The 144,179-nt window shown below is 42.9% G+C and overlaps 2 protein-coding genes across 4 annotated transcripts; one reads left to right on the top strand and one right to left on the bottom strand.

Moving 5' to 3' along the window:
- The first annotated feature begins 45,812 nt into the window (after positions 1–45,812).
- On the top strand, positions 45,813–89,325 carry OSGIN2 (oxidative stress induced growth inhibitor family member 2). Of its 2 annotated transcripts, none has more exons than XM_014610192.3 (6): positions 45,813–45,990; positions 51,428–51,582; positions 64,462–64,598; positions 68,505–68,696; positions 77,910–78,001; positions 81,407–89,325. In XM_014610192.3, the coding sequence occupies exons 1-6, from the start codon at positions 45,872–45,874 to the stop codon at positions 82,452–82,454; spliced, it is 1,743 nt and encodes a 580-aa protein (XP_014465678.2). In that variant the 5' UTR covers positions 45,813–45,871; the 3' UTR covers positions 82,455–89,325. The 2 variants fall into 2 exon arrangements, with proteins under 2 accessions (XP_014465678.2, XP_019342212.1); XM_019486667.2 differs by lacking the exon at positions 45,813–45,990 and adding an exon at positions 46,030–46,342.
- Positions 89,326–92,679: 3,354 nt separating this feature from the next.
- NBN (nibrin) lies at positions 92,680–136,727 on the bottom strand. 2 transcript variants are annotated; one of them, XM_006266694.4, is made up of 16 exons: positions 136,618–136,725; positions 134,728–134,861; positions 130,135–130,283; positions 127,710–127,869; positions 122,361–122,464; positions 116,825–116,942; positions 115,353–115,543; positions 113,054–113,151; positions 109,037–109,181; positions 106,721–106,984; positions 105,631–106,108; positions 103,608–103,676; positions 102,026–102,181; positions 100,715–100,828; positions 97,729–97,778; positions 92,680–93,548 (listed from the first exon to the last, which is right to left on the bottom strand). In XM_006266694.4, the coding sequence occupies exons 1-16, from the start codon at positions 136,652–136,654 to the stop codon at positions 93,518–93,520; spliced, it is 2,298 nt and encodes a 765-aa protein (XP_006266756.2). In that variant the 5' UTR covers positions 136,655–136,725; the 3' UTR covers positions 92,680–93,517. The 2 variants fall into 2 exon arrangements, with proteins under 2 accessions (XP_006266756.2, XP_019342200.1); XM_019486655.2 differs by lacking the exons at positions 92,680–93,548; positions 97,729–97,778; positions 100,715–100,828; positions 102,026–102,181 and adding an exon at positions 102,243–102,690 and having other exon boundaries at positions 136,618–136,727.
- Between the last annotated feature and the right edge of the window lie 7,452 nt (positions 136,728–144,179).

The raw sequence follows: 144,179 nt of genomic DNA, 5'->3' as shown, positions 1-144,179 counted from the left end.
TGGCGGCGGCTCAGGGTTTTCTTTTACCACCATCTCTTTCGCTGCCTGAGCAGCGTTGAGCAGTTGGGCCTCTAGATCGGCGTTCTCCCGCAGCAGAGTTGTAATGGCGCGGAACATTACATTCAACATTTTTCCCCTATCCCATTCTGGGCCTGCCCACCGTGTCGCGATGTGGCCCTCCGTCTCCAACTTCTCTCGGAGATCCAAAAGAAACTCATGGCCTCTCGACCCGGGCGCCAAAGCCGGGGAATTAAACCGGTCGGCTGGCGTTGGTTCTCCGCCCTCCTGCACATATCTTATACACCGGGCGTACTCCTGGGCAAGGGTTGGGTCTGCTCCTCCCACTGATCTGACTCCGGCGAAGGATATGGTGCCTACTTCACCTCGGGGCCTAAATAGGACCCGCTCACTACTCATCACGCACCCGAATGCTCAGGGGTGAAGGTGTGCTTCCCACTCTCTTGAAACTCCCTCTTCCCCTTTTATCGAAAGGTAGCCGCTGACGGGCCTCTCACCTGTTCCACCCGCCTGGTGATAGGCAATGTGCGTCCACAATTCCTTAGCGTTCGACACACGGCGTTCCCCACTGCGCCATGGGCAGTTCTTAACTAGTTCCAACTCCATCGCGTCTTCCCCAGATACTGTTCGTGACGCCATGTGGCGGTTGAGTGGTAGGCTGAGGCTATGGCCAGTAGCCCCAAAACGGCAGGCGGGTACAGGTACTCCTCACTTAACGACCGAGTTCCGTTCCTACGACTCGGTCATTAAGCGAATTGGTCGATAAGCAAGGAGCCGGGCTGCGAGCACGGGAGCTGTCCGCCCCGCGGTGCTGAACCTGTGGCGCGCCGTTTCCACAATACAGGTACTCCTCACTTAACGACCTCCTGCTCAGAGTACCGACTGCTCAGAGAGCTGGTCATAAGTCCGCGCGGTCGTTAAATAGGTAGGTCGTTAAGTGAGGAGTACCTGTACTTTTGACCAATGGAGTGGAATTAGGAACTGAAGCGTATTGGTTGAACAAAGAGATTATTTACTTATGCCGTCGGTGTACACAGCACAGGAAGAAGAACTGACTTAGGTTACAGTTGCAAATGTGAGCTCTCCGAGTAAGACAAAATGACATGAATGGCTTATCGGGCCTGCAGGGCACGGGGGTACGTTGGGATGGTCGGCGACGGGGAGTCGTTGGTGGGTGATCAGTCCGCCAAGTTCACTCTGAGATGTGCGCGGAGTTCTCCGACTTGGGCAGAAACTGCTCTAACTTCTATATGACTAACAAGCCAATCGCGAGTCACCAAATGTGAATAATTTAAAACCAGCCAATGGTGGTGTGCGTATTTGCATAAAGTTGGCGGGAACTTTTCACTGCACCGGGGTTTTCTACCGTAGCGGAAAATTCCACTGTGGCGGAAAATTCCACTGCGTTATAGACATCAAATCAATGAAATCTTCCACTGTGACATAGGCACTCAACTACTGGGTTCTGACAACGAGTAGATGGCCAAGTAAAGCCACCAGCTCCTTCCCCTACCATCTCTACCAAAGTGCCCTGATAAAATCATCTTGACACTGAATTAAGATCACTATAAGGGTTCTTGTTTTTCTTGCTGTCTAACTAATCTCTTGATGGTGCTATTTTTCTGAGGTGCCTAATATGTTGGTATCAAAGCACTCATTGTTCTTAACACGTTTTTCCTGAGAAAAGAATAAAACATACTGAATATGACTCCTAAGATTTTTAAAACCTTGTAACTTCTGTTAGCCTGAAGAACTAGAGTTGGGACTTAGTCATGGACTCCGGTCAGACAGGGGGGACCTGACAATAGGGCAGAACAAGATTTCTTGAACATTTTAGGAAAAATCTTTGTCACATTTTTTTGGTTTAAAAAAAATATTTCAGATGGTTTCACAGGTGTTTCTACAAGCCTTACATTGATCACCTATTACTGTGCACTGGACTTATTACATGGAGTCACTTTGCCCTTTAACTTTTTGTCCTCTGCTGCTTGTACAGAGATTGTTTCTTTTGCTGTGAGTAGAGAGAGACCCTCTGGACAGCTCCATTTTCTGGCTGATATTTTACATGCATTATGTACTTTATAGGTTACAATTCTAAAATTAGTCACTGCTTGAATAACTTGTGTAAGCTCATGGAATTGGAAATATTTAGCCCTCAAAAAAAGTGTTCATTCTAATTATTTTAATGAGGAATGCAAAAAGCCTCATCATAATGTGACAAATTAGTACTTGAAACTCCATCCAAATGAACAGAGCTATCTCTAATTACTCCAATCAAATAAAATGGTTCATTATGTTTTATAACCCCCTTCTCCTGTCTATTTCTTTTACAACAACATTTAAAAAATGACCTAAAATTATTCCATGACTTTGTTTCTGTTAGAAAACAGCACTTTCCATTTTTTTGTCTCTTGTTCCATTCAGTTAACAAGACAATTTGCTCACTGTTTGCCTCTTCATTGTGTTACTGGAATAAGGTCAGTCTATTGTTGGCTGAACAGAAAAACAATACATTGATGGAAACTCCACATCATTTTTAATTTCCATATGGGCATTCATATCAACTTTTTGGATGCTGATAAATGAATGTTCAGGATCCTAATTATCCATTACTACCGATTTCCTCTTCTAATAATGATCAGCGTGCTCTTATAAATTGACTTTTACAGAAAAGAGCTTGCTATCTGCCACTCTAGCTGGGCACCATTGTAGTGTACCCAGCAAATAATACAATTACATGTTCTTTGGTTAAAAAAACAAAATCAGTCCTACAGAGGTAGAGTATCTTTTATACATTAGAAACAAAGATCTTTTGATACTGCTTATTTAGCATCTGGTATTAAACATGTTTTGTCCAAAACAGGATCCAAATAGATAGGATCAGAATTATTGCTTTTAGAAGTAAATTGGAAATAATAATCACAAGGAAAAAATAAACAGAATATAAGATTGGGAGCATGTTTAATGTTCCCATGCAATTTTACACAATTCTTTTAGTTATAAAATTGGAACCACTAAGAGTGCACATAAACAAACAAACAAATCTATTTGAAAGAGGCAGACTTTTTTCTCTGCCTTGCTCTTTGGAAGGTTTTGGAAATAAATAATCAAAAAGTGTTATTTAGCTTGGTGACAGCGCATTAACCTCTCACTGACACAGAGGGCATGTCTACATGAGAGACAACTTCACAGTGGTTTTTGCACATTCATTTAGTACTTGATTATACATGTACTTGTATTATATTTGTATAATCAAGTACTAAATAAATGTACAGTAATTAGAGTTAGTGAGCAGTAGTGCCAGTGAACACCTTTTTAGTGAGCCAACAGTGAGCTTCTGTTTGTTCCAGGGGATTGTTGTAAATCAGAATGCTTCCTGCAAAGCATTCTCAGTTACAACAGAGAGCTGCACTTCTGTCTGTGCCCCAAAACTTCTTGGAAATTTCCCCCTGTCTTTCTCAGGTGATCACAGTTCCATTATGCCATTTAGGCACAACCTTAGCTTGCTCCAGTTCAGGGGAGACTCCAGTTCAGAAAGGCAGAATTCTTTCTACAGCAAAGAAAATGTGCTACCACTCTTATAAGAGTCTATGGTATTTCACCCTGTGGGTTAGGACAGTTCTGAGAACACAAATACAGGTACTTCTCACTTAATGCCATCCTGGTTAACGTTGTTTCGTTATTACATCGCTGGTCTATTAGAGAACATACTCAATTAAAGTTGCGCAACATTCAGTTATAATGTTGCTTGGTTGCCACCTGCTAGTAGGTAACTACTGTGACGTAACTGGATTCGCTTAACATTGTTTTGCTTAAAGTCACATTTTTCAAGAACATAACTACGATGTTAAGTGAGGGATAGCTGTGATGTACTTGTGCTTGGCTACTATGCTTGAGTATGAGAGGCAGTGAATTTTCAGTGCTGTTTCAGCACTGTAAACACTATGCATCTGGAAGGGAATATGTATAGAGGAGGCCTCTGCAGGGAAGGGAGTTCTTAGGGGAATTTTATCTGGGAAGGAGATTCAAGCTATGTGTCTGTTACAGATTTCTGCCACCAGAGTCCCTACCAGCAAAAGTATGCCTCTACTGGCATAATTTATTTTACTATACCAGTACAGAGTGCAGCATTACCAGCATACCTGTATCCACTCTATAAGCATTTGCCTGGTAATAGTATGCTACTGTTCCTATACCAGTAAAACACTCCTAATGTCGACATGGCCTAGGTCAGAATGATTTCAGGTGCACTGGAGGAGCACATGGAGGAGCAGTAAGTACTGCTCTTCATAATAGTGTGCAACAGTCGGCACCACATCTTCCCCGCTTTGTGCACTGAGGGAGTCCTTATTTTCCAATGTTTTGTTCTTATTGTTAAGATCAGTATAGATTCATGTCTTTTTATATGATATTAAGTATACATAAACAGGTCTTGAAAATACATAATATGTCTCAGGAAAGAATGAGACAAGTCTGTGTGACCATGATTTAGGATGAAGGTACACAACTGCTGTGGTCCTGGATATGACCATAAACTGCATCTGACTAGAAGGCTTGGTGGCAACGTGATGGGGCTACTTGTGGTGGGGTAGCTTCTATAAAATACCACAGTATTGCAACCTCCAGAGTAAGGTGAGTATAGGGTACCTCAAAACCCTAGCCCCCACTGCTTTGTTGATATTCCTTGGTTGGAGAAATGCTAAGGGTCATCACTGACAGAAATATGCCCTTGCTGAGTCATTAGGCAGTCAGCAGCAGTTCTTATCTGTTGCTCTCATGCAGAAGTTACAATTATCAAGGCATTGAATGTCTGGACTTGGTCTGGCCTTTGGATTCTGACTCAGTGGTGTAAAGGGGGGGGGGGGGTGGTAGGTCTTGGGCAGCCTCTACTCCTCCATACTCTTGCCTAGGCATACACATCAAAGGCCTTGGTGTGATGGTCACAGGACTCTGTACAAGTGGATTCATCAGCCACCTGACAAGACCTTTTACATGTACACAGGATCCACAGGATCAATGATGGCCTACACAACTTCCATTTACTTTGGAGTAATTTACCCCAGATTTGACTGTGTGGTATGAAGAGGACACATAACTGGCTCTCACAAGCTGGTTGCCCAAAGTAGATGGACCACAGCTTCATGCCCCTAGGTGGCAGGGGAGCCAGTTTGCATGGAGCAAGTGGCTACCCCATTGTGCAACTGACATAACATGTACACATAGAGTAACTTTCTCCAAAGGAAATTTACTTTTAATCTCAGCAATAACATCACATGGAAGACTTCACACTGAAGTCTTTCTCCAAAGTAAATTAAGAATACTCCAGGGTAAATGTGTGTCCATACTCTCAATTTATGGAAAATGCCATTTAGATCTTTAGCACATAAAACAGAATGTGATTTGAGAACAATACATTAGTGCTAAGAAGACATTGCCAAGTCAGAAGTACTGCTAATAGTTGGTAGGTCATTAAAGTAAAACATTATATTCACTTTCCTACACTGAATGAAAAGCTTTCATCCAGGGCTGAGGCTACTCACAAAAATGGACTGCAGAATCAATAGTCATTTTTTTTCTTACAATTTATAATCATAGAAAGTGAAAAGAAACACATTTGGAAGTATGCATTGCATCAACCAGAGTAAAAGAGCTGCACAGTGTGAGCTGACTATAAAGTAGCTGGGGCCTAGGGCTAGGGACAGATATTACACATAAACCAGTTTAAGTGATCAGAAACTGGTCAAACCTGTAACAGAACAGACAGTGCACATAAACCAGTTTGAAAATGGCTGAACCAGTTTGAGATAAACCTGGCTGAATGTAGTATATCAGACTCAACCTATTTGGCTCAAACTGGGTTATTCAATGTCTGTCCCAGACCCCTTGCTGGTTTCTAGCTGGAGCTGGGGCAGAGTATGGCCAGATGCTGGGCTGCCATGACCCCTGAGGCAAATTCCTCCCTCCATCCCCTCTCCCCTCCCCCTACTCCACTGGCAAACCCTGGGGTCCACAGCTGGGGTATGCCAGCCCCAGCCCACCTCCACAGCTTACCTGCAGCCAGTAAGGGACAGAGTTAATTGCTTCCTTTGTCCCCTCTCTCCCCCATAACCCTTGGCAATTTGACTGCAGTCTCTGAGGCTTGCCTGCAGCCAGGTAGGGAGGGAATTAATTCCTCAGTGTGTTGTGGGGGGTGGAAGGACAGAGACAAGCTAGTCCCCTGTGTGCAGATCCAAGCCCTGCACCTGTGAGCCCAGAACTAAGACCTGCAGGACCACACTGAGAGGTGGGAAGTGTTGGCAAAGACCTGACAGTCATCACACATGCTGGAGATGTAGTTAAGGTAAGCTTCAGACAACTCCATCAAAGAATGCAGAGAGCTACATTTACATTATAAAGCAGAACATGTAAAAGCTGGGAATAGCTAAACAAAGCTTTTTTGAATGCCTGGTAGTAAGGAGACAACACTCTGCCCTCAGGATTAGTAAAACCAATTTTTGTCTTCCTGGTTTACATTTTAAGTTAAACTAAGTTGTGTATGCTGTGCTTTATTGGGCTGTATCTTAGCTTAGGCAAAGATTTTTTGGTAGTTCCCTGTTGTATGCTTTGCAAATTGCTGTGTTCAATACATGCTTGCTTCAGATAAAGGACTATTCCCCCATCCCCACTCCTCAGTCTGGCAGCAGCTGCACTCTCCCCCCCGCCACCCCAACTGGTGGCTGGCATCCCACGTGTTGTGCTAGCTTTGACTAGTGCCTAGCTACCACTCCAGCATGGCCCCTCCACTCCAGCAGCGAGGAGAGAGAACCCTGGAGGGCGTCTCTCTTCCCTCCCCTTTGTCAGTGGCTGGCAGGCATACTCTACAGTCGTGTGTCCCCCCGCCCCGCCTTCTGGGTTGAGTCACTGCAGGCATGTGGCTGTATTTCCTGATTTAACACAGAATGTCTGTCCAGTTATTAATCAGTTTAAGCTGCGCAGCTTAGACTAACCTGCAAAGAGTAAATCAATTCAGGCTCGGGCTTTTTGAATGTCTGTCCCTAGCCTAAGTTACACAGGGTTTGGTGGTCAACTCTTCAGCATTAAGAATCACTAGCTCATGCTACATATTTTTCCTGTGAAAAAGTAACTTTCCACCTTTATAAACACACAGTCCATCCATGTGTTAAAATTCATCTCCTTCCTGTGGCCCAAATTTTCTTACTAACCAATAATAAAACAAAGTCCTGTGTGACCTTGTTTACAGGCTATCAGAATATTTTTGTCAGGGCAGTACAGCTCTCACTTTTCATTTTCATGAAGGGCACTCATTCCAGGCTTGGCACTGCTGTCGCTGAGGGGAAAGATCTTCACTCCTGTTTCCAGGACAGACCATTGCCCCTTCCTGCCATGCTCTACTGTGCAATTTATCCGTTACTTCATAGGTCTCCTGAAAAGTAATGATACTCACAAGCATTCATACAATGATGAGATTGTTAAAAAAAAATACACTGAATTGTTTTAATTTGCCTTCCAGGCTTCAGTGATTTTTGAAGTCATGTTTCAAGTTATTCTCTGTAAACAAGAGGCATAGAAACGCATATATTTTGGTAAATCTCCAATTGCATTATGCCTCCAGGGACTTTAAAATCCTGTAGTACAAATCTCATGATAAAACTGCAGGAGCTGGCTGTGATGTCTAAAGTGCTTTACATTTCAGATATTAACTAACTACCAGTAATCTTCACAATGCTGTCTTTTAAACATTACTACCGTCATTTTAAAGATGGGCATATTAAGAGAGAATTTAGTGACTTCCTGCTATGTGTTAATGTCAGAGAGTATTAAAAAGTCCTGATTCTCCAATCAAAACCATGTAAACTGGACATGGAATGCCATAAGTAAATCAGCTCTGAATTCAGTTTGGTAGAAAACTATACAAAGATGATTTCAGATATAATTATACTATCCAAAGTAAGGAAAATATGAAACTTAAAAACATTTTCATATGCAAAACAGTACAATATCTCTGTACATGGGAAACAGATTTTTGCAATGACTATAACAAATATTTAAAATATATTTCTGTCATCAACTAAGTCCAGTCCACAGTCAAATGAACTTAACAATCCTTTCTAGAACTTGATTAGTCACTTTAATGGGAAGCAAAAAAACCCATGAAATACCAACAGTCACTTAATCATAAAAGATTTATTTTATTAATACTGCTCTGCTTGTTGACTTACAGCCACCATAAAGGCAAGTAGGTACTTCTGTGAAACTACCTCTCTCAGCCAAGAAACCCTAATGTGTCAGACAGTTCCATGTTAGAGAGCTGATTAATGAATGGCTGCATTTGCAATAGACAATTGCACAACTTTAGATTTAGAAGAAATGGGATATGAGAAAAGTTATGTCTGAAGCAGAAGGAAATAATCACTACACAGATTTCTGAAAAAGGAAAGACAACTGCATTTTAAATTGCTGCACAAATGGAGAAGGCATGTATTCTGAAAGGCAGAGTACTAAGTATTGTTAATTAATTAGTAGGTCTGTGCAAAAATTCGCTGGCTGTTTCATTTCATAGAATCATAGAAGTAGGGTCGGAAGGGACCTTGTAGATCTTCAAGTCCGACCCCCTGCCTGGGCAGGAGGAAAACTAGGCTCAATTGACCCCAGTCAGGTAGGCATCAAGCCACTTCTTAAAGACCCCCAGGGTAGGAACCAGCACCACTTCCCTTGGAAGTTGGTTCCAGATCCTAGCCGCCCTAACTGTGAAGTAGTTCTTACGGATGTCTAATCTAAACCAATTCTCCAACAACTTGTGGCCGTTATTCCTTGTTATTCTGCGGGGCGCTAGGGGAAACAAGGTATCCCCCAAACCCTTCTGGTCCCCCCTAGTGAGTTTATAGATGGTCACCAGGTCCCCCCTCAGCCTTCTCTTGTGAAGGCTGAACAGGTTCAGGTCCCGTAGCCTCTCCTTGTAGGGTCTGCCCTGCTGTCCCCAGATCATGTGGGTGGCCCCTCCTCTGGACCCTCTCAATGTTGTCCACATCCCTCTTGAAGTGGGGTACCCAGAACTGGACACAGTACTCCAGCTGTGGCCTGACCAGTGTCGCATAGAGGGGGAGGATCACCTCCTTAGCCCTACTTGAGATGCACCTGTGGATGCACGATAAGGTCCGGTTAGCCCTGCCGACCGTGACCTCGCATTGTCGGCCCATGTTCATCTTGGAGTCAATAATGACTCCAAGATCCCTTTCTGCCTCTGTGCTCTCAAGAAGGGAGTTTCCCATCTTATAAGTGTGTTGCCGGTTACTACTGCCCAAGTGCAGCACCCTGCACTTGTCAATATTGAAACGCATCCTGTTTTTGTTAGCCCACCCCTGCAACCTATCCAGGTCTTGCTGCAGTCTTTCCCTCCCTACTAGCGTGTCCACCTCACCCCAAATTTTGGTATCATCAGCAAATTTAAACAGGTTGCTTTTCACCCCATCGTCCAAATCGCTGATAAAGACATTGAACAGTGCGGGCCCAAGGACCGAGCCCTGGGGGATTCCGCTGCCCACTTCCCCGCAGGTCAAATATGACCCTTCCACTACCACCCTCTGAGTACGACCCTTCAGCCAATTTGCAATCCATCTGACCGTGTAGGCATCAATGCCACAGTCGCCTAGTTTTTTAATGAGGATGGGGTGGTCGACAGTGTCAAAGGCCTTGCTGAAGTCCAGAAAGACTACATCCGCGGCGACACCTGCATCCAATGCTTTTGTGACCTGATTGTAAAAGGCAATTGTCAGAGCTGATTTGGATCAGTGCCTTGACACAGTGGAACTTTCTTGCACAAGGCACGGTAAGGCAGGGGAAGTCTTGGCATGGTGAAGAGTTCAACTGTGGACAGAGTTCCCGCCGAGGAAATGCAGATTTGCATAATACAATTGGCTGATGTTAAATTATTCCCATGTGGCGGCTGGCAATTGGCTCGCTAGCCGTATAAAAGGTTAGGGGCGTTTCTGCCCTAGTGGGAGAACTCCGTGGTTCCCCCTGGAGTGGAACTCCGGCAGCTTGATCACCTGCCAACGACTCCCTGTCAGCGAAGCCTTGCGACGTATCCTCTGTGTTGCATGCCCGAGTTAGACCCGAGCTACCCGGTCTACAAGACCTCCCCGATTACTGATTAGAAAATAGAATTGTTGCAACTACGATTGCCTGCGCTGTATACGACTCTACAGTGTAAGTAAAGCTACCTCTGTTTTCCCAATTGATACGTGTCTCGTCTGTGCCTAATTCCGCTCCGGTGATAGAGAGTACCCATCTGCCCATCACGGGATCACAGCCGCAACCCCAGCTAGCGTTCCTGAGGACTCCTGATCCTTGATTCCCCCTCAGCCCCCACATGGCGTCACGAACAAGATCAGCGGGATCGGGATTAGGATCGACAGGATCAGAGTCAGGATTTGGGGAAGATCTAATGGAGCAGGAGCTAGTGAGAAGTTGCCCCTGGCGTAGTGGGAGACGCCACGTGGCCAGCTCCGAGGAACTAGGCACCCACATCGCATATCACCAGGTGGGCGGAGTGGGTGAAAGGTTTATCGATGGTTACCTTTCACTGAAGGAAAAAGGAGAAGAGGTGTCGGAGGTATGGGAGGCACATCTGCACCTCGAGGCGTTTGGGTGTATGATGGGCAGCGAGAGAGTCCAGTTCAGGCCCCAGGAAAGAGGGAACACCGCACCCCTCGCCAAATGGGAATTGGGCGATGTGAGCCCGGCTCTCAGCCAGGAGTTCGCTCGCTGCATGCAGCTCGCACGGGAAGGTGAAGAGCCAACAACGGCTGACCGGTTTAGCCCTGCTGGCGCTCGGGTTGAGAGGCCATACGAGTGTAGCCCCAAGGGACAAAAGAGAGAGGGTATTGGATGTGTTGCTTCGCACTGTGACAACTTTGCTGCGGAGGAACGCAGACCTAGAAGCCCGACTGCTCGCGGCCATTCCGGCGGCACGAGAAGCAGCAGAGGAGAGAAGCCCCGAGTTGACACCAGTCCAAGATGGTGCCGAGGAAGGAGCGAGCTGCCTGGAACCGGAAGAGAAGGGAGGAGCTTCGGGAGAATCGGCGGGAACCCAGCCAGCGACCCCGCCCACTGATGCAACATCGCTTCTGGCAGCCCCGCCTCCATTCCACGGGGAGGGGGCAGTGAGCGGAGGACATCTGCCCCTCTCCACGGATGCAGCGGCAGCCTCGACAGTGGCTACATGTTCTGCAGCAGCAAGCAGCCGAGTTTGGGAGACAATCCATACCACCCATCACACTAGAACCTGGACTGAGCTACAGGAATTGTGTAAAGAGTCGAAGATTATGCCCGATGAGACCTTGGCTGTGTGGCTAGGACGTCTGGTCGTGGAGTTTGGATCTGACCTGCTTGATCTAGAAGAGGCTAGTTTCTTCACTCGACAAGCCTTGTAGAGTGGAGGACACGTCACCGATATAGAGTGGCTAACGTATAACACTCACTGGCCTGTTCCGCTCCCAGCACTCGTCGCGGGTCAAGTGGATCACAAGCCCCACGTCTGGCACAAGGGTCGTCCAGCGAGGATCAGTGCAGAGCAGATCCTACTGGTGGTGATAGGAAGCTCGTACGGTTCCTGGAACCCCAGGGAGCATGTGCTGGGACTGACACCGACCCAGCAGCGGAGACTGTGGCCGCATTGCCACCTACGAAACCCTGGAACTGTTCCAGTAACTTTTGACAGCATAGAGGCTTGTGTTGAGGTGTATGGACGGAGTAATGATGTGTGTTGGTCCACCGTCCTTTGAGCCCTCCTCAACCCGTTAGCTGGCCAACTGGCCTGCAGCCTTCTGCGACAGCTTCCGCGAATCCAAGCGCTCATGAAGTCAGACACAGGGACTTCGAATGACCCAGAGAGAGCGTGGCAACCGCCGCAGAGGACGAGAGAGGAGAGGCTGATGTTTGGTTTCCTATTACACCACTCCAGACTCACGAAGCGACAGCTGCGGAGAACAAGGAGACTGAATCTGATGCAGAAAGTCCAAAAAGAAGCCAGTGGATGCGGGGGGGGGGGGGGAAGAATTGTCATGTGGGCTTATCAGCAGGAAAGGAAGATGATTCCTGTGGCACTATTACAACTTCATTCCGAGGTCATGGGATAAAAAAAAAGATGGGGAAAAAAAGCCCTTTATTTAAGCAAAATTAGCTTCACTCATTAGAAAACAGTAAGGGGAATTCAAGGAAACTGAAGGAAGGTAAATTGCTTCAGTGTCCTGCCTGTCCAAATGGGGAGAGGGAGGGATTATAAAGATTTTTCTTAGAGATTATTTTTACCCCTAAGGTTCAGTACTTTTATTCATAAATTAAATGGCATCTCTAATGTTGTTTGACTTAATGCTTAATCACAGGTTCCACATACATGATATAATAAGGTATTAAACTTGGCCTCACTTACTCATTATTTTGTTTTGCAGCGCTGTCATGTATCTATTGTATTTTCTCACATCAGTCATGCACCTTTTCCCCCAAAACCAGCTGGTGGAAATTGGGATGTTCATTATATTCAAGAAATACAGATCCCGTCAGGTCCACAAATTTGGCAGCAGGGTAGCGGCAGCAGTATTAATTGCTATGGGTCTGGGAATGATAGCAATTATTGCTGCTACTGCTCCCTCACCATGAAATGTCTGGACCCTAGCCAAATTACATGGTCCTGTGTGCTAGAATGAGCTGGCACATGGGGTTGGTCCTTCTAGTGTGCAGTCCCAGACACTGTGTGCAGGATTGGACCTGGCATGAAGCCCCAGAGCCATGGCACGGCCCCAATCCTAGTATGCGGGGTTGGAACAGCTATGTGGTCCCAGACTTGGTACACTGGATCAGGCTGGTATGTAAGATCAGTCCACAGCTGGACCCAGTCTGTGGCCCTAAAACTGGCACAAAGTCCTGGACCCAGCACACAACCTTGGACCCAGCAGGCTCAGCTCCCTGGTTGCTGCTACTCAGTTACTTACTGGTGCTACAAGGTAAGATCCTTTTTTCATCATGATGTTTTTCAAAAACACATGCGTATTACATTCCTGGGCAAGTTTCAGGCCATGAAAATACAGTATCCTCACCCTTTTATTGTTTCTGTGCCTGATAAATGTTTCCCATTTTGAAAATTCGTTTGCTTTATTAAATGTTACCTTCCAAAGTGAAAGGTAGGCCTGTTGAAAACCTCTGGGTAAAGATCGGAATGGAAATCCGTAGTGAGGATATCATTGTGGGCATCTGCTGCAGGCCACCAAACCAGGAGGAAAACATGGATGAGGCCTTCAATATTCTAAATCACAGGACCTGGTTCTCATGGGGGACTTTGATCATCTGCTGCTAGAGATTGCACAAGTAGTCCAGTCTTGGAATGTGTTTGAGATAACTTTTTGATACATATGGTAGACAGGTCAACGAGAGGGGAAGCTGTTCTTAATGTGATGCTCCCTAACAGGAATGAATTTGTTGAGAATGTGAAAATGCCAAAATCCTAAGGAGAGGAAGGAAAGAAAGCAATAGAATAAAGACACTGGACTTCAGAAAAGCAAACTCAGGGAACTGGTGGGCAGGATCCCCTGGAAAGCAAGGCTGATGGGAAAAGGCATTCAGGATAGAATGCAAAGTCAACTGCAAGGACAAGCGCAAAGTCCTGCACTTGGCATGGAATAACTGCATGCCCAAATACAGACTGAGGAATGATTGGTTAGGCTGCAGTACTGTAGAAAAGGATCTGGGGGTTACAGTAGACCACAAGCTGAATATGAGTCAACAGTGTGTTCTTGTTGCAAAAAAGGCAAACAGCATCCTCAGTTGTATCAACAGGAATGTCACTTGCTTCTTCCACTCTAATGATGGGCCTCCCTTGGAGCGCTGTATCCAATAGGAGACAGGCCATAGGAAAAAGGGCTAAGAGTAATGGCCCTCAAATTTCAGCAAAAGAAACTTACGTTGGAGATTAAGAGGATCTTTCTGACACTGAGGGTGGTCAAGCATTGGAACAGCCTACCTAGAGAAATGCAGAATCTCCATCCTTGGAAGTTTTCAAGAGAAGGGTCAGACCCTATGCTCTGTAGCGCTTATAGTTACAAGAAGGCATTACTCAAAGAGTTGCATTGCAGGAGTGAAAGATAGTTCCTGGACTCAACATTCAGAAAGGCACAAGGAGCTGCCAAACTGTTAACTCAGTGTTAATGAGACATCTAATTTACCTTTCCCCACTCAGAACCCTCGGGTGCCATACATCAAGCCTACACCTCCACTGCCTCTGACTCCCGGGGAATGATAGCTGTCGGTGCCTGCATTTATGGTCCTTTACTACTACTACTGTTATCTCCTCCTCACCTGTGTCTCTGCTTTCCCAATACAGACTAGTTCTCCCTCCTCAGTCCACATGGAGCAGGGGGTGTCTAAGGGGCTGCAAAGCAAGGATTTGGGGAGGGGATGCAGGAACAGTTCTGGAACTAACATGAAACCAATGGGGATCAACATGAGGGGATTGGTAGATAGATATAACAGCTCTAAATGTCACCTGCTACACAGCTCTGACTCCTCCCTTCCACTCCACGCTTACCTTCCCTGCTGTAATACCATCCCTATCCCCTTTAACTGCTCTCCCAGCACTGCTCTAATATTACCTCCATCCCACCATTAGTCTGACTATCCCTTTATCACCCACAGCTCTAAGTGCCCCCTCCCTTCCCCCAACTGCACTCTCTCCTTGGGTAGGTAGTGGAGCTCTAAGGAGTGCCTGTGCCATATAAAAAAATGCAGAGCATAAAAGTGGAGCTACTTAGTCCCTATGGCCACACTTGAGCCTAACATCTAGGCAGGGTAAGGCACAGCATAAGAAGTCCAGAAGGGTAGGGAGTAGCCTGTGAACATCTCAGGAAGCTATTCTTAGCTTCATGAGAAGGCCTGGTGGTGATGAAGACCTCTGAGAGTTAATGAACTCCATTAATCTAAGTGGGTATTATCATAGCCCAAGAGCGGGCAAAATGTGGCCCACAGGTTGGATGCAGCTCACCAGGCCATTCTATCCAGCCCACGGGGCCCCTAAAAATTTAGAAAATTAATATTTATCTACCCCTGGCTGCCTGTCATGAAGCCCTCGATGGCTTGCCAAAACTCAGTAAGCGGCCCTCCGCGCAAAATAATTGCCCACCCCTGTCATAGCCTATCCCAGGGCCTCAGTACTCATGGGTCTTTTCCCACTTCCCCAACATTGCCTCCCCTCTGTGTAGGTACATTTTGAATAATGGACAGAAATGGTCAGATAAACTTCAGAAAATGTCCTACTCACTCATTTGCTTGTGTCAAATCATTTTCCCTAACTTCCCACAGCCCTTTCTTTTCTCAGTGTTATTTATCGTATTTCTTAGCATTGAATCTGTAACTTTCTTGGGCCCTCTTGGAAGTGCTATAACCTTACGATCAGTCATTCCTCATTTGCAATACAAATCTAAGTTTTTGGTATATTCTATTGTACCTTTATCTCCAAGATCCCTAGTATCTTATTTACCTTCAATTTTCCACCCTTCCCAGAATAGAGTGCTAGAAAAAAGTTGTGTCATAACAAAACTACATGAACCATGTCCCATAGCTTTGTCTTGGGCTTGACTACCTCTGTGGATATTTTGTCTGAGATTTCGCTCAGAGCTTGGAATTTGTTCTTAGGAATGGACTTGTCTGTTCCACACCCTTGCGCTCTTTCTGTTTGACAATAACTTTTGCATCATTTATACTCTGGTGGGATAATGAGCCAGTGACACAAATTAATCTATGTGCAATACTCAGCACTTTCACAGCAGGATCAATACTAGCTAAGCAGATGAGGGTTTTACAGACAAGCCAGTGCCAGCCTGTTAAATTTCCATTGTGATTTCTGTATTTGTAATCTGTTTCTATATTGAGATATCCTGTGTGATTTCCAGATTTAAGCCAGACATTCAGTTGATTTAATTTGACTAGTTTTGTATGGTCCATTGTATAAACATAAACATATAGGCCAGATACAGACATTATACTTTTTCCATTTTAGGTGGTCGGAAACCAGTCTATACCTATAACAAAACAGAAGTTCAGAGCACATAGGCTGGTTTAAAAATGGCGGAAGCCATTCTAATATAGACCTGGATGGATGTAGGAAAGATTTAACTGATTTAGGCAAGAATGATCTATTGAACTTCTGTAACAGATCTTCTCCTGACTCAGGTTAGGTCGCAGTCTACCAGCATCCCAAGATCCTTTGTGGCTCCCTGTTCCCCCCGTCCCACAACAGAAGCCGCTGGAACTCAGCCCTGCTTGGATGCTTTGAGCTGTCAGGTGCAGGTGGTGGGAGGGAGGGAGGGGATCGTCTGTAGCTCAGAAATTTCATATCTTTTTACAGTGTCCCGAGCTAGGTGGGGCGGGATGTTCTTTAGAAGGAAGGATCGGGTCCCTCAGAGCTCCAGGCAATGGCAGACACATGGCACAATTCCTGCAATCATTCTGGGCTATTTACTGGAGCTCTGAGGGCTGGGAAATCACAGCTTCCATGGTCTCCCAGCCTCAGGGCTGTGTGACACCCCCAGGGCTGGTAGACTTCAGCAGATCAGATCTCCCAGCCCCCAGGTTTTCATGCACCCCCAGGCTGTGAGATCACATCCATGCCCTTGGGCTGCCAGGACCCAACTGGGTCCCAGCACCAGGAGGCATGCTGCTGGGATCCAGCATCCACAGCTTGGGGCTCTGGGTCCTGGCAGCTGTGAGGTGCTGCTAGGACCCAGAGTTGGCAGCTGCTGGGGCTGAGTCCCCTCAGCTGGGAGTTTGCAGCTGACATGATCTCCCTGCCTGGGGCTGCATGAAACTCCCAGGCTGGGAGATCATAGTTACTGAAGTCTCCAAGCCCCAGGGGTTCACACAGCCCCAAGCCTGGAAGACCAAGGAAGCTGCAATCTCCCAGCCCTCGGAGCTCTGGCAAGCAACCCAGCACGATTGTAGGAACTGCACTGGGCACCTGCTGCTGCCACCACCCCTGCTGCAGTCACCAGCTGGGCTACCAGGCGTGCCATGCTGACCTGGAAACCTAGGGCTGGGCATAGGGGAGGGTTCATGCTGACCGCAAGGTGTTGCCTGACAGCCAGTCAGGGATGGCCTCCTCTCTGCTGTGCTCAGGTGCCCTCAGCAATCTCCCACACATTGATGTGTGGTGAGCGGGCCGGGAGCGAGCCGGGCCCGTCTTTGCGCACGCGTGCTGTGGCCAGCAGCCCAGGCACGCGGGGTCGGAGAAGATCGCGCGGCGGCAAGGCACACGCAGGCAAGAATTAGTCACAGAGGCGTAATGGTTGATTGAAAGATTATTTACTTACACCCAAGATGGTCACGGTGTAGGCTGGACAGTTTCCAGGTGCAGCTCTGCTTAAATCCTCGTTGGAGGACTATGACAAATTCGGTTCTTTGGCCCCGGAGTTGTTTAGGCTCCGCGGGTTCGGCAATTCTTTCCCCACAGAGTTGTCGAAGCTCCGTGGGCTCTGTTCGGTTCCCAGGCCCCGGAGTTGTCAAGACTCCGTGGGTTCGAAAATTGGGTATGTAGGAAAGGGATACGTCTAGGATTGTGCTCGGCGACGGGGAGAGGCTAGAGGCTGATCAGACCTCTGTTGCCTGCTTAAGAAATGCGTTGGGTCCGTGAGGATCCGCAGCGCTTAGAGATCTTCACGCAGGGTGAAGTCTCCTCCTCCTGATGTTCGTGGAGTCCTCCAACTTGGGTGGAAACCACACGAGCTTTTTGTACAGCTAGCAAGCCAATAGCTAGCCGCCACGTATGCCTTTACTCAGAATCGGCCAATAATGTGGCGCAAATCTGAATACAAATGGCGGAAACTCCTTTGCACTGTGCATCTCTGAGATGCAAAAGAAATGCACCATGCAAAGAAGCTGCAAATCTGGTGGGAAATCCCCAGTTGCACCGGAGTTCTCTCCCGCAGCAGAGAACTCCACCGTGCAAGGAAACTGTAATTTTAGTGGGAACATAATTTAGCGTTGCCGAAGCACACACAAACGAAAACTCACAACTTTGGGTTGTGACATGTGGGAGCGGCCCCACCTTCTGGCCTCAGCCAGTGCAGGCATCTGTGTGCCCCTCTCCCTCCTACCAAATGGTGAACATGTATTTCATTTGCTCCTAATGCAATCTACGCATATTAGAGAAACCTACATAGATTGGATGGATTCTGACTCAAGCTTTTTGAATGTCTGTACTTAGCCACAATTCATGTACACAGCACTACTGTAAGAATTGTACAGTATACAATAAATTATATACTATATTCTGTGGGTAGGAGGTTTTAGAGATGCTTATATGATGTAGAGCGTGGGAGAGGAACATCCATTAAAAGACAGTGGGACTAATTCTTTTAGGTGCTTCTGAAAATATCACCATATACCTTTTCCCTGAATTTCCATGCTGAATATCTTCTGTGCTGTAAGTTGTAGTGTTTTCCAAGAAAACCGGTAAGAAGTCTTCTTTTGGAGCTACTTATTCTGCTCTGAGAGCTAAAAAGGTAATCTAGGAAAGGTAATCTATGAAAATGGACTGCTTAACATTTGCTAAAGAAACATCTTTGTTATCTTTCACTTGAATTTAAATTTTGTAATGATTCTATAGTTAGTTCTGAGAAAAGTTATATAGACTATACAGGAAGCTCTGCTTAAATAAGAAATCCAGAATCAAACTTAGTATGTGCAGAAGTCATGGAACAAGCATGGTCAAAACCCTTTTCCTGTAGTATAAAACCTTCTTGTATTTAGCCAGCTAATTCTACTTGATTTAGGAGCAGCTAACGTGACCTTCTACAAACTTCTAAGACTTTTTCAAAAGAAGTCTTGTTGCATTTTATGCCAGTGGTTCGTATTATCTTTTTCTGTAATCATATTAATGAATTATTTGGGAAACAGCTTTTCTTTTCCAGAATAAACTTGAGTTTATTGTAATCTGAAAGGTGTTTTCTCATCAACCAAAATTATAAAATGGGGTATTAAAATTCCATAATCATGTGGTCATTGTGGAATGAAGGCAGTGTATTAACTTGTTACAAGACCTTGTTACAATATGTTTGAGTCTAAAAACACAACATTTGCCTAAAACAAAAGTTATTTCAGTAAACGTGTATATGTGTGTGTAGAAAAAACCTTTGTTTATTATTAGCAATTATATAATCTTGACAGTAATCAACAAAGGTTTTTCCTACATATACCCTTCACCAAAGGACAAGCAACTAATATAAAATATGAATAATACAGCCTTTATAGGCTTTAAACATTAAATATTAATATTGAAAATGAATGGGCTTTTTTTTGGCCCTGATTTGTAGTTTTACCCATTGGACAATCTTATGTTTAATATAATAATGGGAAAAAAAATCTATAAACCCTGTGCATGAAAAAGTTCATAGAGTTCTGCTGAGATCACAAATAAGTTGAACTTTCTTTTCATCATTTATATATTTGTAACTCACAATTTGATTGGTTCAGGCAAGACATCATAGTAAAAAATGTTTATTTTTATACCTCTTAAGTGTTCAGTGCTCTAAACACTTTGTTTATCACCTCTCCCTTGACTCATCTACATCAAAATTCTCCAAGGCACAATTTCTCCTTTTATATACTGATTGGTGGTTTTGTGATTGACTTCATTTTTAAGCCCATGAGAACTGCGTCTCTAGGCACATCTACACAAGACGCTTACTGCACAGTAGGGTTATGTGAAGCTTCAGTCCCTGATTTGATTCGGAGGAGATTCAGCCCGATTTTTTTTTAAGTACTGGGAGGCTGGCACCATGTGGAAGATGGGGCCAGACAGGACAGCCATGGGGACTTCTCCCGCGACTCCCCCTGCCCAGAGAGAGGCAGGCACAGCTAGAGGAGCCATGGGAGAACCTGCAGCCGCCCAGCTGTGCCTGCCTCTCCCCAGCCAATCAGAATTTCTGAAGCAACACCGAAGCAGCACCAAATCTCTGATTCTGATTCAAGTAACGCATCTTGTGTAGATGCGCCTAATGTAATGTAGTTAGCTGCAGTAACAGAAGACTGTGCATGTGTACCTACATGTGCTTTTCAAGTGGATTCTGACAGGCTGTTAGAGCTGCAATGAGATAAATCATATACAAATTAAATTTCTAAATTAAACTCTTCAAAGGCCATAGGCATATACTAAAAACATCTTAGCTATCAAGTTGTTAAGCTGTGATGACAAAATAGCTACTTAAACCAGCTAATTGACTACATTTTGGTGACAATTTTTGTAATGTCCTTTTGATATTAGACAAACAAATGCAAGCAGTTTGAACTTAGAAGTACATGTATATATGTAAAGTGCATGCATGCGTGTGCATGCAGGCATGTGTGCATGTATGCATGTAAGATTATGTCACTTTCAACACCTAGAACAGGAATCTTCTGCACCAGGTATTTTGAATTATCTGAGTGAATGTAATAAAAAAAAGATTCTTGTTTTACCTACTCTCTTTAATCAAGTGATAGTTCACTTCGTAGTGTCTAGGCTATTAGTGTTTTCATGCTGTATTTTTCCGTTGTCTCTCTGCCAATGTAATAGTTGTTCTTCTCAGCTCACGGTATAGTAATTGTATGAAATCAAATTGTTTCCACAAAAAGGAATGGAAGGAGAGGATCAACAGAAAATCTGTTAGCTAAACACCTCTTTTTGCCAATCAACCAGTTTTGCTGATGGAACTCAGCCAATTTGTATGAAAAAAACAAATTGTCCTCCCAGTAAGATATAACAACTTGTTGGTCATCAGCTAACCAATTTAATAAATCAAGGCCAGTTTTGACAAGTACAGTTCATTGGCTTTTCTTCACCTGTCTAGTTGGGCATAGCTAAGGAAAAGACTTTCAATAGAAAACCAGAGATATATGAAAAATAATGTTATCTTTGCAGCTGTGTGTAATTTGGAGATTCTTCTGATTGGTTCCAGTATGGGATCACCAAATTAATAAAATGTATATTCAACAAAGATCAGATCTTGAGAGAAATATTCATAGCCCCTCTAGTCCTGGCTTTCAAACAACCCTGTAACCTTGCTGAACTCATCATCAGAAGCAAACTGTCCACTGCCCAACAGACTTCAAGGGGTACTTGCACACATGAGGGGGCTTTAGTCCTTAGGGCTGCATGCCCCCTAAATTGAAATTATTGTTTTTTAATTGAAACCCATCATTTCAATGCAGGGGTATCTGTCACTGTTAAGGTGAGGGGCCCAATCTGGGGGTTTTTTGGCAAAGCCTGCCTGCGGCTCAGGGGCAAGCTGCCAGCAGGCCAAGCAGCCCCTGAGCTGCAGTGGGCCCCAGTCCTTCCTCCATGGCAGTGGCACCCCCCAGGGCTGCCCAGGCCTGCTGAAGGTAGAAGCAGCAAAGGGCCCAATCTTTTTTTTTTCTGTGGAGCCTGCCTACTTCTCCTATAGCTGGGGGGGGGGGACGGACGACTGACTGACTGACTAATAGCTGCAGTACATTGTTGCAAACTAAATTACACCAGGATCTGGTTTAGTTTGCAATAATGCAAACTCATTAAAAAACCCCAAAACTCCTGCATGTGTACCGCATGATGCCATTAAGCCACACACTGACATTTTCATCACATGTACATGGTAATGGCGTCACATGTACAAGCGCCCAAGTAGAACACAGCCTTGCCTTGCAAGAAATACTTAACCTATCAACACATGTCCACTGCCACTACTATCAACACTTTACCACTCCCCCATATAGAAACCATCAGAATCTATGGCCCTTACACATGCCTCTCCAAAACGTGCTATATCTGGTCCAATGCACTAAATTCCCTTATGGCAACTATTTGGGTGAAACTAAACAGAAACTATGCTAGAGAATGAACTCACAGGGAAAAAAGCATAAAGGACTGAGACATATATTCACCATTAGCAGCACATTTTTATCACAGAACAGCTACCCTGTCCCTTACCTCTCTATCCTTGTGCTTAAGGGAAATCTACCTAACACCTTCAAAAGATGAATTTGGGAACAAAAATTCATAAGCCGACTGGACACTAAGAACCAAGGACTAGACATTGATATTGCATTTATGTCTCATTATAATTTATCCAACTCCTGCATTCTTTCCAGGCAAGGAAGATGAGATTAACTCCCATTCTCCCCTTTTGATAGGCCTTGATCTCCCAGTAATCAGCTGCTTTTCTTCTGCTAATTGTTTGTCTGTTACCCCTGACCATTTATTTCAGCCCCTCCCCATGCTTTGCTTCATTTGCTGTACCTGGCTTCCCACAATCGAGAGACACAAGAAAATCTGTCTTATATTGAAAAGCTTGTATAACTTTATTTCAAGTACATGGTTGGTCCAATTAAAAATATCATCGTAAGAAATCCTTGCCTCTTGCATAATTTCTAGACTATTACAGCTACAATATCACTCTTACGGCATTAAATGAAACACAGGCAATGTGTAGAAAAGTAGATGTGTTCCATAACAAAATCTATTCTTGCTCTTCTCAGATAACAGATTTGCTTATATACTGAATTGGTCAGTAATACTGAAGCATTTTTGTCGCTTTATTTTTTTTCACACTGCAGTGAAGATATTTTTTCTAAGAGTCACTGAAAAAGTCACCTCAGCAAGCATGGAACATTTTCAAGCAACATGCCAAGAATAAATTTGTTCCTCCTACCATTTGTTTGAACAACACTGGATCCTTCTAATTTTCTACCTCATGATGCCTGAAACCCTTTTACTTACTAGCTGAGTAACTGCTTGAATTGTGGGTCAGTCAGCTGAACAGCCCTGTGATCATAAGACTATGAGATTGTTTAGTTATTTGAGTCATATTAATCACAGCAACAGCTAATTAGCAATTTTAAGAGGATCGAATTGCTTGCAAATTAAAAGGAGTATGAGTACAGAGAGCACTTGTTCTGTTCATCTCCACTGTTGATGGTAATAAATAAAGGCATTGATTGTTGGAGCTGGAAAATGTCTCATCTGTGGTGGTAGGGATTCATTTTTAGAATAACACAGTGGCCAATTCTTTATTTTTTTTGTTAGTCTCCTGGGGTGTGGTCTTTTTTTTTCTTTCTTATTTTTTTGCTTTGCTTTATGAGCTCCAGAACTTAAAGCCTGCTGCTGAAGGGTACTTCATGCACCCAACTGATTAGGTAAATTGGGAACTAAACTGCATACCACCACACAGAAATATGCCCAAGTACTGACAAGCGGATGGGTGTTAAGTAAATATTTATTCAGTTGTCTGTGCTACCAGACATTTTTTTTTTTTTTGAAAAACAAAGCAACTATGAGTAGATTTACTCTGTAAAATTTGTCATGTTTTTTTGTCAGGGACACTGACTTTTGCTTTGTAAGATAACAGAAGTTTCATGCGCGTGGCAAATTTAGAAGTTTGCCTAGTACCCCGCTATCTTGTATATTTCAGTATCCTTTATATTATGGCTCTTCTGAGACATTTCAGTTGGTTTAGACTATGATGCCGGCAATAATGAGCAAGTGGTTTTAGCACAGAATAAGGCATTCTCTGTCCAAGGGGTTCAGCTATGGAAGATTTGATAGGTAACTCTGATAAAGCTGTGTTGAGAGTGAAATGAATAAAATTCACAACACTAGTAGTGCGAGGTAGTTAGGTAGTCTTAACTCAGGCAGAAGCCATGGCAGAGTAGCACCTTAAAGACTCATTCAGAAATGCATAAACTTTCATAGGTGATAGTGTACTTTGTCAGAATGGACTTAATGGAGAGCAGGGGTAATAAACATTTTATTTATGTATTTATTTATTCTTATTCCTATAAAATACTTTAAATACAAAGAATAAGGAAAGGGAGAGGTGAAAAAGGGGGCACTGCTGATAGAGGGGAAGATGGGCTGAAGAGGTCAAAGAGGGTAAGCAAAGCAGTTAACCTGCTGAAGGACATAAAGGTTATCAAAAGTGAGTGTCTGTTGAGACCATATTAAGGATTGTCCAGTATATAGATGATTTCTTGTTCCACAATTTTGCATTCAAGTTGTTTTTTAAGGTTTTGTTGTTTAAGATTAGCTACTCTGGCCATGTCCACATGAGCAGGGGTGTGCGTTTGCAGCAGCACAAATATGGGCCACTACTTTGTGCTGCAGTGCATGCCCTTGCCTGTGTGCTTTGCAGTGAGATACATTATCCCACTGCTCCATGTGATGCAGTGGGGCTAGCTGGACCACAGTGTGCCTCAGCACAGAGCTAGCCACAGTCAGCCCCTGTGCCCCAGCCAGTCGGAGAGCAGCATGTGGAAATGGGGGAGCAAGCAGCCCAGAGCTACCTGCTCCCTCATCTGTGCGCTGTGAAGCCCCCATGCTGAGGCACGCTGGAGCTCAGCCAGCTGCTCCCCAGCTGGATGGGGTTCAGTGTGCTTTGAGATGGAGGAGCACGCAGCCCTGGGCTGGCTGCTCCCCTGTCTCTGCATGACTCAGTGTATGGGCTCTGCAGTGGAGGCCCCAAGCTGAGGCATATGGAGACAGGGAAGCAGCCAGCCCAGGGCTGCCTGCTCCTCTGTCTCAAGGCACACTGCATCCCAGCCCCAGTGCAAGGGCTCCACAGCATGCAGAGATGGGGGAGCAGGCAGCCCAGAGCTGCCTGCTCCCCCATCTCTGCACTTGTCCTGACACATGCCACTTTTACCTGCTTTGTACTGCTTTTCTCTTCAGCGTTTTATTTTTTTTTTTTACTACCAGGAAATCCCATCAGCAAATTTTGCCCCAGCGCTGCAAATTAGCAGTGCCACACACAGTTTAATGTACAATACATGTGGTTTATGGCATAGGAAAGAGGTCTGTGGCACCACAAACCACATGGGCTTGCACATCTGGATCTGACGTCTTAGGTCAGTGATGGACTGTCCATGGAGGCTAAAGTGTTCTGCCACATGATTTTGTGTCTTTCTGGGACTGATGTCAAATTGGTGTCTGATTAGTACTAGTACTGATATCTTTTTTTCAAGCCACCTCCCCCAAAACATTTACACTAAAAGCAACAACCAAAACATGTTTCCTCCAAGCCTAAGAAGACCTTTATATAGGAGAAAAGCCAGATACTCCAAGAAGAGACTATTTCTAATCTGTTTGACAGACACTCAGAAAACTCTTAGATCTCTTGGTCTTTCTCATCAAACCAGTCCTGGTGTTTCCTGGTAGAGAATCCAAGTGTCTCTTTGCAGGCACTGATGATGGTGGACTTGAAGGCACCCCAAGCACTGCCAACATTTTCCCATTGTTGTTGGTTAGAGTTCACCAGTTTTTCATTGAGTGCTGATGGAAGAGGTCTCACTTGATTGGGTCCTTGAGTCTTTTGACGTCGACCTTCCGTCAGCATTGCTTGTGCTGCAGACAACATTTCGGAGTCAGTTTGACTGACATGGCATGCTTGTCTGCCCAGCACATGAGTTAGCACAGAGTTTGCACAGGAGGGTGAGCAGGAGAGCCCGAGCCCCTGCCTGTGCGCCCCCTTGGGTAGGCATTCCCAGCTGTAGCCGGCCTACCAGTGGCATGCCATGGATGGGCATGCACCACAACCTGAGGGTCCCCTCAGGGTCTGCGGCCCCCTGCTCTGGCACCTCAGAGATCACCACCTAGACAGAGCCCACGGTTCCGGTCTCCACGCAAATGGAGCCCCTGGCTCTTGGCTACGGGGGCTGCCTGTCATTTTTCAGGCTCTGGGGCCCAGGAGCATAGCCCCCTCCCCTTGTGAGGTCTCCTTCCTTTTAGGGTCTCTGGCACGCCAGCTGGAGGAGCTCCAGGCTGCAGTCCAGAGACTGCGTGCCATCAGGGAATGTGAGCAGGAAAGTGACTCCTACTGCCAGGCTCTTCTCCCCCGGGAGGCAGAGGGTAGACCACGGTCTCCCTCCAGGCCAAGGGAGGACTCGGGGACCTCCCTTTCTGTCCAGCCAAGGGGTTGGACCAAGGTGGTCAAGGGCCCCAAGGCCCGCCACACCAAGGTCCCTGCCCCGCTGGAGCTCTGCAATAGGTATGAACTTCTTTCAGCCCCAGTAGAGCCTGCTAAGCTGCCAGCTCCCGCAGGCAACACAGGCTTGACTGTGGCTACCACTCCTGCTCTCCCTAAGACAAAACACAAAGTGTTTGTTGTGGGAGACTCCATCCTGAGGGGGAGTGAGGGGACAATCTGCTGCCTCGATCCCTTAGACCGGGAAGTCTGTTGCTTCCTGGGAGCCCAAATCTGAGACATTGTGAAGAAGATCCCTAAACTCCTCCAGCCCACTGACCACTACCCTATGCTCCTTATCCATGTGGGCACCAATGACATAGCTTGGAGTGCTCCCAGCTGGGTCATGAAGTGCTACAGGGATTTGAGAGTGGGGCTAAAGGGTCTGGGGGTGCAGGTGGTATTTTCTTAGATCCTCCCAGTCTCGGGCTATGGGCTGAGGAGGGAGAGGAGGATCCAGGTAGTAAACCAAAGACTGTGGCACTGGTGTCATCGGGAAGGCTTTGGCTTCCATGACCACAGTCTGCTCTTTGGTGAGAGAGGCAGCAAGCTGCTAGAAAGGGATGGCCTCTACCTCTCTCTGCTGGGGAGGAGGATCTTCTCAGCCAGACTGGCTGACCTGCTCCACCGGGCTTAAAATTAAGCCCGCTGTGGGATGGGGGGGACTACCGCCACTGCTGGCCCACTGAGCAACCCTTGCAAAGCCAGCAAGTCAAGGCACTTAAGGGAGCCCACCCCTGCCCCAGCCCTAGAACAATCTGTAGGCAAGGCTCGGGCCCCCAGGGGGACACTTGCCTGCCTACGTATGAATGTCAGGAGCTTGGGGAATAAACAGGAGGAACTTGTGCTCCTGCTTAACACAAATAACTATGATGTCATAGGGATAACAGAGACCTGGTGGGACTCCACCTATGACTGGACAACAGATATAGACAGCTGCACCCTGTACAGGAGAGATCAAGTAGGCAAAAGGGGCGGGGGTGTAGCTGTCTATGTCAAGGAGAGCTATGCGTTCCTGCAAGCTGATACTGGTGACCAGGGTGGATGACTGGAGTCCCTCTGGGTTAAAATCCATGGGGAACACAGCACAGGGGACACAATGGTGGGAGTCTATTACAGACCTCCCACCCAAAGTCAGGAGCTTGACCAGGAGTTCGCCAGGGAATTGGCTGAGGCCACATGATCCCAGTCCATGGTTGTCATGGGAGACTTTAACTACCCAGACATCTCGTGGGAACAGCGCTCACCTAAATCCGAGCAGTCGCAAAGCTTCCTCTCATGCGTGGATGACCTCTGTCTGACACAAGAAGTCTATGGGCCAACGAGAGGTAAAGCACTGCTCAACCTGGTACTGGCAACCGAGGACAACCTGAGCGGTGACCTAACAATCGATGGGAAGCTGGGTGACAGTGACCACGAGCTGATCACCTTCACCATCTGCCGTAAAGCTGGCAAGTCAGTCAGCAATACAGAAGTCCTCGACTACAGGAAAGCTGACTTTGACAAGCTTGGGAGACTTGCTGGTGAGGCCCTAAGGGACCACGACCCAAATGGGAGGAGAGTTCAGGAAGTGGTTGCTCCTCAAGGTAGCGATCCTTGATGCACAAGCTAATGCTATTCCATCTTGGAGGAGAGGCAGCAAAATGGCACAGCCTTGGCTCTCCAGGGAACTAGCGGACCTCCTGCATCTAAAAAGAAAGACCTACAAAGGATGGAGGACAAGATCCACCTCCAAGGAGGAATATTCCACAATGGTCCGGACCTGCAGGGAGCGAACAAGGAAAGCCAAGGCTGCAACTGAACTTCAACTAGCTATAAGTATCAAGGATAATAAAAAGTCCTTTTTTAGATATGTGGGGAGCCAGAGGAAAAGCAATGGAAACATTGGACCCCTGCTAAACCAGAAGGGACAACAGACAACCAATGCCCAGGAAAAAGCCAACCTACTAAATGGGTACTTTGCGTCGGTCTTTCATCAATCCCGTGGGACACCCCTGCCCATTATGGGACAAGGAGGCCTGGGTGAGGGAGATTCCTTACCCCCCATCAATGCTGACCTTGTGAAGGAACACCTTGAGAGGCTGGACTTCTTCAAGTCAGCCAGCACTGACAGTTTACACCCCACAGTACTCAAGGAGCTGGCTAGCATCATAGCTCAGCCCCTGGCACGGATCTTTGAGAACTCCTGGTGCTCTAGTGAAGTGCCCGAAAATTGGAAGAAGGCCAATGTGGTGCCTATCTTCAAGAAAGGGAGGAAAGTGGATCTAGCAAACTACAGGCCCATCAGCCTGACCTCTGACCTGGGGAAGGTCTTGGAAAAAATCATCAAAGAGGCCATTCTCAATGGATGGCAACATCCTGAGGGATAGTCAGCACGGGTTTGTTGCGGGTAGGTCTTGCTTGACCAATCTCATTTCCTTTTATGACCAGGTAACCTATCACCTGGACAAGGGAGAGGAGATTGATGTTGTATATCCTGACTTCAAAAAAGCCTTTGATCTGGTATCCCGTGATCACCTCTTGGCAAAACTGGCCAACTGCAGTTTCGGGTCCACCACGATTCACTGGCTGGGGAATTGGCTCTGTGGTCAGACCCAGAGGGTGGTGGTTGACGGAAGTCAATCGTTATGATGTCCTGTGACCAGTGGGGTCCCTCAAGGCTCTGTCCTTGGACCTATATTGTTCAGCATCTTTATTAATGATGTGGACATTGGATTCAGAAGTGGACTGGCCAAGTTCACTGATGATACCAAACTCTTGGGTAAAGCGTCCACACCTGAGGACAGGAGGGTGATCCAGGCTGACCATGACAGGCTCAGGAAATGGGCAGATGAGAACCTGATGGTATTTAACACTGAAAAATGCAAGGTTCTCCACCTTGGGAGGAAAAACCTGCAGCATGCTTAAAGGCTTGGCAGCGCTACGCTGGCTAGCACTACAGATGAAAGGGATTTGAGGGGTCATGATTGACCACAAGATGAACATGAGCCTTCAGTGTGATGCTGTGGCTAGTAAAGCGAGCAAAATGCTGGCTTGCATCCATAGATGCTTCTCAAGCAAATCCCAGGACGTCATTCTCCTGTTGTACTCAGCCTTGGTGAGGCCACAGCTGGAGTACTGCATCCAGTTTTGGGCTCCACAATTCAAAAAGGATGTGGAGAAGCTTGAGAGAGTCCAGAGAAGAGCCACGCACATGATCAGCGGGCAGGAAAACAGACCTTATGATAAGAGGCTGAGAGCCATGGGACTCTTCAGCCAGGAGAAGCGCAGGCTCAGGGGTGATCTGATGGCCACCTATAAGTTTATTAGGGGTGTTCACCAGGATCTGGTGGAATGATTGTTCACCAGAGTGCCCCAGGGGATGACACAGTCGAATGGTTATAAACTCCTGCAAGACTGTTTCAGGCTGGACATAACAAAGAATTTCTTTACTGTCCAGGCCCCCAAGGTCTGGAATAGCCTGCCATCAGAGGTGGTTCAAGCACTTACTCTGAACGCCTTCAAGAGAAAATTGGATGTTTATCTTGCTGGGATCCTGTGACCCCAGCTGACTTCCTGCCCCTGGGGCAGGGGGCTGGACTCAATGATCTTCCAAGGTCCCTTCCAGTCCTAATGTTCATGAAATCTATGAAATCTGTGACATAACTAAATGAATGAGTTGGTGATTGGTCCAGCAATAAGCAGTTTTTAGAATAGCTTTTGTGATGTGGACATCTTGGGGATCTTGGGCATGAACCATGATGAAGTCAATCAAATGCCAATGCTTAGATCTTGGGTGTTGTCATGATGCCTTGCACATGTTTTTCTGGTGGAACAGGCTGTTGGTGATGGTGAGTCCATGTTCCATGCATTTGGCCAAGAGGAGGATGCTGTTAACCTTTCCCACTCCTTCCTTGTCAAGAGTACTGTTCCAGAGGTTCAAGTGTCTTCAACCCTGGCATTTAATTTGCCAAGCAAAATAAGCATGTCTCCCACTGGAACATTGGAAAGGACTTAGTCAAGATTTGCATAGAATTCTTCCTTGGTTTTATCAATGGTGTCAAGAGTCAGCGCATATATGCTGATGACAGTGGCATATTGGTTCCCTGCCAATTTGAGATGGAGAGTTATGAGCTCATTAATTCCAATAGGGAAATTTTTTTAGTGGTTTATGAGTTCATTCTTAGTGGCAAAGCCAGCTCCTTGATGTCAGTGTTCTCCCTCCTGTTTACCCATCCAGAAAAGGGTATGGCTATCTCCTTGTTCTTTTAGCTGCCCATCTCCAGTTTGCTAGGTCTTGCTCAGTGCAGCAATATCAATGTTGTGTTGCCTGAGTTCTTGAGCCATGAATGCACTCTGGGGATTCACTATTAGGATTGTCCATGAGGGTTCTGATGTTCCAGATCCCAGTTGATTGTGTGACTTCATTTATTTCAATCACAATAACGTTGATCCCAAAGGTTATCCAGTCAGAAAAAGGTAGGCAGATTATTTTTAGGGCACCTTTTCTAGCTCCCTCTCCATGTGGGGCTACCCGAGTGGATCCTAAAGAGAGCTCCTCAGTCTCACTTACAACTGCCGAATTGTACTCCTGCCTCATCAAAGTGCTAGACCACCTTCTTATAACTGCCATGTTCATGACTAACAGCTTCCAGGCCTCTCAGTTCTGCTCCCATCATCACTAGTTGGATGCCAAAGGGCTTGAAAATATGCTAAAGCTGGTTTAATGGGAGATGAGTGTGCCTGGTCTCTTTTATCATAAAGAAGCTGCTGCACATTAGCTTCCACATGGTTCTTGGCAGAATGGGACCTTGATCCAATGGCAAGGAGACCAAGACAGTTAGAGATCTAATTCTGCTGTAGCCTTCATCCACTTTCGCAGCTGTTGAGATTATAACATCTTCTTCCACCTGCTCTGTCACTGAGGACTTATAGACCCATGGCTGGGGGCTGGACAGGCTTAATATAGTGGCAACATGTACTCTCCATGTCACAGCAATGCCATAGGAAATATGTGACTTTTCAGGAGGGAGAGCATTGCCATCTTCTGTCTCCACCACATCCTGGTGGTGCTGCTGCTGCTTGGTCTGTGAATGCTTATTCACCAGTTAGCCCTGCTTATTTTACAGCTGTCCTTCTCTGAAGGTCATTCTACTATCTGCCACCTGTGGATGCGCTAGGTAGCAGCACAGCTCTGCCACCACCAGTAATCAAGTAGATTATAAGGAAATCAATTGACTCCCTCAGTACTGCCTAAATAGAAATGCCACTGCCATTCTCAGGCAGTTGGTTTTAAATTTTAGGTGGAGCAGGAATCAAAAGTGGGGATGCAGCTACACTATTGCACCCCCCCTGGATCCACCCCTGATTCTGCTGTTAACAAATATCTATGAAACTCACTAACAAAGGGCTCCAGCCCTCTCTACTGCTGGTCCACATAAAGAATGAAAACCAATTGCTGCCATTCCTCCACTGAGCTCAAGTGACAGAAGTCTATAATACATCAGGGTCCTATGACCCATGTAGGTAACATAATATGACAGGATGGAATCTGAATTTTTCAACTTGTTGTTTGATCAAGCAAAATAAAGTCTAGCATACAGTTCTGTGGTACTTTTTCTGTTTAGCTCTTTGGTCAGCCCATCTGTAACACAATAAAGTTTGAAGACTGTCTTATCAATTCCAAAATTGTAGGGGCATAAATGGAAAAATCCCATTAATTTTGATGAAAGTTGTATTTATCTACCTTCTACTGCTAAGCAAAGGTATTTTAGTGGCTTCATAAGTTTATTTGTTTGCTTGCTTTTAAGATGACTTTTGCTTCCTAGTATATATGGTGTTTGAATAAAGCCAAGTTTAGGCCTTGATAATAAAATATTGGATTTGAATGACCAAATATTTATCATTCATTTTGCTGCTGTTATTACTTATTGAGAAATATATTTAACCCACTGTCAATTACAAAAGACAGAACAAATAATAGTATATGTTATAGAAATGAACAAGAAAGAGTCCTGTAGAAAAAGTGGAAATTTCACAGACATAACTTGAACCCATTATCCCAAAGTGTGTTTTATTGGACAGATAAAATAGGTTTTGAGGACAAAGAAGAATAATATACATATTTTACTTCTTAAATTAAAAAAGTTAAGTAAATGCTTTCCAGTTTTCAAACTAAAGTCTTGAACAGCTGAGCCTGAGCAGAAATTATTTACTCTCACAAACACTTTAAGGAAACCAGTATAGGAGCCACACTACATTAGAACAGAGAAGATAAAGCAACTTTTGGAAGATAAAATTACAAGCATTAAATATGACAAAAAAATGCTTTTTCTGCTACCAACCAGCAGGAATGAATATTCTAAATTATAATTACTGACTCCGTTCAGCAATAATCAAGCAACAGCAGGAAAATCAAGGAAATAAAGAGCTAAAATCTGACACACAGTGTTGTGCCTGGGACCTGCTGTTTCTGAACTGATCTGGAAACCAAAATGGTCCCAGGTATAAGAAATCAACCGTTGACCATTCCCAAGTGTTTCAGCCTGCTTGACTCACTAAAGTCTCTCATACGTCCTGCAGATTTCCTCAATATATTGAGGCATGTGGCCTCCTCCACAGTCGGCTGATGTAATTGTAGATCCCCTGCTTCTTACTATTTTGGAATGGCTTGCACTTTCATGTATTAAAGAAGTAGCCGCTGTGCTGTTCTTCATGTTCTTCATTCAAATGATGTCTGACTTTACCCTTGCAAAACCTTCTTCCTATCTCCCATCCTTACATATCCATGCAAATACATTGTCCATAGACAGCAAGAATAAGCAGTATTTAAAGATTATCAAGTCTTCTGAGACTAGGAAGAAGTCAGTCTATTTATCATCTCATCCAATTATCCACAAACAAAATCAAATGTCATAGTAAGTAATATTCAAAATGTGCTAAGGGGGAAAAGAATTTGCATTCTGACATTCCACTAATGACCTGAAATCATGACCTGAAAATAGAGTCTGTTTTCAAACCTTTGTGTGCTTTCTACCTACATTCCTGAGTTGCACTCTTATCTGTATATTTTGTTTTTTTAAAAAATGATTCTCCTTGAAAAGCTAAATGCTTTCAGTTGTTTTCTGAATAAGCAGGAGCCATTTGGCTGGCAGTAGAACAGTTAAGCCTTTATTGTTACTAGACTTTACATTTCCATCAGGGTTGAATAAAGCCATTATCAATCAGTTTTTTTGCCTGTTGTTTCAGTAATACAATGTTTTTTTACTGCATACAGTGACCTATATAATGTATTACTGTGCACTGAGCTCAAAACAACTCAGTATTAGAATAACTAAGGCACATAATTGTGCAAATTAAGGGTCATTTCCAATCATGGGCCAAATTTCACTCCTCCTTGCTCTTATGCAATGATGCTGAAGTTGGTGTATCTGCACAGGTGCAAGGGCAAAAATATTGTCCCAAATACTTATTTTGTTACACTACTTCAAATGAATAGGATGACTACACTGGCTGCATGGTACTGACTGCCTGACAGTTGCAGGCAGGAGCCACAGGTTTGAGCTGCATAGCTATCTGCCACACTGGGAACTGGGGGTGGGGAGTGGGGAAATGGAGCTTGCTTGTCCTCCCCAGCTTGCTTGCTTGGATCTGTAGGGGACCAGGCTAAGTCAGCACAGCAAGGGGCTCAGTTCTTCCAACCCCTTCCCTCAGTTCCCTGTGAGATGAACAGCCATGTGGCTCTGAGCTGTGGCTCCTGCCTGCAGCTGTCAGATGATCAGGCAGGGAAAGGGTAGAGGAACAACAGAGCCTCCCTCCCCCAACACCATGTGAGCCATCCCCCCAGGCATGGTGGCTGGCCCGGCAGTGCAGGGCAGCCTAATCTGGTCATGCTCTGTCAGGGCTTCCAGCACTGGCAGGCCGTGCCACTCCGTAGCCATGCTGTACTGGGGCTGCGGGCACACGCCTGTCGGGGCAAGGGCAATGGGAGCTGGGTCACAGGTGTGCACTCTGTCCCCATCCTGCATCAGGCTGGTCATGATGTGTCATGTAGGGAGTGAATCGTGGTTCTGTCCCAGCCCCCCACTGTTACCACTCCGCAATACCAGCCCCAGCCCCTGCCCACCCATCTTGCTCCCCACCCACACATGGCCCCATCCCACCCATCCAGCTGAGCACACTCTGCCCACAAGGATCCTGGTCCAGTCTTCATGGTGACCCTGCCAGCCCACTCTGTCCAGCACCTCTGGACCAGTCTAGTAATTAATTACTTAGGGAATTTTGGTGAGCTGTTGTGGGTGGGGAAGAGCAGGGGTGGTGCTGACCTGGCACAGAACAGCTCACCAAAACTCCCTAAATGTCCCTTCAGCCCAAATAATTGCCCACCCCTGTGTTATGACAATATTAGTTTAAGTAATTTGATAGAGTTTGTTTTGGAACTGAAGGTAGAACAGAAGACACTTTCTTGAAATATACTGACCATTAGCATGTAGTGTTGCATGAACAAAATCACCTCTGCTAAAATGCATCAAATGATAAAAACCAAAAAACCAGATAGGAGGATTGTCCTTTTGAAGGACTGACAGTTTAGGGGCTTGATGGAATATTGTTCATATTGGTCAAGGGAGGAAAATGAGACAGTGACAGCTTGAATCCCAGTTTTGCTTTGATTTACAATTTCCTAGTGAATAAAGTTGAATCAGCTGTAACTGAGAGGACACTGTGACCCCTAATTTTTCATACTGAAAAAGTCTGTACTTATTCTAAAAAATCTGAAGCCTTAAAGTCACAATACATCATCTTTTATCTCTAATACAGTGTAAAGATGAACAACTGCATAGGAATCCACTGAACACAGCACATCCCACAGGGATTGCATTGCAAACTAATACACACTGCCATTCTATTTGTAGCAATGAGAAAGGAACAATCAGATATTCAAGCTAATAATCCTCTAACACATGTGCCAGGAAATCAAGCACATATACAGACAAAAAAAGGGATAAACTGTACCCTAGTGGACTGTGGAATAATCCATTTATTCTTAGCTCAGAAAGCACACAGAAAGTATTTATTTATTTTTCTGTCTTTTCTCAAATTATTTTTTGAATGCCTACTCACTGTTCCAAGTGCTTTGCATTAGTGAGTTGCAAAGCATTGTGCAAAGCATACAAAGGATGTATTTTTTATTGGCATAATCATAGGACAAAACTTACTTAACAGAAATATTGTCCAGCATATCAGTCCATGTCAAATCCCACTACCTCTTTCCTCTAACATCTGTAAGAATAGGGGTGACTTGCTGCATAGCCAGATCAACAAAAGTAGGACATGGCAAATGGGAAGAAGCAAAACAAAATAATAAGCTATAAAAAGCATATGCTATTACACAGAAGGTCAAAGGTCCTCCCAGCTGTGCATGAATAAGGCACAGCAACTTCTCAAGCAAATAGCAGAGAAGGAGTGAAAAGATGAGCATCATGTCCCACTTCCTTTGGTTCCCCTGCCTGAATAACAAGGTATCTATTTAGGGCTTGATTGAGCTGGGTCAACTTTTGCCATGAATCCAGAATGAGACTTTAAACTCATGGCTCTGGAGTGATAACAAGATACTTTAACCACTGCTACTGCATGCCCCCCAGGCAATTTTACACAGGGACTTGTTATTGTAGTTACTATATAGCTGTAACTCCTATCACTTTTTTCCCCAAGATTTAAGCAATATAGGGGTCATTTAGAAAAGCATGTGTTGTTAAAATGCAAACATATGCTCACAACCAATTTGAATTACCACATGTTCTTGCTGTAACCTTTATAGGTTTCTTACCCAACTCCCCAACTTTTTGTTGGTTTTACTTAATATGTTATAGTTAGACTTGGCAGCAAGGAACATGTCTGTTTTATTTGTTCATAATGCTCCTAATATACTTGGTATAATGTAATGGTTACAAATAATGTAATGGTTACTAATAATAGTAATGACTGTACAGAGCAGCAGAATCCAACCAGAGGTATGTCACTACCACTTAGGAATTACAGGTGTCTGGAATAATCAAACTGTCAGATTGATACTATTACTTTTTAAAACCCCTAAAGATCCTCTTGATATCTATGCTGGGGGGGAGAAAAGAGGGGGGAGAATTTTAAATCTTTGGGTAATGTAGAAATATTTACCCTTAATTTAATTTCATTGATCCTATCTCTTGTTTGGTGACATAAATACAGGAACTTTCATTTGTCACTCTCAGTTGTTAATGTTTAGGTGTAAGGAATAAGAGGGCCAATTTAAAACCTCAGCTTTGTCTTAGTTTTGAGATCACTTTTCATGAGGAGATAGAAGCATGAAAAGTGCATTAGTTTAATAGTGATTATAATTTAATTTCCATATACATTTAGATCACTATTAAGTTAAATATATTAAATATTTTCCTACTTCTTTATTTCCACTGGGTAGATGCAATGATTAGTAAAAAGGACAATTGGCTAATAAGTATTTATAGTCATATATTTTATTGTCAATTCAAGTCTATCTTTATTTACTACTCTATTTGTATTGCGGCAAGTTCCCAAAAGTCACATTCTTAATGAAAATTCACTCTGTATGAATCTGTACAAATACATACATAGATGTGGTCCTTGCTCCAATTTTAGTCTTGCTTCAACTTTATTTGAAATAAGATGCTACAAAGGAGTCTGGCAAATAATAAGAAGGGGAAGGGAAGATAAATGTACTGGCAAAATACTGTGGGTATACTGTACATCTTGATCATTTCAAATGATCTGAAAGGACTTTCTTTTTTCATAAAAAATATTTTAAAAAGCTATTGCTGAGTGCCATATCACCTAACCAGCACTGGTTGGGGGGTTTCTTTCTTTTTTCCCCCTGTTCAGTACACAAATGGGCAATTCAAAAGAATGTGTGTGACATAGCAGTATAATGAAGATAATCTTGAAAGCTGTGATTTGTATGGATGGGAGAATCAATACAAGGGAAGTGTTTGCATTATGTCATGATTCAATATACTGTAAGATGTAATTTAATATGTGCTGTATCATATTTGAACTTCTTGTCTTTATTTTCAAGGCCCTTCATGATTCTGCCCGCTTTATACCTTTTTGCATTATTCCCCATTCCCTTTGCTTCATCATAGCTGCCAGTCTTGACACCTCATTTGTTTCCTTCTCTCACAACCCTGTCTCTGCTGTGGGGGGCAGAGGGGTAAGGAAAAGTGTAGCCCCTGGACTGGGGGCAGCCCTGGAACTGTGCTGGAAACAGTACAGAAGTTCAGGACATTTAGACTGAGCTAAAAATGGCCAACCTGATCTAAGTTAGTTGTGCCTCAGAGGTAGGGTTAACTTACATTGGGTCAGTCATTTTTAGATAGATCTAACTGTCCTGAGTTTCTAAATAGTTCACATTTAGATCGACCTAACCAGTATAAGGTCTGTACCTGGGCAAACTAAGTTAGATTGGGTGGCCATTTTTAACATAATCTAGCCTGCCCCTAACCTTCCTGAATGCCTGTATGCACCATTTGTGATTCAGTTCAGATACAGAATGTATAAGAGTGAATCTCTCTCTGTCCTGCAAAGATTGTGGTCCTTCTTTGTCATTTTCCTTAAAATAACAAAAAAGTAATCTAGAATACGAAGATGTATTGATCTCTGCGTGTCAACATGGAGAGTAATCCGCTGTTTTCAGCAATTGGAGAAATCAAAAAATAAGCACAACATATTTTCAAAGAAGTGATTGTCACAACTATACCAAAGAAGATTCTCAATTGATTGGCTCAGCAGGCAGCTATGCTAAAGTTCTGTTATATAACTCATGTATTTATAGATAGGGATGTTGAGAGTCTCTGGGTTAGAGTCAGAGAGGAGAACAACAAGGGTGACGTCATGGTTGGGGTCTGCTATAGACCACCAGACCAGGAAGAAGTGGTGGATGAGGCTTTCTTCAAACAGCTAGTGGAAATTTCCTGATCATAGGCCCTGGTTCTCATGGGGGACTTCAATCCTCCTGACACTTGCTGCAAGGGGAATATAGCAGTGTGTAGGCAATCTGGGAAGTTTTTGAAGAGTATTGGGGACAGCTTCCTGGTGCAAGTGCTGGAGTGGCCAACTAGGGGCCATGCTCTTTTTAACCTGCTACTCACAAACAGGGAAGAATTGGTAGGGAATGTAGTAGTGGATGGCAACTTGGGCATCACTGACCACGAAATGATTGCGTTCAGGATCCTGAGGAAAGGAAGGATGGAGAGCAGCATGTGGCGGTCGAGTGGCAGGCCAGGCTGTGGCCAGTAGCCCAAAACGGCAGGCAGGTACTTTTGACCGATGGAGCGGAATTAGGCACGGATGCGTATTGGTTGCAACAAGGTTGTTTACTTACGCTACTGATGTGTGCAGCGCAGGAAGAACTGGCTTAATTGCAGTTACAAATGAGTTACAAACAAAGCGAGAGAAATGTAGCAAGAGCCCTTGAAGCGAGAGAAGACATTCCATAAATGAATTACCGAGTGCACAAGGAAGGGGATACGTCGGGCAGGTCGGTGACGGGGAGTCGTTGGTGGGTGATCAGTCCGCCAAGTTTACTCCAGGTTGTGTCCAGAGTTCTCCAACGTGGGCGGAAACTGCTTTAACTTTTATATGGCTAGCAAGCCAATTGCTAGTCACCAAGTATGAATAATTTGGAACCGGCCAATGGTGGTGTGCGTGTTTGCATAAAGTTGGCAGGAACTTTTTCTAAGCTGTAATTTTCCACTACTGTGGCATATAGTTACTGGGTTCTGACATAGCGGAATTTTCCACCGTGACCTAGTTACTGCCACCAGCGGAATTTTCCACTGTGCCATAGCATTCAGAATGATTGACAGCAGAATGATTGACAGCGGGATTTTCCACTGTGGCGGGAGATTCCACTGTGGCGGGAGATTCCACTGTGCCATAGGCATCCAGCTACTAATGGGTTCTGACACAGCAGAGTAAGGACCCTGGACTTCAGAAAAGCAGGCTTCTACTTGCTCAGGGAACCCATGGGCAGGATCCCCTGGGAAGTCAGAGTGAGGGAGAGAAGAGTCCAGGAAATCTGGCTGTATTTCAAAGAAACCTTACTGAGAGTATGGGAACAAACTATTTCAATGTGCCGGAAGACTAGCAGGTATGGCAGAAGACCAGCTTGGCTTAGCAGGAAACTCTACAGGAAGCTAAATCACAAAAAGAAAATTTATAAGAAGTGGAAAGTTGGACAAATAACTAGGGAAGAGTATAAGAGCATTGCTTGGGCATGAAGTCAGGAAGACCAGAGCACAATTGGAGTTGTAGCTAGCAAGGGATGTGAAAGGTAACAAGGGATTGGTTGCATAGCTTTCTCACCTACATTAACATACTCATAGATTCATAGATTATTAGGGGCTGGAAGGGACCTTGCAGATCATCGGGTCCAGCCCCTCCACTCTTGGCAGGAAGACAACTGGGGTTAGGTGACACCAACAAGGTGACTGTCTAGTCTCCTCTTGAAAACCTCCAGGGTAGGTGATTGCACTCCTCTGGAGGGAGTTTATTCCACAGTCTGGACACCCTGACTGTGAAGGAGTTTTTCCTGGTATTAAGCCTGAAGCGGCCTTCCAGAAGTTTATATCCATTGGTCCTGGTCTTCCCCAGGGGTGCCCTACTGAACAGTTGTTCACTGAGCTCCTGATGCACTCCTCTGATATAGTGGTAAGCCACTATCAAGTCCCATCTCAACCTTCTCTTCTTTAGGCTAAAGAGGCCCAGGTCCCTCAGCCTTTCCTCACATGGCTTGCCTTGCAAATGCCTGATCATATGGGTAGCTCTTTTCTGGACCCTCTCAAGTTTTTCCATGTCCTTATTGAAGTGCGATGCCCAGAACTGGATGCACTACTCCAACTGCAGTTTCACCAGCGCTGAGTACAGCGGGAGTATCACTTCCTTAGTTTTACATGAGACGCATAGGTTGATGCATGCCAGCGTGTTGTCCACTCTGCTGACCACCACGACACACTGACGGCTCATATTCATACGATGGTCAATCATTACCTGTACGTCCCTTTTGACTGTGGTGAAGTCAAGCTGTTACCACTGAGCCTGTATGCATGTTGAGGGTTGTTTGCCCCCAGTTGGAGCTCCTTACACTTGGAAGTGTTAAACCTCATCTGGGTCCAGTCTGCCCAATTCTCGAGCCTGTCCAGGTCTGCCTGTATCTTCAACCTATCTTCTAACATGACCACACTGCCCCATAACTTGGTGTTATCTGTAAACTTGGCCAGTGAGCTTTTCACTCCACCATCCTATCCTCTAATGTGAAGTGTGGTCACATTAGCAGATAGGCTGGTGATTCAAGCCTACCTGGACAGGCTCACAAGGTGGGCAGATCAAAATCTGATGGCATTCAAAACTGAGAAATGCAAGGTGCTCCACCTTGGGAAAAAGAATCCACATCATACCTATAGGCTCAGCAGTGCTGCACTTGCTAGCACCACAACCGAAAGAGCCTTGGGGGTCATGATTGACCACAAGATGAACATGAGCCACCAATGTGATGCCACATGTGGCACAACAAACAAAACTGTGGCTTGAATCGATTAATGCATCTCAAGCAAGACCCAGGATGGCATCCTCCCACTCTACTAGGCCTTGGTGAGGCCACAGCTGGAGTACTGCGTTCAGTTCTGGGCTCCACAGTTTGGAAAGGATGTGGAGAAGCTTGAGAGTCCAGAGGAGAGCCACGCGCATGATCAGAGGACAAGAGAACAAGTCTTATGAGGAAAGGCTGAGAGACATGGGACTCTTCAGCCTGGAAAAACAAAGGCTCGGGGGGGAGGAGGGGGTTAGTTGGTGCCAGCCTATAAGTATATAAGGGGTGTGTGCCAGGAACTGGGAGAACTTCTGTTCACCAAAGCACCCCAAGGGAAGACAAGGTCTAATTGTCACAAACTCCAGGAAGACCGTTTTAGGCTGGACATAAGAAAAAACTTCTTTACTGCCCAAGTCCCCAGAGTCTAGAATAGACTCCCCCCACAAGTGATGCAACCTGGACACCTGGACACCTGGACATGATACTCTGGACACCTTTAAGACACACTTGGATGCCTATCTTTCTGGGATCATTTGACCCCAGCAGACTTCCTGTCCCTTGGGCAGGGGGCTGGACCTAATGATCTTGTGAGGTCCCTTTCAGCCCTAATGTCTATTAAATCTATGAAATTTATTAAATCTGACTAACCTGATTGCCTTTTATGATGAGGTGACTGGCTCTGTGGATGTGGGGAGATGGATGGATGTGGGATACCTTGATTTTAGCAAGGCTTTTGATATGGTCTCCAACAGCATTCCCGCAGGCAAGCTAAGGAAGTATGGGCTGGATGAATGGATTGTAAGGTGGATAGGAAACTGGCTGGAGCATCAGGCTCAGAAAGTAGTAATCAATGGCTTGATGTCTAGTTTGTAGCCCAATATCAAGTGAAGTGCCCCAGGGATCGGAACTAGGGCCAGTTTTGTTCAGTGTCTTCATCAACAACAGGAGGATGGCATAGAGTGGACCCTCAACAAGTCTGCAGATGACACCAAGCTGTGGGAGGAGTAGTAGATACACTGGAGGGTAGGTCTAGGATTCAGAGTGACTTAGACAAATTGGAGGATTGGGCCAAAAGCAATCTCATGAGGTTCAACAAGGACAAGTGCAAAGTCCTGCACTTAGGATGGAACAATCCCATGCACTTGTACCAGCTGGGGGTTGACTGGCTGGGCAGAAGTTTTGTAGAAAAGAACTTAGGGGTTACAGTGGACAATAAGTTGAATATGAGCCAACAGTGTGTCCAGTATGCCTTGTAATGGCACACTGGGCTGCATTGGTAGGTGTGTTGCCAGTAGGTCAAGGGAACTGATTATTTTCCTCTATTCAGAACTGTTGAGGCCATTGTTGAAATACTGTGTCCAGTTTTGGGCACCCCACTATAGAAAGGATGTGGATGAATTGGAGAGAGTCTAGTGGAGGGCAACAAAAATGGTGAGGGGGCTGGGGGACATGACTTATGAGGAAAGACTGAGGGAACTGGGCTTGTTCAGTCTAGAGAAGAGAAGACTGAGGGGTAATTTAATAGCAGCCTTCAACTACCTGAAGTGGGGTTTGAAAGAGGATGGAGCTAGACTGTTCTTGGTGGTGGCAGATGACAGAACAAAGAGCAACGGTCTCAAGTTGCAGCAAGGGAAGTTTAGGTTAGATATTGGGAAGAATTTTCTTACTAGTAGGGTAGTAAAACGCTGGACCAGGTTACCCAGAGAGGTAGTAGAATCTCCATCCTTGGAGGTTTTCAAAACCTGGCTACACAAAGCTTTGGCTGGGATGATCTATTTGGGGGGTGGTTCTGCTTTGAGCAAGGGGTTGGACTAGATGACCTCCTGAGGTCCCTACCAACCCTAACTTTCTATGATTCTATGATTTTCTGTACAAAATTTATACCACATTGTATGGCTACATTGTTTTCAATTTGAGTTACAGTAAACTGGGTATATAACTCTGCAGAATAGAAATGAAATATACCAATATAATGTATAAACGTATGCCCAATCCTTATTGGTGCTTTGTAGATAAAACATACAGGGAAACTATATGACATGAAGATAAAGATAAAAAAATAAAGATTCTAGATTCTAAACTATAATTTGGTTCTAATCTAAATGCTTGATTTGTTTGTGTGTGTGTGTTTGTTTTTCCTTTTTGCTTTTTTGTTTTTAAAGCACTAGAAAAGGTATTAAGGAAGCATGAGTCTCTGACTAACCTGCTTGCTAATTAACATGAATGTAAAGATGTGGAATACGACTGACCTCTAATAACTACCTGAACCTGATGACTAGATATGGAGCAAGAAATGCAATGTGACATCAAGTGTGTGTGTGGTAAGGGAAGGAAGGGTTAACTTCATGATCTTAAAACATATGAATTCTAGGCTTGTTGCTACTTTGGCCAAACCACCTTCCAAGTCTTGGTCTTACCACCACCCCTCCCACCAATCTCTCCCCACCGTGTGACCAAGGTAAAATAAACAGGTTGTACCTTGCAAGTAACATTAAAAAAAGCTTGCATCTTTAGAGAAACCTTTTATAAATTGCTTCTGTGAAAAGCAGATATTTTAACTGCAATCCAAAGTTTGTAGTCATCATTAAAGAGTCACCTTTCACAGCTATTCTTACCATTTGTTGTTGCAAATGCAATTTGTCTGTCCCCTACTTCCTTGACTAGGCACTCATCCTGCCTAAGGTATCTGGGAAAAGATTAACAACAAGATTCTTTTGAGAAAATCTGAAACGTAAATAGCAAGTATGTTTGGTATATAGGAGGGCTTGTGGTACCCTTAACCTTGCTTTTGCAGGAACTGAACTTGGCTATTCTTCTGTCTAAAACCTCAAAGGTATTGCTGCAAAGTAAAGGAGTACGAACAAATTTATTGTGAAGAAATATTAGCTGTAATCTAGGCCAGCAAATCTGGGGAGGGGAGCAGGGGAAGGTTATGAACACTGCCTTTGAGGCACTGACAGGCTGAATCTGTGTGCATGCATGTACTGTAAGTTGATTGTGCTCAATTCCTGTCATCGGGTAGCCTGGGCGAGTCACAGGTCTTGCTGTTCATCTTTTTTGCAGCATCAGCTCTGTAACAATCACAAGATTAAAGCTGCATTTTGCCTGGGAAGGAGCTGAACCATGCCAGCAGTCTCATCTCCATTTTGAGGATATGGGAATCAGATGACCACTTTGTTTCTGGTGCATCTGTCTGTAGTTCTTAGGAAGTGGTAAGAAATCTGGCCATTAATACTGCACTCTTCTATTTACTTAGTGGGGAACCCCTTAAACTAGGTTATGAAAGCTCACATATCTTGCTAGATTTCTTTGTCTGAAACTTAAAAATGGAAAAGCTCTTGTAGCATCTGTTTCTCTGGCATGACATCTCTGCTTCAGTGTTGCTTAGCTTTTAGGTTTTCTATAGTGCCCACTACTTGAGCATCTGGACACTTTTTGTGTGTGTGTGTAGATAGCTCTTAATATCGATCCAAAAAATATATAGGTTTCCTATTTCTCAAATTCCTTTTGAAAGGCACTTGCCTGAAAGTCATAAAGAATAAAATCCTTAGGTTGTCTAGATAACTTACAGTCCAGACAACTCTGCCAAAGTACTATCACCATGACCTAGTAATCGGTAAGAGTGAAACTTTTAGTCTGCATGCGCACTCAGTCATCTTTTTGAGACTACAGACCCAGCTATTTAACCAACACTTTGAATAGAAACTGGATGAGGGCTACCAAACTGCTGCCAGTTCCTAACTAAGGAAATCCTTAGGTTGTCTAGATAATTTACAGTCCAGACAACTCTGCCAAAGTACTATCACCATGACCTAGTAATCGGTAAGAGGATCCTTAGTGAAGGCTTATGAGAAACCTACCGCTTCCTATAAGTAATAATCTGAGCCAGTCTAGCCCCCTACAATCCTGTGAAGTCTTAAATGATCTGGCTAGTAGTTTTCATCTGTTATGGAACAGAGGTACACAAAACAAAGCTTCAAGTTACCAAACCTAACTGAGGTGGGGGAGGGGTTGAGGAAGTGGTCTACTAGACTGTCTTGTCCCTGTTGCTTTTAATAAACTTTGTCTGTTTCTCTTTCAAAGTTTTATTTAACACGTGACTAAGGAAAAAAAAACTCTTCTAAGAGACTGGCTAGTGCAATGGAGGAATTTCTCTGTCATTACAGGATGATTAAAAGTGGTAACAACAGAACAAAAAGGGGAAATAACCTTATTTTATTCATAGGTTCCATTAACTTCAATGGAACAAGATGGGCATAAAGGAGGGAAGCCATTTTTTTCTTCTAAGGGCTTGCATGGGGGTGTTGGTAACCCTTTGGTATGAGTGATGCTCAAGCGTCTTAGGATTGCAATAAATATACTTAACATGGAGCAGAGAGATGTACAGTAGTACGAATTTGGATAACAAAAGTAAATAAAATACAGCGCTCTTCCATCACTTTAACTCACGTGTTATGTGCCAGTAAAAGCTGTGTACTCTAGTTTCAGGGGGGGAAAAAACATTGAAATATATAAAATGTTAGGGGACATCATGTGGAAGAGAGCGCAAAAAGAAATCGGACAGGGTTTTTTTAAATTGAATAAACAGAGGATACAGGTTACCATGTGGAATTTGCTACCGGGGAAGCAAAGATGTTTAGTAGCCTCCTGCCCTGCCCCAGTATTTTACAAAACATCACCTTTCGGGAAGGGAAGCCGACCTCTTTATCCAGTATCTGATTCACGCTAATATTTAACAATAGGAGCCAACTGTTGGGTGAGCGGGGGAGAAAAGAAACCTTGCCACGGCTCCTTGTATAGATAGATAGGATGATGCGTTGTGCGGGTTGTGCATGTCGAAAACGGGGCCGGTGCGAGGCCGGAGGGATGCTTGCTGTGCGGCTCCGTCTGGCAGGGAAGCCTCAGCGCAGCTCCCTCCACACCTGGGCCCCTGCTGTGCCAGGCTGAGACCGGGCCCGGGAAACAAAAGGCCGGGGGGGGGGGGGGGGGTTCTTCACCCGTCCGTCGCCTGCCTGCCTTCCCGTGAGGCGGCACAAGCTCCCAGGCGAGCTCTAGCCTGTGGCTCGGCCCCGGCAAGCACTGAGGCTTCTGCAGCAACCGCCACCTCGAGGGGCCGGCTGGGCCCGGGAGCGGCAGGGCCGGCGAGGGGCAGCTCCTGCAACCACGCGGCGGCGGAGCGGGGGCGGGCCGCAGCCACCTGCGCCTCTCCGGCGCTGAGAAGCCGCGGGCCGAGGCGGAGCTCCTCCCCCAGCCTGTGACCTGCAGCCGCATGGGCGCGGGGAGGAGGCGGAGCAGCAGCAGCGCCGCATCCGCCGGCTCTCGGCGCGGCCCAGCCGGCTCCCCGATGCCCGTGTGGTGCTGCCGCTGCGCCCTGGCCGCGCACGTCAGGTGAGGGGGAGCGGGTTGTCTGCCCGGCCCGGCCCGGCCGCGCCGCGCCTCGCCTCGCCTCGCTCTCCGCTGCTGCCGGGCGGGGCCGGCGGGCGCCACGCGGTGACCTTGGGCATCCCCGCGCCTGCTGCCGCCACCCGGGCCTGCGGGCCGCTCCGCTCCGCGCCGCGCCGGGCCGGGCCGGGCCGGGCCGGGCTGGGCAGCACGGACCGGTCCTGAGGGAAAGCCCGGTGAAGACGAGGCCTCCAGGAATGCAACGGGCGTGATGGTGGCATCCTTATTATTAATAATAATAATAGTAGGAATAATGATTGTCATGGTATAACAAGCCCGTTTTAATCTAAGTAAATAGGTAAGTTTGTGTGTTTTATATGATAGCTATTTATTATATGATATAAATATTATGATATACATATAAGTGGTAGTCCAGCATGCCTCAGTTTACCCGAGGCCAAAGAAATGAACCTTTTATTCCTGTGGGTCCAGGGGTGTTTGTAGAAGACAGTTATCATTCTTATATTTTATTTATAATATTATTCATGATGATGATGATGATAATAATATCAGGACTAATGTAATAGAATATCATTGTCAATATAATCCCAGAATTACTTTATAATAGAATATCATTATAAAATGTAATATAGAATTATTCTGGGATTATATTGATAATGGTATTCTATTACATTAGTCCTGATATTATTATCATCATCATCGTCATCATGAATAATACAGTGTTATCATTCTTATATTTTATTTATAACTGTCTTCTACTAAATCCCCCCCCCCCCCCCCGGGGAATAAAGGTTCATTACCTGAGGCCAAAGAAAACTAAGGTATGTTGGATGACCAAGGTACAAATTGTGTATCATGATTTATATATTTTTATATTAAATATATAATTGACCTGTTACTTTGGGTTAAAATGGGCTTGGTGGATAGATCTATCTATAGATGGATATCATTTTACCTGTTACTTGAATACGTACAAAGAAAGACTAGAGAGGTGATGAAAACCCTCGCTGGCTGTTAGAAACACACTTTGGTTTTACTTTCCTGATTTCCTCTCCCCGCCCTCCCCCCTCTGTCGTCTGCTGCAAGTATTACAGGGGAAAAAAGGTAATCTTAACCTAAGTTAATGCTCTGTTTTCACATCAGGTTTCTTCAGAGCAGAGTGTCAAAGTCCTACAGTGATGAATCTCTTCCTTCTCCTTCCCATAACAACCAAAACACCAAACGTGCACTTTGAGTGAGATGTTTTGGGTGTGTATTGTTGGTGTGTTAGTGTTATTTTATGGAAACTTTAAATCTGGGGACAAGTATAAGTGGTTTTTCTTTGTAGTTCAAATAAACAAACAAACATACAACCCCCCCCTCCCCCCCAATAAATAAAAGGAAAACTGTCTTGATCTACGAAGCCAGTGATTATCAACCAAATTGCTGTGGTACCCTGGGGTGCCTTCAGATCCTTTCAGGGGTGTTGCCTCAGGGTGCTGCAGTGTTAACGGTCATTAGGCGTGCAGACTTGTTTCACAAGATTTAATCTAGAGGTTTTGAATAGGAAACTACCGTGTTTAAAACATTTTGACTTGTTAAGGTCTTTCTGAATTCTTTGCAAAGGAAAAGTTGTGTTGTATATTTTTCTGTACTTGAATAATGAGTGAAAACTGAGAGCTGGCATTTTTCAAGGGGTGCATTGAGTCTAAAGAGGTTGAGAACCACTATACCTTCTTGGGCAGACAAGTATTATCTGTGTATTTGTAAGGACTTGCATTGGGATCTTTGGAGTTGTCTGTTTTAAGGAGTGGCCTAAATATGATGTTTCCTGTACTTTATAACCGTTGAGTAATCTTCCATCTGCATTTCTTTCCAGGCTTACTAATGCCAGTTAAGACAACTGTTCTTTGTTCTGGAAAAATCTTAATTAAATTACTTTTAACATTTTCTTTTACATTTTTTTATCCAGATCTCTTAAAAGAAATCAAGGTAGTAAACCAAGAGGTATTAATTTGCAAAGAATACAAAACCAGATCTTAATCTATCTGACTTAAAATTGGTGCAAGGTAGTTTTTTTTGGTGTAACCATAACAATACAAGGTAGGCACCGATTCTACTACCAGCTTGCCTTTGTATTCATCTGAGCAGAGCCATAGCTACCTTAGTAAATCCACCCTCTCCAAAAATCTCTATCAAGGATGCATTGTTTATATATAATCTTGGTTAATTTTATACTTTTTTTTTTTTTTAACTTTTAGGTTATCCTGTCCTTTTGACTCGGATCGTGTGTTATATCTATTCTTAGGAATTTGGTGGTAGTAGTGAAGATTGCACTGAGATTTGTTTTGAAAGTTGGACTAACATTGTATTGCACTGAAGACTACATTCAAATTGACTTGACATCAGAATTTTTCAGAAACCAGTTCAATTTTCTGTGTGTTATTACTAACTGAAGAACTTAATTTTTCTGTTCCCGGCATTTTACTTTTGTTTTCTTGCATCATTTTTGTTACCTGTTGCTAATTTCACTGCTCTCGCATAAAACCACAGGCAAGAGATGGACAGAAATGTTAGTTAGACACAGTTATTTTCCCTCTGTCAGAATTACTGCTTTTCTGGTCTCTGGAAAGATTCCTTGATGAGAGTCCGCTGGCAATATCATATTTTTGTTGCTCAATGCAGAGGTCTAAAAGGGAGACTAGGATGTGGAGAGAGGTACCTCCAAGCAACAATAAGAAGTCTAAGGCTAAGTGCAGACATTTGGCGGGGAGGTTAAATCAAGTTCAGAATGGCCACCTGATGTAACTTGATTCTCTCCGATGTGGACTTTACAGTCAGATCTGGTCTCAGTGATTGGAAATCAATCCAAACCCAAAACTATACAGAAGTTCTATGCACATAGACCAGTCTAAAAATTGCAGAACCTGGTCTAAAATGGACCTGGTTTGATATAATATCAGACTTGCTTGATGCAGGTTAGACCAGGGCATGGAACTTTTGTACAGTTACCTGCACCACCCCCGGACTGGGAAAGCCCAGCTGCACCCTATGCTTTTCAGACCCCTTCTGCCTGGTACTGGGCTATTTTTGCCCCCATCCTGCACACTGCTCCAAATGCCAGATTTATCAGTGTTTGCTGGTGCCAGGACCCGAACCAGTAAGTCTCAGTGCAGGGAGGGGCAGGAGGGATGGGGATGTAAATTTGTTGTGGGACCAAAAATAGCTCCTGGTTCCCACAAGCTCCATTATCCCACCCAACCGCCCCAGACCCAGCAACCCCCACGGATTGCGCTTGCCTCCCTCCTCATGTGGACACCTCTGTATCCTCAATCCCCTTTTGTTCAGGATGGAGATGTATGTAATGTTGGTCATGGGAGTTGCATGAGGTTAGAGAGATTTGATGAGTAGTATTTAGATGGGGTGTGAAATTAAGTGTTGCGTTGATTGTGTTGTTTGTTTTTTTCACCTTCTTATGGCTTCTGACGGTCAGCTATTTTGTCCTACATTCTTCGCACAGAATTAATTTTTACCCCACAGAAGCTGTACTTAGTTACGTACTCTAAATACTTAAAATTAGAGAGCAATGCTTTTATTTCTGTGTTAATGTATTGCTCTGTTTCTGGAAGGATACAGAACCAAAAAGAAAAAACATTTCAAGTAGTTTACAATATAAAGCACAATGACAATAGTGCTCCAGACTATTCGAAAGAAGGCACTTCACTAAGAACATTATTGCCCTTTTGATGGGGAATTTTAAAACTTTGGACCATCTGATGCAATGCATACATCTGAATTTTAGCAAAGAATGTTTGTCTTATTCTGCACTTCATACAAACATATACATGTGCCTCATTCTTTATATATTATTACTTTTAACATGCTGTACTTGGAACATAGGAGAGGATACTTTATTTGCATTTAAAGAGAGAGAACCAGTTAATTTTTAATTCTTAGTTAATTTTTTTTCCTCTTATGAAAGTTTTATGAAATTTTAAAGGAGAAAAAGTATTCATATCGTTTTTAAAAAGGTATCCGGAAAGATTTTTCTCTTGACTGATGCTTCTTGCAGGATTTGCAAATCAAGCACTATAGCATTATGGTATTGCAGGAAGGGTGTGGTAAAGCTAGTTTGTTTTTTGCACTTCAATCCAAGTGAAATACAATCTGCATGCTACTACTTATTGCTTCTTTTCCAAAATGTTTTGGATGTGCTTCTAATCTTGCTTTTAGTTTCTCTGCTGAAGAAATCAGGTGGAGAGTGGCTCTCCTTAGTGGTACAAGAGTTAATAGTTTATGCCCTAATTCAGTACCTTAGGAATGTGTGCGACTTGGATTTGGATCTAAACTTCATGGCCCCAATCCTGAAAACACTCATGCACATATTGAAGCATGTAGCTGGCCTTATGATTTGAATAGGACTAGTTACAGGATCTGAGACAAAATTTTACTGTGGAGTGCTGGTAGTTGATTGAAACGGTGATACAGGAGCCATTTTAGGAGGATGTATCGGAACCATTGCAAAGGACTATAACGGGACAGGATGGCACCAGCCATCTGGAAGGATGAGTTTGTTCTTTGAAGTGACTTCTTAAAATATTCAGAAAGTTAAAAAGCCAATGCTTAACAATTTTAATTGCTTCTATGATGAGCTGGAAAAGATCCACATTTTAAGCACTGGACAATGTAAAAAGGACTCGAAGCAAATTTTAACTGAGACTGATATATTTTTGTAGTGTAAGGTTCCAGCTTGGACATGATAAAAAAATACCAAACAATTTACAAGGCTAAAAGGAGGTTGTGTGGGGTTTTTTGTTTTTTGGAGGTTTTTTTGCTATTTCTGTCTACCACACAACTTGAAGTCCTTGTACATTCACTAGAGGTTCAGCTGACTTTTTAAATAAGTTTTGTTTTGACTAAATTGGAGTTGTAATTTGCATGCATGTTCTACAAGTGATGGGTAGGTGTTGGCGACAGGATATCCTCTGGCTATATAAATAATCACAAAGTAATGCATTTATGGTTTTTCAATCTGGTCAAAAAATGAATTAAATATAAACATCTCTAAATGTCCATATGGGTCAGATTCTTGATATTTCAGGGATAGAGTGAGGAAGAAGCGATGGATTAAATGATGGGTTTGAATGAGAGAAATGTTCAATCAAGGTCCTTCTTGCTTCCTAACTCTCTATATGGTTTCTTTGAGAAATAGTTTTCTTCTTTTAGTAGCAAAGAAGGAATATTGACCATGTGGATAAACTGTTCTGAAGAATAACATTTTTGTATGTGAACTGATAGCATATACTTTATTTTTTGCCTTTTCTTAGAGTTTGTCAGATGGATAGTTTAAAAGTAATAAGTAAAATGTCACTTAATTTTTGAAGAAGATGTAATGCTAAACTGATCTTGTTTTCTTTCTTTTTTCTTTTTAACTCATGAATAGAAATTACAGTGGTGCTGAAACTGAAGGACAACTTTTAAGTTCCTTCGTGCAGTATTTTGGTGATAGCTTTGAGAGGAAAGTTAAAAGAATGCCATTATTAGAAGAAACCACTCTGCCTGGGGACCAACTCCTGACTCTGCCAATTGTAATAATAGGTAGGTTTGTTCCCAGTAATTGACTTCTGTGACACTACCTTTATTTTAAAGAAATACAGATCAATTTATAATTAATAACAAATGATGAGGATCTCCAAAGTGAAAGTATTTTTTGATTGCTGTAGTTATGGTTAATTATAGTAACATTAAATATTATGTTAGATGACTAGTTACCAGTGAAATGTATTTGAATGCAAATGCTTATTGAAGGGGGGGAAGAAGTTGACCTGCAGTGTTTAGTATGATTAAATGTAGGAGTGATTTCAGCCCTGATCTGTGGTGTGAGCTACAAAATAATACTTTTTATGCCTATATGGAGTCCCACTGAGTTGGGGCTACACATTGATTTTGAATTTTGGTAACTATACTTCAGGTTTTCAGTAACTCTTTATTAATTTTTTTGTACTGCTTGTTAAAACGTCTGAGTACTGCAATTAAAATTAATGTGAAATGAAACCTATTTTCCCCAAGCCAGTTGGTTTAAATTAACCCTTTGATAAAGTCTGCAGTCCAGTAAGTAAAAGCTTGCAATATAAAACAGGCTAATTGACTAATTTAGCAATTCTCAGCTAGGTTTCCATGATACCTGCTACCCTCTAACTGCCTGGCCTTTGTGTGAGAAGGTAATTATAGTTACCTTTTATTAATTGAGTAGCACATCGTGTTAAAAAAAAAACTACGGAGGAGTGCCTAAAGCTTGAGAAAAGTTGAGAGCCAGTGGACTATGTACACCAAGGAATGAGTTCTTTAGCAGGGGACCCTCAATTGAGAGTGCCTAGGTGAGCATCTCGCACCACAAAACTGCAGAATCTTTCTTCAAAAATAGCTTAGCACATCCTAACTCAATTAACTTGATAAAGGGATACAGGAGCTGTCTTGGAGAAATAGAGCCCTCTGGCTCTCGGCTGTGGGGGCTGCCTGGCACAACTCTAGACTCGTGGGATCAGGAGCGTTGCCAGCTCCCCTTGTGGGGTTTGCTCCGTATTAGTGTCTCTGGAAAGCCAGATAGTGGAGCTCCAGACCACAGTGCAGAGGCTGCATGCCATCAGGGATGGTGAACAGGAGATTGACTCCTACTGCCAGGCCCTGCACCCCAAGAAAGAAGAGGGAAGAGCTAGGTTGCTAGCCAGGACAAGGGAGGCCAAGAGGCACTCCCATACTGTCTAGCCAGGGAATTGAACAAAGGTTGTCTCTGGCCCCAAGGTTCACTGCACCATGGTCACCACCCTTCTGGATCTCTGCAACAGGTATGAACCCCTCGCAGCACCAGTAGAGCCTGCAGAGCTGCCAGCTCCTGCGAGTGAGGAAGAAACGCAACCAGCTACCATCCCTAAGTGCAACACAGAGTGGTCATTGTGGGAGACTCCCTCCTGAGGGGGACAAAAGGATCTGTCTCCCCAACCCCTTAGCCCGGAAGGTCTGCTGCCTCCCAGGAGCCCATATCTGGGATGTGGCTGAGGGGATCTCAGAACTTATCCAGCCCTCTGACCAGTACCCCATGCTCCTTATTCATGTGGGCACAAATGACATGGCTCAGAGCAGTCGCAGTTGGGTCATGAATAACTACAGGGCTCGGGGTTGGGGACACAGGTGTTTTTTTCCTTGATCCTTCTGATTATGGGTCACAGGCTGAGGAGGAGAGACAAACTGAGGTAGTAAACAGAAGACTGCAGTGTTGGTGCCATCATGAAGGCTTTGGCTTCTACGACCACAGTCCACACTTCAGACCACTGCCCCTCTCTCCATTGGGAAGAGAGAGTCTTCACCTCAGTCCACTGGGGAAGCAGCTCTTCTCAGCCAGAATGGCTGACCTGCTTGACCAGGCTTTAAACTAAGCTGGCCGGAGATGGGCAGACAGCCATCAAAGCAAGCTCACCAAGCATCAACTGCAAAATCAGCAGGTTAGGATGCTCAAGGTAACTCACTCCTACCCTAGCCCAGGAACACAGCTTCTCCATGAGTGCAAGGAAGCCTAGGGCTTCCAACAGCATACTTACTTGCCTGTATACTAATGCCAGGAGTTTGGGGAATAAACAGAAGGAACTGGTCCTTCTGCTAAACAAAAACGACTACAATCTCATAGGAATAACAGGGACCTGATGGGACTCTTCTTGTGACTGGACTACGGGTATAAATGACTATACCCTGTACAGGAGAGATTGTACTGAAAAAAAGGGGCAGGGGTGTAGCTCTATGTGAAGGAAAGCTACACATCCCTACAAACTGAGATTGGTACCCAAGGAGAACAACTGGAGCCCCTCTAGGTTAGAATATGAGGAGAATGTAGCGAAGGGAATACAGTGGTAGGAATCTACTACAAACCTCCAAATCAGAAATAAGAGCTTGACCATGAATTCACCAGGGACCTGGGCAAGGCTGCATGCTCTCGGTGCATGGTTGTAATGGGAAACTTCAGCTACCCGGACATCTCATGGGAAGATCACTCGGCCAAATCCGATCAGTCTCAAAATTTTCTCACATGCATGGATGAGCTCTACCTGTCTCAAGCTGTTTATGGGCCAACAAGGAGTAAGGTGCTGTTGGACTTCGTACTGGCCAAAGGGGATGATCTAATCGGCAACCTAAGAATTGAAGGGATGCTGGGTGAAAGTGACCATGAGTTGATCACTTTCACTATCCATCACAAAGCTGGCAAGTCAGCTAGCAATGCAGTAGTCCTCTACTTCAGGAAAGCTGACTTTCATAAGCTCAGGAGGCTTGTTTTTGAGGCCATGATTTGATAGGGAGGGGAGTTCATGATGAGTGGTTGCTCCTTAAGGCAGCAATCCTAGAAGCACAATGAAACTCCATCCCAACCTGTAGGAAAGGTGGTAAAGGGCTCAGCAATCCCCTTCGCTCTACAGGGAACTCATGGACCTCCTATGTCTAAAGGATGGAAGCATGAATCACCATGTTGAATTTCACATTTTGTGGCATGACTATCTTTATAAGTCTGACGGTAGGAAGCTTCCAGAGTTTGTACATACCACGCCGTGTTCTGGCAGCTCCAACTAATCGGCTGTGCTGGCAAGACATATAGTGAGCCCAGAGAAGCACCAGCTGTTCCAGGGGTGATAGCAGGCAGCAGAAAGCATGGGCTTTGTCTGTATACATCTTCTGTCAGCTGCCAGGTGGCAGCAGTAGTCTTTTGTTTCTCACAGTGTTTGCATTACTCTGTCAGAAGAAGAGGGGGTTCTGGCCATAAAGATGCTATCTATGAGTTTGGGTGCACTCATACTTTCCAGAAGAATTTAAGCTTTCCAAGTGCAAACTATGAAGTGTAGACCAAACTTGAGAGGAACACCTGCCATTTCCTATCTTTCTGTGTACCATAGTTCAGGACTGTCATATGGTTATTGACCTGAGGCTGTGTACACACATTCAGATCTAGGAGAATTCTCCCAGGCTTGTTCTCGTGGTAGAAAAACTCACCCAGAGCCATATGTACAGACACTTGAACGCTGAAAATCTAGAGAGTGGAAAGCTTGCAATGCTGACACTGTGCATCTGGGGGGGGTGGTCCCTGTGGACGTATCTCAGTAGGGTCTGCAGGCTCTGCCTGCCAATAGATGACAGCAATGCATAAGGCAGCCCTGATTGGGTAACCCAGACTGCCCATGGTCATTCTGTGTTGTCAGCATCTACAGACATTCACTTTCTTGAGGAAAAACTCCCTAGGAAGTGATTTGAACCCTGGTTGTGTCCAGGTCGGGTTGTTTTTTTCCTCTGGAGCTGCCAATTTTATTCTGGGAGAAAAAGCCTGAACACTTGTGTATTTGTGGTTTCTCCTGGGAGAACAGTAAATCTCAGGAGAAACAGAATGTCTGTACGAGGCCAGAGTTGCATTAGTTTCAGTAACTGTACATCATGTGGAGAGAGAAGTGAGCTATGTTAGTCTGAGGCTAGTCAGAAGGCAAGGTAGAAGTACCTGTGCTCTGCATTTCTTCTACCTTCATAGTAGGGCAGTGCTGAAAACAAATGTAGCTACCTTGACTTCTACCAGTGAAAAATACACACTAATATCTAAAGTATGTCTTAGTGCTATTTAATCAGATATTTTATACCTGGAAACCTCTTAACATGATCTTCACAGCAGATAGCTTATCTGTAATATGTGGCTGTCACACTTAAGAGCTCTTAAAAGAAAACAAACTAAAATGAATTAATACTGAAGTAAGAGAGAATAAAAGTTTGACAAAACCTGTACATTGTTCTACTTTATGATCTTTCTCCAATGCTGCCCCTCCTGATCAAAATAGTCTGCCTGATTATGTGTATGCTGTAGTCTCTCTGTCCTTATATTCTTTATTAAAACAATTCCCCTTCCCACTATTGTTTCCACTGCATCAACACACTAAAAGTAGTAATAATAAAACCCTAATGTGGTACTTCCAGTATGCGAGCAATTTATCTCGTGGCTCTATTGCCCTTTCTTTAATCTCCCCCTCTCAGCATTACCTACCTTATGTTTGATTTCAAACTTTATTCTGCAAACCCTTATTAATTCAGATACACCTTACTCAGGTAGTGCTGTTAAGATCAAATTGGGTTTTAAGATAATGATTTAAAAATTACTTTCTTTTACCAATGTGATAACAGTACTTTGGGTTTTATTACCAAGATTTGGTATGGTGTTGGGCAGTTTGCTAGTTTATTATTAAACATGCATGTGAAGAATGACAGGAGAAGGGGGGGGCAGCAGGGATGGAGCCCTGGGTCTGACCCCCCGCTACAATGAAGGTGCTCCTGCCTTTCCTTAGCTGGCCCCTCCGCTTTTAAAATGCTCTACCTAATTTTTTTATTTTTGCCTCTGTGAAGGTGAGGTGGAGGGAGATGCTGCGCGGGAGGCTGCTAGAGGTGGCGGGGCTGACAGAGGGGATCCTGCCATTCCTCAGCTGGCCCTGCCACTTGTAACGTGCTTGTGCCAGTTTATTTTTTTGCCATGTGTGGAAGTGGGGCAAAGGGAGCTGCTGCACCGGAAGTTGCGGGAGGCAGCGCTGGCAGAGGGGGCTCCCATTTTAACTCAGCTGGCCCCAGCCCGCGCAGTCAATTGGCTCATGTGCGGTTGGGCAAAAGTATTACAGACTGTCAGACGGACACACACACAGACAAACTAAAATCATAATTATTCTAATTTTATTATATTAGAATAATACATTTTTAGTATAATCTTGGCACATATAAAGTTATATGTAAATAGATTCGTGGACACTAGAGCTGGAAGGGACCTCAGAAGATCATTGAGTCCAGCCTCTTGCCCCAGGGGCAGGAAGTCAGCAGGGATCATAGGATCCCAGCAAGATAAGCATCCAAATGTCTCTTGAAGGCGTTCAAAGTAGGTGCTTGAACCACATCCGGTAGCAGTCTATTCCAAACCTTGGGGGCTCGGACAGTAAAAAAGTTCTTCCTTATAGTTTCGTAGTTGGTAGGGTCGGAAGGGACCTGAGCAGATCATCAAGTCTGACCCCTGAACTTTGATTATGCATGTGGCTCTCCTCTGCACTCTCTCAAGCTTCTCCACATCCTTTCTGAATGGTGGAGCCCAAAACTGGATGCAGTACTCTGGCTGTGGCCTCACCAAGGCCAAGTACAATGGGAGAATGACGTCCTGGGATTTGCTCAAGAAGCATTTATGGATGCAAGCCAGCATTTTGCTCGCTTTACTAACCGCAGCATCACATTGAAGGCTCGTGTTCATCTTGTGGTCAGTCATGACCCCCAAGTCCCATTCGTCCATAGTGCTAGCCAGCATGGCACTGCCAAGCCTATAAGCATGCTCTAGGTTTTTGCTCCCAAGGTGGAGAACCTTGCCTTTTTCAGTGTTAAACACCATCAGGTTCTTATCCGCCCATTTCCTGAGCCTGTCAAGGTCTGCCTGGATCAGGTGTGGATGCTTTACCCACCAGAGTTTAGTATCATCGGCGAACTTGGCTAGTCTGCTTCTGCAAGGAGAAATCCAGGGCAGCCTAAGGGCCAAAAGGGGAGCACATAAAAAGTGGAAACAGGGTGAGATCACTAAAGATGAATATACCTCCTCTGCTCGTGCTTGTAGGGAGGCAGTTAGGCGGGCCAAAGCTACCATGGAGCTGAGGATGGCAACCCAAGTAAAAGACAACAAGTTTTTTAGATATATTGGGAGTAAAAGGAAGGCCCAGGGAGGAATAGGACCACTGCTAAATGGGCAGAAACAATTGGTGACAGATAGGGGGGACAAGGCTGAACTCCTCAACGAGTTCTTTGCCTCAGTGTTGCTAAGTGAGGGACACGACAAGTCTCTCACTGGGGTTGTAGAGAGGCAGCAGCAAGGCGCCAGACTTCCATACGTAGATCCTGAGGTGGTGCAGAATCATTTGGAAGAACTGGATGCCTTTAAATCGGCAGGCCCGGATGGGATCCATCCGAGGGTGCCGAAGGCACTGGCCGACATCATTGCAGAGCCACTGGCAGGAATATTCGAACGCTCGTGGCGCACGGGCCAAGTTCCGGAGGACTGGAAAAGGGCCAACGTGGTCCCCATTTTCAAAAAGGGGAGGAAGGAGGACCTGGGCAACTATAGGCCAGTCAGTCTCACCTCCATCCTTGGCAAAGTCTTTGAAAAAATTATCAAGGCTCATATTTGTGAGAGCCTGGCAGGGCAAATTATGCTGAGGGGAAACCAGCACGGGTTCGTGGCGGGCAGATCGTGCCTGACTAATCTAATCTCTTTCTATGACCAGGTTACGAAACGCCTGGACACAGGAGGAGGGGTGGATGTCGTATACTTAGACTTCAGGAAGGCCTTCGATACGGTATCTCACCCCATACTGATGAACAAGCTAAGAGGCTGTGATGTGGATGACTGCACAGTCCGGTGGGTGGCGAATTGGCTAGAGGGTCGCACCCAAAGAGTCGTGGTGGATGGGTCGGTCTCGACCTGGAAGGGTGTGGGCAGTGGGGTCCCGCAGGCTCGGTCCTTGGACTGATACTCTTCAATGTCTTCATCAGCGACTTGGACAAGGGTGTCAAATGTACTCTGTCCAAGTTTGCAGATGACACAAAGCTATGGGGAGAAGTGGACACGCCGGAGGGCAGGGAACAGCTGCAGGCAGACCTGGATAGGTTGGACAAGTGGGCAGAAAACAACAGGATGCAGTTCAACAAGGAGAAATGCAAAGTGCTGCACCTAGGGAGGAAAAATGTCCAGCACACCTACAGCCTAGGGAATGACCTGCTGGGTGGCACGGAAGTGGAAAGGGATCTTGGAGTCCTAGTGGAATCCAAGATGAACATGAGCCGGCAGTGTGACGAAGCCATCAGAAAAACCAATGGCACTTTATCGTGCATCAGCAGATGCATGACGAATAGATCCAGGGAGGTGATACTTCCCCTCTATAGGGTGCTGGTCAGACCGCAGTTGGAGTACTGTGTGCAATTCTGGGCGCCACACTTCAAGAAGGACGCAGATAACCTGGAGAGGGTCCAGAGAAGGGCAACTTGTATGGTCAAGGGCCTGCAGACCAAGCCCTACGAGGAGAGACTAGAGAAACTGGACCTTTTCAGCCTCCGCAAGAGAAGGTTGAGAGGCGACCTTGTGGCTGCCTTTAAGTTCATCACGGGGGCACAGAAGGGAATTGGTGAGTATTTATTCACCAAGGCGCCCCCGGGGCTTACAAGAAATAATGGCCACAAGCTAGCAGAAAGCAGATTTAGATTGGACATTAGGAAGAACTTCTTCACAGTTCGAGTGGCCAAGGTCTGGAACGGGCTCCCAAGGGAGGTGGTACTCTCCTCTACCCTGGGGGTCTTCAAGAGGAGGTTAGATGAGTATCTAGCTGGGGTCATCTAGACCCAGCACTCTTTCCTGCTTATGCAGGAGTTCGGACTCGATGATCTATTGACGTCCCTTCCGACCCTGACATCTATGACACCTATGTCTACGTTACTAATGAAGATGTTAAATCGTATACATCCAAGGACAGAGCATTGAGGGACTCCACTGTTCACAGCGTGCAATGAAAATTGACTTCCATCAACCACCATCCTCTGGGTCCTATCGTAGAACCAATTCCCCAGCCAAAAGATCGCTGTGAGGCCGAGGCCACGGTTAGCCAGTTTTGCCAAGAGGTGATCATGGGATACCAGATTAAAGGCTTTTTGAAAGTCAGAATATATGACATCAATCTCTTCTCCCTTGTTCAGGTGATAGGTCACTGGGTCGTAAAAGGAAATGAGATTGGTCAAGCAAGACCTAGCCGTAACAAACACATGCTGGCTATCCATCAGGGTGTTGCCATCAGCCAGTCTGTTAATAATGGCCTCTTTGATAATCTTTTCCAAGACCTTCCCCGGGACAGAGGTCAGGCTGATGGCCCTGTAGTTTGCCAGATCCACTTTCCTCCCTTTCTTGAAGGTAGGCACCACATTGGCCTTCTTCCAATCTTTGGGCACTTCACCGGAGCGCCAGGAGTTTTTGAAGATCCGTGCCGGGGGCTGAGCTATAATGCTAGCCAGCTCCTTGAGCACCCTGTTGTGTAAGCTGTCAGGGCTGGCTGACTTGAAGGTATCCAGCCTCTCAAGGTGTTCCTTCATGAGGTCAGCATTGATGGAGGATAAGGACTCTCCCTCATCCGGGCCTCCATGTCCCGTAATGGGCAGGGGTGTCCCATGGGATTGGTGAAAAACTGACACAAAGTACCCATTTAGCAAGTTTGCTTTTTCCTAGGTGTCAGTTGTCCCATTTGGTTTAGCAGGGGTCCAATGTTGTCCTTGCTTTTTCTCCAGCTTCCCACATATCTAAAAAAGGACTTTTTATTGTCCTTGATACTTGTAGCTAGTTGGAGTTCCTTTGCAGCCTTGGCTTTCCTGGTTCACCCCCTGCAGGTCCAGACCAGTGCAGAGTATTCCTCCTTGGAGGTGGATCCTGCCTTCCATCCTTTGTAGGTCTTTCTTTTTAGATGCAGGAGGTCCGCTAGTTCCCTGGAGAGCCGAGGGGGCTGCTGTGCCGTTTTGCTGCCTTTCCTCCAAGACGGGATAGACTGCTTGCGCATCCAGGATTGCTCCCTTGAGGAGCAACCACTTGTCCTGAACTCCCATCCCGTTCGGGTGGTGGCCTTTTAGGGCCTCACTGACAAGCCTCCTGAACTTGTCAAAGTCAGCTTTCTTGAAGTCGAGGACTTCTGTATTGCTGACTGACTTACCAGCTTTACTGCGGATGGTGAAGGTGATCAGCTCATGGTCACTGTCACCCAGCTTCTCTACGATCAAAATGGGGGAGGGGAAGCCTGTAATAACTTAATTCATAAGATCAAATAATTTTTCCTATAAAAATGCCCTTTCTATTAGAAGAATTTTCCCCTTTTATAAAATTCTCTAAAATATACTAAGTAGTCATCATAAATTTGAAAATCCTATTTTCAAAGGGAAATTTAGCTCCTATTTTCATTAACTAATACTGGATGTTACTGCAGATACGTAACAGATGACATCTAAGGGCAACTTTACATGCGTTCTAGAGTGAAGGGTGGCATTTTAATAATTAAAATGCCCTCGGTATCTTAGGGGTTTAGATTGTAGCCGTGTTGGCCTAAGGACATAGGCAGACAAGTTCCTTGGGTGAATTTGATACCTTTTTATTAGACCAACCCAAATAGTTGGAAGGAATCCAGGAAGAGCACACACCAACTGCTGAAACTTCCTAGCCTGACAAAGGGTTTTTGAACCCGAAAGCTTGCTTAATAACTATTCTCCAACTATTTGGGTTGGTCTAATAAAAGATATCAAATTCACCCAAGGAACCTTGTCTGCCTCGGTGTCTTATGTATTCAGTGTCCCACACTTCAAAATGATGGTGGGGGCATTAGAACATGTTGGAGCAAGTGTCAGGCATGTGTGTAAGTGCCCTAAGAGTGTAATAAATAGAACAAATTGCAACACCCAGGAACATCTTATTCTAGAATGGAATTTAACCTAAACCTATTACAAGGAATTGAGAGAGGTAATCTTGCTCCTTTGGATTAGGGCAATAGAGGTAATCTGTCATTCGGTTAGCAAATCTATTCCCTCATATTCCAGGTTTTTAAGAGACTGGGAGACAGCGGAACAACTGGGTTTAGAAAATGTGAAAGTTTCAGCAAATGCTAAATTTCAAGATGGAGCCTTAAGTCTAGAGAGTTTTCTGTGCTGAACAAAAAAAGCATTACTGTTTTCCCCAGACTACTGTTCATTGCCTTATAAACAAAGAGCATTCTTCAGTTTTCATCTGAATGACAAGCCTTTGTTTCAATTTTTACATTAATTGATTAACAAGCTTAGGTATTTGCATTGCAGTGTATTAATTCGTAGTGTGGATGTTTTAAATTAAAGATTGTAGAAGTGGATCTTTGTTCAGCTACAGTTATAATTTAAGAAAGAGGGAAAATGTTTACATTATTTGGATAAGAAGCTCTTCAAGTACAGTCAATAATAAATAATATGGATACTGGGAGTATAATTATGACAGTATTACCCAGGTCTTCCAATTGGGATTCCAGTACTCTGGGGATAGCATGTTTGTTTGAAGATGCAGTTCTTGCCAATCTAAAATATTTAAACTTGGAGGAAATGTTTATATTTGGCTCCTTCTATAATACATGGTTAATAAAATCAAGGGATAAGTTGTATTACAGTTGCATTGTGCATGAGATCTATTTTTTTTCCCTGGGAATGATTAAGTGCAGTCCTATTATGGGGGTACTTTTGTAGTGCAGAAGAGATCTTGATGTTTCCCACCAGTTGACTTACTGGTATTTAAGCAGGAAGGTTATACACTGTCACTTACAATAGAAGTCCCTCTCACTTTTCTTTTTACTTATATGCTGGCATCTGCTTCAGGCTATTTTGTTTTAATTTCAGCCATAATAGTTCGGTTGTTCCTAAGAGCGAAGTTTAAGAGTAGGTTGGGACAAGGAAAGATGAGCTGGACAGGAAAAAGGAAAAGTCACTGGCAAAGACAAAGGGGCAGGCTGAGACTGAATTTAAACAAAGCTTGAACTAGGAGGTGTGACAAGGGTTTGGGGGAAGTCGGGAGCTGGTTATGGACACAACTGGACAAGAGAACTGAGACTAAGTAGTAATGTGTAGGGGAGGAGGGGAAACAGGTCCATCAGGAGTTGTGGTCCTCAAGAGAACTACATTATTTGGTTGAATAATGAACCAGTAGTTTTGTGTAGTGAAGAAGAGCCTGGAATCAAGTAGCAAAAGGAGACTCAGAATATAAGATTAGGATTTTTTTTGGCAGGGAAACTGGGACTGGCCAAGGGATGAGAATAAAGTTATAGTAAAAAGCCTATGTTAGAGAAGAGACAGGACTGAGATGGGGACAGGTAGAACATGACAAGGGAGAAAAACCTCATATTTGGGAGGGAGCAGACAAAATAAGTCTGTCTACTAGAGGAGACTCCTTTCAAGAACTGAAAGATTCATGGATTTCCCCTTTTGATAATAAATTTTTTTTCAAAGTGTGTTTCATTCAACCTTTTTTACAGGTCTATATAAAGGATAAGTGCCATAGTCAAGCCCATGAAGACATGTAGTAATTCGGTGTTCAGAGCAGGGTTTGAAAAATGTGCAGTAAATATTGCACAGGGCGTGTACCTTCAAGAATGAGAATAAAAAAATATTGGAAGATATTCATTAGGTGAATGCTGCATATTTTGTGCAAGTGCTGAGGGCAATGGTCTGGTGGGAGAAAAGTCATATATGCTATCGTGTGCTTGAACTGCACATAAGGTTCCCCAGGCTTTTCCTGCCTTAAGGCTTGGCTTTGTACCCTCAGTATTCTTTTTATCTGGTTTTGGTGTGTATGCATCTGTTATGGTGGTTTCTAAATGTTAATCATGTCAAAATCCCATATTGTTTAATACAACTGAAAATGCAATAAATATCTGTATCTGATACTAAATCTGATGATAGATACAGGTTCCTATCTATATTACCACTTCTATCATATAGTAATCCATTTGAAAACAGCTATTTTTAACCTGTTCTGATTTATATTAAAGTTATGGTATTGATAGGGTACAATATCATTCTATAAACTATTGGAAAAGGGATTCAGGAAGATGTTAAAATAGACCTTTTTTGCTGCTTTTATTAGTTTTCAAACTAAGCCCTGGCCACCCCATCAGCTAACTAACATACATCTTGGCCATAGCTAATATTTATGCTAATGTGCTGAGCTTAGTACTCATTTTGCTTCCAAGTGTTGTTTGATTCCATTTATTTCCCCCATCTGTTTGTATCCATCTGTCATTCATTGGTCTTACCCTTGCATTCTGAGCCCTTTGCATCAGGGACCAATTGCTCTGCACTTTCATAGTGCCTAGTACAGCGAGGTCCCGGCATTGAGAAAGCAAATAATCTGCTAATTATAAAAGGAAGGACAAATAGGCAAACTTGGGCTACTGGTCACCTGTCATTGTTACATTGACTGTGAGATTTGAGTTGTGAATTTTTTTCTAAGTTTTTCTAGGAATTAACATGAAGTCAGATATATGACAGTTTTTCATAGGTTTGTTGAATAGTTTTGATGGATAGTTTATGTGAAAGAGACTTGGTTGGTAGCTGATGTAAATATCTTTAAAAATGTAACTACATTTTTTCTCTTTTCAACCAGCTATTCTTCTGTACCACTCAAAAATATTCTGCTGAGATATTTTTGAAAAGGCCCTTTGTAATAGAACTTGAAGTAAACTTTTCTACTCATAGTAAGCTTTTCTTGAACAAGGACCTTGTATGCCTTACACGTTATTGTGGTGCTACAAAAGAAATAGCAAGATAATTACATAATTTACAAACATTAGTTTCTGTAATATGATTCATGACATTTTTGTTAGAATATTAACAACTTCTTTTTTAAAATAGGGAATGGACCTTCAGGTATTTGCCTTTCTTATATGCTGTCTGGATACAGGCCATATTTGTCTCCTGAAGCTATACATCCAAATCCCATTTTGCACAATAAATTAGAAGAAGCTAGGCATCTATCTATTGTTGATCAAGTAAGTTTGTGTCTTTCTTTTTTTCTAAGCCCTTTAGCCTGTTTTGATTTTCTTTTAAAATGTTAAATTAATACGGTAGTAGACTCTTCCTTTTATGCATTTCCTTAGCATAGGTCTGTGCTGATTTAACATAAGTAGAGCTGTTGGCACGTACTTAACCCACAAAGAATTTTTAGACTCACAGTAATCTTAATCTTTGAGAGGTTTGTGGTATAAGCATAATAGTGGAAGCCAGGAGCTCTCATTGTGGTCTGAAGCAAATTGTGGGGTCTTTCTTCCATGTCCTTCCCCAGTAAAATGAAGATATTTGTTAGGCTCCCCCAGAAGGTATTATAGCACTTGAAAGTAAAACATGCTAAATTTAATTATAAGAATTACAAGCCCAGAAACTGAAGCCAGCTTCTCTGCAAGGATTCAGCAAGCTTTATTTGATGAACGTAAAATAGATTAACAAGCTTTTCATCAACTTTTAACACTGCTTTCTTTGCACAAAATAACATTAAGCTTTTTGGCTTAAATTCAGTTCTGATATAAAACCCTGCACTGCTGAGTAAGTTATATTTTATACTTACTTAGACAAAACCTGAATCTAATTGATAACAATACTCACTTACTGTAGGATATAGTGCTTAGTTGAGTCTGTACTCTCACGTTGACAAACATATTCCACTGTGCTGGTTTTAATTCATAGAACTTGGGGGAAGAGTGGAAGAATAACCTGGGCACAGGAAAAGAGAAGTATGAATTTTGTATCAGTAGCTGAAAAGTTGTAGGTTTGTTCTTTTTAACCAGGCAGAACGCAAGGTAGATTTGCACCTTCATATATTAACTAAATCAGAGGTGTATAACATAAGCTTTCTTAAGTAGAAGGCTTACTTTATCTAATCCTGTGAAGGGGCTGCAGGAAGCACAGCTGCTAAATTTAAAACCAGTTATTAGAATACAAAGGGTAGGGAAGTGTGGGAGGAAAAAGAGGGAAGACTGCTGAGAAAGGAGAGATGGGTAATGGAGAGAAAAACAAAGCAGGTAGCTCATTTACTATTGTAACCCATGACATTTTACAGGTAGTACCATGAGTTATAATGATCCCCCAGACCCAACAGATGTTTGCTATTGGGAGATCAAACTGCTATTTAAAGCGGCTTCGTTCTCCCATAGCAACACCCCTCCACCTTCCTAGCCCAGGCACTGTTTTCAGAATAGGAGAGGGGAAAGGGAGCGAAGGGAGCTTGTTTTGGGGATTGCCCAGACAGTGCTGGAGGGTGGGGTGGTTGGATTGGAGCCTCTGCACCTTGGGAGGAGGGGGTCCAATCCACTCACTCCACCTTCCAGCACTAGCTGAAAAAACCCACACCAGACTTCCTCTTCCCCCTTCCCATTCTGAAGACAGCACTAGGAGAAGGGCTGAGCTGCAGGCTTGTCCAGGGGTGCTGGGGGTGTGTGGCTCCCCACCATTGCACATACCCCTGGGGGAGGCATGAGGGCATGTGCCCCCGCTGGATTCTGCACAGGGTGGAGGCAGGCTGCTCACTGGGCTCTATGCCCTGCTGCCGTTGCCTCAGGAGCTGCGTGTGACACCATGTGCCTCCCGCGTATTGGCTGTGCTGTGTCCTCTGCCCGCCTGGCGACAGGAGGTACAACTAGTGTTGCACACAGCTTCTGAAACAATGGCAGTGGGACACACAGCCCAGTGGGCAGCCTGCCTCCCCCCTGCATACACCTGGGGCGGCAGGTGCCTCCCATGCCTCCCCTAGGGTGTGCACAGTGGCAGGAGCCCCCCCAGCACTTCTGGATGAGCCACTCAGGGCTCGAACCGTCCCACAGCCAGGCCGGGGGCCCCACTCATCCCTGCCTCTGCCCCACTCCGTCCCTCACCATGAGGCCTTGGTCTGCCCCACACCCCTTCCCCCCAACATACTTACTTACCTGCTGGGTGCTGCTCCACATGCAGCCAGCCTGCATTCCTGGCCACCTGCAGCTGGCTGTCTGTGTCTATGTGTGCCACTTGCCCCATACCTCTCACAGGTTGTCTGCGTACCACTTATGGTACGCGTACAAGAATTTGGGAACCACTGCTGTAGAGCACTTTCAGGGGCCAGATCAGGTGAAAATTGTCACTTCTGTCTGCACCTTCACAGACGTATGATTTTATAATGGCTAATCCAGGTCATGGGATAAGAATCCATAGGCTCAGTTTAGAGCATATTTAACACAATCCAATCTATGGATGAGTTCTTGTTCCTTAATTTTCCGTTCAAGTTCATTTCTTAAGTTTTGCTGTCTAAGAAGACCCACTCTGAGGTCAGCAATGGAATGTCCAAGGAGCTTAAAGTATTTTGCCTTTCTAGTGCTACTGTCAGATCAGTGTTCTTTAATTCTTATGAGTATGGATTGCCCCATCTGTCCAATATAGATAGCAGAAGGGCACTGTAAGCAGTTGATGGTTTATATAATATTGGTTAAGGTGCAGGTGAATGAACTTTGGATGAACTGGAAAATAGGTTTTATTTGGTCCAGTGATTATGTTGTCTATGTTAATGAGGGGGCACAGCTGACATCTGGGTCTGAAGCAAGGTCTGGTGCTTTTAACATAATTCAGTATGTCAGCATTGTAGGCATTAAAGTCTTGCTGCTAGATTTGTGGTGGGAAAGCCAGTTCCTGGCTACAGATACTCTGTATGCTTCTGTCGTTTAGCAGCCACAGAGTATCATCGTTTTTTTTGGAGAACAATACATCACCTTTCCTTATCTGCTAAGAGGAAATATCTATAAAATACCTAAAACCTATGAATAGCATTTAAATAAAATAGGAAGACCACTTCCTGTCTAGTTATCCTAACATGATGATATAAAATAGGGCTGGCCAGCTGATGGCCTACCAGTTGCATGTGGCCCATGAAGGCTTTAATTTATAGCTCTCAGGCTTCTGGTCTGATCACTGCACCTTCAGTGTTCCTGCTGCCACTGGGGGTCTCTGAGCCCCTCATTCCTCCTGCAGCTTCTGCTTCCTCTCCCCATTCTTGGAGATGGGACAGCACAGCCTGTGGGAGTCCAAGGAGCCTGCAGCCTGTGAGGCTCACAGTGTTTCAGGGTCTAACCCCCAAGTTATGCAGCAATCATGGTGTGTAGTCCTGGGGACATGCAGCCCCTGGCCACTGAGAAGTTGGACACCTATGATGAGACAGCAGATTTCTAAAATCTTCCTTACTTTGCGTTATGGAACTGGAATTATTGGAAATCCCAGATATTCCTTTTTAAGAGGAACAGACCATCTTCTTAAAAATGATGCTTCCTCTCAAAGTTTTCCTAGTGAAATGTATTTCAGTTAAGTTAAAATGTGTTCCCAGGGTTTAGTCTGCCCTCAGTTGTCTCTTGATAGTTTTCCAATGTTGGCTTGTCTTGCTAGGTTTGGGGTTAGGAAGGAATTTTTGTCTAGCTCTGACTGGTTTTCTTTTTTATTGCATCACCTAGTCCTCCTTTCTAGGATCTTCTGTCACTGCTGTGTTTGTATTCTCTCCCTCTCCCTCCTGTTCTTTCCCTGTGGCATGTTGCCAGGTTTGGGATGATTTTTCTCCATCTCCAATAAGGTGCTTTTTCAGTCATGATGTTGAAAAAGGTGAGAGTAGTTCGTTCTCTCTCTCTCTGGAACTTTTAGAAAATGGCTTGCCTCTGAACATGGGATGGGGCATAATAGTCAAGGACGCTTGTTCTAGTCCTGGATTCTTACATTATGGAAGATGCCCCATAGGAAATATTTTAACCCAAAAGTAACCAATTTACTGTGGGTTTCTTTTAATTTTTCATCTTTTAACAGTGACTTTCTATTAGAGTTCTCTTATGCACATCAGAATCCTATACTGTGTAGTAAGAACTGTATTACCAAAGAACTCTTTTTGCCTGATTTAGGATTTGGAATACTTGTCTGAAGGACTTGAAGGACGCTCTTCTAATCCCGTGGCAGTACTTTTTGATACACTGCTTCATCCAGAGGCTGACTTTGGATATGACTACCCACCAGTTCTGCATTGGAAGCTAGAACAACATCACTATATCCCACATATAGTGCTTGGCAAAGGTCCACCTGGTGGGGCTTGGCATGTGAGTAATTTTTGAAAAAAAATTCAAATCCTACGATTTGAATGTCATATTTTTAGTCTCTTATGTGGTTTTGATTCCTAGATGGTAATGAATTGCAGGTTTTGCCATTCATCTGAAACCCAGGTTCTTTACAAAGAACCAAAAAAGCAGAGGGAGAAGGGGGAAGGAAAAATCAAGGAAATCAATGTTGTAGGCAAATTTTAATTCACAAGAACCAACCAGATTGTTGACTTAACAGTTGCAAATATTAATCAAGCTTTTAAAAGTAATCCTGGGGTTCCATATTTTTGCCTGTCTTGTTAATAAATGAGATTAATTTGCAGACTTCTTTGTCACTTATAAAAGGAACCTGTTCTTTCAAGTCCCACACATGTTCATTTAACTGTTAAAAAGTTTTATATAGGGTTTTTCATATTTTAAAAATATTAAATGTTAATACAAATATAGCAGCACTTCACAAATTCCTTTAAATTAGAAAAGGAAACTGTCAATATGTTGGCAAAAGCACAAGCATTATGCCTAAGAAATGTCTTTAAATTGGATGTTGGGGTCACTGAAGGGAGAGGGTTAAATTAAAAATGGGGGGGGCAGTTCATAATATTTTGATTTCCATCAAGTGATGTAATACTCTTCTACTCTTTATTTTGAATTTATCTTCCATAAAAGAAATCTTCCTTTTGTCCTGATCACTTAACATTTTGTTAATTTTAAATTACCCAAATGTGTGTGCTTGGTGGGGGTTTTTTGGGGGTGGGGGGCTTGTTTGTTTGTTTTTAATAGAATTGTGGTTGTATCCCTTTGAGGCATTATTGGAATAAACTTTTGGTGGACTTATATTGTATGTCATGTTAATGATGAAAGAGAACTGTCTGTCTCTTTTTTTTGCTTAAAATCAAAAATATGTTCTGAGGGTCTTGGAAAACCACATACTGCAGAAAGAACCCATCTTCTCTTGGGCATTCCTCCTTGTGTCATCACTAGGTGGCAAGGACTGCAGCAAGAGAAAGAGGCTGTTTAGTCCATCTGAAGACAAGCCTCTATGAGGAGTGATTCTTAAACATTTTCAGAGTCTGGATCATTGATGTGGGAAGTGTTGTATTAACTAATTCCTCTCTAATTTGGTGATGTGGACAACTTCATCTGCTTGCAATCATCACTTCCCTATGTGAATTTTATCAGTTCATTTTAATTGCATGAAAAAGTAGTAAAATTTGGTACATTTCTGTAGATTTTTTTTTATCCTAGTTTAGCAACTGGAAATTAGAAGGAGAGTTAGTTTTTGTGCAATGTGCCAGTTCTTTAATCCACTAAAACTAGGTTCAGCCTTGGGCTTTTTGCCTGCCTATATTGATTCAATCTTCACAGGTTGGTTTAAGCTTGCATAGATTGAATCGATAAGCAAGTGAACAGACATTCACTTTTGATTCTGGAAATGCAGCCACATGCCTGTAGAAGCTGGGGAGTGCTAGAGCATACCTCCTTCAGCTGAAGCAGACAGTTTGGGCCAAGACTAGCCTGCCCACCTCGGGGGGCGGGGTTGTTGGGAAGGTACAAGGCATCCTGGGATACTGGGGGACTGTGAGTTAACTTAAATCCAGAGGGGATCTGGGACAGAAAAGTTCAGTAAACCAATTTAAGCTCAATCAATTAAATCTGATACCGTATCTATCCAGGTTTTTCTTAAATCAGTTTTGGCCATTCTGAAAGTGATTTATGTGCACTGAACTTGTTTGTTGCAGATTTGAACCAGTTTCTGATCACTTATACTGGTTTATGTGTAACTTCTGTCTCTAGCTTAGGAGTAGTTGTAGACCACTTACCCATAGATTGCATGGTTTAAACCACTGCACTAAAGTCAGCACTAGGAAGTGCTCAGAGCAGATAAAGTTGATAGCCTAGTTGTTGACTCTGGTAACTGGCTCACGCTTAGACTTCTAGTACTATTTGTTTTGAATTCTGTCAGCAGGGACATTCTTACAGCATGTTTTTTCCCCCTTGCCTGTATGTTCTTTGACTGGGAACTTCCTGTCAGGATTTATTTATTTTCCTGCTAGGAAATTATGGCTTGAATTTTTTTTCTTAAATTTTCCCTTCTCACCGCCCAGATTCTTTCTTTTCTGTATCTGAACTTCTGTTCTCTTAGATTAACAGTCTACCATTTCTTATCATTGTGTTCCTAGTTTTAAATGACCTTTTTTTTTTGTCTAAGCAGAATTTCAGAGTTCATGCACAATCAGCCATCTGTTCAATCTTCTTACTTCTGGTGCTGTTGCTGGTGGCTCCATGCAATGTTTTGTCTTTCGGGAAGACTAATGTGTTTCTGTGTTATGTTGCTTAGGAAGAAATGTATTTCTTAAAGCATTTGCTTTTAAGGAAAGGCATCCTAGAAACGGAAAAGATTTATGCCTATCTGTGGACTTGCTTGCTGTTTGTTAATTTCCATTATAATGTTCACTTCCTTGTTTCCACTTTAATTACCAAAATAACAGTTCAACCAGCGAATGTAATAGGGTATTTCAAAGTTAATAGGTGGCAATCGTCTGTATTTACATGTAATGAAGATGCTTATCAATTTTTAAGATGACTTTGTTTAACAAATACAAATAATGTAGGTTCATCACCAGAGCAAACATGCATAGAACACTCTCCCAGCTGACTAATGCTCCTGAAACTGATCTGTCTTCAGTACCCAGAAGGGAAATCCCATTGTGGCTTGCAGGGTTTGCAGCTCCAGGGTAGCCAATTAGCTTGTTATCTGGAAGGTCCAAGGTTTCCGGCCCGGAGCAGTTTGAGCTGCTTCAGACCCTTGAAATTCACCCCAGGATTTTCACAACGGAGAGCCTGGAAGCTTTGCATGTGCATGCCTTCAGGCAGTATTGATCTTAAAAATGTATCTGGCAAAAAAACTTATGAGTAGTGGGTGTTAGATGCCAGGCCTGGTGGGATCTCCCATGTTTTAGCTTAATTGTTACAGCACTTGCCCAGGGTTCCTGCCTAGACTCTTTCTTCTCTTAATATGAAGGGGAAGAGGGTCATCAGAGCTCTCCATCCATTTTAGCCAGCATTAAATGCAAAGTGCTGTGGCTCAGCTTCAGAAGAAGAATTAACCTCAAACCTATGATCAGGTGGTTAGATCACTATGCTGGGAAGTTGGAGGGTTGTGTATTCAAATCCCCTCTGGATTAAAGGGGAACTCCTGCTTTGTGGACAAGTGCCTTGACTGTTAAGCTATTGGGCTAAAACATAGGAGGGCCCTTTTCACCTTTTCATGCCGTTTTGTAACTTATACTTGCGCAGAGCATGTATATAAGAAGTTGCATACCTCCTCAGCATATTACTTGCTGCATATGCTTAGTAACCCTGTGGATACTCATGTATCCAAAGTTCCTATGAAGTAGGATCCAAACTGTACTTAAGCACCAGTAGGTAACTGCTGTCCGTGTAAAGTTAAATAAGATTCTGACTCAGGCACCACTCCTTCATAAAAGCGTGGCTCCAAAAGCTCATTGAGCTTACCTTTACAGAGAAGCCTTTTAGATCCAAAGAACAGGCACAAAACACCACAGGCTAAGAAGGTATAAGAGTCCATGCTATTGAATGTGCTAGTGATGCTGAGAGTATTCCTAATGTCAACTTTGGCACTCCTAGTGGATTCTACTTTTGATGTAGAAGTTTGCCCTTGAGGATTTGTTGTCGTCTTCCTTCTGACATTGCAGGTACTGCCACCAAGATCATCTAGTACAAGGTTGTTTGCAGAGGAACTCTTTTCCCCTCTCTTTAAGACATTTCTCCCTGATTTCCAGCAGTGACCCCTCACTGAAGAAGCTGGAAAAGGACCCTACCGAGTTATCCAGGATAGCCCAGTATTGATTCCTATTACAGGACTAAAGACCAGTATTAGTCCAGTATGCCACATTGGCTATGCAGACCTGATTGAATACCATTGTTCCGTGAGTCCCAAAGCAGTGTCTTGTTGCATGTCTTCACCATAAAACGCAAATCCTGTTTACCTACAGTACTGATAACCCTCTCTGGAATCTCAGTAGCCTCAGACTAAATCATGAGATGAAACAATCTGTCTTCATTGCCTAAGGAGTCTCCTTCTCCCTGGTGAAACTACCATCCCAGTTCTGTCACTCCAGGAGCTCATGTCAAGTATTAGACATGGATGGCCATATGGAGTTAGACCATAATTCAGGAAAATGTGTAATAACTGTTCCTCATACTAAGTGCTTTGGCATTGAGAAGAACGGCACTGATAGATGAGGTTTAAGTGGAACCTGTGAAAGGCCTTTAGCAGCACAATCTATTCTAATCAAAGACTTTGAATAGTTTCTATTGCGATCACTCGGTCTTTCAACAAACCAGAAAGAGGATGGATCAGTCAAAGCCTTCCAAAGAAGCTTGGAGCTTATACAGATAAGGTAACTTCTATTTCTTTACAGTTCAGGGTTGCAAATTATCTAGTGTTATTCACAAAGTACAGCTTTTTCATGTGGGAGAAAATAATACAACTCCTTCCCAGATTCCTGGAGGAGTGCAGAAGTTCTGGGAAAAGGTGGCCAGAAAAGGATAAATGGTGATTATAAAGCAGTACTGTAGGTAGAAATGGATGAGCAGCCAAGTCAATGGCAACAGCCCTTATAATGTACTAAGTTTTTGATGACATGTGCCTGATCTACCAAGAGAGGTCCAGAGTATAGACATATCTCACTCTAGGACTTGAAGCTGTACATTACCTGAAAGATTCCTGCTGTCCTTGAGAATTTATACCCTAGTGCCACACTAAAAAATCTGATATTAGACCTGTCAGAGACAAAGAACGCCATTCATACTTTCCGGTAGGCTGCTCATCCAAGGAGCAGCCCTTCAGTTTTAGAAGGGATGTACTATCTTTCACACATCTCCGTTTCACAGATAGTGAGTTTGACACTACTAAAAGGAGTCGCACTGAAACTCAAACCCCACAACAAATCTTTGGAAACTGCCTCGCTCCCTTCCCTTAGGTTTGGGTATAGATTGCCCTTGGGGACTACAGAACATGTTAACATCAGCTCACTTCCCTGTTATTTCTCCCTTTCTGTTGTTTTCCCCAGGGACCCTTTTCAAAAGAACCTTTTACACCCACCCTGCTCCATACTACTTCTCCAGTACTGGTTTGTGGATCTCAACTTGCAGGAAGCATACTTCCATGTTGCCATTGCTTGGTCTACAGGAAGTCCCCCTATTTACAAAACATTACCATTACGAAGTATTGCTCCTTTGAATCATCCAAGGACATACTGACCAAAAAGAGATATGTGTAATGTAAAGGTAATTAATGAATAGTTGATCAGAGGAAAGTCTTACTAAGAAACTGACACACCTAAGCTATGTATTAGTCCTGTTCAGCTGCTGATGTGAACTACAGAAAATTGTTCCCAACTCCAGCATAGGCAGCAAAGTTCCTAGACTCCAAGATGGAGTCGATAGCACCACAGGCCTGCTTGCCTCAATTTAGTCCCTAGATAAAGGGGACAATTGTATACCTTGCCTTGATTTCACTTTGCCTTATATTATTATGTCATGTGCCTGTTGTACATGCATGACATCCGTTACCAGGCTTTTCCTAAGGCCTTTTCTAATCTGACTCAGTTTGGGTCAGTCTGTTCTTCCAGGGGACATAAACCAACTCCATCCCTTCTAATCCTGTTTTTTATGACTGTCCTTTGAGCTGATGGTTAAAACCTGATAACATCAGAAAGAGTACTCTTCAAAACCTGTCAGCATTCACCACACCAGTCCAGCTGCATCTCCATATACAAGGGATGTGTTGCTTAGAGGACAAGAGACATCATAAACATTCTAGAGCTTTATATCATTAAGATATTCTGTATGACATTTCTCTTTGTCCTTCACTATTCCAGAGATAAAGAGACTGGCTGGGTGGAGAGGCACTTTTCCTCAGTACCCCAGACCCACAGCATGGGTCTGGAGCAGTGGGGAAAGTAGGAAGAGTACATTGCCCCTTGTCTCACACCATCAAAGGGGCAACAAGAGGCAATGTTTATTTTGCCCAGTGAAGTGGTTCAGTTGTGTTATGACACAGTCACAGCTGAATCTCTCCATTTGGCAACATCTGTTTCTAGTCTGCACTCTTTTAGCCCTGCAGCAGCAATGAGATGGTGGATGTCCAGATAGTTGGCTTCTAGCTGTGCATACTTACTGCAGAAGATGTCTTCCACTCTTGTGGAGTAGAAGTGGGAATAAATGTCTGCCACCAAATAAAATGCAGTCTTTTCCAGAGAAAGTTTGATCTTAGATCTCCACTGGATGATACTTTTGTCTTGTAGTGGTATTAGGAGTGTCTCTATGCCTTCCTGTTGTGCCCAGAGTGATTGCCATATAACATTGGGCCAAATTCTCCTTCATGTACATCTCCCTGTGACAGACTGGCATTCTGTTTGCTTGCATCTGATGTTATCACCATTTTTAAGGGTCGGATACACACTATCACAGAACCTGTGTTTGCATGGGACCAATATTGTCCCTTGAGGCTCACAGATCTTCCCAGCTGAGTCTCTCATCTAGAGCTTCATTCACTATCTTGCTATCGCCACAGCTAGAAGAGTGACCTGCTAAAATAAGTCAGAGGAACCTCTGCATAGTTCACTGGAATGAGATATAAAGTGGTGCTTAGAATTTGTTTAAAATTGACTTTTGAGGTCGTATTTTAGTTTGCCTTTGCCTATATTCTTCCCTAACTTCCCTTGCAATAGTGAGTGTGTGGCTGGCCAGTAGGGGGCGCTCCTGCGTTGAGCCACCCACCTTACTGTGCCCAACCACCTTCCAGGCTCCCAAGTGCCTCCCTGGGGCGCCTCACATCTGGCTGACCCCCTTCCTGAATCGCACCCACTAGCCTGGGGGTTCCACTGCCACCACCCAGGGCTGGGCTTGATTCTGGCTGTGTGCACCCTGGGAAACACAGGCCTAGTAGCCCTTGAGGGTACTTGATTCACTTCAAAAACTTGGGATGCTTCTCTCAGTCAGAAGTAGAAGTAGTGGTCTCCCTTAGTCAGCCGAACCAAGGGGACCCCAAGGCACAATCTACACCCACTCCCAATAAGTCTCCCACACTAAGTACAAAGGAGAACTTTATTGGTTACAAGGGGTAGGGTTGGAATAGGGTACAGGGTAGAGCAATATCAGAGAAATCCCATAGAGCAAACTCCCATGGTTGGGTAGCCTTTGATCACGCATCTGAGGTACTGCAAACTATATATCTAGTTAGATCTCAGATAGATTACTCACAAGTATCATCCAGAGGCAGGTGGAGATTCCCTCTGGAGGCAGGTAGTTCCTTGATCATGAGTTTCAAGAGAGCGAGCAAGTTTCAGATGGTTCAGCTCCTCTCTCTCTCTCTCTCTCTCTCTCTGAGTCTCCCTCATGGCTGCTGCCCCACTCTTCCTCCTGGGTAGTCCTTAACTTGTATAGCCCTTGTGACCTCATTTACCTGGTTCAATGGGGGCCAGCACCTGTTGGCTGTCGGCCAACCAATTTGAAATGCAGTTACTGGGCAGACTGGCAGTTTGTAGCTCCCCAGGGAAAAAGTCCCTCACCCAGGTATATGATACCAGTCATGTAGGCAGAGGGAGCAGGTTTTCCCCCTCCCTCAGAAATGTATCCAGCTCAGGTTACCTAAAGAGAGAGGGTAAGGTGTGTATCCTCTGCTGGGCCTATCCTAACCAAATTGTCACAGAGCAGAGTTTTTGGGGAGATACAGAGGTGGCCTTCTGCCACAGAGAGAACATACAATACTCTCAGATAGCTCTAAATATTTCAGATAAACCCTATGTTTATTCATAGGGCTGAGTCATAACTATTCCAAAAGTCAGGTTATTTTGTCAGAAAGTAGATAATTCTGTCACACTATTCAACTAGTTAGCCTATCAAAAGTACCTCTTGTAGTCCACCAGAGCTTATTGTATTAGATTTTTTGGATACTGGGGATCTATGAAACTGCAGCATGGAGCAAGATGAACATGTTCTTGAAGCACTATGCATTGGATCCAGTGCTAGATTTGGATGAGCAATCTGTTTGCCTGATGCACCTGGTACTCCTCTTTCCCGCTATCCTGAAGTGAACAATAATTGCCATTTCACTTGCAGTGCAGCTCGTATTTACACACATTCAAAAATATTGTTCCATCTATAGTAACTGACGTAGGAGATGCCAGTCTGGATCTGCAACCTAGCCTCCTTCTCCACTCCAGAGATACTTGGCAAACATGGGGTTTGAATTGGGACAGTCACGGCCCCTCCACCTTTTCTTCCTTTGGATGGGAACCGGGCACATGCCTGATCCTGACAGATATGCTTATTTGAGACTCGGATTGTGCACCTTTGATGCACATGTGCAACCTGCAATGGGATTCACAGCGACTACAACTTTTTAGGATCTTCACAGTTGCTGTAGGTTTACTGTTCAGTTCCAGACTCTTGCTTCCAGCCAGTGTTCTTAGACCTTGAATATAGGCAACGTTCTTAGAGCTTCCAAACTCTACTATGAATTCAAGAGCTGGAGCTTTCAGGCTCCTGGTTTCCTAGCAGAGATCCTGGAACACATGTTCCTCTGGCAGACTGTGTGGGGGGGCTTTCAAGCAGCTCATCAGGTGAGCTTGTAGGAAACTAGGCAGCATTCCACCTCTGCTTTGAACTTCCGGTAAAACAAGTGTTTCTTCAAAATATTATTTGATGAATCAGCATTTTCTTAAATTTCATCAGACAATTCCTGATTCTCTGTAAGACAGTACCCATCTCAGAGCTTTTAGTGCTTACGGTCTTATCCCATGATCAACCTTTCCAACTTGTCAGGTTTCTAGATAACAGGATCTCTTTTTGTACTTGTTGCTTATTTTCTGTTGGATCTGATTTTTTTTTTTTTTTCTTCTTCCTTTTGCATGGAGTCTAGCCAGCTTCCGTTAAAAATGACTTTTCCACTGAAGATAATATTTACAGTTTGCCATCTTGTTTTTTTCCTTGTCTTTTTTTAATCCAAACTTCCACTTACTATTTGGGACTTCTGACCTTCAACACTGTCTCATGTATCATTTGTCTTTTTAGGAACAAAATCTTGGCTTTGTATGTGGACTAGATTATTTTTTAGATCCCTTTCAACCTTGTGATTCTGTTAAAATGTAACTGTCACACTTGCTTTGATTTCCCCCTCTATAGACAATGGAAGGCTCCATGTTGACGATCAGTTTTGGAGACTGGATGGAGTTGCCAGGACTCAAATTTAAGGATTGGGCAGCTAGTAAACGGAGGTAAAGGCACCAGATTTCTTAAAGTGATAAATGTAGATATGAACACTGTATAAATACAGGTTTGAGGGGTGCTGTATAATAGTTCTAGAGCCAAATTCTATTCTACCTAGTAGGTGCTTAAGTGAACTGAAGTGCCTCAGTGTAATCCTTTTCCATCTTGCTCAAGTCCCTGAAAAACTGTTACTACAACAGGTGAGGGTGTCCCTTTTTTCACACTTTTTTTTTTTACTGCTCAGTGGGCACGTCTTCGTGCACAGAAGACTAATTTTACTGTGCATTAGCACAGCTGGCAAAAACCATGCTAATGTGCAGATTTAGTTTAGCATGCATTAACAACACTTAAGCATTCATCTGCACTAATGTGCAGTAATGCCAGTTACAACACACAAAGTTAGTGCCAGTTATTCTATATATTAAATTTAATGGGCTGTAATTACGGCACGTTAATGAATGTCTGGATTCACCCAGTGTTAAGGGTAAGATGGCAGTGTGGTACAAACGTAGATTAATGTATTTTCAGGGACTTGAACACGGTGGAATAGAATAGGTGCCTGAGTACACCTAGATACCTAATAGATGCAATAGGATGTGGCCCATGTTTATAATGATGGTTCTGTTTCCTTGAGGGCACTAGACAATGACATTTTTTTGTTGCTAAAATAGAAAGATTCATCAAGTGACACTGACCAGTTTCCTATCATAAACATGTATTCATAAATGAGGGTTATAAACTTGTTTTTGTTTGATCTTGTTCAAGGTCTTTGGCTGGTAGAAAGCTTCTACAGAGAACATATGATTTACTTGCTTTTTCACTTTCTTTTCTATTGCACTAATTACTTTTAAAAATTAAAATTAATAATTAGATTTTTCTCTTAAACTCCTTTTCCCACAGGTTTTCAAATTGGAACCTGAAGGTCACTTTAAAGTGAATCTGACAGTAGCTGTTTAAAACAAATATACTAGTTTCCCCATATAAAATTAGCCCACTGAGATACTTACAAAATGCACACAAAAGGCATTTTATAGGCATTTCTGGAGCATCAGTAAATCTTGGGAATTATTACATTGTGCTTATGAACCTCTTTCTTTAAAAATTAGCCTTAATGCAATCTTAAACTGCAGCTACGATCTTGCTCCTTCATGAAAAAGCCCTTTCTGTAGCACAGTGTAAGCATAGCATGGAATAAATCTTACTAATGGTAATGTAGTAGTGATTATTACCATGAAATCAATGACATTAGGTTATAATGGTAATAAACATTGTACCCAGTCACATTTTGCTGGACTTGCTGCAGTGTGTGGCTGGGGCATGAGATCAGCTTTGGTTGTGGCAGCTGAAGTAGCTTGAGTTAGATAGACTGAAAGGTCAGGGTCCAGAGGGAGAATTAATGAGATGGAGATAGATGAGATTTGAGTTGCAGTAGTTGAAATGCAAGTTTGGGGACAATTTTTTCTTTTTTTGGTAAAGGAAAATAAACCATGAATCTACTGTATTCCTTTCTTCAGTGACTTGATAGTCACAGGTAGGTCCCATTCTGGAATGAAAATGTAAAAACCAGAGGGAGTCCCACAGACTTTAAGACTCTCTGACTTTCTCTCCTATGAGAGAAACTGTAGTGATAGATTATGCCTTTGCACTTTTGTCCTATAAATAATTGCTTGGACTTAATTTTAATCATTATCTTAAACAGGATTTTACATACATTTACACCTACATAAATTATGCTGGTTATTTTTCCCCCAGAATTGGGGCTCTTGGATAAGGAAATAGTGACAAGTATTTACAAAGTGTGTTTTTCAAAACTGTACTTGATTCTAATACAGTTCTACCCAGGGTCAGAGCCATAGCCAAAGCTGCTGCCTGACCCCTCTCCCCTGCCACCTCTGCACTTCCACGTTTCCTCCTCCTTCCTCCTCCAGGCAGCCTCTGCTCTCCCTTCTGCCCTCTTCCCCACCTGCCCCCTTGCTCATGCTAATCATCCACTTCTGGCCAATGCTCTTTTTCTTAGGTACATGAATTTAAAAATGTTAGCTACATAAAATATGTACATGTCATAAGTTCAAGCTTGTTCTTCAGTAAATATCTTACCAGGATTCTCAGAGTAATAACATGAATTTTTAAAAGGTCATATGCCTATATCTTGATAACCTACCCGAGACAGACAAGAAGTACTCTTTGTCCATATGTTTACCAAAAAAAGTCATACATGTTGATAATGGCCACCATACTCTCTCCTGATTTATCATTTTGGATTTGTCTTAAAGTAGCAAAGTTCCTGAAACCATTTAAAAGGCATCTTACTAGTATCAATTATTATTTGCCTTTGAAACACAAAATACAAATTTCTAAAGTGGGTGCAAGACCTTAAGTTAAATCCAAAATGATACAACAACCAAGTTTGAGGCTGGCCCTGGTGTCTAAATCAGGGGCGTCAAAATCACTTCCACTGTGGGGCCAGATCCAGATGACAGGGCTCTTTGGCAGGCCAGATCCAGACCAGGGGAAAGGGTGCCCTGCTTAACTGTATACTTTATTCTCAACTATCAGGAAGTTAAAACTGGCTTTGTGGGATAAGTTCCATTAAAAATTGCTACAATATTTCTTCATTCGTTGCGTTTATCAGCTTCACTTTGTGTGATAAATGCATCACAGGGGATATTTTCAATGGGATTTGTTGGCCTGTCTCCTTCAGATAGTTCTGAATGTCCTCTGTAGCATATCATACATAAATATTTAACACACAGCAATCCCAGACTACATCAGGTTGATTGAGGAAGGACAGCTACCAACAACCAACCCAGAATTTTGCACAAGAGTAGCAGTAGACAGACACAATTTCATACATCAGTGTTTGGGCAAGCTTGCTTTTACAAAGCAGATTTAGGGTGGGTTACTCCAAAATAGGAGGGTTTTTTTCAATAGGAGGAGTATTCTTAACACATTCGGGAATCTTACCCTATATCAGGGGTTGTCAGCGGAGGGTACACGAGACGGCCCTAGGGGTTACGAACAGGTGGGCGGGGATGGAGCACTGCCACACACTACCCTGCGCTGCCGCGCAGGTGCTGCCCACCCAGCTGGACACGGGGTGGGGGAAGCTCACACACAGTGGCTACTGCCACTCTGCATTTGGCCATGTTCCCCCCCAGTCTGGCCACTGAGGGTACAGTGATCTTAAAAGGTTGAAAACCCCTGCCCTATATAATCAGACATGAGGAGAGTAGTTTTACAGTCTTCAAATTCCACGTAACAAAATTTACTGAACTCAAGATAGTTATGTTATGAGTGAGGAACAGAGTCTATCCTGCTTAAATTTAAACCTACACAGACACTGTTTCAAGTGTGATGTTCAGACCACCATTTATGGTTTAAATATTAATTGAACCTCTTTGATTTTCTTTCAGAAATATAAAGAGTGACAGAGTAATGCCAGAGGAAATAGCTTGTTATTACAAACAATACGTTAAGGTTATGGGTCTCCAGAAGAACTTCAGAGATAACACTTACATAACATCTGTGTCAAGACTTTACCGAGAAAAGGATGAAGATGAAAGCCAACTAAGTGAAAATATTTCAACTCGGCATTTGCAGGAGGAAGCAGAAGATGGACAGGAACCATTGATCAAAAAAAACTGGGAAGTCAGAGGTTATCATAGAGCAACAGATGGTTCACATGTACCCTTCTGCCTCTTTGCTGAGAATGTGGCACTTGCAACTGGAACCTTTGATTGTCCTGGCCGACTCCTGGTTGAAGGAGAAGATTTTCCCTTTGTGCTTCATTCGATGTCTGACTTTGGAGCTGCCATCAGCAAGGGGAAACTACGTGAAAAAGTAGACCCAGTCTTAATTGTGGGTGCTGGACTCACAGCAGCTGATGCAATACTGTGTGCGTACAATAACAACATCCCTGTAATGCACGTGTTCCGCAGAAGGGTTACCGATCCAGGTCTAATTTTCAAACAACTACCTAAAAAGCTTTATCCCGAATACCATAAAGTCTACCATATGATGTGCACTCAGTCACATACTGCGGACTCTAATATGCATTCTGCTTATACCAGTTTCCCTGAGCACCATGTACTTTCCTTCAAGCCAGACACGAAATGCATCCTTCAGAGTGCCTCTGGATTGAAGAAAATCTTAAAGTTCTCCATAGCTTTAGTTCTGATAGGTTCTCACCCTAATCTTTTCTTTCTAAAGGACCAAGGGCAGTGCGTAGGTCATAATTCAAACCAACCAATCACATGCAAGGGTAATCCTATTGAGATTGATCCATATACTTATGAGTGCACTAAAGAAAATAATCTCTTTGCATTGGGCCCTTTGGTTGGAGACAATTTTGTACGTTTTTTAAAAGGAGGGGCACTGGGCATTACACGATGTTTGGCAATAAGACAAAAGAAGAAACATCAACTAATTGTTGAAGGAGGTGGTGCTGATGGGGTGCCCTAATAAACCAAGCAGTGATATAAAACTTTTGTATATGGAATCACAGGCATACTCTGACAAGCAACTCATTGACAGCTAAAGCCATTAGCAGCCACACTTTTGTGATGTAATACAAGTGTGGAGAACTTGTGTACCTAGTAGAGGATGCTGATGCTACAATACTTTATCCTTTTGAAAACACAAAAATTTGGTCTGCTCTCTTAATTGATCTGTATGCAACTGGAATTGCTTCCAGATAAAGAACAAATGAAACTAACGTCTTTTGCTCATACAAGTACAAACTTATTCTCTGGAAATAGAGCATCTGGCCAGGAGCTGCTTTTTATTCTAGTGTCAAAAACTCAACAAAAACTATTCCCATCTTGAAATTGTAGATCTAAACCAAGCTGGAGAGGTTTTTTGCCCTTACTTAATATAAATGGTCCGTGGTCTCAGTAAATATGAAGCAATTCATTCGGAACAAAGATTTTTATTTTGCCACAGTAATAGTTTATATACCTTTCTTGAGCATTAAGCAAATTACCTTTTACAGTAAACAGGATTTCTACAAACAGAAAAACATTTGACTTGAGAATTATAAATCATATCAATCTTAATTCAGTACTGGGATAAAAGAGCAAGCATTCCTTTAATCTTAAATGCATGATTTGACAATTCACCAATATGTTTGTCAAGGGTATGCCCGCACTTCTTGAAGTGCAGAAAGGCCATAACATAGGGATTTCGGAGATCTGTTCTCTATTAAAGTGATATGTAATTTTCCAAGAATACTCTGGTTTACAGTAAAACAAAAAAGTGCTGATGTAAGTGCTCTTACTACAGTGTCAGCATAATGAATGGCCAATGTCTTGTTACAAAAAAAAAAAGTGTGGTTGAAAAGGCAGTACACCAAGTGATTACAAAATTTATAAACCACCTTCTTATCTTACAGCTAAGGAAGACTGAATGGGATCTCTTATCTGGTGGAGATGGTGGCAGATACTCCCCCATCACCTTGTGTCCAGTATTGGCTCCTGTTTCACTTTCTCAGGCAATACATACAGTTAAAACCGTGACATCTTTAGGCATTTAAATGTCCATTTTAAATACTACATTTTAAAATTCCCTATATGAAGTAATAAACCTGGAGAAAACAACTCCTTTAAAACCATACTCCACCTCTGACAAAGTTGCTAACTCAAGTTTTTGGAAGGTATAATCTAAGTTCCACAACTCGTGAAGGTGAGGTGTGGAGTCTGTCACACATGCCTTTTGAAAAATAAATCAATGTAAACACTATCTAGTGGTGTTCATTGTAGCTGGGATTAGCAGTAGATCAGTGGTTACTTGCCTAATTATGACAGTTGTCATTTAGACTACAGACTAAAAGAGTCTTAGTTTATCCATCACCAGACACTTTTAATTTGCATCTAGCATGTTTCCCAGTTCAGTCTGTTACATTTTTTTTATAGATGTATTGTATTTTCTAAATGGAACACACAGCAGTTTGGATTAGAGAGACCATTTTTCATTATTAAAATGAAGCTCTGTAACTCATCAAAATGATGATCACCTCAGTGGATGAATTATAAGAACCTGAACCAGATACAAAGAGACCCCAACTACCTTAAGGTTATGGAGCTTGTATAGTGGAAAATATACATATTCTGCTGTTTCAGCCACGTGACTTTTGATAATTGCATTAATATTCACACTTGTAATGCCTCATCTGTCTGTGCCTCCTAAAAATACCTATGCGTCTTAATAAAGTTTTTCAGGATCTGGAGCTTTTATTGAAAGGAGAAAAATTAAATATTGGGGCACACAAGTGTTAAAACCACAACAAAAAATATTCCCATCTTGAAATTATAGGTCTAAGCCTATAATTTAATTGAAAGCTAAAGATGTCATTCTGAGAACAGGCTAATTTAGTTTAAGTCAGTTTGATGTCAACTATGTCAGTGAAACAAGTAGATGATTTTTTTAAAACAATGCCTATGTGGCTTGAATTTTAGTCATGTCTTGGGTCATTACTAGTTGCATAAGTCATTTTCATACTTGGAAAATGCAGGGATATGACTAGTTTCAGTTATGCTAACATCTACTTTGTTTGACATAACTAAGCATGGAATAGAGACTTCAATATTATTTCATTTTAGTAGAGGACTCTGGAGATTTTGGTTTTGGTTCTACTACGTAAACTTTACATATTAGCTACACATTAAATCTTTTGTTAGAAAATCTGATTGTGCTTTTAACCAGTTCGGAATATTTTTATGTGGTAAAGTCTACAATTTTGTTGATGTTCCTAACCATAAATGTTGGTAAGTCACAGCATAACATTGCAGCTATAAAAAACATTCCCATCCTTTGTGCAATTTTTTTTTACTTTTCAGTTTTAAATGAAGCAAGGGGATTAATTTGTTCAGGAAAACAAAGCTGCATCCTGAACTGTTGTATCTATTTAGACACTGTGAAATTTACTGTGGTGACAAAAGTTTAAAGTACCAGTTCTTATTCGGGCATTTATGATAGTATCCATTATTGTTGCTTTGGTGTGCCTCAGAGTTAATTATTTTCCTTCTATCCCTGCTGTTATTCCTTTGCATAAAACTAAACTGTGATGGGAAGTCAGTAGATTGAACTGGTATTTTTTGTCCACATGTTTAGAATTTGAAGAATAACAGTTAGCTAGCCAGTATGTAAATACGCCTTTTTACTGACTGATACAGTACTGAGGAATCTTCCTTTTTTATTGGGAACTGCCAGTCTTTGTATTTGTAACTGGCCTTTATCTACATGAAAACATGAGATTTGTGCAAATTGTTTTTTCAGAAGGACTTTTAAAAAATTGATATTTGAATTGCTGTTAACCAGTGTAGCATTAACCTGAGTTAATAATTAATAACCAGTTGATGTAACTATGAATTATGTAGATCAGATTCCTGAAAGGGAAGCAGTCTCTACTTCATCCTTTTCTCCCACAACATGAGTGATGCTGCATTCAGTAGACTGTTTAATAGTTTAGAGTTAAAAAATATAGGTGGTAAGGTAAACCAGTGTCACTGACAAGTAGATGTAGAAGAGAATAACTGCATTGCTAGCTTTAACAACTCTATTTTAACTATAAATTTTTACATGTTGTACTAATATGTTAACCAAATATTTGCATTTTATAGTAGACTAATGAAAAATATATTTTTTTATTTGTCTTGGGTTCAGGAATAAGTTATAATCCAAAGCACTACTGAACATATCACCTGGTTAAATTACTGCTAAGAGACTTCTACAAAATTGTGCGTCTCTTCAATTATCTCTAGCTTAAGAATTGCCACAGCAGACTTGACCAGTGGTCCATTCAGTAAATGACTATTTGACAGGGACCTAACTGTGCAATATTAAATATGAGAAAGAAATGTCTTTTAGATCCTAATAGGTATGTTGGCTTTTGACTTGAACCCTGGGGACTGACAAGCTACTAAATTTTTTTTCTAGTGATTAAGCTACAGAAGCATTCATTCTTATAAAAAAGTGTAATCTTTGAATTCTGCCAAGGTATTTCCCTGACTTAAGTACCTTAAGGCATTGGGGGCTGGATTCACAAATGGATTTAGGCATTGCAGCACTTTAACTTTGTGTCCTTCCGCATAGTAGAATCACAGCCCCAAACTAGAAACCCAGGCTTCCTAATACATTGTATGGAGAGTTAGAAGTCTTAGAAAAGGATTTGCAGAAGCCTACAAGCTGAATGGAGAGCTGCCTAAACTAGCTTGTACAAAAATGCTGAGATATCCAGTCCCTGCCTCAAAGGTAGCTGGGTACCAGACTTGACTTAGGATTCTGAACAGTAAAACTTCTGGAGTTAAGCAATGCCAATTAAAGCAGGAATTTGAATCCAGGTCTCTCTCACATCCCAGAAGAGTAGCCCTTGCCAGCAATCTAGTGGGTCCACTGGGGAAACTGCCTTTGCTGATGAAGTTGCATCATATTGTATACACAAATGGCTATTAGATCAGGAATTCTGCTTCTCTCACCTCCCAGATAAGTGCAGTAGCCCCTGGACCAGTACAGTTCAGTAGTGTTGGAATTTGTGCAGGCATATCCACAAGCACAACTTCAGCAACTTGGGACCTTCACTGACAAACTCAAATGCCTTGGGACTCCAAGTGCCTAGCAAGTTAGCAGCAGAGCAAGGGTTTTTAAGCTTTTAAGATGAGTATATGTTGCATAATTTTAAAAAATCCTTACCAATGAAGATGCATACTGTTTTCTAGACTAGCAGCAGCTCAAGTGCTTAAAAGAGGAATGCTAGATCTGCCTCTGGCAACCTCCCCAAAACAGTTTATGCAAACTTGTTTATTGAAATAGAGCAAGAATGCTATCAAAATAGGAGACAGGCTTACAATAGTGCATACTACCCAGAGTGGAAGAAGAACTAGATTTAGTAGGAGCTGGCTTTAAAACAGGTAAACTGAATTCCTGTGTAATAGAACGAATGAATGAATGAATAGTTCTTAATACAAAAGAAGGGGCTTAATATTTTTTCCTCATTCCCTTTACTGATGGCAAGTAAAGAGCAGCAAGAAGTGCTAAAGGAGGGGGGAGCTCTGAAAGACTCATTGCAAAGTTGTAGAGACTCCACTTCAAACATATCCTTATAGCCCTTGTTGGCAGCAGCAAAAACAGAAAATGGGTCATCCTGTTGTTATGGCATCTCTTCTTCCTTGTCTACTCCCCCCACAGGGCTGAAGTGGTCTGTATGGTACCATATTCCTTTATGAATGAGCCTGAGCAGCCTTTGGTTACTGGAAGCCTCCATTTGTCTACTAAAAAAGGGAAGTCAATTATAAGAAAAGATGTAGACTATTTTGAGAGAACATGGTGCTAAAGAAATTATCTGCCCTACTTAATTTTAGTCTATAAACTATTTTAGAGTCCCAATGACAGGTAAGACATGCTTTCTTTTTTGTGGATGTTTATAAATTTGTGACAACAAAAGGAAACATGGTAACAGGACTGACAACATTGACTTTTGGAATAAATCTGAGTGATGTCTTATAGCACTTTATCCTGAAAAAGAAAAGTGTCTTACTTGAGTAAGTGCTGTATATACTATTTGATGCTCTTAAGCCAAAATAATGGCAATTAATGTGCTTTGACAGAAAAAAGACCCTGGTAACATTATGTGGTACTAAAAAGTATGTTTCCCTTAAGGGATCTGGTAAATTTTTCAGGTGTTATTACATAGTGATTGACAGATGACAGAAATTGGAGAGACTTTTGCAGGAAAGGTGGAGATTGTTATTTGCCTTGCTATACTTAAAAACCAGCAAGACATCAGCAGAAAACCTCAGATCAGTCAAGATGTGGGTTAGGTCAAGAGTAGATTTGGGTGAGACAGCTTGAGTGGATTGTCAGAGGAATGAGGACCCATCAAATGGATCATAGAGCAAACAGAGAGGGGTCACAGAGCAATGGGAGAGGGTAATCACAAAAGCCAGTGGTTATCAGACTCATCTAGTGTGTGTTGCATCAAAAAAGCCACCAGGAAGTGAATAAAAGTGGAGCAGAGGTCCTTATTTGTCTAGGTGGAGATTAGAATGGAGGGGAAGAAATGGACTGGAGGAAGTAAAGAATGGAGGTGCTAATGAACATAAACCTGCATATCATTTGGTTTACAAGGTTCTTTGGGTGAATCTGATATCTTTTATTAGACCAACTTAAATAGTGTTGGGTAAATGGGTTTGGGGGAGATCTTGTTTCCCCTAGCGCCCTCTGGGATAACAAGGAATAACGGCCACCAGTTGTTGGAGAATAGGTTTAGATTAGACATCCATAAGAACTACTTCAGTGTTAGGGCGGCTAGGATCTGGAACCAACTTCCAAGTGAAGTGGTGATGGCTCCTACCCTGGGGGTCTTTAAGAAGAGGCTTGATGCCTACTTGGCTGGGTTCATTTGAGCCCAGTTTTCCTCCTGCCCAGGCAGGGGGTCAGACTTGAAGATCTACAAAGTCCCTTCTGACCATACTTCTATGCTTCTATGAGTCGTAAAACAATTATTAAGCAAGCTTTTGGGTTCAAAAACCCTTTGTCAGGCTAAGGAAGTTTCAGCAGTTGGAGTGTGCTCTTCCTGGGTGGAATGAAAAGTAAAGAAGCCAGAGGCTGGTCTGGTATGCATACAGATTTGCAAATGTAGATTTTCACTGACTACCTGTCTTGTATGCATAACAGCCCAGCCTCTGGCTTCTTTACTTTTCATTCCATCCAGGAAGACCACACACCAACTGCAGAAACTTCCTTAGCCTGACAAAGGGTTTTTGAACCCAAAAGCTTGCTTAATAATTGTTTTCCAACTATTTAAGTTGGTTTAATAAAAGATACTGGATTCACCCAAAGAACCTGCCTGCCTACGTCCTTAGACCAACACGGCTACAACCTACACCCCTGTATCATTTGGTTTGGGATTTCAGAGAAGGGAGATAATTGGAAAGGCAGCTGAAGGTAAGGGCAAGGTTTAAAAATGAGGGATACTACAAATGCTCATTGTGAAGGGAGGCCAGAGAGGTTGTAGAGGGCCATGGAGGTAAAAGGAAGGACTAGAAAAGGACAAGAAACGTCATTGTTAGGGAGCTGGAGGGATCTTGTTAACTTCCTTTTAAAAGGTCAGCATCTTGCATCAACATGGGAAAGATATAAAAAAGCAAGTTGGAAGCAATGAAGAGGTTGCTTGGATTATAGCTCTGAGATTAAGCGTGTCGTATTTATGAACAACTAGTACACTGCCCCTTTTTAAGAGGGAAACTTAGCTACTGCTTCTTGCTCTGTATGCTCAGCTGAGTTGCTGAATGCAGTGTGTATTTGAAGTCTGGTTAATAAAAGGTCTATTTTTACCATATCCTGTGTGGATCTCCCTTCCTCTGAGCACCCTATAAAACAAAACTAATGCATAGTGTGAGATTTATCTTACAAGAAGTGAACTGGGGCTTTCATACTGAATAATGCCAGAAACGTGCTGCCTGTGAAGTTAGAAACTAAAAGCATTCTGGAGAACTGAATTAAGGGTTACTTTTTCCTTCAACCTATTGTTGCAGGACCTGGGACAGAGCATCTGTAGACACAGGAGGCTGTTCATTTTCAAAACTATTAAGCAAAAGAGGCAGGAGTATCCAGCAGTGCATAGTTCTCCACAGGCAAAGATGCTGAAGCAGGCTGTCTGTATCAAAACTCAAAAGCAACCTGTTAGGATTTTTTTCTTATTTTCCAAGAAAATCATGTCCATACAAAGACATTTCCTCTCGGAGAAATTAGGGACCTATTGACGGATGAAACAGTAGGGAGGCCAGGCACGTACAGAATTTAAAAAGAAGCATGTAGGAGAAATACAACAGGTTTGGAGCACACGTGGATTGTATCCTGCATAAAAGGAAAGGCTAGCACTAAGGAAAATATTCATGAAATGCTCCAGATTAAATTACTGTGTGTTTTACACACCAAATGTCCCAGATTTCCTTAAAATAATATGGTCACTTGCTATATAGCTCATACTATTAGAAAACATCATCTCAGAGCTGAGGAGTTTAAAACAACAAACTTTTGGTTACAATGCAAAAGGAAGAGTTGTATATACTTATAGGTACTTCAATAGCAGTAATAATAGCTTTAAAATAAATATCGACAGAATTCAGAATTGCCATGGGGGCTCTAGTAAACTGTATTCCCTGATTGTAACACAGGAAAAGTCTAACCCATACCATAACAGTAAGATTACCTGGATCAGTAAAACCAGCAGGATATGGACGATACCTACTGTGGGCAAGATGAGAATGCAATATATGCAAAGAAAAATGTTTAAAATTCTATGCAATATAATGCACAGGAACGCTACTAATTGCAGAAATAGATTGAAAATAAGAGGTTTTTTGGTCCTATATTAGAAATGAGGCATCAGACCTAATCTAAGCAAACTGAAAGCAAGAAACCCATTAGAAGCCTCTATCTCCCCAAAAGTAATGGAGAATGTGCTGTGTAGATTTATACACCAAAGTTAGCAAAAAATCATACTGTTTCTATAGGCTCTAAAAGTGAAGAAAATCAGCAACTGGTACTGAGCTAGCACATCTGGACAAGATTTTCCAAACCATGAAGGACAACCTCAGCCTCGAAACAAAAGTTAAATTACAAATATAATGGGGATTAGCACTACAGGTAGACACTTCACAAGCAGCAGCTCCAACGGCACAGCAGCAGATTGCAAATGTTCACACCAGCACAACAAAATACTCAAGTAGAACAAGATTTATTTGCGTTGTTGCTGGATATCAGAAGTTTCATCAGCACATATGGCCACAAAACACCACCTGACCTGAGTGCCATGAGTGCTCAAACAGCCATGCTAGTGGTTCTGCTATGACACTGGCCAATTCCTTCAGTACCCTCGAGTGCAGTTCATCCAGGCCTGCTGCCTTGAACACATCCAGTCCATCCAAGTGACTGCACCAAGTCACCATTGACAGTTGGTGGGCTGGTGGCCCTCTGATGCCCATCTAAGAACCCATTAGGAGACTTATCTTGAGCCCTGTTCAGGAACACTGGGGCAAAAAATTCATTGAATAGCTCAGCCTTGTCCCCCCTGTCTGTCACTAATTGCTCCTCCTTGTTCAGTAGGGGTCCAATGCTGCCCTGCGCCTTCCTTTTACTCCCTACATACCTAAAAAAATATTTTTTGTTGTCCTTGTGTTACCAGCCTCAGCTCTGTAGTTGCTTTGGCTTTTCTAACTGCCTCCCTACAAATGCAGGCCAAGTAGGTATACTCCTCCTTGGTAGCTTCCCCCTGCTTCTACCACCTATATGCCTTCTCTTTTGCCCTTAGGCTTCCCTGGATTTCCCTGTTTAGACAAGGACCATTTTTTGGCTCCTTTCCCCCTTTTCCCTCATATTGGGATAGTCTCCCTCTGTGCCTGAAGGATTATTTCCTTTAGGAACAACCAGGCCACCCTTCCTGGACTCCCATCTTGCCAATACTCTTCTGCAGCACGTTGTTGACTAGACTCCCAAACACACTGAAATTAGCCTTCTTAAGTTAAGCATTTCCACCCTACTAGTTTTCCTACCCACCCTACGCTGTATGGTGAATTCGACTGATGGTCACTGTCCCCAAGCTGACCATGAATCTGCAGCTGCTCTACCAGGTCCTCCCCCATAGCCAACACCAAGTCCAGCAAGGCATTCCCCCTAGTAGGACCATATACCTCCTACATTAGGTGAAGGTCCTGCATGCAGGTTATAAACCTACATGAACGGTTTAATTTAAGCAGCCTCCCAATAATTAGGTTCTACACATAGAAAATGATGTATTATTTTCCATGTCTAGAATATAATTAGCAGGTCACCTTAAATTGGTTCCCCTCAATGCTGTGGTAGAGAAAGCAGCAGCAAGGGGAAAGAGACCAAAATCTCCACCCCTTGCTCCCCTGCCCCACTCCTTGTCCTGTGCTTGTTCCCTCACATGACTCCCTGCCCCCCATGCATATGACTGCTCCCCCCCTTGCCTGGAGGTGGGAAGGCAGCAGGGGAGCAGAGAGCTGGGGAGCAGACACAGGAGGGCAGGGCATTGGTTGGGGGCTACAGGTCCCCCAATACTCTGCAGTCTCCCCTGTGTTCCTCCTGGCCATGTGCCCCATCTCCCATTAAATGAGCCATCCTGGCCTGGGGCAGTTCAGCTCTGACTTCAACCTTGAGCCTGGGGTTAAAGCCAGAGCTAAACTGCCTGCCCTGGGCCAGTACTCAAATCTAAGATGAGGCTCCCTTCATGCCCTACCCCCCATGTTGTTCGAGTAAAAAAAAAACACCTCATCATAGATATGCCTAAGTATGGTATGTCAGCAAGTTTTTTAGTTCTACTGTTAAACCTTGTGAAACTAATTAAGAAATCCATGTATTTGAAAAGACCAATTAGAAAAACCACGGTTAAAAATTAAGAACTGGTGATTGCAGTAAGCTCATTAAAGTAAACAAACTGATCGTGCTGGTTTAAAATGAAACCAGCATATTTCCATTAAGATGAATTTGATGCTCAACAACACAAAAGAGCTCAAAATGTTCTTGCTTTGAGGCAGTAACTTTAAAAATGTGAAAGTTCTGGCAAGAAAGCCCTATGAGAACAGCTTAAAAATGGAAGGAGAAATCAGAAGCTACGTCTTTCTTCTGCTCTTTAGTGGCTAAGGTCACAAAAGCCAGACCAGTACAACAGTCAGATGGAAATGGTTACAAAGTATTTAATTTTTCCCATCTCACCAAAGGATGTCAGTCTCCTATTGCCAAATTAAATGTATATTCTGGAATGGACTATACATTGGAATGTACTTGACACACAATACATTACAGAATTTTACAAGTGGCAACATTCAATTACGTTACAATTTTAACTAAATGACAGCAAATATTTTGTAAAAATGGAACACATTTTTTTTACTAAATTATACAATCTTCCTTTAAAAATTACCAAACGGAAACAAGTCACAAAACTGAAAACAAAAATGACCTATTACTGATATCCTCAGATTGAATAGGTATTTTAAGGGAATTTTAAGGAGAATAACTTTTTTCCTTATAAAAATGAATTTCATGTAGTTTAAACATTTGTACTTTATTTATACACCATTCACACAAGTCTATCGCAGGGCAAGTAATCACTACAGTACAGGGCTAAACAAATCAAGTTGGCTGTATTTAAAACAGTCAGATGAATTAGCAATAATTTCCTTTTTCAAAATAAACTGTAACTAACACCTGTCTCAGTGCAATTGGAAAGTAACAACTTGAAGCAAAACCTAAAATATCTGGGATGGTTTAAAGAGCATTGCTCTAAAGCAAAGGGATTTTAAGTTCTTGAATCCAGAAGTCTAGAAATCACAAGCACTGAACAATGAAACGTATTTTTGTCTGTTTTTTAATAAAAGCAGGGCTTAAAAACAAGTTTCACAATATGTAGTTTAAACTCTCCATACACATGACAAATGGTAGCCAGTAAACATATTGGTAAGTGGTGGCAAAACATATTTTGCTATGGATTCATCATGAATTCAAGCTTATCTTCTCCTTTTCACATGAGGATCATATCTGCAAGTAAGAGAAGAAATTTTGTTAGAACCAGAATGATGCCTTTGATCATCAGAACTAAGTTACGGCTAGTTAAGGTCTGACATTTCATTTTCCTTACTGTGGAACAGGCACATGGTACTGCAGGCCAAGTCCCATTTAAGTCAATGGGAACTGAGGGTGTTCTGAACTGTGCGCTTGGTATTGTTATTAATTAAAAGTAAAATATCAGATTGCAAATATCAAATTGCAGATAAGCACATGATTTCCAAAATCTCTGTGCATATCACAAGTAGAATTTAAAGTTCCTCTCAATAAAGAAAAATTACTGAATGGTATGTTGCACATTACAACTAACTTTGGAAAAATATTTACAAACCTCTTCCATCTCCCTACAGCCCTGCCCTGCAATTCTTCCTCTCAATCTCTTCTCATCGCTTTTGATAGGACACAAAATGATTTTAAGTGTTTTTATTTTGAAATCCAGGCTACAGCCCCTTTTTCTCTTTCTACTCCTGGTCCCAGCCCACAAAAAACATTAAACCCCATTTTGCTTCTTTGAAACTCTAAAGCACTTTGTTTTTATACATGAAGGAACAGCTTATAGCTGCTGTAATGGATTGATCAGGCAGATTTACTTCCCCTAATTCTAATCCCATTCACTAAACCCCTTTGTTGCATAGACAGTAAAATGTCACAACTTGTAAGACAAATTACATCAGTGTTACCTAACTAGAAACGTACTGCAGGTCACTGCTGTTTCTAAGTAACTTAGAGGTATTGCAAAAAAGAAAATGCATGTGCTTTGAAACTATCTTGCTATCATCAGCTACAAGCTGTTCATATATGCTTAGAATTGAGAAAGGTTCCTACAGGGTTCAGGATACTGTAACAGAATGCTTCTCTGTTGGTGATTTAGTTAATATGTTCCTCTGGGAAAGTACATACATTATTAACAGTGGAGTGTTAATATTGAGGTATTAAAACCAAAAATGCAAGTCTCAAGTTGTCCAAGGGCTGCCAGTTCCTTCATACTGACATATTTAACTACTGAGTGAAGTGAGGCTCTGTAGTTAAATTTGATGACATTTCTCTTTGGCTAGATGCTTCTCTATCCTGTACCCTTCCCCAAGCCTATCCTCTTTAACCAATAAAGCTCTACACTATTATACGCATGGTGGACTGGCTGGGAGAGGGATAGGGGCCTGTCTTTGTCTCCCCACGTTTCAGTTTGCTACAGTAGGCTACTTTTTTGTGCTTCAGGCTAAAGGAAGCACCCCAAGTTCTCACCGTGGGTCAAGCACCCTCAAGGACTACAAGGCCTATGTACCCCAGAGGGGGCACAGGGCCCAGAAACAGTCCAGACCCCTGGGTGGTGGCAGCAGTACCCCCAGGCTTGGGGGTGTGATCCAGAAAGGGGGTCAGCCAGATATGAGGCACCCCCGGGGAGGCACGTGGCAGCATGCACCAAATCTGGCCCTCATCTGTGGGATCAGATGACTTTGACGCTTCTGCACTATGTAAAATTGGAGCCTAGATAGAATACTGCAGTTAATGAGCACACTTTAAATACAATAGGAAAAAAAATATTAAATAAATAAAATAGCAGCATTCCTTGACAATTTGTGCTTAGCATCACAATTTATGACATAGCATAGCAAACAGAAATCTTGGATTCAGTTTTGAAATAATTCAGTTACACTAAGCACAGTATTTTGTCTTGTATCACATTCAATCACTTCACTTATCCTTCCACCCCCTACAAGAGTTTCAATTCTACACACTGCAAAATGTACAGATTTTTACAGATCTTTGAAGCCAACTGTAGTTTCAAAAATCAGAGCAAGAAGTATTCTGACTTTCAGCAGTTAGAAGATTTACTTGCTAATATTATATAAAGACAATGTTTACTGCAGAACCACTTCATTGGTGAGGCTGCAGTCAAAGTATTCAATGTAAGAGTACAACTTACATATACATATGCATGCGTGATATATTGTTTTATGTTATGTAATGTTCATATGTAAAAATGTTGAAGCCAATAACACTGGCTGAGCTCCAGAAAATGAATAAAAAGAAGCCAAATCAGCCTGGAACTAGACCTTTTTTTATTAGAGCTGGTCAGAAATCACAGCCCAAGACAATGATGACTTCGAGTTGGAGAGTCCACTGGACAAGGAACAGTACGAGAAGAGGACTGATTACGGTAGGGTAGGGGAACAGAAACTAAAAGAAGGATTTCCAGCATCAGAAAGGTAGAGAGAGTTTAGGAAACAAAGTTTCTTAGAGATGACAGATTTACAGACCTACAAGAGTAAACAGTATCACAAGGGGAGTCTGGGCCTATAAGAGGGCTTCATCTTACTCCTTTGATGTGGGCTGGGCCCAAAACAAGGGATTCTGTGATCTGCAGTAGAGTTGGTAAACATGTTAACTGTAGCCTACTAACATTGCTAGCTAGTATATAAAAAAGCCTGCTTTCCTTGGTCTGGAACAAGATCAGAGAGATGGCAAGATCTGTAAGAAGTTTCTACCAAAGGAGAAAACTAGAGAAAGGAAACATCTTTTTTCATGAAGAAAGGCCTTGAAGAAATAGCCTGAAGCAGAAATAAAGGAGGCAAAGGACCATGTTGGAGCCCTATCTGAAGGGAGAAACTCTGAGAGGAGGTCTACCCAAGCCTGATGAAAAAACTGTAATATGCAAGGAGTTTGTTTTGCATTGCCTTTTTTCCTTCTGAAAAAGAAAATCTGTGGTTTAGCCAGAGCGCTAAGCTGCAGGGGTGTGTGAAGAGGGGCCATACTGGATTTGGATCCAGCCCAAAAATCAGGGACAGTGATTCGATTCATTGATTCGGATCACTGTCCCGATTCGGAGAATCGGTGATTCAGCCATAGACACAGCTTTAATGCTTTTTCTACATACCCTGAGGTACGAGATGCGGCTCTTGAACGCTGCGATGGTGGGGCAGATGGAACGTCCCATGGAAGCGCTTCTGGTCCACGTCCAGGTTTGCCACTGAGTGCCCGGGGGACCCCTGTCCTGCACCCCCTGGCTCAGCGATTGGCCACAGGGAGGCCCCAGGTGCCCCCCCAAACCCAGGAGGCACCAGTTGCCAAGCTGGGGGGGGCGGGGGGGTGTCCACCACTGAGCACGCTGGGGACCCTCCGCATTCCCACGGGATGCTCCATCCACCCCACCATCTCAGCATTCACTGAATCACTGAATCTCTCCAAATCGATTTGGAGGGTTCCAATTTGATTCAGAGAGATGAAAGGGTCTCCTGATTCAATTCGGATTCAGAGATTTGGCCACTGAATCAGGCCAAATCTCCACCAAATTGAACCAGTGACTGAAGCTTTGCACAGCCCTACTAACCTGTCCAACAAACAGAGATGCAACTGTGGAGGCACTGGTAAACTCTAGGGCAGCAGTTCCCAATCTGTGGTACAGGTACCACCAGTGGTATGCAGACAACCTGTCAGTGGTATGCATTAACAGATTTATTATAATTACTTTATATGACAAAAATTTGCTGGTGGTACTTACGGTTATATCACTTTAAATTGGTGGTGCACAGTTTGTCAGAGTTTGGGAACCACTGCTCTAGGGGCAGGAAGGTAAACCGAGCTTACACAAGTGAGAAAGAACGTCCAAGTTAATGCCAGTAGGGCCCAAAGTGATGTATATAGCAGAAGGGAAATAAGGTGGCAAATAATTTTATTTGAAATATTTTTATCATTGATGTTCTGAATATTAGGTTACAGAGAGTCAAGTATAGAGCCCATGAAGTGAAAACTTAAGGCATAAATAAAATTAGAGAAGAAAAGTATCAGCTTGGGCATATTCCACAGATGCCATTATCAAGGGACTTCAGAAAAGAAACCGAGACAGTGAAGATGTATTTATAATGCATCTGATTAAACAACTGGGATTCATCCAGCTACATAGAGTGTTTTACTTATATCAGATGACTAACCTGTGGCACAAGTGCCACACAAATGGAATGGGCAGCCCTGTGCATGGTGCACAATGGACCATGGAGAGGACAAGCAGGAAGCAGAAGGCAGAGCAGAAAATCAGACAGAAAGCACAGGGAAGGAAGTACAAAGCAGTGCAGGAAATGGGGCAGGGAGCATAATGTAATCTACTGCATAATGTATCAGGTGTCTACTAAAAGTAGACAAAAAAAAAAAATCTTACCGAAAAAGATCATCTGCAAGTGATTCCTCTTTTTCATGCCGATTCTGTTCCTGAAAATATAAAGTACTTATCTTCAGTATTTCAAAGGAAGAAACTATTCATCTGAGCAATGTATTCCTTTATAAGCAAATCTTTCTGCACAGACATTGTATATGTGTACTTATGACAGTTAAAACAGTGAAGCAGAGATACAGAAACCAATGTGAAAAATTATCAGTCCCATAAGCCAGAGAAAAATGACAGGGACTTAAAAAAAAGCCAGACTGACCCAAGTTTCTGACCTTTCCAAACCAGGAGTGTTTTACTGAAACTGGAACATGCAGAAACCTAACAGTTGGTAGAAGTTAGGTCTACTTCATCGGTAGAATACAATGATACAAGAGAGACTCCTCTGCACACTGTTAGCATTCCTTATATCAGAGAGCGAGAAGGAGGTGCACGGCAAAATAAAAAATATCTACATTGGTCTGCCATAACTACTAGTTATACTTTTCAGCAGGGCAGTAGTTTTTCTTACTATTGTTTAAATCCTCAGTGTGCATTAGAGCAGGGCAAATTAACTTTTTTATAAACTTTGTATCTTAAAACCAAAAAATAATTTATTCTGGGCCAAGTTGCTTTGTTTCTGATTAAATTTACATTTTAACCACTCTAAAGTGACACTGAAGGAACATTCTAATTAAAATAATTTTGAAATTAAAGAATCAAATCCTTTTGTTTAGAAATTATCAAAATGAAAATGACTTTAAAAAATGTCAGCGATTTTGATACATGTACTGTATTATTGCATACAGTCACGCCCCCTCCCCCCCAACCAGCTGCTGGAAGCTACAGCATGCATTATACACAAGAAATCTGGTAAGAACAATTTCTATTGATGATGAACAAAATTGAAAGTAAAAATCTACCTGCAACCCATATAGTACAGAACAGTGAACATTCTGTTCCCTAGCTGCAGCTACTCAGTTACTGTAAGGAAAGATATTTTTTTCTTCATTCTGTCTCTCAAAAACCAAAGATTGTATTATATTCCAGCATGTACTTTATGCAAAAAAATATGGTAATTCAGTCCAAGTTAGGGATCTTAGATTTTTAAGAAACAGACACATTTTTGTGGCAAGGGAGAATGGACAATAGCATAGTGAACTATACTATTTCAAATTCCTATTAGCATCACCATGTAACTTTAAGGGGGAAGTCTGAAAAACACTGAACATCCACAAATGCTAGTAAAAAAAAAAAAAAAAAAGAAATCTGTTGCAGGTCTTCAGCCTTTTTCAAGACTAATTTGTGTTCTGTATATGTCTTTTTTTGCAAACTGTTTTAAAATACTTTGAAATTAAATATTTTTAGTAATAGCATAAACCCAAATATGACCTGAGCACTTCTAAACCAAACTGTTTCTGCTTGGGTGAAGCCTGTGTCTTCAAGTGGGGATTATTTGTTAAATGAAATCTGACCTATATGTTCAGGCTTGTAGTGGCTTTTCAACAGGATGGAAAAAAATAGCAAGATCCTCATTCTGCTGCACAGGTAATGCATCTCTCTCCTGGGTGTGCCTCTCATAAATTGTACCATGTTCAAATTTGTGTTGGAGGCCAAACACAACATCAGAAAACTACAACACCGCCATATTGCAAGACACTGAAATGAGATTCCTTGTGCTGGAATAGAGTTCTGATAACCAGGAAGAATAAAACAGCAAAATAGGGAAGGGAAAGAAGCCCTATTGTTTGCACTCTTTATTACTACCTACTATCTTTTCAATTAATCAGGTTATACTGCTGGATTGGTATGCTGGAAAAATCTGGATTGGTGTGCTGGAATGGTACATGGCCTTTGACACCAGTTTCTATAAACTATCGACAGAATGAAAACACTTGAGAACTACTACAATAAGATGTAAGATGCATGTAAAGAGAAAAATTATTTTATGGTAAAAAAAATCTCTACAAAGTTCAGGTCTCATGCATGTATGTAATCTAAATACTGTATTTTCTTGCATACAACATGCACCCCCAAAATCAGCCCCCTAAAGCTGGACTGCATGTATTAAGCAGGGAAGTTGATTTTTTCCATGGGGTTGGAAGCACCCCTGGTTTGATCTATGTTTCACAGTGCAATACCTATACTAGTACTGTTCAAGCAGCTGAAGGAGTTAATTGACTTAAAGGCTCCCTGCTCTTCACTCTACAGGTGTTAATGATAGTCTCTCTTTTTAAATGATCTTGATGTTCCATTAATCATCTAACCTTTCTTATGGCCAGCTTGCCATCTGCTAGCTGTTCCTGATTTCCATTTCACAGCCTCTTTAGCTCAGACACGTTAGCATTTTTCAAAATCATAGATCCACCCATGCAGATCAGTCTTCAGCTACAGTGAAGGACTCAGTTTTAGTTCTACAAGGAGGGTGAGTCAGCTGAAGATTAGGCTCTGTCCCTGCTCATGCAGCCTTAACTCTGGAAAAATATTTTTTCTTCATTCTGTCTTTCAAAATAAGGTGCGTATTATATTTGGGGATGCTGTATGTGAGGAAATATGATATTGACTATGTTCTATTCTACCAAAGAGCAGAATGTCAGTCACACAGCATGAAAATAACTTGAATACAAGAAGCCACCAAGCTTGTTAAGGTAAAAGCTTTCACTGCCACTGATAGGATTTCCACAGGGTTGAGTTTCAACAAAATGCTTATTTAGCTTAACATCACTCTTTCCTTAGCTAATACTTTTTGTTTTAGTTTTACTGAACTGTTTCCTCTGTGCTGGCTGTTTGAATGTTGCATATCCAAGTCATTCAAAAAGCTGGCGCAAAATCAGACTTACGATGGAATGTTTTGCATCCACGTGGGTATGTTGGAGAGTGCACATGTACCTATGTAAGTGTCAGATTTGTTCAGAACACAGGCTCAGAGCTGGCTTGTTCAAAGGATTCACCAAAGGATAAAACATTGATTAGGTATGGTCTTTTGGAAATAATTCCTTACCTCCATTTCCTGCCTTAACCATTCTTCTAACTCTGAATTCCTTTTGGCATTATGAGCTATAAGATCAGATCCTCCAATAATGTGTGGAAGCTGTCCTACTCCAGGATAAGCTACCTGTTAGGTACCAAATAGTTGCTGTTACAGTGCTGGTTAACAACCTCACAAAATGAAATGCAATTTTAGTAAATTCAAGAAACCTTGGCAGACAGAAGAGAGGAATACTTTTCTTTCAGTTGCCAGTTGATGTAGCTATACAACAAATAAATTAACCATTGAGGATTTCCTGAAAAGAATGTAGCAGCAGAACACTGCAAACTCCTTCATTATCAGCAGACTGCTATGATCAGCTGCATAGTGCTGCTAAATAAACGTGCTAATATATTTAAAATATTAAATATGTTAAAGGTTTCTCCTCAGATCAAATGAGTGCATTGCATTTGAAAGCCTGTCTAACTTCAACCCAACCATGCAGCTGGTTGGATAAAAGTATAACCCCCCCAAAAATCCCATCTTCTCAAAAAATCTTCCTGGATCATCGTGGCTACCAGATCACTGACACTACGGATATATTTAAGTGAATTCTGAACAAAGTAGAAATTGATATTTTATTGACAGGTACCAGTCTTTTGAATTTGTAATGCAGAACCCATTTCAATATGAGAAAATCTCTCTGAAAATATTTTCAAGTTTTATTAAACAGTTTTAAATGCCACTTCTAAATGGCAGAAACATTTGCCTGGAAAATACTGTGATTTTCAAGCTGTTTTCAGTTAAAGCATTTAAAAAATATAGCTCCTTATGCAAGTATGCTTAGAGTATTTTAGATCAGATTACAATTCTTCTTTAAGTTCTAGGCTGAAGCTGTACTTGAATACTGAACACTAAACAGTTTTCTAAAAATTGCTTCCAGATCCTGACTGATCATTGCTTAATTTTACATTTTAACTTCCTAATTTTATTAGTTAAAATATTCAATTTAAGTCAATAGAACTTTCTGTGGACATATAAACTTGGAGTTAGAATTCTATTAGAGATCCCATAGTATCTTTTAGTGAGTCAGTTCAAGTACAAGTTACGCAAGCCTATAAAAACACCAGAGGTACAAGTATAAATATCACTACCTGGTACCTGCCAGCTATTTTTGTATGAATATTATCGCAATTTTGATAGTAAGTTTAAGCAAATATAAGCAGCAACAGAACTTCTAAAAAATAACTTTCATTCAGTAACAGTTTATCTGCATCATGACAACATCTGTAAACATATTTCCAACAGTGCCACCTTGTGATACAGTTTAAAATATACACTAACCTTTTTGAATTTCTTGTAGTTTTTCAGTTCCCCATAATTGTTTTTTGCCGTGATTTGAGCATTTGGTCTTGGATGGCTGACAACCAGTGATCTAAACTCAGTCAACAGGAGTTTGCTGGGCAAACTGTGAGAATCATCATGAAGTTTGTCATGGCTCTTGGGTTGGGAGGAAGGGGGAAAGAGAACTTCAGATTGCTTAATAAACTCCATGCATTTCTTTACAAGGTCCAATAGTTTAAACTTCACAGTTTAGAAATAGCAAGCAAAGAACAGATATAAGCTGAAAATACAGCAGTATCTGACCTCTAAAATAGAGCTGAAACAGATTTCTCCTTGAAAAATATCACAAACTACTACTTAACGTATTCAGAATTGTTAAGAGATATAATAAGGGAGTGTTTACCAAACTCTTAAAACCCGAGACCTTGTTCAGGAAAATAAAAGAAATCATAACTTTCTGTAATTCCAGTCAAACGCACTGTTCACAAAAGTTCACTCCCACATGATATCCCACTTTAAGGCTAGTAAGTAGTACTTACATGGATAGTTACCTGAAAAAGTAGTATTTCAGGCCACTTACATAGATTTTAGTTCTTACTCCATCCTGCACAACAAAACAATTTCCCCATTCCGGCCACTCACACTCTGCTGCAATCCTTTTCCAGCTGGAAAGATGCGTAACTCCATGTAAGCTCCCATGAAGCCATGACTAACAATTGTTTAATGCCAGAGGAAGACTTAAGGATATGGAGAAATGTATTGTTACAGCAGCTTCAAAAGAAAATTAGGGAGCTACTGCTGTTTTGAATTGGACAAGCAAAATGAACAAGTTGATCACCCAAAACTTTGGCCTTGGATGAAACACATTTGCTACATTTGTGGCACGCACACAGGTAACAATTACTCTTGAGTAGCAGCTCACTCTGCCCTTTAGAAGCCACTATGAACATGCATTTTGTTAATACCGTCAGATAACCTTTTCAGCCTAAGAATGTAGTGGTTAGAAATGTGTTAAGAAAGGAAGATCCAGGTTCTAGGCCCCTATCTCCCACCTGCTGGCAGAGTATCCTAACTACCAGGCCATGAGACTGATGTGGCCAAGAGTACCTGGTCTGTTCTACTGGAGCTGGTCCACTGGGCAGCCAAGAGTGGGACTAGCAGGAAAGCAAGCCAGAGGGAAGCTTTCTGTGCAGCGCAGCAATATGGGCAGTGCTCTAGAAGGGAGGTGGCCCTAGAGTTCCTACCTTAGCTCCTCCCTCCGATGGGCCAGACACTTTCCCTGCTGCTGTCTACCCATTTTATCTAATGACTACTAAATGTACAATGCAGAAACAAGCACTTTTAAACAAAGGCAACTGCTTCTGCAGTAGGAGAGCTATAAGCATGTTCTTACTAAATTATATTGGCATATTTAAAGCAATCACATTTTTACATATAGACAAGCTCTCAATTATTCAACCCTTTTATCCCATGATTCATGCATGCTCTTTCAAAAAGCAAAGCTTTGGTGCATCTTCTGAGTAGTGGTTAATATTATTAAAACATTATTAAAAGACATTCCTTGATCTGACTGATTACTTACCAACATTGATGATTCTTGCTTGATCTTATTTTCCTTTTCTGAAGTCAGAACACACCCAAATTCATTTTCCTGCCATTTGAACAAATATTTTCTAATTAAAGAACTAGAAAGTCTTGTCCTTAAGTATGAATTCCTCAAATCCTGAAAGTTACTGTAGACTTTCATCCCTACCTGAAAGTACTACTTCATATTTTTAATTGATATAAAGTAGAGGGGAGAAGTAACTTTAAAGTGTTTTAAGGGAGGAAGATGGCTTGCTGCTCATGGGTGCTCTGCAGATGTGCTTCTCACAGCTTTGTTCAATGGGAAATGTTCAGAAGAAACTGTTAAGTATATCTGGTAAAGTATGTTAATGTGACAGATGGCCCTTGATATGAAGGGAAAAAAAAATCAGATGGAAATAGCACAGTAAATCATTTTCTATGATTCAAAAAACAATGAAATATTTCCTAATTTACTCACAATGGCTGAAGTCATGCTAAAGAGATCAGATTAAATTAAATTCTGTGTTTTAGCTTAAACACCACATATTTTTAGGGTCAAACCCAACCTGTCATACCAGATAACTAAATTCTGTCCATACTTAAAAGTACTTGCTAGTATAAACATATCCACAGAGAAATACTAGGTAACCCTGATGGTATAAACTGCTAAAATGGATCTTTCAAACTTATCCTATATTTAGGGAACCAGTTTAAGCTTTACTAGTAAACAACTTTTGCTTGTACAAATATGTTAGTTTGGAACCAGTTACTTTCTAACTCCCAACACAGTTTGCCTAATAAAACTTTCAAATGAGATTAAGTTTTTCCTTAATCAACAGGCCAGAATTTCATTACAATTAGACTTTTCAGAGTTCAGATTCCTATCTGAAAATGCCAAAAGCAGTTTTTATCTGACCTCACAAAACGGAAAAAAACAAAAGGATTCTAAGGTCACATTTATCCACATTAAAAATTTAGTTTGTAATAAATGTGTTATATGTATTGATATAAGGGGACGGTGTTAAATTGCTGGCGGCACAGAGACATGAAATGGCTGCAGGTGCTATCCTCCTCTCCAGCCAGCACTCAGCAGGAGTGGAGTCCACTCTTTAGTGTCAAAGCAAGAGTTTCAACTATCTCACAGCTGCTGACAAATTGACACTATCTTTTGCCTACACATGCAGGCTGAGGGCAAGTGAGCTGCTCCATGCAGTTCACCTTCAGCCATAACTAGGAAGGGAAATTCTTTCTTCATTCTCCTTTTCCAAAACAAGATGTGCGTCTCATTTCAGGGACATATGGTATCCAAGAAAATACAGCATAGACCAGGGGTGTCCAACCTTTTTGAACGTGGGGCCGGATAATGAACTTTTTATCACCCAGTGGGCCAGCAAGCCATATTCAAAGACCTCACAGGAAGCAGTATCACATCACCCCCGCCAAATGAAAGTACAGTGTTTACTTTCATTTCCCGTCGCAGTACCTTGGGCCTCAGAAAACAGGTTGGAGGGCCGCATGGTGGCCCGGGGGCCGTACGTTGGACAAGCCTGTCACAGACTATCATTACTAGCATGAGCTACAGTCAGTACTAAATATGTTGTTAATAGGCAAGAGAAAGATTTAGATGTCCCACTTATACTATCGCCCCTTGGAAAAGCAAGATCTGGATTTCTTTAAAATAATTTAAAAAACATTTTCAAAAAGATAAAGTGCAAATTTATGTTGGCTTAAATTCACAAAGAACGTATCTGGGGAAATAAAACATGCTATTCATTAGTCCTGCAAAGTGAGGGAGTATATTTAGACATGTCTATCACAACAATACTTAAATTTAATCAAAAAATTATACAGCTACTAGTTGAAAACAGTTTGAGAGCTACTATAGTGTTCATGCAATCAAACTACCCAAAGCTTGTACCTGTTCTTCAACTGCATTTGTCTCTGTGCTGACAGCGTATGCTGCACATGGCTCCTAATTAAGATGCAGCTTGCAGGATCAGGCTTGTAATCCATGTTTAATAAAAAAAAGCATTCCTTACCAATATTCTACTGCCTTCATTTCTTGTTACATTTTCTTTTTCAATTCTGTTCTCATCAGTTTCCAGCCGCCTTTTTTTCTGTGTGTTGGCTTGATGCTCAATACCAGGATCCTCCACATTATCTTCCCAATCTAGCTGTTTACTCCCAAACACAACCTCCAGGGTATCCGTCTCTTCTATTAAGTCATCTTGTTCTTTTCTCTTACTTGATACAGGCTTTGTACTGGAAATATTTTTAGCAGCAGTTTTATCACTCTCTGATTTTCTACTTTCTGTTGCACACTTTATACCCGTGTCTATATGTAAAAGATTTGTTTTTGGGTCCAGGGTATATTGCTCTCTTTGAGGCTGTTCTATTTTGCTTTTCCATGTTGAGGAAGTTATGGGTTGGGTATGACTGGAAGAAGGCAGTGACTTGTCTTCCAACTTTGCCAGTTTAGGCTCAGAAGAAACTTCTTCCTCTTCTTCCTTCCTTTCCCTTACACAGGAAGTGGAAAAAAAATAAAGACCGTGTATACACAAATCAACCAAACAATTTTGAAATCTCTCAAGACAATGATAAAATATCAATGCATATTTTCACAAGTAAGGGCTTGTTAAATGTCTTTCAATCTTCTGTAGAAGGAACCTGGAGTAACGTTACACAGTGGGCGAGTCTATATGTGATGCTATGGCGAAGTAGCATTCGCAGGCATCTACATGTGACCAGCAGCTACTTTGGCATAGCAACGTGCTCCCCCAGTATAGCATACCACTATGGCAAAGTAGCTGCTAAAAATAATCGTGTGCTGTGCAGCTGCCAAAAGGAGGTACTAAATCACCACGCAGTAACAATGTCACCATAGCAACAAATGTCAATGCTCCCGGTATTAGGTATTTAGTTTACCAGGGTGTGGACACTGCTACGTTGTACAGGTGACCCTTGCCATTCGCAGGGGATACGTTCTGGAGAGCCCCACAAATGGAGAAATCCACAAATACGGCACTGCATTCATGAATGTCGTCTGTGTTCAAGAATGCAGTGCCCCCGGCAAAAAGCAAAGTAGCCTCATTTGATAATTACTCAAAATTAGAATCTCTATCAACATACCTTTTCTTTGTAGCTGTCTGGAAGTAATTTTTTATTGAGTTCAGCTGTTGCTGTGATGCTCGTTCTCTTTTTTTACCAACTTCTGAAGTTTTAAAAGGTGAGAGTGACAAGCTTTTTTGGTCAAACTCAGGCATTTTATCAATCCTGGAGAATAAAATCCCTACATTTGCATTGCCACTTGTGTTGGGAGTCTCCTTTACAGTAGTTATATCCTGTACATTTGTTTTGCCTTTTCTGTTCATTTGTGTTTTATCTATCTCCATGCTACATAAAACAAAACACAAAAAATTAAGTAAATATACAGGCATCCATTACAGAAACTGAGACTGAGCATAAACTATAGAGCATTGCTAAAGCTGTCTTTATACTACATACCAACCTTCATGGAAGCTAAATAAATTACCATATTTTCTTGAATATAACATGTACCAGTCCCCAAAAAATCAGCCCTCAAAAATGGGGATGTGCATCGTAAACAGGAAATTGCTTTCTTCACTGAAAAAGCAGCAACGCTGAAGGCACAGTGCATGCCATGCAGCTGCCAGGATGGCTGCTGCTTGTGCCTGGCTTAAAAAGCTGAAAGGACGGAGTCCTGCCATAGCTTATGGATGAGCACTTGTGAATGAAGCAGCAAGTAAGCAGCTGGTAGTATCTTGATGAATTGTTTTGTGGAAACCACACTTAATTTACAGGAACTTTGGTGAAGAATTACTTATAGTAAAAGAACTAACAGCCCTGATGCTGCCCTTGCAAGGTTCTGGGGCCTAACTTTGCGTGACATAGTAAGTCCTCCTGCAAACTGTGTCCAGGAAGTATGGCATTCCAAGAGACAGTCTTGGTAAGGCAGCAAGCAGGAACTTCCTGCTGCCTCATCCAGACTGTCTCCTAGGATGCCACACCTCCTGGACACGCTATGTTCCCAGGAAGACTTCCTTTATTTCACACAGTCGACCATGACTCTGGAAAAAAATGGTTTTTTTCTACACTCTGCCTGTCAAAACTTGGGTGCATGTTTTATTTGAGGGGTATTGTACGTGAGAAAGTCTACTTAGGGGAAAATAGCCTTGTCTGAAATTTGAGTGCAGGCCCAGAGCAGATGGCTGCTGCAGCTTGGGATCTGGGGCAGAGCTGCTGCCACTGGCTCAGCAAGGATGGCTCATTCAGCAAAGGGAGGGACAGGTGGCAAGGGGAGAACAGGGGAGACTCTGTGGTGCTGGGGAAGGGGAGGGCAGGTCCCAGGCCGTCCATGTGGACCAGAGCCAATGTATACAGCTGGTCCAGCGGGGTACCGCATGCAACACACACCCTGTACCGGCCCCACAGGCCATACATTTCACACCTCTGCAGTAGATTATGAAATGGCTTTCAAAACTCAGAAACATAGTTAGAAGAGTAAATCAGCTGCGTTACCAGTTGCTTTGCCCAACATCTGACCCAATGTTCTAACTGACGGCTACAACCTATTACATGAAGACAGAAGCTGGTCCACTGTAGACAGATTCATAGATGCTAGGGTCAGAAAGGACCTCAACAGATCATCAAGTCCTTCCCCCTGTCTAGGCAGGAAAGAGTGCTGGGGTCAGATGACCCCAGCCAGATGCCTCTCCAGCCTTCTCTCAAAGACGCCCAAGGTAGGGGAGAGCACTACCTCCCTTGAAAGCCCATTCCAAATTTTGGCCACCCTTACCGTGAAGTTTTTCCTGATATCTAGCCTAAAACTGCTCTGCCGGTTTGTGACCATTCCTAAATCTGTTCTGTCAGTTTGTGACCATTAGATGTGACAAGCAGAGACTGATCAGGGGGTGATCGCACCCATTTCAACTGTAGTGCATGCAGGGCTTGTCAGTGTGGCTCTGAAACCCAGGAGGTGAATGTCGCTGCCACTCACCCGACTTCTCTGCCTGCTGAACTTGGGACCTTTGGTTGCCACTGGCAACTATAATTAGCATCGGGGAAAAAGGTGGGGAGGGAGGTTAAACATAGTGGTGGCATTCACCTCCTAGGTTCTGGGGTCACACCAACACAGCAGCTCTGGCAACCATACTGACAATCTGCTGCTAGAAGTGGGTCACCTGACTTTCAAGAAGCCCAGTGGACCCAGTCAAAAGGGCAAATAAGCTAGACACCCCACCAGCAGGCTGCATCCCCTGCTTTTATAATTTTAGGTCTGCTTTTGGTAATAGATATTTCCTTTTGCAAATTCAGAAGTGTGACATCAGTTGACCATAAATCTAAGGTTATTGCAAATTTCCAGTGGTGGGGTAATAACCCTGGATTTTAAGCATCCACTGAAAAATAATTTCTCTGCAACTTTACCGTGAGTCTGTCAGGTCTTCTGGTTCTGTATCAGCAACATATACAGAGTCATTATTTGTAGCAGTAGGCACTGTTTCCTCTACTATCAAACTTTGAGAAATGGAGGATCCGAGAAGATTTGCTGCAGGAGTAGCTGGCTTTATAACTGCAAATTGAATATAAGGAACAATTATATTGTGTTTATTTTTGTTGTTCTATTGTTACATAAATTATGAGGATTCAATCGTTAAATGGCATCTCCAAGAATATTACAAGAGCAAATTCTAGGACCTCTTTCAAAATCCCACTGATGTCAACTCCCACTGAAGTCCTGACCAAGTGAAAATGCAAGGGTCTCGTAGAGTGGTATCTTTTATTGGACTATGTAGTTGGGATGAAGTTAAACAAGCTTTCAAAGGCAACATATTCTTCTTCAAGTCTCTGATCACAGGAAGCTAGGTATAGCATAGCGAAAAACAGCAGTAGCAGACAAAAAACTAGCAAAAGCACTAGTTGTACTATTGACCCCCCACAATAAAAACATCAGAATCCATGGTTCCTACAAATGCCTCTTCTAAAATGCGATACTCTTGATCCAATGCACCATGTGGGTACAACTATGGAAACTATGCGAGTGAAACTACCCAGCAATTACACACCAGAATAAACTCTCAAAGAAAAAAAAAAATAGAAGACGGATATACACATACCATGAGAAGCACATTTCTCACAGAACAACCACTACCTCTGACCTTTGTCATACTCAAGGGAAATCTACCCAACACCTTTTACAAGGCAAATAGATTCAAAGAAGTAGGGTCGGAAGGGACCTTGTATATCATCAGGTCTGACCCCCTGCCCTGGGCAGGAGAGAAAACCAGGCTCAAATGACCCCAGCCAGGTAGACGTCAAGCCTCCTCTTAAGAAGGAGGCTTATTATTTCCAAATAATCTGGAAACAAAAATTCTCAAGCTGGCTGGACACTTAAGAATCAAGAACTAAACACTGATATTGGATTTATGGTGCATTCTATTTTATCCAACTTGTCCATTCTTTCCATGTATCAAAAGGAAGATTGGCTCTCTTCCCTTTTGATAGGCCTTGATCTCCTAGTAATCAGGTTTTTTACTTTTGCAAATTGTGTGTCTGCTACCTGAGAGATTTTCTCTCACCACTCCCCACCGCAGTTTTTCACTATGCTGTGCTTGCCTTCCTGCGATCAGAGACCTGACAAGAATGTCTTGCATTCAAAAGTTTGTCTAACTTTATCCCAGCTACATAGCTGGTCCCATTAAATATATCACCCTAAGAAATCCTTGCCTCTTGCATGATTTCTGGACTATCACAGCTTCAGCATCACTCTTACACTACCAAGTGTAGGGAGGCTGGACCCAATGATCTGCAAGGTCCTTTCGAGCCCCTAACAACTATGAAACTATGAAAGACTATAGGATTCTAAACCATAACATATGCCTGGTATAATAATTTCATACAAATCAATTAGTGTTAGTGTACAAGACCTGATACAACAAATCATAAAACACTACATTATAAGACCAACAAATACAAACTGATAAACTCACAACTAAAACCATGTAATTGTTAATATAAGTATTAACTAACTTGCAACTACAGTGCAGAAGCCTTTAAATTAGAATGTGGTTACAAGAGAAATTTATTCCCAAATCACACTGATAACTTTTGTCATGAAACAGTAAAATTTATACCCCTTATACATTTTCATCCACCAGCTAATGCCATGATGGATCTTCACATTCGCACGTAAGTACTTAATCCCTGTTTGAATCCCACTAATTTTTTATCATTAATGATATCCTGTAACAATAGGAGTTTCACGTTAAATGTGCATTATATTATGTAAGAAATTATTTCCTTTAGTTAGTTTTAAATTTGTTCAGACTTCCCCTTGTTGTTTCATTAAGACAGGATGATTAGGTGCACCTGATTTGCCATTTCACTCTACCACATCCATTCTTAAGCATCTATTCTCTAAATAAATGCTTACACCACACTAGCCAGGTCCCCAAATACTTTTTACAATTCATTTACAAATTTCTTCTATTTCTGCTGTACTTTTTTTCCTGATAGGGTAATCCAAACTGACCAAAGCGCTTACAGTGAGAACACATCATCATTGTTATAAGGAGCAGAGCACCTCCACCAGTCATGCAGTTCATCCAAGTCTCAAGGTAGGATCAACTATATCTAAACCTATCTGACCACCCCTTAAAAAAACTCCAAAGATAGAGATGAAAATGTAATACCACTATTTTTTCAATTTTGTCTGCCCCATCATTTATACAGTCCAAGATTCATTTTTGGGGGTACAGGTTGCTATCACTGCATGTGAGTAATTTATCATTATCCCCAGGTCTCTTTCCTAAATGTTTATATCTTAAAAAACAAAGATCTGCATTGTTATGAGAGAGACAATCAATTTATGCTCTCAGTTGGACTGAAAATGTTCATTTTTAGTAGTTTTCATTTCTGAAATTTGATTCCAACGTAAGACAAAAAGATCCTTGCTTTTTTTTTTTTATCGTCTGTTAAGGGATAAAAGCTAAGCCACTCTCTGCTTACACTGTTAAATATGGGAGTCAAGTCTCCTTAGGCTTAGTTAATATTCTTAAAATAATTTAAGTAATTTTTCTGAGCCTATGCACGTAACTAAATATTCCCATCAACTAACCATCTCTAGACATGTCAGTTCTGCAACCAAATCTTACCAAATCTTTTTTTCCAAAATGAAGTGCCTTCTTTCCATTTTTTCCAAAACCTATTAATAGGAACAAGTCTAATCAGGATGGGTTACTCCTACTGTGTAGTGGGAAGGCACTCAGGATGAAAATCCAGCTATTCTGCAGCCAGTGGCAAAAATCCCACTAACTTCAGAGAGACAAGGATCTCACATTAAACACATACAATATGCATAAGCAATCAAGAAATACGAATCATTTTAGGATTTGTTGCTTAATTTAAAAAAGTATGCCTGAAAATAGTTTAGCCCAGGGGTGAGTAATTATTTGGGCCCACAGGCCACCCACTTGCCAGGGTGCCCAGGCAGCAAGGCTGGGGCTGGCAGTGACAGCAGCCAGAAGCAGACACCACCTCCAGGACTACCTGGAAGCAAGTCCAGCCACTGTGCCGCCCCAGCCCTGCTGTATTCCCAGGGTTGACAGGACCAGCCACATGTGCCACAGCCCGGGCTGCCCCCTGTACCTGGGCCAAGCAGGACCAAGGGACCCACCATGAGCTAGACAAAGTCCTTTGGTGGGCTAGATCCAGTCCACAGGCTATATTTTGTCCACCCCTGGTTTAAACTATTTATATAACTTTGTAATGACTTTAACACAAATCATACCAACATTTCCACAAACAGATGGAAAATAATAATAAAAAAGGTTCTCATATATTTTTCCATTAGTGATCACAAATGAGGCTTATAAACAAAACACCTAAAACATAATCTAAAGCTACTAGTACTTTTTAAGTAAGACAAAGTATTCTTGATTTGAAGTTTCATTTTAGTTTAAAACAAATTAATGTCTAAGTGAAAACAAGGAAAATCTTTATGTACTAATTCATCTCTTATTTACATTCAATATTTTAGTTTCTACTGTTCATCACACCTCCATTTGTAGCACTCTCTCTCATTACAAAAGTAAAGCAAACACAGAAAGAACAAAATTATATGTACTGTTCCCTGACCACTAAAATATGTATTTAAAAAAATTATTCTAAAACTTCAGTGTAATTATTGAAAAATGTCTACATTTTAAACCAGTCCCTGCTTTTCCCCACCCTTTATATCCATAAACATTATAATAATCTGTGCACTCAAGATAATCATATTAAAAGAAAAATATGTAAAAATATAAATGGACCTGAAAAATAAAACATGTTATTTATGTTCCTTCAAAACACAAAGATGTTGCTGTCTCGCTCTCTCTCTTTTTTTTTTTAAACTGGAATCATTGATGAATACTGTTCCCAAATTTATTACATTATTCCAGTTACCTTTCACAGTTTGCTTTTGAGGATTACAGTATCTTTCTGTGGACCCAAAGATAACTGCTAATCCAATCTCTGCTTCTGGAATAGGCCTGAGATCCTTGCTGTTAAAAATAAAACACAGTTTTAGAAAATTATGTTTTAAAAGACAACCAAGGTTAACAGTTCTGTCAGAAGATACAAATTACTTCGCTTATCATTGTTATGGATTGATTCTAAGGGGGAAAACAGAAGTGATAAACTGACTGCAAGCTTTGTATTTGAATACTTTATGCTTTGTATCTGTGTTTGTATACTGCCTAGCACAACAGAACCTCATTCCTGGCTGGTCCTTAAACACCACCAAAAGAAATGTAATCATTAATAACAATAATGTTGGTTGTAAGAATTTGCCACTACAGTTGATTTCTTATTAACAGGGCACTTCTCCCTTCTTGATCTCTGAACCAGTTCAGCTTTGGACAATTAGCCGTACTGAGATGCCTCCCATACAGTTTGCTGTAATTCATGGGGTAGGAGGAGACTGGAAAAAATTAAAGTAGAGATGCACCAATATATCGGTGCCATATCGGATTGGCACAGATAAAAGGAAAATTAACATTATTGGCTATCTACTTTTTTTGGCTGGTGTACCCAATAATGTATCGATAAATATAATGTACCTTCTGACTGGATCCTCCAGACACTGCGTGCATGTATGCAGCTGGCTGCATGCATGCACGTGGCCAGGAGTGCAGCCAGGCAGTGTGAAGAGCAGCACCCTGCAGGTAAGTCTGCGGAGGGGAAGGGGCATGGGGAGGGAGACTGAGGCTCCCAGATGCTGTGCGGTGAATGGGACCCGAGAGTCAGAGTGGGGAGTGTGGTGGAGCCACAGGCAATTCATCCATGAGGTGAAGAAAAGCATGGGGCGGCTTCCAGCTGCTGTGCGCATCCCCTGGGGAAGGCACGGGTGGGCACGTGCGCTCCCAGATTTGTGCGCAGGGCAGATGCAGGTTGCCCACTGTGGGCTCAGAGCTCTCCACCCTGCTGCCTTTTGCCCCAGCAGTCACGTGCTGATCCCATGTCCCCTGCCCACCAAGTGGCAATATGGGCAGCAAGTTGTGCCTCCCGCTGCCGGGCAGGCAGGGGATGTGGCACCTGGGGCAAAGGAAGCAGGGCAGACAGCCCTGAGCCCAGAGGGAGCAGCCCGCCTCCATCTCCACCCCTGCTCCGCTTGGCTCTGCTCCTAAAAGCATCCCCATGCTTAAAAATGGTGGCAGCAGCGCTTGAACTAAAGCTCATTTGACAAGCTTTAGGTTCAAGTGCCCCTGCCACCATTTTTAAGCACTGGGATGCCGATCCCCTGGATGAGCCACCCATGGCTCCATCCTGTTTCCTGCCCCAGCCCCAGGATCCCATTTACTACCCTGGCTGGGCAGTGCCCCAAGCCCCAGCTCTAGTGCCTGCCTCACTCCCTCCCTCACCGTGAGGACCTTGATCTGCCCTGCACCATGCCCCTTCCCCTCCCCCATACCCTTTCTCCTCCACAGACTTTCCAGCAAATAGCTGCTCTCCACACTGCCTGCCTTTGATCCTGTAAATCGGTTATCGAATCGGTATCAGCCGATATGCCTGCTGAACAATCGGCTATCGGTATTGGCCAAGAAAATCTCTATTGGTGCACCCCTAATTACAAGATTTACATGTTTTGGCAAGACTTGACCTATAGGTAGACAAACTCTTCTGTATATGTAGCTGTGCTGGCAGCAAAATAAGACTACTGGTTTTGTCTGCTAGTTCACCTATTAGGTTGGGTGGCACGGGTTATTTCATTTTTTATCATTTGTATGACCAAACCATACTCAAAACAATAGGCTCTACGGAAATATACAACCACTACTCTTAAGAACTTAATAAAGCGCAGGTAATTATCTCCCCTATTTTTCATTATCTTTTATTCATCGCTCATTTTAAATGGTAGAAAAAAGAATAAATTTGACTTTATTTATTCGAACTGATGCATTCTACAATTTCAAAACAAACTGTTTTTCAAAAAAACAGGGGTCATTCTATTAGTTTTGTGCATTTTGAAGTTCTTATAAAATATTCTTCAACAACTGTCATCCTTTCCTCCCCCACCCCTCCCCCCCCAAAAGTTTGTCAATATTTCATTACATTATTTTAAATATCTTGAGCCAAGTAAATTAGGTGCGTCTCATTGCCCCTCCCACCCACAATAATCCATCTTAATCTGTATATAAGGATGTCAATCAAATAGCAAGTAAAATATCAAAGTGCCTCCTAGAGTAAAAGAAAGATGTTTCACCTTTGTAGCACTGTTATAATAGAATTAATCCAATTTCTTGCAGACTCAGATGCCGGGGCCTGTGTGTCTGTTAATCCTACATCAATGACACAAACATTAGGAGATACCAGTAAAGAAATGTCTTTACTCTCTTCTGTCATAAGTTTTGCTTCTCCCCCTCCAAGAATAACAGATGGACTCAGTTTCTTGTGCTAAGAAAGAAATAAAAATGCAAATTATGAATAATTTATACAGTCACCAGTTTTTCACTGAAGTGAAAGAGACTTATCACTGATAGGGGGAAAGCCAGAAGCTCCAGCAGTTTGCCAAAGGATGACCACCTGCTAAAAATCCTACTTTAGTAAAAGGACAGCAGGCTAACAGGCAAATCAAACAGGAAGTAGCTAGATGATGCGAGTAGGTTGTGGCCAGGATTTAATGGTGCAACATGCCAAAGTGCAAGAGAGAACACAATGCAAAGCAAGTACAATCCATGGCTGAGCTATATGGTCATTAGACTATGAGACTATGACACCTATAAATCACTAGTCTCTCAGGAATGGAAAGAAAAAGAAACATGCTCAACACAGAGTCAATCATCTTGAATTGAACAAGTAAAGAGGGCATGTCTATATCACAAATTTACAAGCAGCAGTGCACTTCCACACACTACTCTCTGTGAACTGTTACTGGAACTGGAGATAAAATAGCTACAGCCACAAAGCATAGTGGTTGGGCAAATGATGCCTCAACAGTGTTCGTTATATTAAGTTCAGAGAAAGACCATTACAATTTTTTTTTAAATCTACTCTTCCCTCCTGCCATTATTTTCCATCCCATGTTCATCAATAACTTTCATTATTCATTTTTTTCACTTAAGACCGTGATCTTCTAAAGAGATGTACAAATAGAGAACTCTTCCTCCTGCCGAATTCAGTTGTTTCAGTGACAGTCCATATGGTTAAGGACCTGAACTTTTTGGATACCCATGTCTATAAAGTAATTTGAATACTTATGGCAAAGTGTAAACAAGCTTGATGTAAAAACTGCACAAGGAGCTATTCATCAATTTGCTATATTCAGTGGTCTATCGTCATTCAGACATATCCAACGGAATCAAATACTTGTGGATATTTTTAATAAATGTATGTCATTTAAAACATCAAGACTTATGTAAGGAAAAAAGACAGCTTGTAAGGCCAATGTCCAAGTTCTGTCAATGGGGTGTTAAGATGACATCTTCCAAATAATGACTAGGTTCCCTACTCGCTTCAACATCTGTTGCAGACTCAGCAAAACGTGCCTCATTTTTATGGCATAATTTTTTAATAGAAAGATTAAACATACCATCAACCTAAAGTATATTTTGTTCTTATTCCAATTTGGGCATTTTGTGCAATTAATCCACAAATTTTCTCTGTTTCAAAATATCTTTTAAATACTCTAGTCAATTTCATCTCTATGAACACTTCTGCAATGGAGACGTCAATTACCTGCTTAGCATTTAGGAACATAAAGGTTTTCCCTCTGAAGATGGTTTTTCTTTCATGACACATAGACAGATCCACTTTTTCAGTGCCAATAGAGGGCTCATCAACTGGAGGATAAAAGCTGCAAGAATGGGAAAATAAGGTTACAACATTTAGATTAACATACAGCTGCTGACTATAATTTAATTCTATTTTATCCATTTCAGAGGAAAGCTTCAAAGGCAGGTTATAAAAAACAAATCTTTATTTCTTCACTGCTGTAATAGCTACTTATGTAACAGGGAAAGTAGGGACAGGAAACCTCCTACCTCTAAATCACTGGCCTCAGGCTACAGTTCTCAAATTCAATGAGAGTTAAGCATTTATTACTCCCAGATTTTTTTGATAATTCCAGCCTAAATCTGGTACATTTTAAGTACAACAGAGTTGCAACTGAGCAGTGAAATGAGTTTGTGGCCTCAGTGCCACTAATAATGTGATGTTCCTACTATAAAACTAAGAACAGGATAAATACCTCTCTGGAAATCTCAGAGGCTAAATCTTATCAGAGGCTAACATCTAAACAACCTGAACAACTTATTACCAGAGGTGAGAACAAAATTAAAGTACATGTTGAGAAATCACATCACCCCTGACTCTGTAGATACCTCCTTTGTAATTAAACTGCATTTCATACAAACCCACATTTCTCAAACAAGAACTGCCCATTTCACCTTTCTTTGACTAAAGAAATGTCTCATAGGACTACACAGAAAAAAAATTCTACTGGCCAAAGCTAGAAATCAGATTTAAAGGCCAGAGAACCAAGGTTTTATTTTGGATTTCATTCTTGTTATGGAGATCAACAGACTGCAGGTACAGACAGAGACATATCTTGATGAATAAGACTCATCCTGCAAACATCTCTGTACATGTTTTGTACATAGTTCCATTAACTTTAAGCACATAAGCATTCTCTCTGAAGAGAACAGAACCGTAGGGTCAAAAGAGACTTCAGAAGTCTGCAGGCATGCTATCCTTAAACTATCCTTCTTGATAATCTCCAATGAAAGAGTTGCTACAACTTGGGAAGTCTATTCCAATACCTTAAGGAAGATGCCCTTGAAATTAAAACCATTACTTTGTGGCCTACCCTCTGCAGCAAGGGAAAGACAGCTGTTCTCCCTCTTCTCAAAGGCAGACTTTCAAATACCTGAAAACTGCTATTATGCCCCCCGTTAATCTCATTTTCTCCAAGCTACACAACCAGCTCTTTCAACCTTTCCTCATACAGCTTGCCTTCCAACCCTTTCAATTTTTGTCATTCATCTCTTGATCCTCTCGAAACTTTCCCTCATCTAAAGCCCAGCATTGTACATAATGCTCTAGATGAAATCTAACCAGTGTCAAGTTGAACTGTACTATCACCTGCCATGTTTTAAACCCAATATTCTTGTTGACGCAGTCCAAAATACATTTGAAAGGGGTTTTTTTGTTTTTTGGTTTTGGGTTTTTTTGGCATCTGTGCTACAGTACAGTCTGTGATCAACCAAAAACCCTTAGATCTTTCTTGGCAAAGTTACTGCCCAACCAGTTATCTCCTACTATATATTTGTGCATTTCATTATTCTTCCCTAGGTCTAGCACTTGCATCTATGAGGAACTTCATTCTGTTGTCTCTAGCCCAGCCTTCCAGTCTACCAAGACCTTTCCGAAATCTACCTTTGTTCTCCCAAGCGTTTACAATACTTCCACGCTTTAAGCCATCTACAAATTTGATGAAGCAGCTCTTTGTTCCAGCATTCAAAACATTAATAAATATATGAAGCACCACCAAACCCAGGACAGATCCGTGTTGAACCTAGCTTGAAACCTCCTGTCATTCTACATTCATCCATTTATAATTCCCCTTTGCTTGCAATTACTGACCCAATTATATACTTCATAATACCTAACAGTATTTTTATCTAGTCACACATCTCCAATTTACTTATGAGAATGTCAATGCAGGACTTAACAAAAGCCTTACTGAAGTCCATGTATATTGTGTCTACTACATTCCCTTCGTTCACCCAGCTAGTTACTTTGTTAAAGAAAATCAAGTTGGTTTGGAAAGGCTTGTTCTTAACACATCCATGCTGGCTGGTGATGATCACCAGATCTCTTCCAGAAGCTTGCAAATCAACCATTTTATAATTTGATTTGTTCTAGTAACTTCCCAGGTATTGCCATCAGGCTAACTGGTTTATAATTCCTAAGGGTGTGCGAAACGGGCCATATTCAATTCAGATTTGGACCAATAAAGGGACAGTGATTTGGTTCGTTGATTCGGATCACTGTCCTGATTCAATTCGGCCAAATCTTAATCTGAAGATTCAATCCTGATTCGGAGAATCAGCAATTCGGCCATAGACACAGCTTTAAATGTTTTTTCTACATACCTCAAGGTACCAGGTGTAGCTTGTGAACGCTGAGATGGTGGGGCGGATGGAGCATTCCAAAGGAGGTTGCCCCCCTTCCCCCCCGCATACTTGGCAGCAGACCTAGAAGTGGATTGGAAGTACTTCCAGTCCACCTCTGGGTCCACCGCCAAGCACACAGGGGACTCTCTCCTGCCCCTCCCCCCTGACCCCACTTCCTCCCAGCTTGGCAACTGGCTGCAAGGGGACCCTGGGTGCCCCTCCAGACCCAGGAGGCACTAGTCGCCGAGCCGGAGGGCAGGTCCCTTGCGTGCTCTGCGGCGGACCCGGAAGTGGATCAGAAGTGCTTCTGGTCCACTTCTGGGTCTGCTGCCAAGCTTGCTGAGGGGACCCCACCTTGCATTCCCATGGGACGCTTCACCTGCCCCACCATCTTAGCATTCATGAGCCGCCTGGTACCTTGAGATACGAAGAAAAAACATTTAAAGCTATGTCTGTGTCTGAACCATCGAATCTCTCCGTATTGGAGAGATTACAGGGTCTTCTGATTCAATTCGGATTCGGCAATTCGGCCACTAAATCGAGCCGAATCAAACCAGAGACCAAAGCTTCGCACAGCCTTAATAATTCCCCCAGCCCTCCTTAGTGCCTCCTCCTTAAAAACAGGCACCATATTATTCCTTTTCAGTCTTCTGGAAGATCACTAATTTCCCATGACTTTATAACCATTATTGCTAATGGGTGCCAGATCTCTTCAGTCAGTTCATATGCTTAAAGTCTGAGCTGGATCAGGGGCTAACTTCACACAGTGCCCTATCAGACAGTTTATTAAAGAAACAGAGCAACAACAGTAAAATTAGTTACTCCACAAAATCACATGTACATACCGTAGAACGCAAACCCAAATATACTCTAATTAAGTGTCACTTCTTGAAAGCCTTTTAGTAAAACTGAACCTTTAGAAAGGCACAAATGAGGAGTCGTATGGGCTTGAAACGCCCTAATGAGAAAGTACAGCCTAGAAACAAACTTGATCACTGCTTTTGATACAAAACCTGAGATAGTAGGCAAATTTTCAATTGAATCTTCAACTTAAGCCAACAAAACCTGGACAATGAACCAGAATTTTTAATTATAGCCCAGGATTATTGAAAAAAACCCAACCATTAGTTAAATATAATTTCACTTGCTCAGATGTTTTTATTTGAACCAAGTTTCAGTATAGCAGTAGGGGCTAACTTTTTAGGCAGGCATATCACAAGGTAAGCCCTACACCCTGAGAGTACTCATGTCCTTCTCCCCGATCTATCGCTCAGCTTTCTCCTCCCTGCCCAATCTGCCTCTGTGTTTCCTGCTACATTTGCCACATGCTACCTAGACAGGCTACCCATGCCACTTGTGGTGCACGTGTTATACAGCATGACTTTCTAGCTTAATGGCCAAACAAAACAACAGCGTCTGTTCTGTAGACCAATTTCAAAATGAATCAGTGGCTTTAAATGCATAAATGCAAACTTTGCAACTGCCTACAAGAGCACTTAACACACACAATCAATTATTCTACTTTATTTTTGAAATATAAGAGAAACAGATGTGGTATTTGTGAAAGTTAAAGAACTTTCTGGAGATTTAGTATGCAAGCAGCTGCTAAGTAAATTTACAGTATCTTCCTGCAAATTATTTCTTACAGATTACCCATTTTGAGATGCTATAATTATTTTAAATATAGAACTGTTTATAATACCAGCTGTCTCATTTTACTTGATGCATAGCTAACTCTTTGAAAGTTGAATAAGGGATTGCTAGTGTCAATCACATTCAGTGGAGTTCAAATCCACTGGGGACTTGAATAGTTAAAAAAAAATGTTAGAAGGAAAAAATATACATCCAATCCTATTCTATTTTAGGAATCATTCAAAGTTCAGTTATATTGCTGCCTGCCTGTTTTTAAAGAATGGGTATTATGAACCCTGATTCCATAAAGAAAAATAGTGGTGACACACTTTTACAGCAGCTTTATAACTGGATAATGCAATACTACCAATATGCATTCCACTATTACACAATCAATGGTATGTTTCTCGTAGCCTGCAGAAACTTGGGCAGTATCACCCAATATCTCCTAGAAGCACTGATATCAAATTGTACAATTGAGAAGAAAAAGTAGTCAGTATCAAGTAGTCACGCTATACAGATTGTTTATCTTCCTTAATTAGATACTAGCACAGGCACAGCACTTGGCTGTACCAGTGATTCTTTCACACACATGAGATTATAACTTGGCTCTTTTATCTAGTGTTATGTTATATACCTGTTTTACCTCCTGGGAAAAATGTTAAAAAGCCTGAAATGTCAGGCTATGTAACACAGCAGGACTATTCTGCTGATAATGAAAGCTTAAAATAAAACTAGAAAGCATACTGGAAAAACAAGTATTCATATTGAAATAATCTTTATATAAAATTTCTTTTAAAATAGGGTAATTAGATTTTTAATGTGTCAATTCCCAAAAGAGTATACACGATCCTCTGGAAATATTACCATAGAAATCTCTATGGCAACCTCTGAAAAAGACATCCATATAGAGCTAGCAACATCTCTAAGCACCTAATGAATATCAAAAATCCATTTCTCTCTCAATTATTTAACTGTTCAGAGATATAGACAAGAAGTTACTGGAATGTAAATGTGCTTCAAACTAAACACTGTTCTAAAACTCAAATTATTGCAATTAATTGATTCTGTTCAGATATATTTATATTAGTTGAAATGAAGTCTTCTAAAAAAAAAGTCAAATTAAATTCTCAGATCTGGAAGACATAAGTAACACACAACATTAGAATTTTCTTTTTGGACATACAAATATTTGAGGTCATATGTGCCTCTCAGATACCTTAGAATAAATTATTGTTTTGAATGTCTACCTCAGCATATGCAGTAAGACATGACAGTTGGATCTAATATGGTGGTGGTCCTAATTTACAGTGAAGGTAGGTAACTAATGGTGGTGTTAAATCAGATAAGGACATTATGAAAAACAATGTTAGAAGGAGGAATCCAACACCAATCTATGACAACTATTCATTAACTTTAGATCTGTTAAGTGAGATTTTTTTATATACTGAAGACATGCCATTTACCTTTCTGGTGTTGGCAGCTGTTGCTTGGCCTGAACAGATTTGATGAATTCAACAAAGTAGTCTGGCTTTATAATTGGTCGACCACAAATCAGAGCGCATATAGTCTGAAAAGGAAAGATAATCATTCCAGACTTAACAATTCTATTAGACTATGCTGTCACCCAACAGCATCTTTATTGGAAACAAATATTTAATTACTTGATTTCAGTGCTGCCCTCCCCATAAAAATGGGTCAGAGGGGCTTAAAATAAGAAGCCATAAAAAGATAGAAAAATAAAACAAGCCTCTAAAAATACTCCAAAACTTAACCCTACCTACTGAAAGCCTGCCTAAACAGCAAGTTCTTATACTGCTTCCAAAAGATCTCAGCTGTAAATTCTAAATGATGAGAACTATAAGATTTCAGATGCACAGAAAAACTGCCACAGCCCTGGTAAAGTTTCCTCTTTTGAACACCCACCAGACTGCTAGTTGGGTTCCAATAAGCTAGTTCCAGCCCACCAGGCACTCTCATCAGGCCCACAGCACCCACCAACAAATTGTACCCCCACCCAGCCCTTCCATGGGCAAAATGCCCCAGCCAGCATGCAGCTTCCAGGTGGGGCTGCTGCTGCCAGGGACCTGCTCAGCTTCTCCAGCATCCCGCTCACGCCAGAAAACAGGTAGCGAAGCAGCAGGGGCAGAAGCAAAGCTGCACCTGGGCGGGAGCACGAAGAGCGGGGCTGGCAGCGGCACAGAGCTCAGGTGGGCAGGGTGTGGGTGAGAGGAAGGTTGGAGGTATGGGGAGCCCCAACACTCCCTCCATGGCACGCAGGCAGTGGCGGCTGCAGCAGCAGCAGACAGAGACGCTCATGCCCGGCTGCAGCCAGCGCTGCACATCACAGCAGGGAATGCAGTCCCCGCCGGGCCATCTTTTTTAGAATTTTTTTCCCACCCCAGCCAGGTCCAGCACGTGGAGCTTCCCTCTCGTGCTGTGCGAGTGCGGGGGCTGTGCATGCGTGGCGGGGAGCACCAGCAATAGAGATGGCCTGGTGGGGGCTGCACTCCCCACCATGATGTGCAGCACTGGCCGGAGCCGCGCACCGGTGGGCATGAGTGACCCAAGCATCCCCACTTGCTGCTGCACCATAGAGGGAGTGAGAGGGGGGACCCCCCCCACACCCGACAAATGCCACACACACCTTGCCTCCACAGCCCCCATATAAACACCGCCCAGCATACCATATGTCCCACATGCAGCTACACCCCTCACAACATCCCCACATCCACCCCCCACCATACATGCAAGCACACCCCCCTGCACACACACACACACAACTTCACCCCCCCACAATATACAAGACTAATTTATGAGTTACTATGCAATCACCTCTATATACAGTATGCAAACACAAATTGTGACAAAAATATTTTTTGTAATAAAACTAAAATATGTTATAGAAGGCGTTTGACTTTTAGTGTATGATTTGTTCTTTTTTTTGGTTTCAAGATGGCAACCCCCCTCCCAAAAGGAGTATTTCCAAGGGGTAAAGGGAGGGACTTCCAGTGGCAAAGGTCAGGGGTTAGGGGTGGGACTCCTGGTCCCAAGATGGTGACTAGGGGTCAGGGTAACTGTCAAGGGGCAGGGCTACTCTCACAGCCCTCAAAGCTCACCAAAACTTGTTAAGCAGCCCTCCACCTGAAGTAATTGCCTGCCCAAGCTAGACCAATATACCCTTAAGCTTCCATCCAAGATGGAGCAGTCTGTAGTACTGTTTCTTTCCTTGGTGTCTCTAACACTTCCACAGCACAGTTCCTCTGGACTAGAATCAGTCCTAAAGAAGAGTAAGATGGAGCTTAAGAGCCTAAGTTTCAAGAGCAATCCAAAATATCCACACACTGACAACCTCAACACGTATTAAGCTCCTAAATTCATTAGATGCTCCTGTTTTGAATGGCAAAAGTCCCTAACCAATTCATGGCCTTCTGTGCAAGGACAGAAACCATACAGGCCCCAAAACTGGTTAAGATCCTAGAGATAAGGACAGATAAAAATGATGTCTAACTAAGACTGACAGCATTAAATTCAACTCAGAATTACAGGTGGCGTTCGCCACCTCTTGCCCTACAACGTAGTGGCTACAACACTTGCCCAGGAACTGGGATCTGGACTACCGACTAGGGATCTGGACTATAAACTCGCCTTACCTTGGGGGGATTTAAAGCTACATTTCCCACTTGTTACCACTGGATTTATGACCCAGTCCTGATACCTAGTTCTGGGTGAACCTAAACCCTGAGACTGAGAACAACACCCCCATTTGATAATAGCCAAATTTAACTGATACACAGTGATACCAGGTAAGAGTAATGCAGGCAAGCAAACAAACCTCCCTATCCTCCTTATCTACCAGTTCTAAGGCTTCACAAGGAGAATGGTAAGAATTGCCAGTATGTGAGCATCACCCTGTGGTTCTTTGCTTGAACGTCAGAAGTCAGCAATCTTGGAAGTCAAGGGGCGATGCCCACCCCCTCTGCCGGGGTGGGCAAGACGGGCATGCGGTATGCCCTCTGCCCATGATGGCCTCGGGATCCCTCCCCATCTCTGAAAATCCATCCTTTTGTATTCTTCTTCCTGATGACTCTTCATTTCCGGGTACCACCAATTGGTTTCCCTGTGGTTGTTTGTCATATTGTCCATATTCTGTTCTGTCAACATAATTTTTGTTTCCATAAACCCATCACATGCATACATCTTGATCAGGTCATTTACTGGTACCTTAATTTGGGCATCCCCGGCCTCCAAAACCAGAAATCCCAGAGGGTTTACAGCTGATCACTGTGACCCAATGCCAATTCTGCAAGTCCTTATCGTTCTTATGGGTTTTCAGGGCATGTTTTCAATTTCCCAGCCTGTTTGTCTGCTAGCTTCATATGTCTGCCTCAAAGGCTGAGAATGTGAAACTGTCACAAACAGACTTTTAGAAACCAATTAACCCTTCCCTGGACAAAATATTCCAATGCAATATTTACTCTACCTACAAGCCAATTCCTAAAAGCAAATCTCTTAAATATCATTTTCTAGCCATCACCATCACTTCCCACATGATTACCCTAACCACCAAGCTATAAATGAAGCACCTTTTGCTCTTTCTGGTGAAGCCGAGTCACTAGGAAGCCAAAGATGCAAGTCAGTGCCAGAGGAAAAGGGAATTTTGCCTCTGTAGTCTACTGGTTATACCACTTCCTTGGGAAGGATGAATCCTGAATTCTAGGACTTCCTGTCAAGCTATTTCTGTTTTTAAACCAGACTTACATAATATGTATAAACTGTGAGAGAAGGGACCAGAGTGCTTCAAGTGCCCAAGGGAGTGCTGTAGACAACAGACTACAGAAGCAGGCTTCCTCTTGCTTTCACTCAGTAACGTTTATTGAGGAAAAGATCAATTCCTATTGGCTACCTCTAGACATGTTTCAGCTTTTTGAACTGCCCTTTCAAGGAGCCTCCTGCTTTCCACTCTCTATAGAGACCCAAGGTATCTAAGCCTGAATTGCTTTTTAGCACCTCTAAGAAGTCTCTCCATTGACTGTACAGGGATCCTAGACACCCAACTATAAGTCACTCTGAATTGTCTCACTGGGTCAGACATCAAAATTTAGGCAGAGCAGTACCTTAATTAAGCATCATACTAAGACTATTTAAATCCCGCCCTCTGTCACTCATTCATCGAAATGGACTATGCCGGCACTGTACACAGGGCAGAGTGGGGCTGCACAGGGAAGCTGCTTGCTGCTGCGAAGTCTGCACTGCCCTAGCAAGGCGTCCCCCTGCCCGCGCAGCAGGGGTGTTGCGCCTTTCGCTGCTGCCGTGTGGGCTTGGGTGCTGCTGTGGGGGACAGGGGGCTGCAGACCCAGGTCCCTGTAGCCCTGGCAGCTGCAGGGGCAAGGAGCACCAGCAGGGCAGGGGGCTGTGGGTGGGGAGGGAGTGGCCTGGACTTGCATACTGTGAGCTAAGGGGGAAGGAGGAGCTTTGATTTTCCATTATAAAAAAACCCAAAGCCAAGTACCAAAATGTACAGGTATTTATAATTTATTTTATTATAGTGATTGAGGCACTGGTCGGCCTCCAAACTGCTTTAAGATTGTAAATAAATCAAGAAAACATTATGTTCAACTGATACCTATATATATTAGTGGCCTTTCATTTTAATCACGGGTTTTGAAGTTTTTAATCAGAGAATTTGCAATTTTTTTTATTTTTTATTTTAATCAGGGAAAACCAGGATCTCTGGTCATAACCATGATAGTTCAAGAAGAATGTGAAAGGCAAGTATTTATGTGAGTTATACCTCTCACTAAACCAACTCTATAACTGGGAGGGACTTAAAAACGCTTTTGGATCAGAGGAAGAGTACAGTGGTACCTGAAAGCTCATCTACGTCCCTCCCAACTACACAGTTGGTCCAGTAAAACTTTACTCACACAAAACTCTTTGCCACCATATTTGAAATTCTGTAATTTTTCACTAAAATGTTTTATAAAAAATAATAAAAAGCCAAATTGTTAGCATTTCTAAATTTGCAGATTTTGAAATGGCATTTTTGTCAAAATAGTTATTTCAACTGTAATAATTAGCCTATGCAACTCAATGTAACCACAGGTTATTTGCAGCCAATTGACTGGTGACCTTCAAAAAGAGAATTATATATTGAACACCCATAATAAAAACATCCAGAGTCACATCAGACAGATTTTCAAACAAAGATCTAATTTCCAAAGTTTTGAAAGAATAGCAGTGTCTAGAGCATTAGGACTTAGCATTTAGCATTTGCTACTCTGACCCTTTCAGACAGATATTTTAAACAGAATAAATAAATAGGACGACTCGCTCACTATAACCAGGTTATTTAAGTGTCTGCCATAAAGCTTCTTGCATTTCCTTAAAGAATCTGGATCTGGTGACTTTCAGATCCAAGGATTAAGAATTAAACGAACTGGGCCCACAAACCCAATACACAGAAACGTATGGGCTACCCCTATGTCACTCTGACTGCTGCTTAGTTTGCTAGCCTCTTTTGCCTTTTCAATTATCATCAAGGCAAAGAAGGAAATAAAACCCAGAAAGTTGCATCATATTAAGAAACAGCTGACAACTGCAGAACACTTTCCCACAATAAACATTTTACATTCTACTGTTATAGGGAAATGTTATATTGACTTTGCATCTGCAGGCCTATTACCCAAAAACTAGTTTCATAGCTGAAAACCTGGACCAAAGTCAACTGAAGTTCTGCCACCAACTTCAATGGGGCTGTGCTACCACAGCCAGCCATTTCGTGCAAAAAACTATTGCAGAGAAGCTCAGCATACCTTCACAGTAACTTTCACTGATACCATAGCCAGGTGAGTGCATTTTTCTGTCCATTCATTCACTACAAGGCCTCCAAGCTGCAGAATGGCTTGGTTTAAAGCAGTTTTTCCAGAGACGTCTAAACAGGAGGAGCAGACAATCAAAGGTTCATATTCTATTCTGCAAAAAACAAGTTGAAGAAGAGAATGGTCTAAACTGTTCGAGCAAAACATTACAAAAGGAAAGAGCAGCCAAAAAATAGGTATTCCTGTTCATCAGGGAACTCTGAAATTAAAAGAAAATATGTTCCAAAACGGAAGGAAAAGCGAAATTTTTAAAATATCCTATGGAAAGGGAATTCCAAAATTTTGTTTAGGGAGAGTCAAATTCAGATTTTGGTTTGACCCTTACGAGGGACCCCAGCAACTTACAGTCCCAGCAGGCAAGGAGTCTGAGAGCCAGGTCTTCTGGAAATCTGGAAGCCTGGAACCACTGACTGGGGAGTTCTTTTAAGAATTTTTAAAATAAAAGACCTTTTAAGAACAGGATGTGCCAGGTATATTCAGAAGCATACTCCATATAAATAAAGTTCACTCAACTTTAAAAGAAGCAATATTGCACCTATTTTAAGAATGCGCCTATTGTCTAACCTACAGTGAACTTTCATTAACACAGAGTCTCTCAAAAAGGAGTTTTACCTTATGCATCAACCCAATTAATTTGTTTTAACAGAATTTATTACAAGACCGACCCCTGTCTTTTCAGTTCTTTTACTAAGAATAGAGAGATGCTAGAAGGCAGGTGCTAGAAAGAAACTCTGCATGGATATCATATTATCTCACTGTATCCCTTTGCCTCAACAATTTTCCTCTTAAGTCTTGCCTCAGAAACCTACATTTTATCCTTTGGCTATGACTCATTCTCTCTGTGCTGTGCAGTATGCATCCATTAATAGGAATTACAGCTAGTCATAAGAAAAAAAAAATATAACTAATCAGCAGTGGTTGTAGCCAAAAACTGAATAGGTCAACACAACGCACAAATTTTTCCTTGAAAAATATACAGAATAATACACTACAAGTGGTAGAATCTGTAGTAAGGGGTTATTGCATATGCCAAGAGATCTTCCAAATCTGTTACAATCTAAAGGTGAGTCCAGACGTGTGTGGATGTTTGGTTCCCCGGGGAATGCCTGTGCCACCCACACTTCGGTGTGCAGCAAATTACCCTGGGGGCAGTAAGGGAGGCTGGGGCCAGTCCAGTGCTGATCCCAGCAGCCTTACCTGGGGTTCTGGGGGCCTCCTAGGGTTGCAGCTGTGGCAATCCTGCAGGGTGGAGCCTGGCTGGCAGACACAATGTGGCTCGGTTCCATTTTTCAGCAGCGTATGCTGCCCAAACCTGAGCTGCTTTAGTTCCCCCCCCACCCTCCCCCGTGGTGTTTTTTTAACCCCTGGATATCCAGTGCTCAAAAAAAACCTGGAGTGGTGTGCACACGGGCCATGTGCCCTTGCAGTGCAGAGAACACCAGACTGTGCACTATGACAGTGCTCATCTGGACATGCCCTAAGAGTTTTTGTGCTAAAATAACCCATTATTTTAAATTGTGATTCACCAACACATAGATTTCTACTACCAACTGTTACCTGTTAGAAGAGAAAAATTTACTGTCTAAATTTGTTAGTAATAAATCACTTTCTCTCCCTACAGTATATTGCACATTGTTCTTTGGTTTTACCCTTGCATGAGGTAATACCCTTCCCCTCTTTTAAACTGGCCGATCTTCTACACAGGATCACAAAGTACAAATTTTGGCTTTAGCAAAGAATAAAGAAACAGGTTTTTTATTATAAGCTGGTAAACTTCTTGGTGAAAAAGTCATGATGCATTTAATGTCACTGTATTTGTTTCTCTAGCATAACACATTTAAAATGTGCTATCTGCAACAGCTTTTTGTTGTAAATGCTGAAGAAATGAGTTTGTCTGCTAGTAATGACATAAGTAGCTCTGCCAGCACCACAATCAAATGCAACAATGCAAGCCTGCAGCCTACTTTAAATAATGACAGTGATTCCTTCTTTTGCCCCCTTTGCAACTACTTGCATTTTGGGATTAGTTTTATTAAATATGGTTTTAATCTTTCCTTGGGATACTTTTAGGATATACAGCATTTATGGTGCAGAGTTGCTTATGGTGTTGACCTCTTACTACAAATTGTTTTTACTCTCAATTCATAAGGAAAAGAAAATTTACTCAAAAGTTATAGGCTTCCAATATATAACAAGTATCCCTTTATTTAATTACCTTTACTTTATCACTATATAAGACTTTATTTTCTTGGTAATGTTACCTTTGCAAGCCCCACTTGTGATAATCTTTAAAAAAAAAAATCAGATACAGCTGAAATTTCATGGTCAGTATTTTAGAATCAATACACCTTGTTCTCACCTAAACTTGCTTTCGAAGACTCCAAAATTGACTCTGTCACCTGACTTTAAAGTTCTTGAAGTTTCACTCAATAATTTTTCTCCGTTAACAAAGGTACCATATTTAGAAGTATCTTTTACTGTCAAAACAGGGACTGTAACTGATTGACTCTGAAAAAGAACATAAAACGAAGTCTTATTAGTCAGAAAAGTTCAATCATTACAGAACAACAAGCAGCAGAACCATACAATGAAAGCCCACATGAATTACTTATATTACTACCCCCGCCTCCAAAATACATATTGGGGAAATGATGTTGGTTATGCAAGTTAAAGTTTGTTACCCACTTTCCTTTACAAAGGACTGCAGAAAAAAATCTCTAAGAGCATTAGGTTGTTTTTTTTCTTCTTTCCCATCATTCATTGTTCTCTATTTTTTAAAAAGTTTTCATAATACCATTACATCTGGGGTGCGCCAGCAGGAGGCACTCCCGTCACCAGGAGCCACCCACTTCACTGTGCCCGACCACCTACCAGGCTCAGAGTACCTCCCTGGGGGGGCCTCACGTCTGGCCAACCCCTTCCTGGAGTACACCAGTGACCTGGGGTCACTGCCCAGGAGTCTTGGCCCCGTGCCCCCTGGGATACACAGGGCTTGTAGACCTTGAGGGTACTTGACCCACTGCAAGAACTGGGAGTGCTTCCCTTGGCGTACAGCACAAATAGTAGTCTCCATTAGTCAGCTGGACCAAGGAGACATGAAGGCATGCCTCTCTCCCTCTCCCAGCCAGTTCACCACGCTTAGAACAATGGAGAACTTTATTGATTACAGGGAGGAGGTTTGGGGCAGGATACAGGATAGAGCAACATCAAAGAATAACCTTAGAGCAAACAGTGTGGCTCGGTAGCCATTGATTGTGCACCTGCTGTACAGCAAGCTATATATCTATATAGGTTTCAAATAGCTTACTTGCAAGTATCATCCAGAGGCTGGCTGCTATCCACTGGAGGCAGGCAGTTCATTGTGTACCCAGTTACAAGAGACAGAGGGAGAGAGTGGCAGCTGTTCAGCTGCTCTCTCCTCGCCCACACCACCCCACAGAGCCTAGGGCTTCAGCATGGGAGCTCTTTCCACGCATTCCAAAATGACTCTCTATGCTGGTTCTGCACCTTCTAGGAAAAAGGGAATCTATATATCCCTATTGTGACCTCATCACTAAGTTCCCACTAGAAGCAGTGCCATTGGCAGATGCCTGGTGCTTTCAAGTGATCTCACCTTCCAGGTCCAATAAGGCAGGTGTTTAATGCAAGCCAATCAGTTTAAAAACAAAACTTGTAATCTGGTGGTGTGGGTCCCTACCCCCTTGCAATAAGGTAAATACCCTAACCCCTATTATTAGGGCAACCCAAGCAACCAGGTTGAGAGACAGGTGAGAGAACTAGTCACATGACCTTCAAAAGCAGGAAACTGAACAATTGGAGCAGGTTTCCCCTCCCTCAGGAATTTACCTGCCCAGGTCCCATAGGCAGAGCTCATTGCTTAGCAATCGGAGTGATAGACAGGTAAGAAAACAATAGCAAGGGAAAACCTAATAGAAGGGTCTACGAAGATGCTGGGAGGGCATTCTGCCACAACATCTTTATTCACGTACCACTACAGGGAAGCTGCAATAGCTCAGTGTGATGTTGGAGTGTATTGCTTGCCTCTGCGTATTTCCTTTTTAGTGCATTATAGTATACGGCCTAGTGTTAAGTTTTAGTTTAATGCTATGTCCCCGACCATTTTTTCTCTCTGTGACTGGCCTAGAAACTACAAATGGACTCTATTACCCTTATAGTTTATATATATTATCTGTTGCTAGTCAGATTAACCCAGTGCATATAGGTAAACTCCCTGCAACATTTCAGGTTGCATTTTATATCATTCAAAAAATCCACAAAACTGTAAGGGTAATTAATTATTTATATCCAAATGCCTTAAATCAATCATCTTCAAGATTGTTAATTGTGACAGTCTCTTTCTTTGGTGGTCTATTTCAATTTTAAATTTTGTTACATAACCCATGTAAAGGTTACACTTAGTTCAGAGGTTCTCAACCTTTTTAGACTCCAGGCATTGCTCTGAAACTTTTCTGACTTTAGCAGCACCCCATTTCAAAGACAAATTTATTACAGTACTTACCTCGTCACATCCCACAACACCCTTAAAAAGATCACAAGACACCCCAGTTGGGAATCAGTTTCTCACAACAAAATATGTGGTCTGATTTTCAAAAGAGCTCAAAAAGGCACTGACCCCTGAGAAAACTAGCCCTGAGCTCTCTAAAAAAGCAGAAATACAAAACTGGAAATCCTTATGGGTTTTTTTTATGCAGAGACAATACAAAAATATTTTTTTAAACCCCATTTCTCATAAGATAACCTTGGGCATAAACATAACACTCTGCCTCCCTATGCAAGGATGTGCTGTTTAAGGATCATATTTACTGTCTTGGCTACAAAGTCTAAAGTGAAAAGTTAAAATAAAAAATGAAACACAAAAAATACAGAAATACAGTCTGCCCCCTCCCCCCACAACCTTCCCAACTACTAGTTTGTGCCTGAGGAGGTGAACGCAACCCCCGCTGCCATAGCTCCTCCTCTGGGAACTTGGATGCTGGTAACTGGAATTACCAGCCCTCATGGCCCTTTCTGCCAGCCCCCAAGAGCATGGGAGGAGCAGAGGGATGAGACAAGTTGAAAAGTGAAGCCTCACATCCCCTACCCACCTTTCTGCATGCAGTAGCTCATGCTTCTCAAGAGTACAGGTGCAGCTGGAATGGGGCCTGCTGTGATGCAAGAAATGGCATTGCGAGTCCCTAGAGGACCAGCTGTAGGTGCTGCCCATCTGTGGGATGTTGGAGTGGGTGTGGGGTGCAGGGCAAGGGGTTGAAGGAGTGAACACTTACATCCTTGCACAGGGCCTACGTGCAGCAGTACCCTTAGAACGATCTCATAACATCCCATGATGTTGTGACACCCTGGTTGAAAATCACTTAGTCAAAGCAGCAAAGTATAATATTAAAAGTATTTTTGTAAGAGACACTGTTTGCAAGCTCTGTTTACTTTTATAAGTGTAAAAAACTAGGGGTGCACTGATAGAGATTTTTTGAGTCAATACCGATAGCCAATTTTTCATGAGCCATATCAGCAGATACCGATATGCAGCTGGGCAGCTTGAACAGCAGTGTACGGCTGGAAAGTCTGTTGTGAGGGAAGGGTGTGGGGTGCAGATTGAGTCCCCTGCAGTGAAGGAGAGAGCAGGGCTAAGGCAAGTGTTGCACATCCAGGGCAAAGCACACCACAAGCGGCTTGCCCAGGGATGTGGGGGAGTGGCTCCCGCTGCTATGCACACCGCGGGAGGGCATGGGGGGCGTGTTCGCCTGGATCTGTGTGCAGGGCAACGGCAGGTTGCACTGGGATCTTCCCAGTGGGGGGCTGGGCCAAGCTGTGCTGGGGGCAGGTGAGTGACACCGAGAAGAGCTATTGCAGGGAAGGGGGACTGCAGCCACCCGAAAATTCATCATAGCTCCCCTAGCCCCTACTCTCAGCACTGCCACTGCCTGCCCCAAGTGCAGCCCTGGCCCAACTCCTTGCCGTGAAGAGCCTGGTGCCGCCCCTGGCCCAGCCTGCAGCAGCAGCCCGCCCTTGCCCCACACGCAGATCCGGGGGCACACACCCCCCCCCATGCCCTCCTAAGGTGCATGTAGCAGTGGGAGCAGCCTCCCCTGTCCCAGAGGCTCTGGAATGAGCCGTTCACAGCTCCATCCCGTACCCTGCCCTGGCTGTGCAGCACCTGCCACAGTGCCAGGCTCAGCCCCACTCCTTCCCTCACCGCTGGGGCCTCGATCTGCCCCCCACCCCAACCCCTTCCCCCGCAGACTTACCAGCCAGACCAACTGTTCTCCACGCTGCCGGCCACCTGCATGCACGAGGCATTTAATTGGCAGCATTATTGGATGCATCAGCCAAAAAAAGCCCATTGCCAATATTGTTAAATTTTCCTTATAAGCGGTACTGACCCATTATGGGACCAATGTATTGGTGCATTCTAGTAAAACCCCCCACTGATCTACCTGAAGCTACCAATGAGAACTGCGCTTGAGCAACCGATAGCAGGACAGTTCTGGGCTGCTAACTTTACTCAGTATGCTTTTAATGGCTTATTTCTACATTTCTCTAAACAGAAACATGATGGTACAATAAGACCTCAAAGATTTAACTGTGGAACAGAAAGGATGAAGCAGGTTTCAATACCAAATATCAGGGATCATATATACACAGGGGAATGCACCAGTACACTTAAACTGTGATATTTTGACTAATAACCCCTGTGTGGACATTTACTCAGAAATAAGAGAGTCCATACAGTGACAGAGATGACAGTAGTGGGGTAAGTGTGCCAGTAAATCTCCCCATTTAGAAAAGCCCTTCAAAATAATCAATATAAAAAACCAGGTATCCCTTGGTTTCATTGCTAAAGCGTAGGTTTGTTAGAACAGGAGTGGATCAATGACATCAGGCCAGTTTATCCATCTACATGATGTAACCATAATACAGCAAAGTGATTACTTACAAGGTTAGATTCAGGAGGACTGACCATCAGTACTGCATGATTTCTACTGATTGACTGATCATTCTGAATTAAAATTGCACAGCTCTTGCGTCCAACAACATATTCTGTACCAACCAAAAGTCGATACGGCTCTCCTGAGAAAAACATTTAAAAATATTCATTTAAATGTGAACTACTTAAAAGCTTCTAAACAAGATCTAAAACTCAATCACGTCATTCAAGAATTACTGGGCATCTCACAGACAATCCTATATTTCACAGAACATCCTATATTTTCCTCCGAGTAGCTCTTGCCCACTTGATAGCACTTGTTTTTGTGATGGAAAATGTATTGCTTGACAACCTTCTACAGCTAAAATAGATCACCGTACTTGTTCAAAGAAGAAAAAAAAAGTGACTACTTCAGCGGTCTCTAAAAATACATTGGTTGTGAACCAGATTCAGACAAGTGTACATCACACTGATGTTCCAAAACACTATTTAGGAGGACAACATAGAAGAGAGACTCAGATTAAAACTTCTTCTAATATTGCAAATATTTACTATATGAAAGAGAAATGAAGCCAGTTTTCAAATATCAATCTGCTTTGCCCTGACTGCTTCTCCTTCATGATTTGTATCACCCACACCACACGATGGCACAATTGCTATATTTTGAGACCATATAAAAAACGTGTTACTTGACTTGCCAAGTGAGAAACCTTCCCTGATGACAATAGATGAGACAAGGGATTAAGTCAGTGGTGCTCTACCCGCCAGACCAGTGGTGTGGGGCCCTTTTGCAGGCCAGCTAGGACTGTGGAGCTCAGCCTTGCCCCCTCCTGCTGGGATTGGTTCCCAGGGACCCAGCACCACCCCCTCCCACCCCCATATGCCGGGATTGGTTCCTAAGGGCCCAGCCCCACCCCCTGCAAACTGGGATTGGGCCCTGGAGGCCTGACACATCCCCTTCCTGCCACACCTGCGCCAGCACTGGCTGCCAGATCCAGCAGGCAGGGCCTGGGACTCCCCATGGTTCCAGATACTGTGGATAACTTAGTTCCTGGCCCACAGGCCAGAGGTTGAACACCCCTGGATTAACCATCAATTTCTAATGAATGCAGACTCTCATTTAGAAATAAATTCCTGGCCATTACTCCCGCGTGGACAACCACAAAGGTGCACAGTGATATCTTCCTGAAGATGCAAACAGCGCCGGTGCCCCAGCTCCTGCTCGCAGCTTCCCTGAGCTGCAAATCACTAAAAAAAACCCTTAGGTAGCTATGCCGAAACCAACACACAGAGTCCTGCCAGGAATAAAATTCAGTGGAACGATGATTTTACTGAGGGGCAGTCGGGGAATCGCGGAGGGATCGTGGGTACTGACACTTAAAAACAAACAGAGGGGGCAGAACAGAGGAGTTCCCCTCCTGCGGCAGCAGCTGCCAAGGAAAGGAGGCGGCAGAAAGTCTCCTCTTCTGCCTTCAAGGAGGCAAGAGCGGGGCTTTCCCTTCGTGTCACAAGGCTGGAAGGAGAGAGATAAAGGCAGCTTGCTTCCTGCCTAGGAAAAATGAGGCCGAGAGGCCAAGAGGTGGCACCCTGGGCAGAGCCCGCGGGCACGGCTCGGAGGCCGGCCCCCCCATGCGGTCCACGAACCTGGCGACCCCGCAGGGAGAGCTGCGTGGGGGGCGGCACCGAGCGGGTGCCTCTCCCCCCGACAGCCCCGCGGGGAAGCCTCGGCTCCCAGCTGAGCTCCCCAGGGAGGCGGAGGCCACTCGCCCGGCTCTACTGAGGGCAAACGTGGCCTCCGCCTCCTCTCGGCGGGCCACAGGCAACGCCGCGCCGCTACCCCGCGGACCCCGAGACCGGCAGGGAGTCATTGCAGCCCGCCCCGCCCCACCCGCGCCTCACCTGGGCCAGGCCCTGCCGCGGACACCAGCTTCCACATCCCGGCGCGGAAACGGCGCCTGCCCGGGCCGCCGGGGGTCAGCGCCGCCTGCCTGGCCGAGCCACCGCGGCGCATGCGCGTGGGGAGGGGGAGCCGCAGGGCCGCGAAGGGAGCCCCTCCCCCGCCGTGGACGCAGGGGCCGCAGCTCCGGGCCGCCCCGCGCAGCCTCCGGCGGAGCAGTGGCCCAGGCGGGCAGGAAAGTGGTCCGAGAAACACGACCCCTGCCCAGCACAGCAGCCCAAACTGCAGAGCCGTGTCGGCTGCCCTCCGGCGCTGCTCGGGGCCCTGGCTGGGACGTGAGGCAGGTGCGCTCCGCCCAGCGCAGCGCAGGGCAGGCACCGCACGTGGGACCGGCCCCAGGGGGGCCGTGGGGTGCAACATGAGCGACTGCTGTCTCCTGAGACTGGGGGGGGCACAATTTGTGGGTGGCACTGTCGGGGGCGGCGGGGTGACAAGCAGAGACTGGCCACGGAAGCGGCGTCGGCGGCAGCGGGGGGGATCGCGATCCGCGACCGCCCGCAGAAGCCCACGGCGTTGGCGGGGCAGGGGGTCGCGAGCAGCAACCGCCCACAGAAGCTGGAGGAAGCAAATCTCGGGGGCACGTGCCCTGTCCTCCGAGTTGCCTATGGTGTGCAGCTCAATGCCAGACCAGAGCAGGTGCTTAAGCTGGCATGCAAGAAGGAGGTGTGGGGGGAGGATCCATGGGCCCACTCCAGCCCATGGAGCTGGCCCAACACCAGTAATCCAGCCTATGAACCAGCCCCATGCCACCCATCTGGCCCACGGTGCCAACCAAGTTTGACATCTCAGAAGTCATAGAGAAGTAGGGCTGGAAGGGACCTCCGGTCTAATCCAGCCCCCTGCCTGAGGCACGATCATTTCTATCTGAACCATCCTTTACAACCATAATCTAAACTCTGCATAAGACTACCCTCAATCCTGACACAACATACACTCAACACGCTAACCTGTCACAGGTAAAGTAGGGGAACCACAGCAGCCAAGATCTTGCTTCTTCAATATATGCTCAAGAGGTCCCAGGTAAGGGGCCATGCCACCCACTACAAAGGAGTAGACAACTCTGGACTAGACAACTTCCTTTCAGCCTCAACAGAAAGGCCAAAGATGGTTTGGACATTGAGAGTGATGTCTAACCTCCTAATTCTTCAGGATGGGACAGAGGCATGTTGGTTTGCTGTACAGGCAGTCTTCTGACTTATGACACAATTGGTTCCTGAAAACCACCTCCTAAGTCCAAACGTTGCAACTCAGAACCAATTTTCTCATAAGAAACAATGTTATAAATGGGGGATTGGTTCCTGAACCAGGGCCGGATACCCTATTTTCCCCAGAAATACCCCAGAATTTTGTACTCGATCAATTATAGATGTGTAATATAGCTACATTAATGTATTTATATTGTAAATAGCAATCATTGGTTTGGAAGGACTTCTTTGAGGTGACTGCTGGAGTTTTTGAAAGGCTCTTGGCTGGACTTTTTGAAGTGTTCTTGGCTGCAGACTTCTCAGGAGTTTTGCCTGCAGGTTTTTCTGGAGTCTTGTCTGCTTTCTTAAAGAAAGCATCCAAGGAAGTTTGAACAGATGTTCTCCAGGGAGATGAGCGATGCAGCGAACTTATTCACTGGCATGGCATCACATTGGATCAAACGTTGTAAAGTCAAAACTGACATCATAAAGTTGAAACAGGGTGTTAATTTAGAAATGTTGTAAGTGCGAAATGTTGTAACTTGAAAAGTTCTAAGTCGAGGACTGCCTGTACTAGGGTCATTTTGACTGCAAAAGCATGTGTTGTATCTTTTTGTTTATAAATTAAACCCTATTATTTGCCCTGTATATTTCCCAAAGCACTACAATTGTATTAAAGTTTTGATTTTTTTCCAGTAATATTGTTTGTCTTTATCTCATGCCTTTTCTATCTGGTAAAATATTTTTTATTAACCTATTGGCATAGTGGTTACTTTAAGTAAAGCATTCATATTTATGACTAAAAAAAATGTACTTCACCATATTTAAAACCATTACTCGCACAAATTAAACAATGTAATGAAGGAAACTATGGAAATACAGTTCTTACACAGCAACATCATGAGGTGAAATCTCTGTGAAACTGAAGAAATGGAAAAAAATCTCTTCCAAAATAAAATTAAAAGAAAAAATAAAGGGCCTTCTGATTCCTAGGTTAGTAGGGATTAGTAATTTGGCATAGGCAACACACAGAAAAGAAGACTCGCTACTTGTTAGCCTGTATCACTCTCATAGGGAGAGGGGGACTTCGTATAAGCTCTGCATACAGACATCCACCATAAATATATGGCTCCATCTATCCATCTGTCACAGTGGCTAATGCTATATATTTCAGAGAGAATTTGGTGTAAGGCTCCTAATATATCTCTAATTATTCCATATTTTACCATAAGCTGAATACCAACATTTCTTCCTAAATCCAGGTGACCAATCCTTATCCTAAATCATAACTATTGACAAATTTTGCATTTTATCTCAACAGCAGAGGCCTTTTTATCTCAGTAGGAAATCCAGAGGTTTCATACTCAACTGTTGAAATGGACATGGAATGAGAAGATCCAAGATCAAACGTTTTTCATGTGTGAGCAGAACTTTGCTTTAAGATGTGTAGAAATATAGAACTTTGCCTAGTAGATCATATCACTGATGGTCTAATCTGATTGAATAATTTTTAGTATTGTCCAATATATGCTCCAACAAAAGGCAGCACTTTCTTCCATCTCCCAAGCATATGTAATGCTTTTTTCAATTATTTGAGTACTTATAGAGTGTCTGGTACTGTAAGAATGCAAAGGGAGATACATTTATGAACCTAAAGAAAGACACTTGTTTTCCACCATCTTACTTAGAAGAGGAATAGATGAATAGCCACGCTGGATAAAAACAGTATCCTTCTACTCCAGGATATTAACAGGTGCTAGTGCCAGATGGTTCATAGGAATGTGTAAGCATTCTGGTGTAGGCCAATGTGCTGTCCCCAGAATTACACTATAATCTGATCTCACATAGGTAGAGACTGGCTTAAACCCAGAAACGTGACATTTAATATGGCAGCTTTTGATATCCATATAAAGGTTCAAAACCTTTCTGAATCTTATTAAATTATTGATGTTACCCACTGCCTATGGCAGAGAGTTCCACAGATCTATTATACAAAATACAGGAAAGCCTTGCTATTTGCGGATTTGCAATTCATGGTTTCGAAAATTTGTGGTGCGCCACGCTCTCTCCCCACACAGCATGATGACACTTTGTCACTGAGCTCTGCAAGTAAGGGGTGGTTCAAGAAATTTAAAAAGAGGCACAGCCTACATAATGTGAAGTTGATGGGGGAATCAGTGTCAGCAGACCATGAAGCAGCGCAGAATTATCCCCTGCAGCTTCTTAAAATCATTGAGGAAAGGGTTATAGCCTGAACAAGTTTTCAATGCAGACAACGCAGTACAGCATTCGCGGATTTCCCCATTCGCAGGGATCTCTAGAACGTATTCCCTGTGAATAGCGAGGGTCTCCTGTAACAGATATTTGTCTTATCTGTTATGAATATTCCACCCTTTCATTCCATTCTTGTTCTGTTACTCGAATTGCCAATTGCTCAAATCATGAGCAAGACTTTATAAAGGGGATAAGGCAAGGTGCTGCGTTTATTGATTACATGAGTTAGACATAGAGGTTCGGACACACCATTCATACAAGCACACACAAATCATACATAAAGTCTATGCAAAATTCATTCACTCATGTCAAGCAGAAGGATACAAAATGGAGTTTCAAGTTGCTTACATGCCTGAACATGCTTAGGGGCAACCAACATGGGTTCATTCAAGGCAGGTCCTGTCAGACCAACCTGGTGGCCTTCTATGACCAGGTCACAAAATCCTTGGATGCAGGTGTCACAGTGGACGTAGTCTTTCTGGACTTTAGGAAGGCCTTCGACACTGTCTCTCACCCCATTCTCATTAAGAAATTAGGCGACTGTGGCATTGATGCCTACACAGGCAGATGGGTCGCGAATTGGCTGGAGGGCCGCACCCAGAGAGTGGTCGTGGACAGGTCTCTTTCAACCTGGAGGAATGTGGGCAGTGGGGTCCCACAGGGCTCAGTCCTCAGGCCTGCACTGTTCAACATCTTCATCAGCGACTTGGACAAGGGGGTGAAAAGCACCTTGTTCAAATTTACAGATGATGCTAAGATGTGGGGAGAAGTGGGCACGCTGGAGGAGAGGGACAGGCTGCAACTAGATCTGGATAGGTTACAGGGGTGGGCGGATGAGAACAGGATGAGTTTCAATACAGACAAGTGCAAGGTATTGCACCTGGGGAGGAAGAACCATCAGCATACCTACAGGCTGGGGAAATCCCTTCTCGTCAGCACAGGGGCAGAAAAGGATCTTGGAGTCGCTATTGACTCCAAGATGAACATGGGCCGCCAATGTGAGGACGTGGTCAGTAAGGCTAACCACACCTTGTCATGCATCCACAGGTGCATCAGGAACAGGTCCAAGGAGGTGATCCTCCCCCTCTATGCAACATTGGTCATGCCACAGTTGAAGTACTGTGTCCAGTTCTGGGCACCGCACTTCAGGAGGGACGTGGACAGCATCGAGAGGGTCCAGAGGAGGGCCACTCACATGATTGGGAGCAGCAAGGCAGGCCCCAATAACAGAGCCTACAGGACCTGAACCTGTTCAGCCTCCACAAGAGAAGGCTGAGGGGATCTGGTGGCTGTCTACAAACTGGCCAAGGGGGACCAGCAGGCTATGGGAGAGTCCCTGTTCCCCCAAGCACTACCGGGAGTAACAAGAAATAACAGCCATAAGTTGACTGAGAGTAGATTCAGGCTAGATATTAGGAGGCACTACATCACAGTCAGGGCAGCCAGGATCTGGAACCAACTTCCAAGGGAAGTGGTGCTCGCTCCTACCCTGGGGGTCTTCAAAAGGAGGCTTAATAATCACCTAGCCAGGGTTGTTTGACCCCAGCATCCTTTCCTGCCCACGGCAGGGGGTCGGACTTGATGATCTACTTAGGTCCCGTCTGATCCTACCAACTATGAAACTACGAAACAGGACAAGACTAACATCGTTATATTTCACTATTATTACACTCTATGTTAACATCAGCTACGTTAGTTTAGTTAATGCTACATGTCCTCCCTTTGACCCTTCAAACATCAGTGATGAATGGGTCATAAACTACATTTGTCTGATAAAAAAATATTTTGTTTTCAATTACAGTTCTTGAAGTTTTGGATGCATTGAATTTATTCAACAACACATATAACACATGACAAGAAATAAACATTTCATTCAGAGAAACAATATTATCGTAGAGTGCAGCATGATATTAAGAATAGCCGTCCCTGAAGGAGCCCATCCTGTGAAGATGTCATATCAATGATATGCTAACATTTGTTTGGCTTGTTCTGAAACCTTCAGGATTTCTTTACCTAGATGCAATATAGAAATACTGTGAACTTGTGCATTATTGAGTGGCAGTGGTTAATTGGGTTATTAGCAAATTTTGCATCAGAAGGTTGATTCATAGATTCATAGATGTTAGGGTCGGAAGGGACCTCAATAGATCATCGAGTCCGACCCCCTGCATAAGCAGGAAAGAGTGCTGGGTCTAGATGACCCCAGCTAGATGCTCATCTAACCTCCTCTTGAAGACCCCCAGGGTAGGGGAGAGCACCACCTCCCTTGGGAGCCCGTTCCAGACCTTGGCCACTCGAACTGTGAAGAAGTTCTTCCTAATGTCCAATCTAAATCTGCTCTCTGCTAGCTTGTGGCCATTTCTTGTAACCCCCGGGGGCGCCTTGGTGAATAAATACTCACCAATTCCCTTCTGTGCCCCCGTGATGAACTTATAGGCGGCCACAAGGTCGCCTCTCAACCTTCTCTTGCGGAGGCTGAAAAGGTCCAGTTTCTCTAGTCTCTCCTCGTAGGGCTTGGTCTGTAGGCCCTTAACCATACGAGTGGCCCTTCTCTGGACCCTCTCCAGGTTATTTGCATCCTTCTTGAAGTCTGGCACCCAGAATTGCATGCAGTACTCCAACTGCGGTCTGATCAGCGCCTGATAGAGGGGAAGGATCACCTCCTTGGACCTATTCGTCATGCATCTGCTGATGCACGATAAAGTGCCATTGGCTTTTTTGATGGCTTTGTCACACTGCTGACTCATGTTCATCTTGGATTCCACTAGGACTCCAAGATCCCTTTCCACTTCCATGCCACCCAGCAGGTCATTTCCTAGGCAGTAGGTGTGCTGGACATTTTTCCTCCCTAGGTGCAGCACTTTACATTTCTCCTTGTTGAACTGCATTCTGTTGTTTTCTGCCCACTTGTCCAACCTGTCCAGGTCTGCTTGCAGCTGTTCCCTGCCCTCCGGCGTGTCCACATCTCCTCATAGCTTTGTGTCATCTGCAAACTTGGACAGAGTACATTTCACTCCATTGTCCAAGTCACTGATGAAGACATTAAAGAGTATCGGTCCAAGGACCGAGCCCTGCGGGACCCCACTGCCCACACCCTTCCAGGTCGATACCGACCCATCCACTATGACTCTCTGGGTGCGACCCTCCAGCCAATTCGCCACCCACCGGACTGTGTAGTCATCCAAGTCACAGCCTCTTAACTTGTTCACCAGTATGGGGTGGGATACCGTATCGAAGGCCTTCCTGAAGTCTAAGTATACAACATCCACCCCTCCTCCTGTGTCCAGGCGTTTCGTAACCTGGTCATAAAAAGAGACTAGATTGGTCAGGCATGATCTGCCTGCCATGAACCCGTGCTGGTTTCCCCTCAGCATAATTTGTCCTGCCGGGCTCTCACAAATGTGAGCCTTGATAATTTTTTCAAAGACTTTGCCAAGGATGGAGGTGAGACTGACTGGCTTATAGTTGCCCGGGTCCTCCTTCCTCCCCTTTTTGAAAATGGGGACCACGTTGGCCCTTTTCCAGTCCCCCGGGACTTGGCCCATGCGCCACGAGCTTTCAAATATTTCCGCCAGTGGCTCTGCAATGACGTTGGCCAGTGCCTTCAGCACCCTTGGATGGAGCTCATCCGGGCCTGCCGACTTAAAGGCATCCAGTTCTTCCAAGTGACTCTGCACCATCTCAGGGTCTATGCATGGAAGTCTGGCGCCTTGCTGCTGCCTCTCTACAACCCCAGTGAGAGACTTGTCATGCCTCTCACTTAGGAACACTGAGGCAAAGAACTCGTTGAGGAGTTCAACCTTGTCCCCTCTGTCCGTCACCAATTGTTTCTGCCCATTTAGCAGGGGTCCTAGTCCTCCCTGGGTCTTCCTTTTACTCCCAATATATCTAAAAAACAATTTCTTGTCTTTTACTTGGGTTGCCATCCTCAGCTCCATGGTAGCTTTGGCCTGTCTAACTGCCTCCCTACAAGCATGAGCAGAGGAGGTATATTCGTCTTTGGTGATCTCTCCCTGTTTCCACTTTTTATGTGCTCCCCTTTTGGC

The sequence above is a fragment of the Alligator mississippiensis genome, chromosome 3 (assembly GCF_030867095.1).
Source record: "Alligator mississippiensis isolate rAllMis1 chromosome 3, rAllMis1, whole genome shotgun sequence".
NCBI lineage: Eukaryota > Metazoa > Chordata > Crocodylia > Alligatoridae > Alligator > Alligator mississippiensis.
The sequence above is the reverse complement of the archived record's forward strand: the minus strand, read 5'-3'. Positions and strand labels throughout refer to the sequence as shown.

What these genes read in the sequence shown, in the direction of transcription:
- NBN (XM_006266694.4), bottom strand. Translation starts at nt 136,654, where the DNA reads ATGTGGAAGCTGGTGTCCGCGGCAGGGCCTGGCCCAG. An exon ending in CGCGGCAGGGCCTGGCCCAG is followed by an intron (nt 134,862 to 136,617) that starts GTGAGGCGCGGG and finishes TGTTTTTCTCAG; the next exon opens with GAGAGCCGTATCGACTTTTG. An exon ending in ATGAAGGCAGTAGAATATTG is followed by an intron (nt 103,677 to 105,630) that starts GTAAGGAATGCT and finishes TTCAAATGGCAG; the next exon opens with GAAAATGAATTTGGGTGTGT.
- OSGIN2 (XM_014610192.3), top strand. Translation starts at nt 45,872, where the DNA reads ATGGGCGCGGGGAGGAGGCGGAGCAGCAGCAGCGCCGCATCCGCCGGC. An exon ending in CACCTGGTGGGGCTTGGCAT is followed by an intron (nt 68,697 to 77,909) that starts GTGAGTAATTTT and finishes CCCCCTCTATAG; the next exon opens with ACAATGGAAGGCTCCATGTT. An exon ending in TGGGCAGCTAGTAAACGGAG is followed by an intron (nt 78,002 to 81,406) that starts GTAAAGGCACCA and finishes ATTTTCTTTCAG; the next exon opens with AAATATAAAGAGTGACAGAG.